We start from the raw sequence: 144,179 nt of genomic DNA on the forward strand, positions 1-144,179 counted from the left end.
TTTGTGTCTTTCTTTTAACTATTTGGCAAATTTATCACACTTGAAAACATTTCACACACTGGAAAAGTGCTTTTCAATGTATATTTAGAATATTCATTTACTTGTTCCTTTCTTTATCCTGTCTTGATATTTTAAGTGTGCACAACTAAAGATCGAATAGACATATTAAGAGTGTGAAGCATAAGAGACTGGGATAAGGAAATAAACTCTCCAAATACCTTAAAGTTATCTTGGCTGACCAGTTTTTATCTCTCCTCTGGCCAAACTTATTTCCCAAGTTTTTCCCAGTTAGTCAAGTGGAATTTCCAAGGAGGACTGTTGGAGAAGCACCATAAACCAGCCTGGCCTTACCACTTGCTCTAGTGGACGAGTCTGACTTCCCCAGTGCACTGTGGATGGCGACAGTTTCAGTTCTAACACCCTCCCTTCCCAAATGGGACATAAAAGCATGGACTCTGCCGTATTATCCCTCTTCTTTCTGCCCACCTCTAAAGCACATGATAGTGAGAAATAAAGTGAGTAGAACACGGGCAGCAGGAAGGGAGGGCAAGCGGGTGATGCAAAGGCCTCTCTAGCCCATGCACGTGCTGCCCGGCCGTGTGTGGGCAGCTGGTGATGACAGCATCGACGGGGACCAGCACCTCAACATGGGCGCAGGACAACAAGCACCACTTCCGTATCCAGGGGACGATGTCTTGTCCAAGGTCAGTTTAGGGATAGAGTCATCATATGACCATCGTTTTCAAGAGCAGACCCAGATGTATGCCCTTTGCAGGAACTTGGAAGGATAAACAGGAAGCACGAGCCACACCTAAATGACTGTGCAGTTGGGTGGAGAGAACACAGTTGGGTTTGGCTTCTCCATTCTAAGTCCCTTAGATACTGTGGTTCTGACATTCTGTCACGCGGGTCCCAGTGGTGCTGAGGGTGGAGGAAGGAGGGAGCCATGATTGCCTGTGTTGACTCTATGCTCTTGGCCTAGAGTTACTCAAGGAACCCTGTGATGGAGACGTAGAGGGAGTTTAAAGGTAAATAAGACTTCAGCCGAAGTGTATTAGTTGGAAAAAATGCCAGGGACTCCCCTCTGATTTGAACGAACGGAGATGTGGGAACACCACAAGAACTATGAGTGTGCGTTACACCCCAATGCACAATGACCATGTCTAGTTCCAAGAACTTCTAGGATCCAATTGTCACTATTTGACTATCCCAGTTCTCAGGGGGGACTCAGCCTCAGTGGAGAATTAAAGACGTGCTGCAGTTGTATTACATTTAAAATTTTAAGTATCTTTTGTTGCTAAAGTGTCTTTTTAAATAAATGCATATGTAGGACTGATAAAAAAAGAGAGAGCATACATTTAAATTTCAGACTCTAATTAAATTCTATTTCATTAGAGGTTAATGAAATTCTATTTCAAGAGGTTAATCCTAAAAGAACATGTTTGAAGAGTCAGCACGGGAAAATCCATGAGGAAGTTGTGATCCACTCAAAACTTCTAGGAAATAAGCTATGTGAATACTTTTTGAAATAAGGGTAAAGGAGGAATTTAATATATAATTAAATTTTACTGGAACTCTGTAAATTAGAAAAAATAGGAAACGTAATGAAATATGACATGTTTTCCTTACTAAAAAGATGTTGGCTTTTTTAATAAAAATTTTTTAAAAATTAAAGTAATTTTAAATCAATACATCACAACGTGCATATACAAGTTGGGGATGTGACTTTGAAGCAGTCGGCTTGGATGACTAGAGGTTTGATCTTTCGGGACTATCAGACCTACAGAATATGCATTCACTCATTCATTGAGCAAACGTTTGTGTATATACCTTGATCCAGGTCCAGTTGTATTCACTGAAGTTGTAACGGGGAATACAATAGTCCTTTCCCTCAAGACATTTATACTGCAGCAATGTGGAAAAGCCTAGAGCCACGTGGACCCAGATCTTGAGGATGGTATGGATGAGAATCACGAGGATGGGGTCCTCCTTTGGCTTATAAACTGGTTTGCAGGCAGTTCCCAGGACAAGTCTCGCATGGCAGCCTTGCTAGAGCAACTACAGAGCCTCTCTGGGTGAGCTCTTGGACAAGTGGCTTTGTGTGTGCACCTGTTCTGGTACATGTGTTAACACCCCCCTCCCTACCTCATACAAATGCCTTGTGTGCAGTAGGCACAATATATTGAATTAATAAATTTATTAACATTTAAAATTAACCACTTCTCAAATAAGTACTTCATGTATCAGAATTCAGCTGCCAGAAAACTTCTAAAAAATAAAGATTGCCAATCTTGAGCAGTGGGGCATTATGTCCTTGAGTAGCGGTGCTGTCCTGCTATCTACAGGCAGCCCAAGGGGAACTGGTGGTCAAGGAAGGGGTTGGCCAGACCAGGACTGGACACCAATGCTGTCTCCAGCTTTCCCATGACCTGTGAGTTGCTCAGATTGCTTCCTGCCACTACGCCTGTGGGAGAGGTGTGTGGTTATAATTTCTTCCACTTGCCCATAGCAGTTGTTACAAACAGTCCTGAGCAAGGATGGAACCAGCCCACAGTGCTCCTACCCTTCTGGTCTCATCGACCTTCCCTGTTGGAGGCCATTGCCACTGCGGTATGGTGGTTATGGGTGGTGCTTCTGTAATGGTGTGGACTTAAGTACAAAGCCAAGGCTGCCATGCAGCATTAAATGACTGACACGTTTGGACACCTGCACAGACTTTCTACTTCAGTGAATAAAAAGCTGACTTATGCTTCCAGATGGTTCTTTTGTGTTTGTCATCTTTGAGTGAGTTTGCTTGGTTTTCCAATTCTCAGTTGGCCTGACAAGAATTAAAGTTTCCCATGGGGTCCAGGTCAAAGCACAGCCAAAAACATCTCCCAGCTGCACCCTGGCTCCAGTGCACAAGGAACTCTGTCCCTCAGTGGAGTTGGCCTCTCACCACTGGAATGGGTCCTCTCCTCCTACTCTCTGGTCAGCTTGTCTCAAAGTGAGGTCTGGTCAAGGGGCTCTAAATGACTTCGAAAAAGGAGAAATAAACATGGCCTCTAGCACCTGTACCTTACACATTTTAGATGCTCAAAAGAAATCTTTCTCTCCACTCAATGATCATTTATTATATGAGGTTAATAAACACCATGGCTTTAGAATTTCTGTCACAACCAAGACACTGGGGTGCTTCTGCAATACAGTGTCTCTCTCCCCTGTCCTATATGCTCCTCCCTTTACAGCTGAGATCTCCTTCCAGCATCCTCTTAGGACAGTGAGAAGTTCCTCTAGTCATTTCCATATTATTGGTACAGACAACCCAGGTAGCCGATGACCCATTCCATGTCTTTCTCTGACTTTTATGTTATCAAAGTCTTAAAAAAGACGTGTGAGTGTGTCTCTCCAAGTGACTCTTGATGAGTTTCTCTCTGCTGTAGACACACTTATTTGTACACACTCAATTTTGGTGGCACAAGTTAAGTAAATAATCTCTGTGGCCAAATGGAGATGCACCAAGAGAGAACTTGCAGGGAATATGATCAGCACAGCCCTCCAACTGCCAGTTCCTTCAGGGTCTGCCTCCGCTGCCTCCCAAAGCCAGGTCTCCCAGGGCCACCAGCTTCTGGAGCCTGTGAGGCAGGGAAGTAGAGCCTGACGGGGGCTCTCTGGTGGGCAAAACCTGCTGTGGAGCTCCCTGCTAGCTGGCCCAGGCTTTGCTGGGCCTTCATTGCCGTTTGAGTTTTCCCTCTGCATGATCCTGCTTCCTTCCACTTCCCTTCATGTGTACTGATTCCTAATAAACACCTTGCACCCAACTCCATCTCAGCATCTGCTTCTGGGGAAGTCGGCCCGCAGCAATCTTCTCATCAGGGGCTGCCAACTCCAGAAGCCCACAGAAGGCCTGGTGGGAACCCAGGAGGCGCGCAGGTGGGCATCAGTCACAGAACAACTCTGAAGAGGCTCAGAACAGGGGTCCTGCCTCGTGGCGATCCAGCCAGTCAGCAGAGAGGCTTGGGCACCGACCGCACGCCAGGGGCTGTGTGGTGAACAAGACAGACACCATCTCCCCTCAGGGACTTTTGGCATCCCCTACCCATGTTCACTCACCCTGATTACAGATGAAGGTGCTGAGCCCCAGAGATGCTAAGTAACTCGCCCAAGGTCGCACAGTCAGTACCTGGCAAGGCTAGGACACGACCCTGGAGGTGTCTGGCGCTCAAGCCTTGGCTTTGCCCATGATGCTGTCCCGCTTTGCTTAATGTGGTCAGACAAACCAGCTCTTTCTTTGGAGGGATGACCAACATTTGCCAAACCAGACTTTGTGCTGAAAGGACGGACAGGCACGGGTGTGGCCAGCACCCCTTGCATATCACAACAAAGCCTCAGCCAGCTGGCAAGGAGCTCCACAGCAGATTTTGCCCACCAGAGAAGTGAGAAGTTTCCTACCCGCTCCCTGTCCCAGGCTCCTCCCCAGACACATATTGATATGGAGCCTCAATTCCCTCACGAAGGAGCCACAGATGCCACTGGAGGGATGTGTGTGCGTGTGTGCGCGCAGGTCCGGGACACTGTACCCAAGCCCAAGCAGACTCTAGACTGCAGAATTCCCGGTGCTGGATTTCCTCCTCGCCCCACCCTGTCCCCTGCCTCTACCTTCCCTAGCTTCTCTCTTACACACACGGAACCCACCAGTAACTTTCCTTGGCCCACACAGGACACTGCTTTAAGTCGGACCCTTGGTTGTGGGGTCCAGGTACCACCCATTGCTGTCCCTGTGTGGCCCCAGATCTCCTCTGTAGTTGGTCAGATCCGAAGGGACATGATGACCTGTTCTTGGTAGGCCCCTCCCGCCCCGCCCGTGCCGGCCTGGTCTGCAAGGCTGGCTTCCACCTTGGCTCTCCTCCCTGGGGCTTTGTGCCAGGCTTAGCCTCCAGGCTTCAGCCCACCTGGGCTGCTGGGGGCTTTCACCAGACCCCAGCCTCGGATCCGAGGAGCTCTCACCAGCCTCCTCCCTTCCCAGAGGCTGGCACCTCCTTCTGGTACCATCCGCCTTCAGGCCTGATGATTCCCCTGCCTGCTGACCACCTGCACAGATACTGCATCCACCAGCTGTCCTCACCCAGGCCAGGCTCTGTGGCCAGGTGGCTGCTCCAGGAGCCTGTCTCTGCTTGAGTCTGCCGCATCATTTTTCTGCAGACTTCACTTTTTGTACCTTGAACACTTCATTTCTATGCACATCTGAATTGTATCATCTGGAAATTTCTGGACAGTGTAAGCCACCCCTCAGTCAAGAGCTGGCTTCAGTGTTACTTCTCCCTAAGAAAAAGTACTATGGCCATAGTGGCCATAGTGTGGCTTACTGTGCAGGTGTGACGGTAGATATGGCAAAGACCAGAGGCTGCAGCTAAGAGAAGTGCTTAGGACAGGCTGGGAGTCCCAATGAATGTCCCGTTACCTTCCTGTGCAGCACGCTGCTTGTCCCTTCCCTTCACAGCACTCATTTCAATTAGTAATTAGATGTTTATTGAACATCTGATTCCCATGTTTGGGCCCTCAGCAACACAAGGTCACGGACTGTGTATGTTTTGCTTGCTTTTGTCTACCCAGCAGCAGGTACAGTACCCAGGTTGAGAGCGGTGTCCCTAGCATTTGCATGATGTGTATAATAGTAAGTGAGGCCAGAAAGAGCTATAGCAATAGAAAAATTTTGGAGATCTGGAGAGGTGGGCAGGAAAGACAAGGACTGAACTGGGAACAACTGCAGACAGTGAGTCTTGCTGGTGGATTAAGGATGGCCACAGATTCTTTGATGCCCCTCCCATCAAAACATGGGATTTGTGTCTCCTCTTCTTGAATTTGGGTGGACTCTGTGTTTGCTTGGCCCGTGGGATTTGGTGCAGGGGATGCTATACCAGCTTCTGTGTGCAGGCCTGAAGAGACTGGCAGCTTCCACTTCCTGTGTCATAGGAGACTTGCTCTGGAGCCCTGAGCTGCCGTGTCAGAAGTCTGCCTTCCCTGAGATCACCCTGCTGCGGGGACCGCAGGTAGGCCCAGCATTCTAGACATTGCTGTGATTATCCTCATTCAACAAAAGTTTATTGAGCATTTACTACATGCCAGGCACTGGGTGAGGTGATGGTGAGCAATAGCAGACACAGTGCTTGAAAAGCTCATAGTCCACATGGGTGACGGATGCTAATCACACTGTCACAGGAACAAATTGATGGCTGTAAGTACAAGATACTAGAGAGTGTGTAACGGGGGCTCTCATCTACTCTGGGGAGGGAAAGCCAGGAAGGCTTTCCTGAGGAAGTGGCATTTGAGCTGAGAGCTGAAGGAGGAGCAGGGATTGCCTACAGGAAAAAGGGGAGACGGGGTGTGCTGGGAGGACAGCGGCCTGTGCAGGCCCTGCCCCGCTTGTGCTCATGGGACATTGCTCAGTTAAGTGTTCAGCAAAGTATCCACACCAGCAATGGGTTCAGGTCTTCTTTTCATTTTAAACTTTTTAATTATGGAGATTAAAAAACATACAGAAAAGTAGAGAGAATAGCATAATGAACCTCCACGTACCCATCCCCGAGCTTCAGCAATGAGCAACATTCTGTCCTTTTTCGTTTCTCCTGTACTGTCCACTTTTTCTTTTCTTTTTCTTTCTTTGTTTTATCTGTCTCCCTTCCTGCTTTCCTTTTTTCCTTCCCTCCTTCTCTTTAATCTTTGCTGGAGTATTTTAAAGTAAATCCATGCTATCACATAACTTCCCTCAAAACTCATGCTCTTATCTTTATAAATCCCCAAATCAAAATTTTAAAAAAATCAAAATAAAAAATGGAGACTGGATGGAAACGTGAGCCAAGGGAGAAGCAGAGCCGGCTGGGGACAAATCAGCAAACTGACAGGCCTCACAGTGTGGGCGGCACTTTCTCAGTGGGGCTCACAACCTAGGTAGCTCAGAATGCCCTGCAGAGGCTGACCAAGGCCAGAGTGAGCTCCGGGGTTTCTCTTGTTCAACTTTTGGAAACCAGATAGTCTCTAAAGACCAGCAGAGACCTCACATTGACTGAGACAAGGTGGGACCGTCACCTCTGATTCCGACTGGTGTCTCAGGCAGGAGGCGATCAGCAGAGTTAAGCGGCTGAAAGAAGACCTACTGGCCACCGGAGGGTTATGAGTGAGAGAAAGTCAGATTAAAGAGGACGGTAGGGATCTGCTTAGGCTCAGATGATGAGTTTAGATCTTATTCCACTTTAGGGAGATTTTTAAGTGGAGAAGTGACATGATCCAGTTCACATTTTAAAGCTCACTAAACCCCCGGGGTGAGGAAGGGTTGGCGGATGGGGGGCAGGCACAAGGGTAGAAGCAGGGAGCTGTTGTGGGTGTTCCGGAAAGAGATGGCTTTGGCCAGGGTTAGGGTGACAGTGGCAGGAGTGGTGGAGAGAGACGGATGCCTTTGAGACTTATTCTGGAGGTAAAAGGAACAGGTGAAGGTGAGGGTTGACAGCAAGTGAGGAATCGAGTATGACTGGGTTTTGAGCTTGAATGCCTGGGCAGCTGGTGGTGCTGCCCCTGGGAGGGGAGGATCAGTAGAGAACAGGTCTGAGGGGTGGAAATCAAGAGTTCTATGTTACTCTAGAAGTGGAGATGTCACCCAGCTCTCTATGCCAGGGTGGGTCTCAGAGAAAAGTGCTGGCTGGGGATGCAAATCAGGGGTCATTCGCAAGAAGATGGTCATCATGCACGTGGCAGTGCAGAGATCAGGAGGGCATGGAGGCTGCTGGGGTCCCTGCTAGGAGCTGCCTCCCAGGCAGTATCAAGGCCGACTGTGGCTGGCTGAGGAGCAAACAGGTGAGAAGTGAGGATGTGGAAAGAGAACGTGCAGGCAAAGCTTGCGTCAGGTTCATTATGATAAAAGTGTAAGAAATAATCCAATAAAACAAAAAAGTTTTGAGATGAGCTACTGTTTTTGGCTCACTCAAAAGAAGTGAAAGAAGTGGCTCTAAGAGTGTGTATGTTCAGCTGCACCCAGTCCCTGCTGGCTCAGAGCTTCGTGGTGTCAGAAGACAGCCATTTCACTTTGCTCGCCATTTTGTGGGACAGCAATTTGGAAAGGGCTGGGCTGGGTGTACCTAGCTGGGGTCTGCGTGTGGCCGCAGTCAGATGTTGGCTGGGGCTGCGGCCACCGGAAGGCCTAACTGGGAGGGTCGGGTGATGCGGCCGCACCACTGGCACATGCCTCTTCAGTGGAGGCCTTACGGAACTCAGATGTCGTACATGGCAGCTGGCTTCCCCCGGCAAGGGTCCCAAGAGAACCAGGGGTAGGTTGATGTCATCTTATAATGTGGCACATAGTGTCATTCCTGCTCTTCTCCCCTGGTCAGAGTGGGCACAGGCCAGCCCAGAGTCAAGGGGAGGGGCCATAGATGCCACCTCTTATGGGAAGCATGTCAGAAAAATTTGGGGCCATAAGTTTGATAGCCATAAATTGATGTGACTTTCTTTTTAGAAATTAGTTTTCAAACTTTAAAAGTTAAACTGGCATCTAATAAAAATAATTAAAATGATATAGAAGATATGGTATAGAGAGAACAGTAAAAATATCCTACCCCTGTCACCATCTCCAAAGCTCTGACAAATCCCCAAGCCTCATTTTCAGAGGCAGCCACTGTTGTTTCTAGTGTCTTTGTCCAGAAATGTCACATGTGTATGAGTAGCATTCCATTGCATAGTCTTCTGGTGTGCGGTTATAGACTTCTTCAGTCCATCCCCCTTGTAGCAAATTCTTTACTGTTGTTTTGTTATCACAGACCCTGTGGCCATGAAGAGTGCTGTGTGTACCTTTGTATGCACACATGCGTGTATCTGGAGGAGAAGGCAAGTGTTTTCCTGAAGAAGGATGAGAACTGAAGTGGAAGCATGGGCAAGACTGGAAGATTATCTGACTCTTTGTTAGAATAATTGCAAAAATGGTCCTAATTCTCCACCTCCCACTGTCCCTGTACCCTTTACAAAGTGGCTTTGCAGTTGCTTCCAGAGGAGTCCCTTTTCCCACACCTTGAATCTGGGCTGGGCTGGGACTTGGTTTGGCAACAGAACATGGTTGAAGTGATGTGCCATTTCCGAGACTGGGCCACAAGAAGCTTGTGCATTTATCCTTACTCTTTTGGAAAGCTGCCCAGTGGGCATTTGAACAAGTTGGGCAGAGCCAGGTTGTTTGGTCAAGGCCATCTGCTGTGGATTGAGTGTCCCCCCAAAAGTTAACCCCCACTGTGACAGTGCTAAGAGTGTGGGAAATCCTATTACGGTAATTGTGAGAGGTGGGGCCTTGAAGAGGTGATTAGATTGTGAAGACCATGCCCTAGTGAATGGATTAATAAGTTGATAGTTTAATGGTGGTCATGGGCATGGCTCTGATGGCTTTAAAAAGAGAGTGTGTGAGAAGCTCTTTCTCTGTGTTTCCCCCATCTGCCATGTGACACCTGCTTTGCTGTGAAGAGTCACTACCCACCAACAAGTCTCTCACCAGATGTGTTCCCTGGACTTTGGACTTCCCAGCCTCTGCAACTGTAAGCAATAAATATTGTTTCTCTACAAATTACCCAGTTTCAGGTATTATGAGCAACAGAAACAGACTAATACACGATTCTAGAATAGCCAGCCCACATTTGACCAACCAACTGATCACGGATGCAGGAGTGAGCCCAGTCAAGATCAGCCAAGACGCAGACGTGTGAGAGAGCACAGCCTAGAGGATACACCTGACCAAGGGCAGACACATGCATGACCCCAGCATGACTGAGAGAGAAGAAGCCCCCAGTCAACCCGCTTATCCACGAGCTAGATAAATGCTTCATGACTGAAGCCAATAGTTCTGTGACTAACCTCAAATAATGCAGCGTTATTCTGACAATACATAACTGGATGATCGTATGTAGTAAGGGTCTGAAGATCAAGAGCTGCCATAGCAAATCCTGCTTTATAAAAAAGTCTTAAAACAATCATCAGATAATCTATATCCATGTACAATGAGAATGGTTTAGAGAAAACCACTCCCACAGCTGTCTCAGCAAGGTGAGTAGCAGTAACATGCCCTGAGTCTTGGTTTCCCCATCTGTAAAAGCTGGTTGACTTATGGCAAAAGCCTATCAAATTCTATACGCTATTTTGTTATTATTAATAAACCAGTGCAGCAATAAGATGATCTTTCTCTTATCTTCTTTGTCGTGAAGATCTGCCAGAACTCAAAGATCTTTAAGTTATTTTTCACTGATATGTCTCTTTGGCAACCTGACAAAGCCTATTCCTTAGAATGTTTTAAAATGCATACAATAAAATATATAGGATTACAAAAGGAACCAATTATATTGAAATACAATTTTCCAAATAGTAAAACAAATGTATGAACTATTAATACATATAACTTTCTATTAATGCTTTATATATATCTATCAGCAGATTAATAACAACCTTCATTTCAGAGTGGAAATGCACATAAATAATATTTTGAGAATCTGCAACAACTGTCATATAATATGAAAATATCTGTCATTTCCACTGGTAACAAAGTCACAGGTTTACATACTAGTGTGGCATGTTGTCTGTATTCATAACTGAAGGAAGCCCTAAATTTTAGTTAGAGGTTAGGGGAAAGAGCTCATATTTTTCCCTTATTCAAGTTCACAGACTTTCTGAATTCTGTGTATAAACCAGCTTAGGAACCCCTGTTTAAACTGACATCCCCAACCCATACCCATCAGTACCAAACTCATATTTCTTTCTCTAATCTTAAAATTTGGACACATATGGAACTACTTTGGATTTGGGGAAGGGAGTGTTTTTCTGTTTACAGATGGTCTGCCAGTTAGCGATAGGCTCCTTGAATAAAAGGATAAGCCTTTAAAAAATGGTCATTGTAAAGGGCCACAAAAATCAATTATATTGTATAATGATAAATAATAATAAAATAAATAAATAAACTTGTCATAAAAAGATTTTAACGGTAGAATAGTTTCATGCCAGGGAATTCATTTGGAAACATCCTCCTCTCTGAGAATGAAATTTCTATCATTGCATCCCAGTGTTCGGGCCAATGGATTGAGGAGGAAGACCTGGTTCCAGGATTCAAGTGCCACTGGTAAAGTTAAATTACAGACAGATCAATTAGTTCATTTTAACCTTGTCCTCAAGTTCTGCCCAGCTCAGTGGTGGGTGAGGCAGCACTGCTCTCCAAGGACCCTCTTGCGGGGTCTGCGTACCACCTCCCCCAGCATCACGTGGAAGACTTATGAACGGATCAGACCTGATGAGTCAGAGTTGACATGGGCAGTGCCTGTGAATCTGCATTTTAGTAGGTCACAGGCAACCAAAGTATGAGAACCCTCTTCTAAGAAACTCTGCTACTTGCTTTATAGTTACTGAAAACTAATATATGAACAGTTGACCCTGGAGCAAACTGAGCCCTGGATGAGTCTGAGGCTTTTCCTGATGGCTTGATACCTGAACCTTTGATAACCAGAGGTTGGAGGCCTGACCCAGGACCGGTTTCCCTGTCCCTCTTCCCCAGGTTCACCTTCAGGGCAGGAATGTAAGGTCTTCTTTCTGAGGGACCCAGCAGTTCTGAGGGGTCCCTGCTGATGGGGAAGAGCTGGCTTTTCAAAGCCCTTTGATTCCATACATGGACGCTCTCTCTTGTGCAAAGGTCTCCTGAAAGGACTGAGGCCACGGTCCCCCCCGCCCCACTGCCTCTCTGTGAAAGCAAGCAGGGCCTCAAAGCCATCTTCAAAGACAGGGGAACGAACAACTGCACTGCCTGTCCGTCTGCAGTCACTTGTTCACATTGCAGTGCTCCTCCTCCTGATGTGGAGGTTGGCTCTGGCCACACCACTGCCGTGTCCCCACTGCTCCCTTCTTCTAATGAGAAAGATGGCTTCTGCCCCCCCGTGGCCTCTGGGGAAGGCACTTCGGGTGCATCCCCCATTTTTTCATCACTTCTTTACCCTCCACAGAACGTCTCCCCCCTTCCCCACCCCTCCCATCTTTCCTTTCTCATGCCAGGGAGAAGACAGCGCCTGCCCCACTGACCCGCAGGATGGAGGTTCAGGCCTCTGGGGGACGGTTTCCTGCTCTCCTCCGCGGCTCAGCCAGAGTCCGCCTGGGGGGCAGAAGCTGGGGAGGCCCTCCTGAAATCTCCTTCTCTGTGATAGCTCGATGGGCCCACGGGCCTGAAGCTGGACCCACTGTGGAAATGAGGCCTTCCTTTTGGTAAGTGCACCACCCACCTCGGGTCTGGCGAGGCCTGTCTCCCTTTGGTCATATTTTAGTAAGAAGACTTCATTCGTTCTGGGCTTCGCTGAGATAACCTCAGTGCGCACATGGCAGAAGGTGTGAGGAAACCACATAGTCTCCATCCCCCACACGGCTTGGAGGATGGGGAGGGAGAAGGCTGATACACATCAAAGACCAGAGGTCGGTGACCACGCATCTTCTCGGCTTTGTCATCCTTTTTCAGAAGCCAGCGGGTGTGGGAAAAGTAAAAGGCTGACCTTTCTGTCAACCCTGGCCCACTCTGAATGTCTTTCACAACAGCTATGCTTTCCCCTGGTTTTTAATGGCTTCAGCTTCCACTGCTGCCTAAAAGAAGCCCGTTTTTTCATCTGCGGAGGCAGGTTTCACCATCTATTTGCTTTTCAGATGTGTGTGGGTGACGAGAGGAGAGTTTTCCCACGCATCCTCAAACTGAAAGGGCTGACCTTGGGGTGTGTGCCCTTCTGAGTCACCTAGGGACTCTATACATCCTCAGTGCCACCACCATATGTGGCAGGGAGAGGTGGGCACCCCTACATGCCATGGAGTCCACAGACCCTGGAATGAAATGTGGGGCTTGGAAATTCTCGAACAGAGACTTTGGTCATCTGGGTTACTCAGGGTTTTAGCAGGGTGGGGTGAAGTGGATGGGGAACTTTGACCTGAAGGCCCCAGATCCCGATCCCAGCCCCAGATGCAGCACACACGTCCATGTGTGTCCCAGTCAGTTCTCGTTCTGGCTCCCAGCCCATGTGGCCACCAAGTCTCAGGAGGGACTGTTGGGTTAACAAAGAAATCCTTCTGCTGTGCTGTTTGGGAAACTTGAATAAACCAACCTTCCATTACTTCAATCCAGTCATTAGACAGGTAGAGGCTTGATTTAAGGGCATCTTTAATATAAGAGGTACAGGGCGGGTAGAACTAAGTGACCAGCTCTCCTCCCACAGGCCTGCCCTGTGCTCTTCTCTGCCATGCAAGATTCAGGAGCTTCTGTCCCTGGCAGAGTTGGTTGGCCAATGGGACTGTAACGGCCTTTTAGCTGACCGAAGGCACTGGGACTAACCAGGGTCTTCACTGATTCAGTATTTTTTAAGTCCTCTTGTGTCTGGCACGTTGCTTGGTGCTATGGTAGGGGTGGGGGAAGGGAGGGAGATGAAGATGCATGAGAGAGTCCCCTGCCCTCGAGAGGGAGCCACAGTTGTAGAAAGTGTGACTTCCTCCCATGATTAAAGAAGAGGCCAGGAGAAAACCCGGGGGCAGGAGGAGGAAGGGAGGTGCCGGGAGGTGTTCCTTGAGCCCCTGGTCACCTCCACATCTGGTGAGGTGAGGTGAATGTGGGTGGACTGCACAACCCGAGCTTGATCTGACAAGTCCAGCGGGGATCAGGACATGCCCCGCTGGCCTGTGTTCAGGCCTTTGCTGACCTGGCAGAACAGTGTTAAGTTGTGGTGGGAGCACTGACTCCTTCCTCTGCTAGCTGTCAGTACCACATTTTGACTAATCGTGGTTTCAGGTTTGCTCTTTGCTCAGAGAGCTCTGTGGGTACCACAGGAGAGCTGGGGACATATGAGCTGAGGGCAGAAGCTCACCTGGCAAAGGGGGGTGGGTTGGAAGGACGCACTGGCTCAGGCAGGTCTAAACACCACCCTCGCAGTAGACCAGGGAGTACCCAGATGCCAGGCCACATGGCAACTTTTCAGGATATCTGCTGGCTCAAGCCCTTTTGAAAAGCCACCGTGGAAGGCATTCTATTTCCCAAGAGAGTAGCTCAGCTCCGACTCAGGTCTGAGTAACTTCATCATGTCTTACGACTTACCCTTTTGAAAGGAATGAAAGACATAGCTACTCTAAATTCATAGTGTTTATTTAAATCCTGAGGTTAAAAAATAAAATATTTCCAAATGGCATAGCAGACACTATAAAGGAATATGTTTTAGGATACAGAAGTTTCCCACCCCCATTGTGCAGCTGGGGTGTTGGTATTTGATGTGCTTCTGGGTAATTCTTTGGCTGGTAAGAATGAAATGGGTTCCCATACCCACCATCCCATAAGGCCACGTGAATTGGAGGAGATTAGTCAATTAAAGTGCAATTACATTTTTTAAGCCTTCCAACTGAGGCTTAGGTAATGTCTGCAGGCACCAGAGAGGCAGAGTGTCTCTGGGTAACATGTCATAAGGTTCTAAGAAGCCTTTCTATCAGAAATGTCTCCTGAAATTTGAATATATACTTTATTATTTTAAAAAAGTTCTTATGAGGAAAAGGGAATTATTGACTCAGTCTTCCCTGTTTCCTTGGAAGAACTGCAATGAAATGAGAAAAATTTACCCAAGGTTCCTCTAAGAAGTGTTCTTCTGGTTAAGCGTTTGGTAAACGTGGATGGCTGTCTCAATGGTCTCTGTGACTACGACAATCCTTGGTTCTAAGCATCACAAAAGGCTCACCTCTGCTTAATTCTCAGTACCTCTGAGCCAAGGACAGCTTCTTGGCCTAAATAATTCTCATACGTAGAATTACTAAGGTTATTTTAAAAATGAAACTCCTATAAAATTACATCAGCAAACATCTAACCGTATCATAAAACACAGACTCTGATTTCATCCCCAAATGGCGATTTCCTTTCATGTGGGCCTGGAATGGCTTCACCACCTTGGGTGACAATTGAAAAATTTCAGAAACGCCATCTCCTTTATTTTCAAGGTATATTATGTGGCTTTTCATTTCTACTTTCCAAACCCTGTGGGGTTTTTCAGTTCCAGATTCCTGCTCGGGAATTTCTTTGCCTGCTCTTGGTCCAGTCTCACTGGAGTCGAGTGTGCTCAAGTCAAGTTCTCCGACGTCCACTCAGACGTGGAGGACAACACACGATCCCAAACACGCTTCCTTGTTTGTGGATGAGAGTGTCTGACAGAGGTTGATGTGTTTTTCAAGTGAAGCTGATTAGTGGCAGTGGCACTAGTGTCACTGGTTATTCAGAGAGCTAGGCTGTCAAAAGGGCTGTGCTTTTTAAAAAAGAACAGTGATCTGGGATCCCAAGGATGTTTCCCTCTTGGCAGATTCTAGGGTAATTCAGTCTCGCTTGCACTACTGTCTTCAGCAGGTGGTTTCTTCACTTGTCACCTGCCTTTTTAAAAAAATACCAGCCCCCAAACTTCAGTAAAGTTGGGAACCTGTTTAAAGTAAGAATAAAGCTATTTACAAAAGCCACACTTTAAGAAGGCTAAGATGTTCTCTAGCTGCGTCGTGCATAGCAAACTTGAGCTTGAACAGCAAACTAATGAAGTACAAATATCCATCCAGCACAAAAAATAAATATGCTAATGAAACCAAAGAGTTAGGAAGTGACCACTGGGGCACTGGGCAGTCCTCTGAATACAGCAAAGGCCTTTTTTGTACAAGGGCAGTCATCTTTGAAGGGGGTGCACACAAGAGCCAGGTTGTTTTTTAAGCTGCAATTGATCCCCTGCTGTGATGACATTCAGAATGGATCTCAGCTGGAAAGTGCCAGGTCCTTCACAGGCCCCAACCGCTAACTCAGTGAATGGTGATTCTTGTTGCAAAAGGTGGCGATGACACTGGCAGAAGGCCATCAGCTTGGCCAGAGTCTTCAAGGCATTCCGGGAAAGTTCAGCACTCAAAATAAGATTGTAGACAGCTCTGGGTTTTCTTTTGTTAAGTTTCTTTCTTATGGTGAACAAGCTGACTTCCAATTATCCTTTGTAAGAGGGTGGATGGATTCAAATGTAGGATAATTTGCTCTTGAATCATCTCAGGCCATGCTGCATGCCTGTGAGGACAAACACAAGGTTTGGGAGAGGCTCTAGAGAGCCTGGCCATCTTCTGTCCCAGTGCTGAGCCCAGTCAGGCCCTTGGCAGTGGGAGACAACAGAGCACCCGATGGCTTTCTGCCAGAGGAGGCTGCTCCAAGCACACAGAAGCCAGGATGTTCAGCTTTCCTCCAGGCTAACCTCGTTGAAAGGTTCTGTTCACTGTTTCCCATGCCTCTCTCAGATGGACTGGAAGTGCCCAACTCTGCTGTCTAAATTAAAGGTCTGAGTCCATTTCAGAAGTAACTCCTCTTACTCGTGGCCCCACAAGAGTCCTCTTTGCTGGTGGTGAGGCTGTGGCTGCTGGTGCATGGTGAGTTTGGGGTCTTGGCTTGGAGTCCTTGACACATTCTCAAGCCCTCAAAGGCTGTCAGACCAGGGTTATGAATGACAAAGTGAGGCTCTGAGAGGTGGTGTGACTTGAATCGGGCCCCCGGGCTAGCTGGAAGAGAGGCGGGGCCCAGCATTCAGATCCTCAGACAACCTGGCCAGTGTTTTCCCTCCTCCTTGGCCAAAGTGGGCCATTTTGTCAGACACTCTGGCCTCTGTGAACAAGGGACAAAGCGGCCATCAAGAGTGAGCTCTCTGTGGTGGAAGAAAAGGGCCACAGAGAACAGGTTATTTAATTCTTGTCCAGGAAAAGGAGACAGGATCCATCTGCCTCAAGTGGAGATGTCTCCTAGGTGTCAGGCTGAGCAGCAGGAAGTAGCCAAAAAAGGTGCTGAGGAATCTGGCAGGTGAGCCGTGGGGACCAAGAATCAATTATTCCCCTCTTTACTTTGTATGCCTCTGTTTACCCTGTTACTTTGGTACTTAAGTTACCAACGACTTTTGTTAAGGAGGCCCCAGTTGTTGACAGTGGTTCTAACCTGGCTATGATCATTAGTAAACATACGTCTGCAGGTGAAGCAGAAGCTTCTGTTTATATAGGGGACAGGCCATCAGCTGAGGAGGGAGCCTACAGCCAGCACACAATTCTGCTTTCTGGTTATGGCACTGACGTCAGCCAGCATTTGGGCTTTAGCGGCAGCATACACAGAGCCCCTGCAGGCCCACACTATGGTGGGTTTGTTTCCTGGATTATCTTCAATTCTGATTCTTAGGGCGATGCTTTGAGCTATGGAGAGGCCTGGCTGAATGTAGGGCTTTGCTTGCAGATGGAATCACCCAGACAGAGGGCCAAAAGGAAAGTACAGGTTACATCCCCTCCAAAATTGCTGAACTCTGGAGCAACCCTGAACTTACTGGGGCAGTAAGGTACAGGAGCACGACAGGAGGAGAAGGCTGGCTGGGGTCTTGGGGGGCCCTGGCACCCTCACATGACAGCCCTGTGGTCTCTCTTCCCTGGGAGTACCCGAGGTCCTCACAGACTGAGGACTCACAGGGTGCGCCCAGGGCACCCGGCTCCCAGTCACCAGGAGGCCAAGCCCTGGGCGGAGCAGAGCAGGGCATCTTTCTACAGGCAGAAGTCGGGATCACCTCTGGCCTGTGAAACTTTCCACAGGAGGCCTGTAACCAACAGTGCTCCCAGGAGAGGCTGATGGTCTCCTGAGTTTTTAAACCTTGGCAGAGTGTCCTTTGGGTGTGAGGACAGCTAGGTTTCTAATCAATGGAAAGGCTGCTTGAACCTGAAAATCCACAGGCTAAGAGTGACTAGTGCGTAGCGTTCAGAACACAGTGCTCCTGAGCAACGCAGCTTCTGAGGAGCAGCCCAGGGGCCTCTCTTCCAGAGCTGCAGGGTGGAGGAGCTTTGGAGCAGCTGCTTTTCTTTTTTTTAGTGCTTTGTGTGTCAGGTGAGGAAGAGTAGTGTTTCCTGTGGATGAAGCAAAGCTATTTAAATCCAGGTGCTTGAAGCTACAGGAAATCGCTTCCATCGTAGATCACAGGCCGGTCAACTGTCAGGCGATAAAATACTTTTTTGGAGACAAACCTGAGGAAACAGAAATGGAAAGGGAGAGTGTTACTCTGACATCTGAAAACCCAAGGGGTGGGAATGCTCCTGGGTCCTCTGCAATTACTGCAATGACCCTGGCTGGGTGTGGGTGCAGGAGCCCTATGGGGAGACCTCTGCTCAGAGGACTGGGTACCTCACATAGTGAGCTCTTCCAAGCCCCCTTTGCCCCCATTTTCTGTCTGTCTAGCAGACTTCTCTCCCCTGCAAAGGGTCAGGGGGTCTCAGGACAGACATCACATGGACTTTCCTGGGGACTGGGTGCAGAAACGCTCTTTCAGTCTCAAGGTTGGGGAACTCCCCAGCCCCTCACCAGGCTGCTCTGAAGTGGCTGGCAGTCGGGACTGCACAGGGAAGCAGATGGAGCAGAAACGGGACGATGCACATGGCAGAGGCCAGCACATATCTCATTCCGATTCAGCATATGAATCAGTTTTGCCATCATGGTTTGGGAATCTCAACTAGGTCCCTGAGATGACCTCAACGTGCCAAGGCTAGAGCTCGTCACAGCAGTACAGGATCTCCTGGGCCTCTCCATCAAGCCACAGTGAGTTCGGTGAGGCAGTAACGATGTGCACTCTAACTGCACAGAGGAGGAAACTGGGGCTCAACTAAGGCCCGCAGCAGGAAGGGCAGAGCTTGTACCTGGCTGTCCCCAACCCATTCTCCTAACCACTCCCCATCCTGCCACCCAGGAGGGGCTGAGGTTCATGCCCACTCTTCCTGGTGGCATGCTCTTGGGACATGCCGGGCCTGTGCCATGAAGCCCTGCTAACTGCAGGCCTGTGTCATTTTCCCAAGGGGAGGAGCAAGGTGGGCAGCTCATCCTCCACCCTCTCCTGTGATGCTCTTGGCCACAAGCCCTGGGAGTTTAAGGCCTGGAGGTGGAGAGGGGGTGGCACAGCTTTTCTCTAGAGCATCCTGTCAAATTATTCTGCTAAAAGCTGAGTGTCCACGTGGGGGGATGTAGCCACTAGCCCATGGCCCTGCTGAGAGGATGTGGCTGGGCACAGGTCAGGCAGGTCTCTTTCAAGGGGCTTATGCTGAAATCAGAAGACATAAAAATGGACAGGTGACCAACAGTCTTAACTGCCCTTGATTCATGCGCATGGTGGAGGCTTGGTCATTGTTGGCCCTCTCTCCCACCCTCTTCCCCGGCCCTGCCACCCACACTGTGCCCTCCTGCCCCAGTGGCTGATCCAAGAGTGCTTCCCAGAGCAGCATGGGCTGCTCCTAGCACACGCCCAGGGGCTCTGTCTCACAGTCTTAGGCCTGTTTTATCTCAAGCTTTACCCTCTCTGCTTTCGTTCCCCTCTTTCTCATTCATCCATTCATGTCGTCCTTCCACTGTATTTCCTGAGCTGCTTCTTTTGGCTGGGCAGTGGCAATTGACATCAGACAGAGGCAGAGAGCACACCAGTTAAGAGTCCAGACTCTGAAGCTGGGCCGCTGTTTCAAATCTGGCTCCACCACCAGCTGTGCAGCCTGGGAGTGTGAATCCTCTACCCCTCTGGTCCTCAGACCCACTGCAGTGACATGGAGAGAACTCAGCAGCACGTGATGAGACACTGCAAGTGTTATCTTGTGTTATATAATCTATGACAAACACTGCAACACCATAGAAGAGGGGTCTAAAGTCAAAGAACTATTAACTAATGACTGCCAATTATATAATCGTGTTTTAGTGTCACCTCTGTTCTGAAGAACAGTGGCAGAGAGGCATGGGTGATGGGTAGAACTCATCTGATGTTGCAAACGAGGTGGCCCCTACCTTGAGAAGGTGTTGTCGAAGATGAGCATGTAGATGCCTGGTGTGCGGACCTTGAGCTGGCCCTGGATGTTCTCTTTGTGGGAATTGCACCGGGTCATGGGAATGAGGACCTATGGGAGGAAGAGCAGAAAAGAAAAGTTGTCACAGAGGCGAGAGGGCCCCATGGATCCTCTGGGCAGACAATTTATTTTTGGGGAGGAGACTGAGGCCCAGGGAGGCTGAGAGCTCTGTTTGAAGTCACAGCTTCAGACAGAAGTGCCATCCACACACCCTGAGTTTGTTGATAACTTGTGGTAGGGGGAGGCTGTGAGTATGAATTTCATCCAGAGTTGTGAACTGGTCAGTACCCTTATGGTCCCTTGACCAGAGCCAATGACAGAACACTCTACCACATGGCTTCAAGAAGCTGGGGTTTATTCTAGGCCAAATCCACTGTCCAACTGTCCCCTGTTGGTCCTAGTGTTGGGCTTGGGTCTCCAAGGACAGGCCAAGTACTCCTTCTGGATGACAATCTTTCAGCACTTGATGAAGCTGCTGGGCTTACTCTCACCCAGGCTGAACACATGGCTCCACACGGGATTCTCACGTGACTCTACCATAGGTCCCCTCTCCTGGCTGTGCCCCGGCTGGTCCACGTGCCCCAGGACCCTTTCATCTTTACAAGTCTGAGCCTCAGCCTCCTATTTACTCTCTGCCTTTTCTAAGAATGAAGAATTAGTCCCAGGAGACATGTATTTTCTCAGGCCATTTCCCAAGGGCTTCGTTGCCAGAGGCCAAACCTGAGCAAATGGTATGTGCCAAATAACGTAAGGGCTGGGGATCTTTGGATGGCCAATCTCTTCTCCGCGAGGGCAGGGTTTTCAACCTGCTGACTAGCTAAGACACAGGCCTCATTCTAAAACTAATGATATGATAGGAATAAGACAGAGCCAACCAAAATATTAGTGAAATTTTTTCTTTTTTTTTTTTTCCAGAAGTGACAAGCATGTAGAAGGTCTTGTCTCATAAAGTGTCCCTAAGCTTTCCATTTAGGACTGACTAAACATAAATGGTTGTATAGACCAGAGGCTCTACAGACCATGGTAACATTTTAGCAACTCTGAGTTATCAGTGTGGTAAACTGCCCCAGAAATGACCACTTTTATTCTTTACAAAATTAAACTCCTTTAATTGCTCCTTTTTCAGAAATATGATTTTGTTAAACTCAGTTTTTATTTTTTCCTATGAAACATTTTTTAACCAGTACAAACTGACTGAATCCAAAATAGTTATAAAGATGTGATTACTTTTTTAACTCAGACTTGAATACAGCTACATATTTCTCAAAACCCTACACATTGGCCACAAAGTTCTCAAAGTGAAGTAAATTCCCACAAAGTCTCTGCCCTCAAGGAGATGACAGACAAGAAAACACTCAATTATGCTGGGGTGAGAGTGCCCTGCATGGGGAGTGGTACAGGGTACCTATGCAAGCCCCTGGGTAGAAGAAGAGGAGATAGAATGTCAGGGAAGACTTCCTGGAAGAGGCAATGCTGAGCTTAGACAGTTTAGCTAGTTAGAAGGAGGTCTGACTTCCAGGCAGTGGGGGTAACATCTTCAAAGGCATGAGAGAATAGCTAAGATTTACCCTGCCAGGAAACAACCAAAAAACAGACAAAACATATCAAGCGACAGTTTTTAAGACCCTGGACATCAGGCAATGAAGGACAGTGATCCCTGAGAGACAGGAACAAGGTGAGCCCAACAACAGCCCTAGCTTACTTTTAGAGGAAAAGGGAACAAAAGACAGATGGGACAAATAGAAAACAAATAACCTGATGATTGACTCAACCTAACCTTATTAACAACCACACTAAGTGTAAATAGTCTAGACATCCCAATTAAAAGGCAGAGATTATCAGATTGGACAAAAGCAACCCCCACCCTGTCATGCCTATAAGAAATGGATTTAAATATAAAGACATAAATAAGTTAAGAGTGAAAGGATATAAAAAGATATATGTAAAATGCTAGCATACTAGCCAAAAGAAAGCTGGATTGATTGTATTAATACCAAACAAAATAGATTTTATATCGAAGAATACTACCAGGGGTAATTTCATAATGATAAAGATGTCAATTCATCAAGATGACATAATAATCTTAAACATTTATGCCCCTAATGATAGAGCTTCAAAACACATGAAGCAAAAGTGGTAGAACTGCAAAAAAAAAAAAAAAAAAAAAAAGACAAATTCAAATTATAGTTGGAAATTCCAATACCCCTCTCTCAATAATTGATGGAATAAGTGGACAGGAACTCAATGAGGAAACAGAGCACGTGAACAACACTATCAACGAACTAACCTAATTGATATTTACAGAATATTCTACCAAACAGCAGCAGAACACACATTCTTTTCAAGTGTACTTGGAACATTCTAGGCCATGAAAAAAAAAACAACTCTCAAATTTAAAAGGATTCAAGTTTAAATTAAAAATCAATAGCAGATCTCTGGAAAATCCCCAAATGCTTGAAAACTAAATAATGAACTTAAACACGTGGGTCAAAGAGAAATCAAAAGGAAAATGACAAAGGCCTAGGAGGGAGAGGGCACAGTGTGTTTCTGACACAGCAGTGCATTTGCACTGGCTGGAGGCTGCTGGTGCTGAGGGAGAGGGACAGGCCCAGGCCAAGCTTGGAGGGGACACAGATGCACGCAGAACCTGTACCCAGGACGTGCTGCTACGTGTACCCCTGTGGCAGCCTCTTTTGCACATGTTACCTTGTTTAGTTCCATTAATGCTCTATAATATTTTCATTCCACCAGGGACTAAGAGTCCCGGGAGGCTGAGGGGTTGAGTGTGTTTCTGTGGGTCATTACCTAAAAGTTCGGAGCCTGACCTAAGTCACTCCAGTCAGCGTGTATAGGAAGGAGCTGCTGGGAGGAAGGCTTGCTGTGTATCCAGACTCCACCCCACACACCTTCACACATGCTAACTTGATTACACAGCAACATCAAGAGCTCATTACACAGGTCCCCTGAAGAGAATGTGCTTAAAATAGAGTACTGTGTGTTCTTTAATATAGTACTCTTCACTTTAAAACTTTTTGTCCTATAGACTTTTTGTTCATTCCAGCTGCTGTCTTTCCCCATGGTCAAAATGTAAAATTTACTCCTTGTTATTTTAAATAAATAAAAAAAAATCAAAAAGTCTAGCAGAGACTAACAAGGCTGTAGTGTCAAAGCTCAGGCAGCCAAGGTGATGGGAAGATGACTGGGGTCTCTGTGCTGTAGACCGTAGACAGACAGGTCTCTCTGCTGGGTTAACTCTGAGGCGTCTGCCACCTGCTTCTAGCACCCAGGTGGCTGCACCCTGATTTGTGTGATGTGTCTGCAAAGCAGTCCAAGTTGGTTTTACTGATCTCTTCATAGGCTCTGGTGGGTGGGGCCCCGGTTCCAAGCAAGGGTTCTATGCTAAGTGAAAGAAGCCAGTCACAAAAGTCCATATATTGTACAATTCCATTCACATGAAATGTCCAAAATCAGCAAATCCATAAAGTAGATCAGTGGTTGCTGGGGTAGTGGTTGGGAAGTAACTGCTAATGGGCACAGGTTTCTGTCTGGGATGATGGAAATAATATAAAGTTAGATAGTGGTAATGTTTACACAACTCAGTGCATATACTAAAATCCACTGAATTGTACATTTTAAGTGGGTGACTTACATGGCACATGAATTATATCTCGATAAAGGTTTTTTTTTTTTTTTTTAAAGTCAAGGGTCCTCGCTCTCAATCCTGTTCCTCCTCTGACTTCCTCTGAGGTGGCAGCAGGCTGCTGAGCTTCTCTAGCTAAAGATGGGTCCTCTGCCCAGGGAGAGGGAAGGGTCTGGGTCCTGCTCTCTGATTTGTGCCCAGGCTTCACAGCAGTGGTCTACACAAACAGCCTTGAGTCCCTGGTTTACTATTTCTTTCATCAAGTGCCTCCCCAGATTCATCATCTCCAAGCTCAGTGAGGCCATGACCCTAATAGAGGAACAGCTCTGAAGAGAAGGTTACACAGGCTGGGGAGTCTGACAGGTGCTACCAGAGATGGGGCTGGCCTTCTGCTGTGTGGCTCTGTCTGCTTGGATGCTTCTCCTCTGACCCACGTCCCCCTCACCTTGCCTCACAACTGCTGCTCCTGGTTTCTTCCAGTGCAGCCTTCGCTATCAGCCGGGGGTCTCCTTCCCTGACCACCATCTCCCAGGCTGGGTGAAGCACCCTTCCCACGTGCAGCCAGTGCCCACCCACCCCATCACGACACTCCCCACCTGGAATCACAGGTGCCTATTTACCAGGGCGTCTCTCTAATTACACTGTGAATGCTCTTGTTTCTCTTCAGATTGTATAAATCTTTTGCCTTTTACCAGTTACACTGTGAGCTCCTCCAGGGTGGATCCCATGTTGTCCCTGCATCTCTATCCCCGGCAGGCCCTACAGAGCCCAGCATACAGCAAAAGTTCAATAAATGGTGATCAACAGATTGCCAGTGCACAGTACGGCTCCTTGTGTCTGCACCTCCATGACCACGACTTCCGAGTGTTGCAACTTGCACTGCACCTGTCATTTCCTACAAGACTCAGGCTGGTTGGGGAGCAGACGGGAAGTCCTTGGGACAGGTGCTGAGGACATGCACCTGGAAATGGGTTGCCCAGTTCTGTTAGGGGACTTCGGGCAGAGATAACACCACCCCATTGCTGGCTGGTGCTGGTAGGCCTGAGAAGGCAGATGAGCACATGAGCACCCTCTGGTGTCCACTGTGGGGAAAGACAGTGGCAGTCATAATCCCTGGAAGGCCACCTGGAAGCCAGTGGTGAGGAAGGCTCCACCAAGTCCCCAAGCTCCTGATTCCTGGTAGAACCACACAGGTCTCTCAGGGTCATGATGACTTGGTGGGCAAGTGACTGAGCAAGGGGATGGGTTCCTGCCCATCATGTGTGGACAGATGGAACGGCCAAAGCCTGGACAGCTGACTTTGTCACTCCCCTGCCTCCCTGCCACAGACCTCCACCAGTGTCTAAACAGGGCAGGCCTGGGAAAGGTGAGGTTGGCAGCAAAGGTGCCGTGGTCACTCTCGGCAGTGCCACTGTTCGTTAGTGCTGAGCTATCAGCACACTGGCCAAACTGCTGCCTGACTGACCGTGGCCTGGTGAGGTCACTCTGCATCTCTGTTTCCTCAGTTGGAATTTGGGACTAAGACCTGCTTCACAGAGGCACAGTCAGCAGTGCTGAGTCTAAATCCACTCTCGGAGGGGTCACGTGAGGAGCCTGGGCCACAAGCACCAGCACCTCCAGGTGGAGGCTCACAATCACCCAGGAAGGAAGGGCTCCAAAGCCAGGGATGTAGCGCTGGTCACAAGCTCCAAAGGAAAAGAGGGCAGAGACCCCAATCAACAAGGCCAATGCAAGGGGGTGGGGAGTTACATTTAAGAGTGAGTGTGAAGAGGGTGGAAGTGACAACGCATTTGCTACAAGGAGCAGAGGCCAGCAGGGCAGGATGGCAGAGGGCAAACCCACATGGGTCTCTACTCCTCTGTGCGGATGCTAGAACCGGGGCAGTGAGCCGTCATGTGCCCCGCTGGGCCTTGCCCGGCTCTCCTTCCCTGAGCCTTCCTCATCCCTCCACGGCACCCCATAGGCCAAACGCCTGAGGGACTAACAGATGTTACTGCAAAGATGTCACAGAACTCTTCTTTCACATGACTTCAAACTGCTCTTCTCTATCTTGACCCTTGCCATTCTTGTAAAAACAGAGATTTTTGTAAGCATGTTAACAACGTGCAATCCACTTTCAGCTCCAGTCCAGTATGCCTGACTGCCGTCACCATTCCTCCCACTCACAGATACAAACCGAGCTCGTGTTTCCACCCGAACCACCCCTCCCGCCGTTACCCCTCTCTATCCTCCCCTGCAGAGGCCAGCATGAGTTCAGACCATAGGTGTGGGGTCTCCCCCTTCCTTGCCCCTACTCAATCAGTCCCCTGTGGAGTCCTGCCACCCTCTGTCCTTGTGCTCTGGATTCCACCCCATCCTTTCTGCTCTTGATCTAGACCAAGGTTCTCAACGCTGGCTGAGATGATGCCTGGATCCCTCCCCTGGAGATTCTGAGTAAGTGGTCTGGGGTGTGGCCCCAGGAGTGGGGTTTTTAGAAGCTCTCTAGGCATTTCTAGTATGTCTCCAAGGTTAAGAACTACAGTCCAGGCACTGTCAACATTCCATGCCTTCAATGTTTTAGGAGTTTATGAACTGGTATCTGCCACCAAGGTGTTAAGTTTGACTACCCAAGTGACACTAGGGTTGTCTAGACTGATGTCTTTGCAGGTGAGATGCTGAACACCCTAAGCTAATGACCATATGACCACAGGCAGAGGTTACCACCTTCCAGGGTGACCCATCCCTGTTTGCACAGCTCTTTTAGAAAATGATCCTTGGGCTGGCCCCGTGGCTCACTCGGGAGAGTGCGGCGCTGGGAGTGCAGCGGCGCTCCTGCCGTGGGTTCGGATCCTATATAGGGATGGCCGATGCGCTCACTGGCTGAGTGTGGTGCAGGCGACACCAAGCCAAGGGTTATGGTCCCCTTACCGGTCACAAAAAAACCAAAAAAACCCCCAAAAAACACAAAAAAACAAGAAAATGATCCTTAAAATGAGTGGCATGTCTGTAATGCTCTAAGTTTCACCTACCAATGTATTCCAAGATCAGACTGAACCTGTCTGACACAGGAGTGGCCTTCAGACATTTGAAGACAGCTCTCCTGAACCTCTGGGTCTTTCCTTTCCCAAGCTGGACAAGTCTTAAGTGCTTTGATTGCTCTGCATGACCTGGCCCAGAACTATTCCAGAAAAAGCCTGCCAAGCAGAGGGCAAGATGGCCACTGCTCTGCCCTGGGAAAGGTTTGTCTGAGCATCCTGATGTGTATGTAAGGGTCCCACAGGCAGGAGACCGGCCTTACCTTACACTGATCCAGTGGTGTGTCTTCTGCCCCTCGGAAGACCACGCTGAAGGAGATGCTCTTGGGGTCAGAGGAGAAGACCCAGCTGATGGTGAGGCCTGCCTCAGCCACTGTGATGGGGATCAGGCTGTAGGTACTGGACCGCACGAACAGCTCCCTGTTGCCCTCCCCAAAGTTGGCAATCTCTTCCACTGTTAGGGGTAATTTGATCCTAAAATAAAAATGCAGAAAGGGACCTACTCAACTGGGCAAAGTGTTTGCGTCTACTGTCCAGGTCATCTGTGGCTCAGAGGGGCCTGGAGACCTAGGAGGCTCTTGGGAGGACAAGCCCTGGGAAACCTGGACAAACAGGCCTAATTATGAGATGCACAGCTCACTCCAGCATGCTTCCTGAGCACTTACTACACACCTGGCACAGCGCTAGGCACTGAGGACACAGCAGTAGAAAATGTGGATGACACCCTTGCCTGTGTGGAGCTGCTCCATGGCCCGCATGGCAGGAAGGGAGTGCCGAGGCCTCAGCATCTGTCTCTCTCCTGAAGCTGGCCTGCTGCTCAGCTCTGCTCTTTCTGCCCTTTCTTCTTCCGAGGCCCTGCATCCCCCTTTCATCTTATTAGCAACAAACCTCCTGCCCTTTCCATAGTCTCTTTCCTCAGTTGAATCTGGGGCCCATTACAAGATTCCCCATGGGCACCCTGAACTTTTCTGAAATGCAAACATCCCAGATTGTTTATAATGCGGGGGTGACAGGAGTGGTGTGAGGGTATTGGGGAGAGAAGCTTCCTAAGCTATGTCCCTCATTCTAATTCTCACTAGGTGAATAAAAGCCTCTTCCAGAAGTTTACAGGGGTTATGGACAGCAAGTTTCTCTGGACTCAGGGTGTGATGTGAAGAACGGGAGGTTAGAGGCCAAGGGATCTGACTCTCTTCTCATCTGCAAAAGAGGGACAACCACACCTGCCTCCTGACTGGAGTGAGGATTTCATTAGGAGATGAGCTGGTGGTAAGTGGGAAATCTGATGCTCCTGCTAGAGGCACCTTCCATGCTGAGTGGCAGCCCCTCTTGTGCTGCACAACTCCAGAGGCAACAAGGTCAGCTCAGGAGCATGGCAACAGGTAGGGCGGAGCTACAACTCAGGAGAGACGTGGCCTTGCACGAGTCACTCACTCTCTGTGAGCCTCATTCCCTCAAATGTGAAATAAGGGCCTGGCCCACAGTGGCTCAGTGACTTCATGCACTATCACAACAGCCAGTGAGGAAGGCATGACTGGTTTCATTCTACAGAAGAGAAAAGTAAGATTCAAAGATTAAGAAACTCAATCCAGGTTCACACAGGTCTGATCCAAAACCATTACCTCTCTACTATACCAAACTTCCTTTGGTAGAGAAAATATATTACTGTCTCCTTTAACACAGGGGAGGAAGCTAAAGCTCAGACAGGTTAGGAGACTTGCCCAAGACTGCACAGCAAGTAAGTGGTGGTGCTGAGAGTTCTGTTTGCCTCCAAAGCTGTGAAAATAGATGGAAATACTCCCCAAAGCTATGCCAATAAGAAAAGTAATCAATGATTAAAAAACCAAATTGCTCTAAAGAATAGCTCTTATACAATTTACTCACCTCTGTGAGAATTGAGTTCAATGCAATATTTCTCCATCCGTTAATTTAAGCTTTATTTCTAATCAAAAGCCCTTGCTCAGTATTTACAATTTCCAAGAATCTGAGAGCAGGTAGTGATCCATTTTGGAAAAGAGGTCTTTCTCATAATGTGGAAATTATGTAAAAAGTCACCTACTCTGACAGAATGCCCCATTGATGCTGGGTCATTTTATAATTTTATGTTTCAGGACATTCCCCTGGCACCTAGTCATTTGGATTGTACCGTAAGTCTCTTTTACCCTTCTAGACATCATCTATTCAGTGAGAAGGATAATACTCAGTTTCTCCAAAGGTGATGCTAATAAAAACAAATCAAGGTTTACCATCTATGCTCGAATGTAATCTTAAGTAAAGGAAACCTTTTGTGTATAAGGCATGTCACAAATGTAAATTCTATTGAGTAACTCCAGAAATTCTAGTTTACGTGAGCCAAAGGGTACCAATGAATTCTCCATGTTCTGAGATAATCCCAGTTTTTAACAAGTTTTCAGATTCTCTTGCCAAACCTTAGTTTGCCGTCAATACTTATGAAAGAGCAGGAAAAAAATGAATTTCAAGGTACCGTCAAGGTACTGCCATTCTGCTTGCAGTTCATTCACATGTCCAGCTGACCTACACATCTCACACTACCCTCTTTAAGGACTGCCTTGGATTCTGTGTGTTCTAATTATTTCTTAATCTTGAGATTTTTATCATCCCTTTACTTGAAGGTAAGTTTTTAAAAAGTTTCATTATGAACAATTTCAAATATGTCCCTGCTCTTCTCCACTAAGTGCAACAAAAACCTGGAAATAATTCAGTAGACAATCATAGTATAACTCATGTGTAGGAAAAGGAAGGCAGGCTGGCTAGGGACCCCAGGACTCGAGAAAAATCATGAAAACTTGGCATTTCTGAGCCCACACTTACATATAATGAAAAACCGCTTGCCATACTAAGAACCAGGAATATCACAACTTGAATAAGGAAAGGCAGTCAAAAGGAACCAACATTAACATCAATCAGATGTTGCAATTATCTGAAAAGGCTTTTAAAACCACCATCATAAAAATGCTTCAATAATAATTTCAAGTATTCTTAAAACAACAAAAATTTTTTAAAAAAATCACATTAAAAACCAGAAGATAAAATAAAAAAGAACCAAATGGAAATTTTAGAACTAAAAAATACAACAACCGAAATTTAAAAACCCACTGGATGAACTAAATAGCAGAATGAATATGACAGTTAAAGTCAAAGAGAGAAAAATAGAAATTACTCAATCCAAAAACACAGAGAAAAGAGACTAGGGAGAAAAAAAGAACAGAGAGCCTCAGGGACCTGCAAGACAATAACAAAAGATTTAACATTTGTATCGGAGTCCCAAATGGACAGGATAAAGAGAGTACATCTGAAAAGTACTGAAAGAAGTGATGGCTAAAAAACTTCTCAAATTTGGTGAAACACAACACATAATCCTAAAGATTTAAGAACTGAGCATATCCCAAATAGGAAAAAACCAAAGAAATTCACACCAAGACCCATCATAATGAAACTTCTAAAAACAAAAGACAATGAAAAAAATCTTAAATGCAGATAGAGAGAAATGAAGCATTATCCACAGGGGAACACCAATTTGAATGACAGGATTTCTCCTCTAAAACCATGGAAGCCACAAGGAAGTGGCACCACATTTTCTGAGTGCCAAAAGAAATAGCAACTGCAAATTCCATATCTGGCAAAATATCAATCAGATATTTTGTCCAATCCAGCAGTAGATGAAAAGAATTATATACCACAGCTAGGTGGGATTAATCCCAGGTATGCAAGGCTGGTTCAACATTTGAAAATCAATGTAATCCATTTAATCAACAGGCTAAGGAAGAAAAGGCTTATGCCACAGAAATTAATGCAGAAAAGAATTTGACAAAATCTAACTCCCATTCATCACTACCCAAGTTCTCTTTTACTGTTTCTAATTGTCACTCCTGTGAATAGCATGCAAGGAACATTCTGGTAGCTTTATCTTTGCACATCCAATCATTATTCCCTTAGAATAAATTTCCAGATATAGGCTTACTGAGTCAATGGGATTACAGAATATATGAACTTTGGGTACATCCTGCAGCCAAGTCACTCTCCAGAAAGGGTGAACCAGACACTTCATACTCCTCTGGCATTGACAGCCTGTCAATGGACTAGCTATTTAGTTCTTCACATGTGGTCTGCCCTATAATTCAATACAACGTTTGTCCAAGTGTGGTCCATGGATTACCTGAGAACTGGTTGAATACATTATTCTCTCACAATCTCATCTAATCCTTCAGGAAATTCTCTTCTCTTCAAAATCGATCCAGAATCTGACCTTGTCTGTGCCCTCTCTCTGCCACCATCTGGTCCAAGGAACCAGGATTCCTATCGTACCCTCCTAACTGGTCTCCCCACTTCTGCCCGTGCCCCTCCACAGTCTGTTCTCCAGATGGCAACCACAGTGATCCTTTTTCAGATGTAAATTAGATTAAGTCATTCTTCTGCTCCAAACCCCATTTTGGGGGTCCCATTTCCCTCAGATTAAAGGCCAAAGTCTTTATAATGGCTAACAAGGCCCTATGTGACATGGACCCCGTGTCCTCTCTAACTCCGTCTCCCTCGATCCCTCTGCTTCAGCCACACTGGCCCTTTTCTTGTTCCTTGCACGTGCCAGACACCATCCTGTCTCAGGGCCTTTGCACTGACTGTTCCCTTACGTATCTGCCTGGACACTCCTTCGCCTTCTTCAAGTCTTATTTTCTCAGTGCCACTCTATTTAAGACTACAAATTCCCCTCTCCTCTAATCCTACTATTTGTTTACTTTTTTCCCATAGCACCACCTTGTAACGTACTGTATAATATTTACTTACTTATGTTTATTGTTTATTGTCTGTCAACTCCTGTTGGAATATAAACTCCACCAGGGCAGAAATCTTTGTCTGTTTTGTTCACTGATGTGCTCTAAGCACCTAGAACAATATCTGGCAGAAAGTAGATAATGAATAAATATCTATGAGTGAATGACTGGATCTATTCAACAATTATTATGTAGCCATTGGACATAACACTGGAGAAATTGATAATATGAAAAAATACTCATGCTATAGCAAGTTTAAAAAGACTGCAAAATAAGATTTAGAATGTTTTATTATGTCAAAAAATTATATGTGTATATGTGTATAAAAAAGACTGGAAGGCTATGCACCAAAATGGTTGGCTTATGTCCATCTTCCTAATTTTCTACATATGTACTGCTTTTACAATAAGAAAATCAAAGCAAGTTATTTTCAAAAAAGAACACAGGGATGGGGGAGGAATGACTCTAAAGGGGCACAAGGAACTTTTCAGGGTGATGGAACTGTTCTAAATCTTAACTGCAGTAGTGATTATACTGTATTATTTATCAAAATTCAAACACTGTATCTATAAAAAGTGAATCTTTATATAAATTATACCTAAACAAACAAACAAACAAAGCACAAACTGCAGCCCTCATGGGTGCCCAGTTAGAGCCTTGGGGGTGCTCCCCAGCCCACACCTGGGGAAGGCCTGCTCAGCAGCCACCACTTACATCAGTTCTCCAGACTTCAGCAGGCAGATCTCAGCATCCTGCCCCACAGGCATGTCTTCCATGTCCTCAGGTGTTACTGAGTTTGATATGTCCCTGAAATGTCACAAATGAGAACTCTGTTTAGCCATCAGCATACAAGGTGCCACATCCTGAGATCCACTGTCTTGGAGTCACGTAGCCATCCTCAGCATGCACGGAGTATCCTTAAATCGCAGATGCCATGACACAGGCCCCAGCAGGCAGGACAGGGAGAAGACAACAGGGATGCAGCAATTTTTCTGATGCCTTCCTGGTGGGTGTAGGGAGGCGTGAGCACTAATACTGATCACCCACCCTCCTATCCCATGTCAGCAGAGCTATAGCCATGGGGCCAAGTTACCAGCACCATGACTCCAGCCTTCTTAGTGCCAGTCCATGACTAGAGCAGCCTGCTCTGGCCCATCTCTGGGGCACAAAAACAGGTGTCTGGAGCTGAGGGGCCAGGAAGCGGTGTGGGCCAAGAGGGAGGAGATGGGACAGAAACACAAAGGGTACAGGCCTAAGATACACGGCCTCCTTCCCTCACAATCCACCACAAGCTGTGCAGAGAGCCAGCAATGGGAACTACCACAGTAGTACAGCTGTACCACAGTTCCCAAAGCGTGCTCCATGGAACATCAGCCAGTGCTGGGGAGGTGAGCACACACTGTCTCCCTCTCTTAGGAAGTCACAGTGTACTGAAATGGTAGGTTAAAGCCTCCAAAAAGCCCTGTAGTAAAGACATCTATTAAAGTTTAACTCTAGCACTCCTACATTTATTTGACCATAGAACATTTTTCACAATTACTGATCCTCAGAACATATGGGCAGAGTGCAGTTCCTCCACTCCACTAATGGGGACACAGGCCCAGGCAGTTCCTCAGAGGCAGAGCTGGAGCCAGAATCAGATACTCAGCCTGCAGCTCAGTGCTCTACTGCTGGGCCCCCTGCCCAGTTCAGCCAGTGGCTTACACAATCTCAGGGACCTCAGAGACCAACCAGCTCCATCCCCCAATTCTGCCAAAGAGGAAACCTAGGTCCAGAGAAGAAAAATGGCTCTGGTTATGAAGGTGTTAAGATGACCTCCCACCCAGCAGGGCTTCTTCCCCAAATGTTACAACGACCTCCTTCTCAATAGCCTTGGAGGGCTCCTCTCATATGTCTCTGGGACAAAGTCAATATGCCCCAAGCTGTGCCCTCACCCATTACTAACAACTCCCCCATACATTTGGCTCTCGCCAGCCTGGTTTCCAGGTACATTCACTCCAGCCTTGCCCTGCCCCCTATCTTATCTACTGCTGAGTGTTTCCTGGGATGTCAGCCTGTGCCTGCACTGGGTTAGGGGCACTGTGCTGGGCACATTAAGTGGGCCTGGCCCTGCCACACAAATGCTCTCCATCTGAGGCATGAACACACACCTGGAGCCTGGCTAGAAGACGAGGGGCTCACCACATATAGCAACACATGCAAGGTCAGCTGGTAGCAACAAGCATCCAGACCTGGCTACCTTCATATCCACTCAGGCACCGAATTCAAGGCCCCACCCAGAGTGGAGTCATGACTCATGTTGGGAAACTCGCTGTCTGGGCTGCTGGGCCTGGTGGGATGCCCGTGGCCGTGCCTGGGGAAGGGCTCTCAGCTTTTCTGGTGAGAACTAACAGACCCTGAATTCCAGAGCTCAGATGAGCTTGGCACCTAACATCTGGGACATCAGAAATACAAGAAGCTGGGCCGGCCCGTGGCTCACTCGGGAGAGTGTGGTGCTGATAACACCAAGGCCCCGGGTTCGGATCCCATATACGGATGGCCGGTTCGCTCACTGGCTGAGCGTGGTGCTGACAACACCAAGTCAAGGGTTAAGATCCCCTTACCGGTCATCTTTAAAAAAAAAAAAAAAAAGAAATACAAGAAGCTGGCTGGTTAGCTCAGCTGGAAAAAAGCAATACAAAAGAGAACACATGGGAACACCCACATTTGTAGAGCTTTTGCCTGAGGAGGTGCCCATCTTCTGCCCGGCAGCGATTCCCCCGGCAGCGATTCCCCCGGCTGTGCCGTGGCTTACATTTTGTTACCAGGGGCATTGTAAGGGGGCAGAATGCCCCGTCTCACCACAGGGAGGAGCCCTAACATCCATGGGGCAGAGAAGTATACTCCTACGGGGAGGGGCAGCAAATTGTCTACAGAGTGCATGTTCTGTGTCACTCAGCCAGCAGGACTCTGGGAAGGCCCACCTGGGGCAGCCAGGAACTCTCCACGTGTACACAGAAGGGGGTGAAATTCAGTGAGTCCCGCCCGAGCCTGTCTTGGCTGCCACTAGACTGTGTGGCAGAAACATCTGTGGAACACTTGGTGCACCTGCAGAACAGCACCACACCCAGAATCTGGGGGAGGTGGTGGGCGGCTCCACTCCAGGAACACCTCTCATGCCTCCCCGTCACCCAGTGCACCCACATCATAGCCCCAGTCATGCTGGCCTTACTTGCCTGCTTTGGGTCTTATCCACCCCCCCCCCCCCACCCCAGGTCCATGAGATCCTTGAAAGCAGAGGCTGAGCCTGTCCTGCCATACAGAACCAACCACAGCAGCTCAGTCTCTACCATTTGCAAGGATCAAAGTGACTACAGGTACTTGCTAAGAAATGTGCAAGGGGGTATACATTATTACATAGTGTGCAAATTTAGGAGAAAAAGGCAGAGGGAGTGCTGAGCAAAGTCAAGGAAAGAATCAGGGACAAATTCCTGGAGGAGGAAGACCCTTTGGCATGTGTGAGTGGCAGACGCTGGGCTGGCAGATCCACAGTGAGATCTCAGTCACCTCTAACAGGATTTGTCACACACAAACAAAACCAACTTACAAAGTCTCTCTGTGCTGGAGAAGGACAGGCATTGTGGAGACCGGGGCCTCTGTTCTCCAACATTTGGCCACACTGCACAGTTGCATGGCAACCCCATTCACCCCAGATGCAGTGGCCACTCTTCCTGTCATACAGCTCATTTCCCGGGCCTTGGGCCTGTCTGCTGCTGAGTGCTGCAGGGCTGCCCCATGTGGGCACCGGTACTCGTGCCTCTGCTGCTGATGGGTGGAGGTGGGGGCTGGCATTTAGAGTACCCCCAGGGCTGCCTAGATAATCAGAAATCCACCAGTGCCCGTGTGCCTGGCTGGGGCTGCTTGCACACAGTCCAAGTCAGCCCATGACAAGAGGGAGAGCCCATCTTCAGAAACACTCTGCATTTCCAGGGGCTAAGTGCCACAAGCCCTGGGCAGCAGGGTCCCTCTAGCCAGATGTCACTGTGAGCACAGAGGGCGGGAGAGGCAGTATGGACCATGGGAGGGGTCACTCCATTGAGGTCCCATCTTCAGCTCTGTGACTGTGTGACCCTAGTGAGCCCTTTCTTCCTCTGAGTCCTTGGTTTTCTCTTTTCTAAATGGGAAGAGATGGAACCAGATGGACTCTAGGTTCTGCTGGTTTGAAAAGGCTGTGGGTTTTGAAGGACGCTGACAGAGCCCACAGGCTGGGAAAGAGGTGGGCTCCTTGTGGTCAGCAGCTCCCTGCCCCTGGCCCCCTCTGCTTGTCTTGGGAAAGGTGTAGCAAGAACGTCCTGCAGCACCTGCTGCCTCCAAATGCCGGCTTCCTTTTCTTTCTTTTTTTTCCTTTTCCTTGTTGTGGCTTCCTTTTCTCCTTAGCCCCAGCCCTGACTGTAACCTCCTCCCTGCCCAACACCTCCTCTTGTTGCTCTGCCAACCACTGGCTTCGAGACCCCTGCCCCCACCCTAGGACAGACAGAGTCATGGAATGTCAGTGCAAGAAGCGGCCCATGAAGCCATTTAGTCCAGCCACCTACAGGACAGCAGGGACGCAGAGGTCCAGGGCAGAGCAGATGGGCCCAGAGTCACTCAGGCCTGCCTTGCTGCATGTGCTTTCAGCTCTGTCCAAGTCATAAGTACCATAAATGAGACAAAGAAATCAGGTAGGATGAGAGAAACTCTGAGAACTGTAGTTGGTTCTCCCCATTACCCTGTATTTGGGATAAAAGGTGTCCTAACCTATCATTCCCTCCCTCCCTCCACCTCCCTCCTCCTGACCAGAGAGATGAAAGACGACACTAATTACCTGCAAGTAGATGATTCACAGAGTAAGGTCCCAGACACCCGCTGGCCCTGGCTAAGGCCCTGCACCCTGGATGGGTAGGTGATGCAGTCTTGAAGGTAATAAAGAGGGCAGAGAATTTTCTTTTCAGTGGATTTTCAAACTGTGGGTCACGACTCATTTAGTGTGTTATGAATCAAGTTAGTAGGTTATGACTAACATTAAAAGAAATAGAATAGAAAATATCAATGCATTAGTATATTGCATGTTGTGAGAATAAGTCTAGTTTGATGAGGCTCTTATATAGACTTTATGTGTACACACATACACACCTGGGTAGCCATGTGAAATGTACTTCTTACTGTGGGATGCAGTAGAAAATGCTCAAGAAACTGTCAAGAAGACATCAAAGATAAAAAAATGTTCAAAAAGACATCAAGGGATAAAAAAAGTTTGAGTGAATGACGGGACAGGCCACAAAAGCAAGACCACTAGAGGGCACGCTATCTCCTACTATAGCCATTTCCTTTCCTTGCACTCAGAGTTTTCTCTGAAAAGATGCCAGATAAACTCGCCGCTCACAAGCGACATCCTCTTCCACTCGCTCCAGCAGTGGGAGCCTACTGCTAGCCACGGTGGCCTCATATAGCCGATGGCATGTCACTCTTTCCTGCTGAGTTCCCATCCCTGAACCTGTGGTCAGTCAGGCTAAACCTCTCTTGAGCTTGCACACAGTCCATCTACCTGTTAGTCCATCTGGGAGTGGTCATCTCAGTGTTCCTGGGCACTCTGCTGCCCACACAGTCTATGCTCAATAAATGTCTACATTATGTGCCTCAGGGTAAGGTTTTCTCCCGTTCCCAGTGCTTCTAAAGGAGGACACAGTAAGGCTCCACTTCAGAACCAAGCAAGCATAAAGTGGTGAGCATGAGCAAGGCGGAGGCTGAGGAAGTCCCCTCAGTGCCGTCCTGGAGCCCACATCTCTCTGGGTGAGGGCTCCTTCCACCTTGGTCTCTACAGCTGCAATCTATAGTATTCCCCTCCTACACACCAAAATACCTTAGCTTGTCTTTCATTTAATTACTGTGCAACTTCAGTCTTGCAGACCGCCCGAGGAGCAAACACTCTGCTTGTTTAGGCTGTCTAGCTGAGGAAGGAACGGGTGCCCAGGAAGTCCCTCCAGCCTGAGATGTCCTGCTGACAGCCTTCCTCAGAGGGCTTGTCTACCCACTGTCTCTCTTGGTCCAGCAAGTGAGAAGTGCTGCTCTGCCTGGCTACATGGGCTCCTGCAGTCCTTCTGGTCAGCCTCCTTCTGTGAACAGGACAGGCCTTCAGTTAGAACTACACTGTTCAATACAGCAGCCACTACCATGTGGTTATTTAAACTGAAATGCATTAGACACATAAAAATTTGGCTCCTTGGTTGCAACAGCCACACTTTCAACTCTCAATGTAGTTACTGACTAAAGATCCACAGAAAAGCAGCCTAACCAGATACCAGCACGAGTTGGCAACCTGGGTGCTACTCGTGAGGGTGGCATGCAGGTTTGCACGCAGGCTGATGGCCACTGTGATGGACAGCGCAGGTGCTGAGCATGTCAGTCATGCAGGTAGGCTCTATTGATCAGTGCTGGTTTGAAAGGCTAGGCTCAACCACACCATGTATCACATTCACTCTGGGATCTGGGGGCATCTTTTAATTTTGCTATTAAATTTACTTTATTTTGTTAGTAAATTGCTAGTAGTTTTCCTTTTAGTCACTGGCTTCCTTTCTGTCTAAAAGCCAAGTGAAGAAGAGCTTCCGGTATTTTGACTTCTGATAACTTGGTGAGTATGGTCAGACCACAACACCCAAACCCACCTGCCCATCCTCACGACCAACATCCGGGTACTGCTGAGCAAGCCACATCCACCTTACTTGCTGATGTCTGGTCAGGCCACTTTTCTGTGGAACTTTAGTCATTAACTCATCCTCCACTGCCCCTGTCCTCTGCCAATGCTTTGCAGTTGGAATCTTTTCCCAACAACAGTAAATGCCTCATCCCTGGATGCTGGAACTGACATCCTAACAGCTCTGGCTGGAGAATGCCTGGTCTCTGGGAAAGGTGGGCAGGTCTGCATAGTCTGACTTCCAAGATAAATCTGCAGCAGGGGTGTCTGCCACTTCCCTTTTACTCTTCCCCCAATTCTACTTAGAAAATGTTTAAGTGTTCCAGGGGAAATCCAAGACATATATGATTTGGGTACTCACCTTTAAGAAGTCTAGAGTTTTGTTTCAAAGAAATTAACTACATTGAAACAATTAACACTACAAATTGGCAGATAATAAAAAGCATTTTGTAAAGTGGTTAAAATAAATTGTTGGCCCCCAAACTGAGTGGCCTGGTTCCGTGAATTTAGTTGCAAGTCTTCTGTACCGGTGGAACTTTCCATTAGAGAATGTGATGGCTAATGCGTCATGCTTTCTCAAATACTCATATCCCCTCACTGACATGTGCACACAGGCAGGAGGGCACCAGGTATAGGCCTCTGTTTTGCCACAGAGTACAAGGGATTGCTGAGAGAGAAGAGCATGGCCAAGCATGTCTGACAAGGCTCAGGCCATTCCAATACAGCCACAGGAACTTGCCCTGAATGGCATGGTTGTCCTGTCTCTGGGAAAAACTCACCTCTCAAAGCTTAAAGGTTCCAAAATGTCAGGCAGCTTACTTTGAAGGGCTGTCCTGCCCCCAGTGGTCTCGGAAGATGGGTGTTTTGGCTCATCCCTGCTTCAGTATCTGGTTCAGCCTGTTCATTTGTCCACCACTCCCTGCATCCATCTATCAGTATGTATAGCCTATGTGGCCTCATGGCTCCTGCCCTTAAGGAACACCTTGCTCATTTCTACCAGTTTGGTAGAAAACAGTTTGAATGAGTTCATTCAAAAAAGGCCTAAAAACCCACTAGAGGTCTTCAGATCTTTTACCACAGTCCTCAGGGACAGCTCCACACGCAGAGCAGGGCAGGGAGCACTGGCTTTATAGTCAGACAGAGACTCTGGGGGATTGCTGGGGACATGTGTGTTTTGGGGCAAGTGAACTCATCTCTCCAATCTTTCGTTTACTCATCTGTAAGTGACTAGGATTAGACGGTTGTATGTGGGAAAAACCCAGCACAGGACCTGGCTTGTAGGAAAACTGAGTGTTAGTCTCCAGATCCTTGGGCTGCTCCTGGTCTTGCTCCCAAAGCCTGACACCTGCCCTTAGGAAGAGCTGTATGAGAGAGTTTGCCCAGCGGGTGGAGTGCAGAGCACCAGCCTTAGGGGCCAGCAGGCTGACTAAGGGCAAAGAGTTAGAGAAGGAAGGCCTGGTGCCTTGGCAGGAGGGTAACTGCTTCTGGGAAAGCAGAAATGGAGTTCACATCTCCATTTAGTGCTATCTCCATGAGGATGTACTGGGGAATGTGATCCAGGAAGATATTCTTCCAATTCCTGCCTTCCAGCATTATTTCCCAGGAGGGTCACCAATGTTGGATCATGGAGACTAACAACTAGAACTATACTGAGATGAAGGTGTTCAACATCTGGGGAACTCCAGGAGTGGAGAGGGCAGCCCCAGTAAACCAGATGATTCCAGCCAACATAAACAGGGTGGGTGGCACTGCCTGCTGAGGGGTCTGAGTGATGTGGGTTTAGGAGGCAGGGCTGCATCAGGCCCCCTGGCAGTCCCATCACCTAGAAGCCATCCAGTCCACTGGTCTAGTAATGACAGAGACCTGAGTTTGTATCTTCAAATTGCCAGTTACTAGGCATGGGGGCTATTATTTTGGCTATGGTCCTCACTGTTCTCATCTATAAAATGGGGATAATTCCTACCTGCATGGCCATTATGAGGATCAATGGCTATCATGTTCATTGGAGCTACATGTATACACAGAACCCAGCCCACGGCATGGACTTTGCATTGGCCCAGACCCAAACTGTTCCAAGATGTATGACTAGCAAATAAAAAAAAATTATGGTACAAATGCCACTATCTTCTATGGACTGCCAGACCCAAACCTACTTCTTGTTCTCTTTTAGTTTACAAGTAAAAACCCTTTCAGCTCCTGGCCAGAATGAAGGGGATGTGGGGTATCAGAGTCACTGCTTCACATATCCATGTAACCCCAGATTACATGCATGCAGGCTGATCACATGGATTCTGATATGCAAGATGAGGGTAGGGGTGGGTCTCTTATAGATGAGGCTTACTGAAGGCTCTTAATAAATATTCAGTAGAAACACAGACCACATCACAGAGAAATAGAGGCAGACCTTGCTTCCTGAGCAAGCTCATTTCTGAAACTGACAGAACATCTCTGGTGGTGAGTCATTTGTCTTCTTTATATTTAAAAGACAGGGAGGATTAACCCCAGGCATTGCTAGGGTTCTCAGATTCCTGCCTGCAGAGTGACAAGGTATAAAATGCCCACGCTATAGAGCCCAACTGCCCTTGGTTCAATTTCCATCCATTTGCTGCCTTGAGGTTTTTAAGTTACAGAAATGCGAAAACTACTGAACATGGTCTGGGCAGGCAATAAATGCTTGTAGGCTGATGGTATTGCTAGTAACAGCATAATCAGACCTACCCAGGGAGACAGGGAGAGTTTAATCACTGTCTATATTAATAATAATCTCTTTCTGTTTTCCTTTTGCTTCTTCTGCATTTTGTAAGACAAGGTGTCATCTTAGATTATTATTTATTTTCATTATAAATCAATAATCCACTGTGGAGACTTTGGAAACTATAGAAAAATATAAAGGAAGGGAGGAAATAAGTCACTCATAATTCCACCAGCCAGAGGCCAACTGCTGATAAAATTTGGTCATTTTTCTGTTTTTAAAAATATAGTCAAAATTGTATAGTTTATCACAGATTCTTAAACAAGAATTCACAGAATTCACATAGCAGAGGGGCTTGAGGATTTCATGAACACCCAGAATAGCAGGTGTGTGTGTCTATATTATTTCTGAAGAAAGATCTACAGCTTTTGTGAGATTCTCACAGGGATTATGATCAAACCTGTTAAGAATCATGATCAACTTTACATCTTTTTTGCCATCTATTCATTACAATAGTAATAGCTAATACTTATGTTGCATATTTACTTTATGTTTACACTGTTCTGAGCAATTTAAATGTGTTGTATTTTCCAAAATCATTAAAAGTGCTTCCTAAACATTCCAGTCATATTCTATTTTATGCCTGAATTATAATTTGCTTCATCATTTATTATCAGATTTATACACTATTTCCAAAGTCACATATATTACTTTTTAAAATTTTCAGATATCAACATAGGATTATAATTATAGAACATAAAAAAAGAACATTTTTAACCTTTTCTAGAAGGGAAAGTAATTTTTAATATTCCATCTGTACAGAATGGTCCAGTACCAATCTGTTTTAAAGTTTACTAATTATTACAAATGAACTTGCACAGGTCCTTTGAGGAAATGTGTGATACCAGTGTAAAGATCCAGCAAAAGCTGGAATAAGAGGATGAAACAAAAAGGCAAGAGTAAGTCAAGCAATAGTGGAGAATTGGACATTATTCTGAAAAAAAGGAAAGCCACCTGTTTCATATTTTAAATTATGAAAAAAAAGTTTTTGTCCCCATGTAAAGTAATAACATACACACATTATCATCTGACCTACTTAATCTAGTGCCCCAGAAAGCTTGTGAGGCAGGATGCCTGCTTGCAGACCTATCACCCTTAGAAATCTAACATTTTGTGGTCTATGGACTATTTGTTAAGTAGTCTTACTCCAAAGGAAGAGTCTTCCTTGCTAAAGAGAAAGGGAGCTTTGGCCCCAGGAAAGACTGAGGCAGGCAGCAGCATCGGGGCTGACACTGCTTCCAGTTGGGACTCAAAATCAGGGAGAGAAATGTCTCCGAGAGGATCAGAGAGGAGAGATGACCTCACCTTTCATATGCCCTGTCTGGCAGGTCAATATTTTGACTTTTCTCAACCTTGCAGAGAGTCTGCCCAAACACCTGCTCTTCTTAAAACATGTTCTTGAGGTGCTGGCAGGATATGGCCACTGGGATGAGCCACTGCATGTTGAGTAGCTGCAGGTCAGTGGCAAGGCTGGCCTGGCACTTGCAGGCCAATGTTGCTGCAGCTGCCCCTGCTACCGCGCCACAGGCTATGTCACCCCATGTCCTGTCTGTAGTCTTTGGCAGGGTCACAGGACAGAGAGATGGGTCAGAAGGAAGTGACAGCCTTGAAGGGCCAGAGCCCTGGGCAAGAAAGGCAGCCGTGTGGTCTTTGCTACAAGACTCACTGCAGTAGCCCACCTGTGTGACACCCCATTTCAATCGGGTCTTCCATTTGTTCAAGGAGACTCCTAAGCCCTAAAATGCTCATCACAGCAACTAAGGCAACGTCCCCTTCTGGGGAAATCTATTAAGAGACTCCTGAAGATCACGAAATCTTCAGAAAATGAGGCTCTGATGGTGGAATGTCATAAACTGTGACAGATGATAAAGGGGAGAGTTTGGGTTGAGAAGTGAGAACTGCCCAGTTATCAGCCATGAAGCCGGCCCAGCCGAAGTGCTGGGCAACTGTGGGTTTTTCTACACCTTGTTTCCCCATCAGTCACCTTTTGAAATCTATGCAAATGAGGGGAAGAAAAAGCAGAAAGGACTATCCACCCCGGCAGAGAAGTCCTTGTCATCCCCCAAACACCTGTGGTCTCCAGGAGTCTCCTGACAGTAGAGCCCCCTGGAAGGGGTAGTGCTTTAGCTTTCACAATTTAACAGAAAATGGGGCGGACAATGGGTGGGCAGCTGCAATGAGACAGGTCCTCCCCATGAAAGAGAGGTGCTGCTCCTCCCAAAGGGCACTATGCCCATTTGATGACATGGTGGCTTCTGCTTTCAAAACAACTGAGCACAGGATCTTATGGAATGCGTGTAGGGGTCAGTCATGAGTTGTCTCCCAAAGTGGTAAGATCCTGAAAGTGTTAGGGCTAATGAAGAGTCCCTTGTCTTGCCTGAAAATGTCCCTTCAGAATTGGCTATCCTCATTATACTGGGCTGTGCTGTTACTGAGCATCACTGGGTGGGTTTGGAAGAGGACTATTTGCCCCCTAAAGGTAGTCAATGGAACAGTGGGAAGACAGGGGGTGCCATCACTCTCAGCCCCAAATATAATTCCTGGGTTTTGACTCATAGGTGTTTATCAGAACAGACACCATGGAAGAGCATGACTACGAAGACCCTGGGTTCTTCAACATTTCCAACGACAGCAGCCAGGAGCATAAACGCTTCCTGCAGTTCAGCAAGTTCTTTCTGCCTTGCATATACATGGTGGTGTTCATCTGTGGCCTGGTAGGGAACTCCCTGGTGCTGGTCATATACATCTTCTACCAGAAGCTGAAGAGCCTGACAGATGTGTTTCTGATGAACCTGCCCCTGGCTGACCTGGTGTTTGTCTGCACTCTGCCCTTCTGGGCCTATGCAGGCATCCATGAGTGGGTCTTTGGCAGGGTCATGTGCAAGATCCTACTGGGCATCTATACTATGAACTTCTACACATCTATGCTCATCCTCACCTGCATCACTGTGGATCGTTTCATTGCAGTGGTTCAGGCCACCAAGGCCTACAACCAGCAGGCCAAGCGGATGGCCTGGGGCAAGGTCATCTGCTTCATCATCTGGATGATCTCCTTGCTGGTTTCCTTGCCACAGATCATCTACGGCAATGTCCTTTATTTTGACAGGCTAATCTGTAATTACCACAATGAGGAGATTTCTACCGTGGTTCTAGCTACCCAGATGACACTGGGGTTCTTCCTGCCACTGTTTGCCATGATTGTCTGCTACTCAGTCATAATCAAGACCCTGCTTCATGCTCGAGGCTTCCAGAAGCACAAATCTCTAAAGATCATCTTCCTGGTGGTGGCTGTGTTCCTGTTGACCCAGACTCCCTTTAACCTCGTGAAGCTCATCCGCAGCACAAGCTGGGAGTACGATGCCATGACCAGCTTTAATTATGCCATCATAGTGACGGAGGCTGTTGCCTACCTGCGGGCCTGCCTAAACCCTGTGCTCTATGCCTTTGTTGGCCTGAAGTTTAGGAAGAACTTCTGGAAGCTTGTGAAGGACGTGGGCTGCCTCCCTTACCTGGGGGTCTCAAATCAATGGAAGTCTTCTGAGGACAATTCCAAGACTTGTTCTGCCTCCCACAATGTGGAGGCCACAAGCATGTTCCAGCTGTAGGCCTTGCTGGGGCTTGGAGAAGCTGCTCTGGAATTTACAGGCACATGGCTGTGTCCTCAGGATGCGATGAAGAAGGCTTTGTTTATAGCTTGTGCTTTCTCATGGAGAAGTAATCAAACACTGGGGCTGGTCTGGCATGCTTCTTCTCAGACATGAACATTCTTTTCTTGGAAACCCAGGCCTAAAGCTCAAAGAAAGGTCTAAATTTTTAAGGGCTTTCCTTCTTCCATTCCCAAAAATGCTGAAACCAAGGAGATGACATGTCACTCTTAAGATCTCAGGTTCTCCTTTGCCAGAACTGGGGCTGAAGAGGGGAGCACAGCCAACAAAGCTGTTGATGGCAGGTAACATGCTGGGCTCCCAAATTCAGAAGAAACTTCCGACCACTGGGTAAGCAGTGGAGATGACAGCAGCTATGAGAACAAGTGCTGGCCTCTATGGCTCAGACCTTAGTCAACAGGCACCTAACAGAAATTACACCAGGCTCTGCCTTACCTGGGCATTTGATTTTTGTATAGGTAGACGCTTATGTTCTCTGTGATTAATCCTGGAAGGACTAGCGCCAGGGAATGCGCAAAAAACTACAGTAGGCTGAGAATTCCAGTGGTCCATAGAATGCTGGAAAATGTGTAAAACATAGTTGAAGATTATAATGGATCCAAGCAGCATTTTTGAAGGGATTCTTTGGTGGCTTTGCTCATTTAGAAATGGAATAACCCAATGCCTGCCACACACACATATACAAATGTGTACAGACACACATTCACACACACAGGCACACTAAACTGCATATGGGTTTAATGACTAAGAAACAAAATTTTTTAAGTTTCCAAACTATATATACACTTCGGTGCATTCTACACTAATGTGGTATGCCTGGAATATACCAAAAATGGTTCAGAGCACAGGATATAAGTTAAAATTGTAGACTTTCAAGACGGTGCTCTATCAAGAAGTGGAAAATACCAGTAACAGCAGCTCTGCTCTTTCACTGTGGCTTCCAACCTGTTGCCCAAAATGAGGGGTGCATTTGTTCAACTTCTAAAATATGGTCACAGGATAAGGCATAGTTTTAAATGTCAGACTTGTTTGCATGTTTATTAGATCCTAGAAATCTGCTCAATAGGCTTATGCTTTTTGGGCTTATGTACTCACCAAAATATGGAGAACCAATTGACAAAAGCTAAGTAGAATGCACAGGGAGGCTTAATAGTGTGGTTTTGGGGGTTGGATAGACCAGAGTTGAATCCCTGTCACTTACCAGTTGGTAGGACCTTGGGCAAATCTCTCTCTCTCTTTTTTTTTTTTTTTGTCTTTTTGTGACCGGTAAGGGGATTGCAACCCTTGGCTTGGTGTCGCCCGCACCACGCTCAGCCAGTGAGCGCACCGGCCATGCCTATATAGGATCCGAACCCGTGGCGGGAGCGCCACTGTGCTCCCAAGCGCTGCACTCTCCTGAGTGCGCCACGGGGCTGGCCCTTGGGCAAATCTCTTAACCTCTGACTGCCTATTTGGTATGAGGAGTACTTGAGATCTTGCATGCAAAATACTTGGCACAGTTTGCATTTTGGGGCAAAAATGGTCCTCAAAATATCAGTAGTTATTATTTCTTACATGAACTAGTGACACAAAATGGAAGCCCTCACAAAAAGTGAGCCCCATGGGTCAGTGAGGTGAGGGAGGGCTTACTTCTGACCACTGGGCAAGCAGTGGAGGTTAGAGCCTCTATGGTTCAGATCTCAGTCACCAGGCACCTAATAGAAATGAAATGCCACACACAGCCTGGTGCAGCTGAGCACAGGCCAGGCCTTACAGGGCCCACATAATCATACCTACCATCACATTAACATGCCTAAATGCGTCCATGAGGAGAGTTTCTTTACTGTACTCTGGCCACATGGACAACAAACAACAAAAAATCTTTTGTTCCTCAAACAACAAAATCTGTCTTTTCAGGGTGACAAGGCTGACGTTTATCTTCTTCTAATTGGTTTCTGCAGTGGGTTGAATTGTGTCCCCCCAAAGTTTAGTGTGTTGGAGGCTTAGTCACCACTGTGACAGTGGTAAAAGGGTGGGAAATCCTATTATGGTAATTGAAAGGTGGGACCTTGAAGAGGTGATTAAGTTGATGGTTTAATGTGGTCAGGGCACGGTTCTGTGGGCTTTAAAAGTATAGCACATGTTAGTCTCTGCTCTGCTCTGTCATTTTCTACCATGTGGGACCTCTACGTTGCTGTAAATCCACCATCAAAGAATGCCCTCACCATAAGTGTTCCCTGGACTGTGGACTTCCCAGCTTCCCAAACTGTAAGCAATAAATTTCGTTTTCTTACAAAGTACCCAGCTCCAAGTATTTTGTCATAAGCAACAGAAACAGACTAATACAGCTTCCAAGGGGGAGTTTCTGTCATCCCTCCTTTGGGCATTTATCTTAACATGGAGCACCCCTGACAGAGGGGTGCCAGTCCCTGGCTTCCCAGACAGTGTCCCAGCCCAAGACACAGAGGCCCTACGAGGGAAGGATGAAGTAAGGACTCAGGAGACGGGACCCTACAGCATCTGCACGGTGCTCACGGTGGGAAGCAGTGTGGTGTGATGGAGTGCAAGGCTCTGGGCCTGCTCAGACAGTGCATATCCTGGGCAAGGGACAAACCTCCCCAAGGTCCTGGCTCCCCACCCACACCTCCCAGGGTACTCGTGAGGCACAGACAGTGCACGCCATGGGCCACGCGCAGGGTCTGCTTGCCCTGGCAACAGTGAGGCAGCTGCTGGCACTACTGGGTTTTCCCTGACAGGCCCTGGCCTGCCTGCTGAATAAGTCAAAGGAGACCAGGCACCTGTTGGGGTGCGCCCCTCCCAGGCTCCCTGTGGAAAGGTTCTGCACTGGCCCAACCACAGCTTAGGAAAACCCTGCCCATCTGTCCCCAGGAACACCACAGCAGCTGGATCTTCCTTCACTGCCTCCTCAGTTGCTCATTGCTCCCACACTTCTGGGCCCTCACCTCCTACACTTGGTAGTAGACATCATTTTTCCAACTCCTCCCCTGGGTCTGCATCATTACTGGCATAAAACCTGGCACAGCATGAGCAGGTTACAGAGGCCTTCATGTCTTGACCTCATTCAATCCATGCCACAGCCCAGGAAACATAAGATGCTATTCTCACAGGCTCCATTCCATGGAGGTCAAGTACAGGGCAGAGCCAGCTCCTAACCTCAGACCAGCTCTTCTCCTCCTTCCCCCTGCTCTCCTCTCTGCTCACATGCACCAGCACATGGTGTCAAAGGCCTGGGGTGCAGGGAAGACTGGGGGAAGGGGTCATGCTGGGTGTGGACCCTGCTTGAATCCAGACTGCCTTGGGTGTGGTCTCAGGGTCTGAGGGTAAAGAATGTGCTCCTATCCCACCAAGTTCCCACGACCTGGGGGGCATGTGGTGCTTAAAAGCTCCAGCCCAGTTAGAGATACAGCAGAGGCCATGGATGGCCAAAGATAGCCATACTGTCTGGGGCGTGGTGAATGCAGGGTGACACTGATTCCTGGGGCTACCTGGGAGTAAGAAGCCCAGGTATTCTCAGTGAGTGTTCTGGACTAAGGAAATGGTGCCACAGGATAGAAAAGCTTGAAGATACTGGTGGAATGGAAACAGAGAGCATGGGGCCCAGGAGTGGTCGGCGTAGTGACTCTGGCCTTCTCCCCCACGGGGCTCTCAAGACATCATCCCCTTCGAGGTGCCCGGCCCCTCTGGGCCCACAGTAACTAACGCTGTTTTGCAGGAAGCCTGGCACTATCATCCCCATTTTTCAGATGAGAAAATTAGTTCAGAGAGATTAACACCTGCCAAAGCTCACTCAGCAGAGCTAGGGGTACAACTCCAGTAAACAGCCTCTTTGTCTGCCCTCAACTGTTGGCTACAGAGGTTTCATGCAGCTGACAAGCCACAGGGTACCTGTCAACCCTGTCCTCATCTGAAGGTTAACCCAAGTACAAGGTGGCTTTCTAACCTAAAACCATTATTATCATATCCTGTTCTTGTTTTGTTCCTGATACCAGGCATCAAATCACCTGGTTGGTGACAAATCCACCACAGCTCCCCCAAGCACTCTGACCATGAAGTGTCAGTTCTGAAGCACTTACTGGCAAAGACGCTCTGTGGGTTGGGGACAGCGTCTGTGGGTGAGGTTCAGCTCACTTAATGTCGTCTAGGTATCTGGAGTGACACTCCTCAGAGAAGATGGCTAGGCTACCCAGTGCGAAGTGCTGAGGCACACAACAGTAGCAGAGCACAGCTCAGCTCGATGTCGCAACTCAGGGTGGAACTTCACGGAAACGCACACCTCCACAGGCTTCCCAGGCACCAGGCACTGGGTTGGTTCACACACGTGGTTCTCACCTACCTTTCTAACAGCCCCCGGGGTTGACAGTCTCTTCTGCACAAGTGAAAGGACTGAGTTCAGGGGGCTGGGCTGTCCAAGCCATAGGGCTTGAAGTGACAGGCCAGGGATCTGACCAGCTGTGTCTGATTCTGGAGCTCAAGCTCTTCACCGCCATATGGTCTGTTCGTGTGGTAGCCGAGGGGGAAACAGGCCTTGAGGAGGCCATGACTGGGTGGAGGCTGGCAGAGACCAAGGGAGCCAACACTCACTGCCCCAGTCTGGTCCACCAGCTGATAAGAGCTGGGTCTCCTTCTCTGCCTGCCACTGCAGTCCTGACAATAGCCAGATTCCTGGTCAGTGGAGACGGCTGTGAGTGGACCTGGATGACTGAGGAGAGGGGAGTGCATGGGTGTGTCTGAAGGGTTCTAAAGAATGTCATATTTTCACCAGAGGTGGGGCTGTGCTCCTGCTTCCTGCCACCATTCTAGCTCTGAGCCACACACAAGAGTACCACTGGGAGGTCACTTAGAGAGTCCTCGGCATCCTTCCAGGTCTTCCTGCCCCACCTCTGCCAGAAGGGGCAAGGTAAACAACTCCTCAGCCCTAACAAGGTGCATGTGTGCAGAGGTGTGGACACTGGGCAAGGGAGATCGACAGGCATTTGATGAGTAAATAGGGAAATGGTGACCTGGAGGAGAGAGCTAAACTCTTTCAAATGAGTTTCCAGCTGGTGGACTAGAGGGAGGAATTCTGAGTCTATAGCCTAGTTCTGAATGCTTACAATGGAATGACAAGTTATCTGGCCTCCTGAGACTTCAACTTCTTTACCTATAAAATGGGATAATAATCCCTACTCCTTTAAGGGTGGTGCAGAGGCTAAGTAAGGCCATGTGTAAGAGCAGCTGGTACATGGAAGACGTCTGTTAACAGAGTCGCTTTCAGCAATACTACTTCCGAACAGCTTTTTTTCCCCCATAGACTTGGACTTAGAGACTGCTCAATCCTTCCTGGATCACTTCTCACCTTGGATTTGCTTATTTTTTTTCCTCTTAGTTTCCCGCCAGGGATGCTTATACAAATCCAGGGCTCTGTATCTCCCAACCTTCTCAGACTCTTGGCATTTTTGACTGGGTCTTAAATTTAGGAAGAAGAATGTGAGAAAATGCTACTGGATATGCTTGGGTTTGTCTCTAGCTAATACACAAAGAAGTGTGATATATGGTGCGGCCCTTAACTGATTTGGAGGGTGGCTCTTCACCCAGATTGATGAAGTGCAGGGACTGCAGGTTCCCATCAGTCAGTCCCAGATCCGCTTTGGAGGCTGAGGGCCAGCAGTTTCCTTTCCTTTGAACAGTTCCTGATTCCCCAGGGCTCGAAACACACTTATTTGTCAGCAATCAGAACACTTTCTGTTTTTGTTCCTACTGGGAAAGGGGAAGGTGAAGGGTGAGGAGAGAGGGAGCTGCAGGGTGGTCACTCTCTCATGAAGGCTGCAGGAGGTGGTGAGACACTTTGAAGCCAAAGGCATCCTCCCAGGCCCTGCTCACCTTACCACCTCCACCTGGCTTGTCAGGGGCTGAAGGCAGAGTGTGGCTTAGTGCCAATGCAACAAAACATGCCCTGGGACCACTGGGTCAAGAGGGTTGGGGAAAGCACTGCAGGCTAACATGGCCAGGGGAGGCTTCAGAGGGGAAAGGAAAAGCCCAAAGTCGCAGAAGTGGCAGTGAGTAGGGGCTGTCTTGGTTCGGTGATCGGGAGGCTACAACACGGTAAGCTCAGTCACTCTTTAGTCAGGGAACGGGGATGTGGAGATACACTTAGGCCTAAAATCTCCTGCACTGACGGCCTTGTGAAGATTAAATTTATCCCCTTCCACGTCGATGAAATCCTGATCAACCTGACAGACCAATCCCAGCCCTACTCTGAATTCTGGGCAGGAAGAGAGGAATGGAGATCTCAGTGTGGTCAGCAAGCACATCATGAAAGTCCTTCACTGGAGGGAAAGTACGTCAAGAACTATTGGGGACCTGGAAGCCATGGAAATTCCTTCTCAAGCTTCTGAACAGCCAGTGTTTTGCTGGAGAAACTGCAAAGCCAAACATCAAGTCCTAGGACACACTAAGCAAGGACCTTTTCCTATGGGTCCCATGGCATAAACTTTTGACGTTTTAATATGGTGGTACTTTGTGTAATTTATTTCATATTTTTAAAAACTGGTCCTGGCAAAACTCTCCTTGCAAAAAAATGACTACACCAGAAAAATAAGATCAAGGGAGAGTAAGTCCTCAAGGATTCCCATGTGCCTGATATTTTCGTTCCTGTGAAGCTTGCCCTGACTGCGAAAGCTGTGTCCTACAGCAGCCAGGAAAGCTCAGTGGTCCAGGTCACTGACTACGAGCAGTGTAAGATACTGGTAGTGGGACCAGGCACAGGCTGGGTGCATGGAAAGTCCCTTGGGTTCTGTTCTGCAGGATGCAGGGTAAAAGACTTGCCACATTTTCATAGCTGTTAGAATTCTGGGGCTTTGGGTGGGCTTATAGGGAGCTAAAGGAACTTCTGAGAGAACACATCTACCAGAAACAACTGCAGCTAAACCCAAGTTTCCCTTCTCGTGGCATCATTACCAAGCCTGATTAGAGTTTCCGAAAGACAGGCTGAACCAGCTGCATTGTAGCCACAAGGACAAAGCCAACCTGATCACTGAACCCAAGATAGCCCCCACTGCCTGCTGCTTCTGTGACTTTGGGTCTTTCCTTTCCTCTCTGAAGCCTCCCCTGGATGTGTAAGCCTGCAGTGCTCTCCCCAACCCCCACAGCCCAGTCCCAGGGCATGCTTTGCTGCATTGGCACTAAGCCACACTCTGCCTTCAGCCCCTGGCAAGTCAGGTGGGGGGTGACTGGTGTCCTTATAAGAAGAGATTAGGAGACACAGAGAGACACCAGGCACGCACACAGAGGACATCCATGTGACAAGGCAGCAGGAAGGTGGCCATCTGCAGGCCAAGGAGAGAAACTCAGAGGAAACCAACCCTGCTGGCACCGTGATCTTGGACTTCCACCCTCTAGAACTGTGAGGAAATAAATTTCTGTTGTTTAAGCCACCCATCTGTGGTATTTGTTATGAGGCCTGAGCAAACTAATACATTGCCCAAGCCAGGAAAGACAGACCTAATGGAGATGCTGAAATCAGGGACCACTGGCACTTCCCAGGAACTCTCTGACCAGGGATTCTTCAAGGGCATCCCTCCCTGAGCACTGTCCTGAGGCACCTTCCCTTAAGCAAAGACAGCCAATCCTGCTTCCACTCTCTCACCCTCCTGGCCCTTGATAAGAGAGCACAGAGCCAGCCCCGTAATGAGCACTCAAGAGGAAATGGAGGTGGCATCTACTCACTGTTCGGCCACGTTTGGGTCCAGACAATCTGTTTCGGTGGGTGTTTCAGGCAAGGAGGAGCCAGATTCCTGAATCTGGCACAGCTCTTCATCCGTGATGATGTCAAACACGGCGTCGTCTGGTGGCCTGCAGTCTGTGTTTGCTCCTGAGTGGCAGAGGCAGATGAGAGAGAGGAGAGAGGAGACACATGCCGTTATGCACAGGATGGAAAGTGAGGGAGTGCAGCCATGCAGGATGAGCCGCGGGGATACACCTTAAACAGCCACCCAGCTGGCAGCCATCCTGTCCAGAGGCCAGAGGAATGGCTGCTGGCACATTCCAGAAAAGTGGAGGAGGAGCTACAGGTGAAATTGAACACACAGCCTAAAAGATGGCTCAAAGTCAGTGCCTAGAGAGGCTTTGATCTCTTACATACGCTCTGAGGCTCCTTATCTAGAAGGAAAAACCTACTGAAACCCTATCAGGAAGGAACTTAACAGTAAAGAAAACATACTTCTGAGTCACTGGGCCCTTGCCCCATGGCACAGGCAGTGCTACTCATGCTTCTCTGAAACAGGAGTCTGCCTGATGTGTTTCCCCCAACCCACTGGTGGCAGGAGAGACCCTCCCTCTGCCCCGGGAGTTGTAGCAGGCACTGGGCTTCTGACCAGGAGCCTTGTGCCTGACTTTGCAGACCACTTAGTAGGAAGGCCACTGTAGGGATGCTCCCATGCCAGTCACCCGCACACTAGCACTCTCCAGCATATATTATAGAAAATGTGAGGGCAAGTCTGAAGCCCAAAATAAGAAAAATAGACAAAAATAAGCAGACAGGAAATGTCAGAAATCAAAACAAGTGACCCCAGCACTCTGGCATGGTGCCACTCTCTGTTGTCACTGGGACACACCCACCAGTGAGTCTAGGCAAGGAAAGTTCCCGGATTATTTAACAAGAACCACGCATGTGAGCTCCGAGTTCCCAGCTGGCTCTGCCACAAGACTGCTGGGACAGACTCTGCTTTAGAAGAAACATTCTTCCTCTTGTCTCAAGTCTGTATAATGGAGGGCTTGAGGCATAGGCTGAAAAAAGGGGCCAAGGATTGGTTTCTTTCCACAGACCCGGCCACACTCGTCAGCCTGCCTTCTGAGACTGGCAGAAGGAAAGGAAAGCAGGCAATGGGAATCTAAAATGATGTATACTGAGAAAACTCAAAGAAGACCTAAACGAACGGAAAGCTATACCATGTTCATAAATTTAAAGAGTCAATTTTATTAATTTTGGGGAGAATTAATAAAATTCTCCCCAAACTGATCTGGAGATTCAATGCAATCCCAATCAAAATCTCACCAGGATTTTTTTTATAAAAATTGATAAACTAGTTCTAAAATTTATAAATAAACAACACTTTGATAAAGAACAAAATTAGAGACTCACTCTACCTGACTTTAAGATGCTTTAGAAAATGATGGTAAACATACCAGTGTGATACTGGTGAAAGAATAGGCACTAGGGCCGAGCCCGTGGCGCACTTGGTAGAGTGCTGCGCTGGGAGCGCGGCGACGCGCCCGCTGCGGGTTCGGATCCTATATAAGTCTGACCAGTGCACTCACTGGCTGAGTGCCGGTCACGAAAAAAATAAATAAATAAAAATAAATAAAACGGCAGTAGTAATATTAAAAAAAAAAAAAAAAAGAATAGGCACTAGATAAAGGGAGTGGAATAGAAAGTCCATATATATATACCCATACATATAAGATCAATTGATTTTTGACAAAGGTGTAAAGGCAATTCTATGGCAAAAGAATAGACTTTCAACCAGTGGTGTTGGAACCACTGGACAAACATACAAAAAATAAATCTCTGTTCATACTTTGTACCATATACAAAGATGAACACAAAACAGATCACAGACCTAAATGTATAACCTAAAACTATGAAACTTCAAGACAAAACAGGAGAAGATCTTTGAGTCCTTGGGTTAAGCAAATCTAGATATGACACAAAAAGAAAAAAATTGATCCATAAAAAATTGATAAATTGGACTTCATCAAAATTACAAACTTATGCTCTTTGAAAGACATTTCTGTTCTTTGAAAGAAAATAAAAAGACAAGCTATAGATTGGGAGAAAATACTTGTAAAACACATATCTGATAAAGAACTTGTACTCAGAATACATAGAGGACTCTCAAATTTCAATAATTAAAAAAAAAAACAACTTTAAAAAGGGCCAAGGATTTGAAGAAGATATACTAATGCTGTGCAAAGTACGCCTCCTTCCCTGTGTGGTACTTTGTACCCAAAAAAATGATGGAGCCTGCCAACCTCCTTGAAGATCCACAAAAAGGATACAAAAGAGGAGCTGACAGTACGTCTAAAGCTGACTGACCTGCATCCAGGCAGAGGCCAGGGAGGAGTTCACAGGGACCCACTGTAGACGGCAGAGATGCTTGAACAGAGATAAGACCCTCTCCTGCCCTTGCCATCACAGCTCTGAATCCCTGTGCTCTACATTCAAATCCAGTCCCTCAGATGGCAGCCGGGGCTGGTCTGTTGGGGTGAGCTCAGAGGAGAAGCAGCAGGAGCCAAACTCTGCTTCCTCTTACTGAGCTGAGTGGGAGGACATGAAGGCGAATATACCCTCCTTGGCCATTAAGAGAGATTGTGAGCTTCAGGGAGAGAGTGAAGGACATGGACAGTTGCAGGTACAACTTCTGGCTTTGGGTTACTCAGGGAGAGAGAGTTGACTCCACGGCTGAGGCTCGGGGAGACAGCATTTTCCAAAGTGTCAGGTGTACTCCACTAGTGGTACGTGTGTTAAGAGGTACACAGACTTCCCGTTAAGTCACAATGAATCATATTGGGAGAAAGTTATCCTCTTCTCAACTCTCTTTTAATCCTAATTACATCAAAAAGAAAGTCTCAAATTGGTAGTAATATATTTTCAGCACCTCTTTAATATCTAAGTCCAGAAAATACTGACTTAAGCTTATTAGAGCTTACTAGCCACAATGGAGAAGGGCTGGCAAATACAGAATACAGTGGGCAGGAGCAGAAACCTGACCTTGGCCTCCTGTGGCCTGGTGCCCAGCTTTGGCTGGTGACTCTCCCTGGCTAGTGCCTGAGCCAACGCTATCAGGGGAGCCAGGGCCTTCACTGAGCTTCTGGAAACAGGCCCGGCAGCAGCGCTCCTTTTTGCCACTGTGCTTGCTCAAGATGTAGTTGTTGCAGCAGTAGTAACAGAAGATACGGCCACATATTCTGGAAATGAAACAAGAATGGGCTGTGAGGCTGATGCACTGTGAGTCTTGTGTAATCTGCACTAGACCGGGCTCTGTGCTGGGCTCTGGTACCACGTGGCTCTCGTCAGGCCTGGCTCTGCCCCACTTTAGAGTGTAGGCCCATTTCATAAGATTCCAATAAAGCCATGTTGGTAAGCTTAGTGGGAGAATATTTTATTTCCTAAGGTCCTAGGGGCAGGAGCCCACCTTCCTTGATACTGCAGCGAAAGTGCATTGCACAGCTCGGGGGCAAAGGCTCTAGTGGACCACAGACCCTCAGAGGCCTGTGCTAGTTATTCCCCATCTACCCCCCCCCACCTGAGAGTCATTTCCCCCACACTTCTCTGGGCCCTCGGAGGGTCTTTGCACTTCCAGTGCTGCCTGTGCTCCTCTAGTGATGCTCTTGTGCCAGGAATGCTGCTCCCCTCAGTCTCTGTGTGCTGAGGACTAGCTGAAGGGTGGCTGGTTTCTGGGTGCACCACGTCCCTGTGGGTCCCCTTAACTCTACCCACACACTCTCTTTCCTTTCGGGGAACCCTGAGTGTCCGGATAAGACCCCAACTAATACCCTCCTCGCCTGGTTCCCTTGACGCCAAAGAGCAACGTGCTCTTCCCAGACGGTTAGCTGTGGCACCACCCTGTATCACAGAGTGCTCGTTAGAGCCCCACACTCTGGTTCTGGGCCTCACCAGGGTCTCAGTGTCACCCGCAAGCCACCTGCTGACCTGCAGTGATGCCGCCGCAGCATCCAGCTGAATTCCCGCTTGCAGTCGAGGCAGTGGCTCACCTCCATGTCCCCAAGCCACCTCTCCTCAGCACTGAGCTTCTGCTGGAATTCCAGGGCATCTGACTTCTGCCAGAGAGCATCCTTGTCCCTAGGACAAAACCACATTAGAAAAAAGAAAGAATCTATGAAAATAACAGAATTATTCCTGCTCCGTGTCAAAAGACTGATAACAAATTTGCCAAGTCATAGAAGGAAAATTCACTTTTACCTTGGAAATGCCCTTCCCCATCCCCCGCTAGGTGTCCTCTGTCACCCCCAATGCAAGCTCTTAACTGAGACTGTATGTGTGGGAGCAGCCAGGAGGCACCCTGTGTATACAGGGAAGGTTTTATCAGCTGCAAAGAGCTGCCAGCATTGACAGCACTGCATGCCACACAGGCACCTAGACAACTGTGCAGGTTACCATGGAGCCTAGGATAAAATGTGCTGCCATGTGGACAGTCTGCATGTAGAGGGCCCAAGAACCGCAACTTTATGCCCTAACCAAATCTTAATGTGCTCAGGGCCCTCTACATTTTTATGGTTTGTTCAAGTAACAACTAATCATGGGAGAAGATCAAAGACTTCCCAGCCCAAAAATCTGCTCAGATGTTAACTTCCTCTCCCCTTCAGAGAGACAGTGTGATTGTTCCAGGAAGCCAGAGTGAAAGACGTATGGGGCTTATGGATTCTGGTGTGGGAAGTTTAGGTCTTTCTCATGTGGAACCCCAGCTGGCATCCTGAGGGTTAATATGGCCTCAGCAGCACCTCAGCTGCTGCTGATGTAACTCAAGAGCCACTCAGGTCCTGAGAGAAACTGGCTCCATCATTGGCCAGGAACTTGAAATCAAACACAGACCTTCCTCCTTAAATAAAAATGCTTGAACATGGAATTGATTGGCTTTCTCAAGGACTCTTGAAATTGTCAGGAAACAACAAGTCTTGTTCTCTGGACCAGCTTTGTTTTTGCAGCTGGTCCACAGAGTCTGACCTTTCTGTCCCCGTGAGGCCAGGCACCTACACCCTCAGAATGTGGGAACACTGTCAGGAGCTGGGTTTTTCCAGCACACCCTTGGGAAGGTGTCTGAGGTCAGAGGTCACAAAAATCCTGAATTCTAGTTTACTGATGACATGTGATCAGAATGTTTAAACTTTCCAACCAGTTATAATTCTATATCACCATTTTGCAACCTCTAATGAGTTAACTGATGTAGGAATTGCTTATCCATGCCTGCTAACAACACAAAGAGAGGGCTAATCAGATCTTATGTGCCTTCTGAGGGAAAGGTCCAAAACCATAAACCAATTCTATGAAGCATCCTTGCCAAAATTTTGAACCTGAGTCTGTGCAAGCCTTTTGTAGAGCAATGGTTCTTGACCCTGGCTCACTGGTGCCTAGGTCCCACTCCCAGAAATCCCCATTCAGCTGGTCTGGGTAGGGACTGGGCACTTTTTAATAGCTTCTTTAGTGATCCTAATGTGCAGCCGGGTTGAAAACCACAGCTCCAGTTCTAACAATCAACTCACAGGCAGTGCAAGGGATGGACATGGTAAATGACACCATGGGGATATAGTCAGCAAAACCCAGGCTGGGGGAAATTTGACCACATGAACCACATGGCTTCTTCAAAAGTAAATCGCAAAAAAAAATCCGTTAGGGAGATGGTGGGGGAACCCATAGACTAAAAGAGATGTAAGTGACATATCACCAACTGCAATATATGGATCCAATTTAAATCCAGATTAGAACAAGCTATGAAAAAACTAGAATGCAATTGGAAAAATTTGAAACTGACCAGGTACTTGATGATATTAAGGAATTACAGTCCATTTTGTAAAATGTGGTAATGACATTGTGGCTGTTTAAAATGGAGAATCCTTGTCTTGAAGAGATACATACTGAAATATTCACAGATGAAGTGATATCATGTCTGGATTTCCTTCAAAATAATCTGGGGAGGTGAGGGAAATGGGTGGGGCTACAGACAAACAAGACTGGCCATGAGTTGAACACTGTTGAAGCTAGGTGATGGGTATACATGGGTGCATCATTCTATTCTATTTTTGTGTATTTGCAAATTTCCATAAGGAAAAGTTAAAGTTTTGAACCAATTGACAACATTTAAGAATGTTTAAAATTCTCTTGGGAAGTAAGATGATTTGGCTACTCTGGGCCTGAAACTGATACAGCAATGACTGGCAGAAGCAGAGCATGGCTGTGTCATAGTCCCCTACTGGCCCTGTTCCCATTTACATTAGCTGCCTGGTCTCTGCAGGTACTGGAGTACTGGGGAAAGTGGAAGGGAGGAGGAGAAAAGGGCTCATGACAGAGGAGCAAGAGAATGGGGAAATTCCAGAAGCTATTAAGCATCATTTATTGTCACCCTTACAGCTAAGCACACAGAGATTTTGAAAATAATCACATATCAATATGAAAACCCATATCAGATGAGCACAATGGGAAGAGTGAAATCTACCCTTGTAAGGTTGCTAAGGCCTGAGTGGACGCTGTAGGTGTGTGTGGGCCATTAACAATAGAACGTGTGCGGAAAAATGTGAGGAAATAGGTCCATGCCCCTTCAAGTACCCTTTTAAGAACAGTGCATTTCTTTAAAGAAAAACCAAGCATCGGCGGAAGCCCCCAGCTACCTGTTTGGCCTGACACTCACCTCAGCAGCTCTATCAGCCGTTCCTCGAGGTACTTCTTGGTTCTGTTCAGGTCATCCAGGTCAGCGAGCATCTTCTGGTCATTCCTCTCCCGGTTTGTCACCTCCTGGCAGAGTTTGTTGTAATACTCTTGGATTTTTGTTGTGGCTTTTTCAAGTTCCTTCTGGGTCCTGGGAAAGGAGTGTTAAGTTTTCTTGATTAGCCATGACCTCTAGCTTCCTGGTGCTTCCAGGCCAACCCAGGCCTCTCATAAGGGATCCCATTGCCCCCCAGCCTTTGGGGAAGCCCCTCAGCACTATCTGCTTGCAAGTTATGCATTCTCCTAGGCTTCGAGATTGTCCTCACACCCCTTCAAATACAAAGTGGCATTCTGGGAGGACAGGTTAACCCCAGGTTGCTAGAAGCACCCCAGGTGAGTCAAACACTGCACCCCTTCGTTCTTGGATAGGGATTGAGGATGTGAGAGGAGCCCAAAAAGCTGGTGGTGAGGAGAATGAGCCGGAGGAAAAAAGAGTCAGGAAAGGAAGGACAGGCATAGTTTCCTGAAGGTGAATGCACAGAGGAGGACCTGTCTTCCATGGGTCTTTGGGACTCTACACCCACGGCATGGTGCTGGGCCCACAGCAGATAATTTGTACTGTGAGTTATTCTATCTGATAGACCCCTGAAGCCCAAGGGATTGTTTTCAGTGCTGTGGAGTGTCTCAATTTATGGCAGAAGTGGCTGGCCAAACCATGTTGTCTTCTGACCTCGTTCACTCCACTTTCAGCTCAGTTATCCCCTAAGGCAGTGTTGTCCAAGGTGCTCTATAAACCCCAAGGCCCAGCAAGACATCATAAATGCTCCATTAAACAGAGAGCTCTGCAGAGAGTCAGATTAATCTGTACCTAATCCAGCCCTTCTATGTCTAGTATAAAGTTGTCAGGAGACTGTTTACCAGACCCCAACCATCAAAATGATCTCATAGGCGCACATGCACACACACACGCACAGAGAGAGAGAGAGAATAAAATAAAATTCAACCCTGAGTGGATGGATTGTGCAACTTTGAGCAGCTAAAACAAATGCTCTGAGATCTTACAAATAATCACGTTATAGCATTTTTTTTTAATGCCACCAACTTAGAAGGTTCTCTCTGTTTATGCTCTCATGTAAACATGACCTGGGCTAAGGTTGGCCAGGGGCCTACAGGATTCAAACACTGGAAGGGTCGGATGAGAAGAAATGTACATCCTCAAACATACTCTGGATCTCCCATTGAGCCTGGGCCCAGGCCTAGAAGGCAAGCGTGGAAGAGATGAGGGATGAGCAGAAAAGTTAAAGACTTGGGAAAATTTGATGTACCTGTCTTTGCTGGTGGCACATGTGCAACTTGATTCCAGCAACCCCTCCTCCCTGCTAAACCTGTTTTGATCAGGCCCTGGCGAGATGAGCTGAGGGCTCAGGCTCACAACTCCATATGGCCCTAAGCCTGAAGATGAGGAGGCTCAGGGAGGCCTTGGGGCTGGCCACAGGCCAGCACTGTAGGGCCCATACTTTAAGGCTAAAAAAATCCATGATGAACGGGGTGACAGCATGATCTGCTCTCCACAGACAGGGTACCAGAGAGTCTGCTGATCCTGCTCCTTGGCACGCTTATTCTCCTCATTTATAAAATGGGCATAAATAATAATACTTTACTCACAGGATTAAATGGGAGAGAGGATTAAATGGGTAAATATATGCAAAATATTTAAAACAGTGCCTGCCACATTTTAAGCATTATTTAAATGTTTGCTGTTATTATTACTCATTATTATTATGCCCTTTTAATTTCATTTTAGTTTTTCCAAAGCATGGAGTTACTGAAGCATGCCCTGCCAAGATAAGAAAACCAAATTAAGAGAAAGGTGCTTTATCCATCTATAGGCTGTGATAGGCAGACAGCCAGGTTCTCTGTGGCACACTTCTGGCACAAGCACTTCTGAGTTTGTGGTTTTTCTTGCAAAAGGACTTCCTAAACCTAATGTGAATGACTGACTTTCTCGATGACTGCACAAAACCCCCTTCACTGAAGACTACTACTGGCTACGTGGTAGACAGCAGGACTAACCTCTCCAGGTTTTCACGCAGGATGGTCCCCTCCTTCTCCTTCTTCAGCAGGGCGGCCTGGCACTCTGTAAGATGTTTGCTGGTGAAGCTCAGCTTCTCTTCCATGTCTGTTTGGGTGGCCTGGTGCAGGACATTGAGAGAAGACACTCAACTTGCAGGAGCCCGTGTAAGATGCCATAATGTGACTGGTGTACTATCCATCCCCATCTGGCTAAGTTGTTTTCTGTTTCTTATTTTTTTATTTTTATTTTTTAAATTCAAGAGGCCAAGAGCCTCTGCTCTGTGAGCCTCAACTGCAACTGGTTGTGGTGGCTGAAGGAGCGGCAAGTATCAGAATCCCCAGGGTGGCGCTGGAGGGAGGGGTGACGGGGAGCAGGGTTCACTTAAGCACTGCTCTGAAGACAGCGGGGCCAGTGCTGACCCTGAAACCTGCTCAGTTTAGAATCACTGGCTAGAGGATGTCTACAGAGACAACCAAGAAGACAACTTCCTCCCTTTCCTACACTTGGTAGCTCCAGCTAGGTGTCCAGAGAGTAGAAGGTGTAGATTCAGGCTATCTACACAGGTAAACTGATGACAACTTCAGCTTAGGAACTGGAATCTTGCAGGGAGCCCTCCTCAAACGGTCCAGTAAAAACCAAACCACATTCCCTCTCCCTGACAGGTCCCCACACTGGCTGCGGCCTACCTTCAGATTCCCTACAGCCTCCTTGGCGGCCTGTAGCTGCTGGCCTTGCTCCTCCAGCTGGCCCCTGAGGCTCCTGCACTCTTCACTGGTGGTCTGAAAAGAACGAGAAAGGCATCATAAAAGTGGCATCCTTGCTGAGATTCCTTCAGCCCCATCACCCAAATGGGGAAAAACAAGCTACCTCTCTTTTTTCCCCAAACTAGCATCTCAATAAGCTTTGAGCTTTGTAGGTAACAAAATACTTTCAAGCGTACTAAGAAAGAGACTTAGCATGGTCCCCTAACTCAGAATTTAATTTCTCTAAGGAAAAAAGTGGCCTAAGGATCACATGGAGCATGGTAACAGGGTGGGGAGGCACATCGCAGTGGAGTTGCCTAACTGTGGAGGGTCAGGAGTGGCCTGAAAGGGCACTGACCTTGATGCAGACGGACTGGTGATCAACACTGGAAATCAAGTCCCGGTGCTTGTCCTGCCTGTGTCCTCACTCTTGACCCCTCGTCTTTGTGCACTATCAAAGGCACATGATAACTGTGCTGATCTCATAAGCTTGTCTGTCCCAAGGGCCTTGTAAAAACTAATTGAGTCAGTTCCCTATACTGTATCTGCTATCAGGATGGCACCTGAAGGGGTTGCTTATCCACTGTCTAAGAACCCAGAGACAGGACTTGAGGATGCCACTCTGCAGTAGGTTCTAGAGGGTAAGGCAGACTCACATGCCCACAGAAGCTGGACAGGTACACAAAAGAGTGTAGGGAGAAAACCAGAGGATGTGTACCTCCTTTAAAATGGGCAGCCATCACTGAGCTCCTGCTGACTGTTGTCACATGGAGATGAGGACACAGGCTATCAGGTCTTCTGAGATTTCAAAAGAAGCTGCAAACTGAATTTGTAAATATTCTGCTCTGTAAATGTTGGCTACTAATTAAAAAAAAATTCTGTGTGTGCCAACCTTGTCTGCAATGGTCTTGAATTTGGAATTCTGGGCTAAGGTATCATTCCCGGGTGTTCTATACCTGACATGTTCCTGCAGAGAGAAAGATGCTACTGCAAGCTATGACAGCAGGACAGGACCATGGGGTGTTTGCCTGCGCTTCCCCACCCCCAGTACATTCTCTGGTCTGCCCTGCTTTACAGCTGCAGAGGCTTCCTCTCATGGACCCACCAGGCCTGCCCCAGGGAGATGGAGAGAGCCTGGATGGTTGCAGCTAGCATTACCTTAAGTCTGTTCTGGTAGTCCATGATCTCAGCACTCAGCTGGAACTTGAGGGTGTCGAGCTCCTGATGTGCAGTCTCCTGGAGGCTCTGGACCTGCTGCTCAGCCTGGGTCAGCTGGGCCTGCAAGCCAGGTAGTGAGTTGGCTGCCTCCTCAGCTGCCTTCAGCTTCTCCTGCAGGATCTCCTTTTCTTGCTGCAGCCCTGCCACTTGGCACTCCAGGCCCTCTCGCTCCCTTGAGGCTGCCTCTTTGGAGTCCCGAAGTTCCTGGGCAGCACAGGCCAGTGCCCCTTCCACCCGTGCCTTCTCTGCAGTCAGTGCACAGACTTGGATGCCAAGCTCAGCAGTATCCGTGTTGGCCTGGTGCAGCTGCTCCTGCAGCTCCACATGCTCCAGCTGGGCGTCCTGGGAGCTGCATTTCTCCTGTGACAGCTCCTCCCGCAGGGCCCGCAGCTCCTCCTCCCTTTGCTGCGCCTCACTGGCCCTCTTCTCTTGAAGCGCCCCTTCACGCTCTGAGCACTGCAGCAGCTCCTGGATGTGGGCCCTGTTGAGGGCTTCGTTCTGCTCTTTCAGCTGCTGCACAAGGGTCTTGTGCTCCCTCAGGACTGCCTCGGCCACACTCAGGTGGCTCTGTACCTTGTCCCGGTCATCCAGTGCTGCCTGGAGCTTGGTCTGGAGGTCTACCACCTCAGCCTGCAGCCGCTGGGTCTCCCCCTGATGGACTTCCAGCTGTGGCTGAGACAGGGCCAGCTGGGCTGCTAGCTCATAGGCTGTACCATCTGGGGGTGGGCCGAGCACCTGCTGGCCTTTTTCTGCTGTGAGGGCCTCAATCAGCTGGGTCTGCTGGTGGCACTGGCTCTCAAGAACCCTGAGCTCCTGGTCCCGGGCCTCTACTAGCTGCCGGCACTGCTCTGCCTCCTCTCGCAGTTGCTGGCACTCACCCTCCTTGCTCTGCAGGGCAACCTCCTTCTCTGCCACCTGGGCTCTCATGGCCTCCTTGGCCTTCCTTACAGCCAGGAGGCTCGCCTCCATCTGGTCACCCAAGCACCGGATGCTGGCCTGCTCGGCCTCCAGGGAGGCCAGGGAGCCCTGGATGGCTGCCTCCCGCTGCTGCAGAGCCTGGTAATCCGCCTGCAGGGTCTGCAGCTTGCCCTCCAGGAGCTGGTTGCGCCCAGTCACATTCTGCAGTTCCTTCTCCAGCTCCCTGTTGGCCTGTTGAAGCTTCTCCTCCTGGTCACCCCCTTGCACCTTGGTATCGTTGATCTCTACCTCTGGAAGGCCCCTCTGCCCCTCCTCTGGCATCTTGCAGGCTTGTTGCAGGGTGGAGTTCAGGAGGACCAAAGCCTTGCTCTTATCACCCATCAAGGGCAGCTCTGGGCCTGGCTGCTCAGCAAGCCGCTCCAGTGTCCCCACCTTCTGGCTGAGGTGGTCTTTGTCCTGGATGAGCTGCTTCTTCTGCTCCTCCAGGTCACTCACATGCTGGCTCACCTGGGCCAGCTGGGTCTCCAGGAGCTGCAGCTGCCGGGTCAGAGACCTGGCCTCCTGCTCCAGCAGCTCCTTCTCCTCCTGCTGCCGCTGTTCCTCCCGCCTAACCTCTGCCAGCTCCTCCTCCAGGGAGCTCAAGTGTGCCAGTGACTCCTGAAGCTGTCGCTGGAGCTGGGCTGCCTCCTTCCCCTTCCCAGACAGCTCTTCCCGGAGTGGGGCCATCTCTTCCACCATCCGCTCCAGGCTGGCACGGGCCTCCTCCTTCAGCTGCAGCTGCTTGGCCAGCTGCTCCAATTGGGTGGTCTGTTGCTTGTTGAGCTCCTGGACCTTGGAGCTCTCCCCTTCTAGTGCTCGAAGCTTCTCCTCCAGCCTCTGAATCTCCAGGGCTGAGTCACCAGTAATGGGCTCTTGCTGCCCCTCTGTGCCCAGTGCTGTATCTGCCTTCTGCTCAGCTGTGGCCAGCCAGTCTCGGACACTGGCAGAATGCTGGTTCTTCCTGCTCAGTGAGTCCTGTGCAGCCTCAAGCTCCTGCACCAAGGGCTGCAGCATGGACTCCAGCCGTTGCAGGGCTGAGTGGCAGTCTTCCTCCTTTTCTGCTGCACCCAGCTCCAGGGCCTGCAGGTACATCTGCAGCTCCTTCACAGTGTTCTGGGTGGCTTGGGTGACCTCCCAGTGTTTCTGGAGTTCAGCCACCATGCGAGTGAGGCGAATGTTGTCTTCCGCTGCAGTACGCCCCCTCTCCCTCTCCATCTTTAGCTGCTCCCCCTGAGAGCTGACAGCTGCCCTCAGCTCCTGGTTCTCTCCATCCAGCTGCTGCAGGCGCTCCTGTAGCTGCTTCTCCCGCACCTCCAACTGGTCCAGCTCCAGCCGCATCTCATCAAAGCCCTCCAATGCCTCATTGTTTAGGGGACTGTTCAGGTCGAAGCTGGAGGCCATCTCTTGAGTCTGGAGAGGAGTGACACAAAAGACAAGTGTCTTTGGGATGAAGCTACATGGCTACTTGCAAAAGCTGCAGAGCTTAATGAGAGAAGTAAAAATACAGGAATTACTAGACCTAAGGTTAGTCTAAAGAGCTATTCAAAGGACTAGAGCCCCTTTTTTTCAAAACATTTGCCACAAGGAGGTGAGCACCCCATTCCAAAGCCATGCAGCCACACATGTGAGCTCCACTGAGACACAGACAAGAGTTTCCCATCCAGCCTCCTTCAACTTTACTAACTTAATAGATGCTCGCTCTTAGATAAATTCAGTTATATTTAAACCACAAAATAGGGTAAAGATTAGTTTATGTTCTACTCTTAATGCTCCTTATATTAATCATTTTAATTTTTTTATTGCTGATCAATTTCTGCAAAACTATATACAGCTGTGATAATTCACATTTCTAAAAAAAAAACTACTCCTACCTACTAATACTTACTGAGCCCCTGCCTATGTCCAGCTCTTAAGTACTCCCTTATTTATGAGCTAGAGTGATTTTTATTATGCCCATCTTACGGACGAGAGAGCTGATCTCCCAGAGGTTTAGTAATTTCCCCATGGTCACACAGCTGGTAGGTGACAGACTCGGGATTTGACTCTGCTGCTTTTAACCACAGTGCTAAACTGCTTCTTTTAAAATACTTTCAAATCTTTTAAAATTACTTGATTTTAAAAGGGCCTAAATTCTATTTGGTTGTAAAATCCTGTACTCCAGGAAACTGTGGCTATAACTGAGAGTTTATATTGCTCTGATTGGAACGGCAGGTATCTGAAACATTGCTCTTGAGTTGCTGGGGGCAAGGACATACTCTCACTGGCACTACAAGGAGGAAGTTCCCAGCCTTCCTGGCATTACCTGCAGGTAGTTGCTCACCAAACTGCTCATGCTGGAGCTTCGGCTGGGGGGTTTCCACATGTAGGCAGAAGAGCCAGTGGCCAGTGTCCTCCTGTGGGGCCACAGAACAAACATAATTTTATTCAGAGCAGGAGACACACACACAGGTACGTACAAACACACACGCAGGCAACCAGGCAGTGGTAGGGGGCACTGCCTTCCCAGATGGAGTGTAAAGAGGTAAAACCCAACAGTTTTCACCCAAGAGCACATGTGCACTGGTCTATGACACAGGGTTTCCATGGCTACAGTTTAAGCATCATGACTTTCCTCCCAGTGCCAAAAAGAATTAGGTGAACATATATTTCTCAGTTTTTGATTTAAATTTTCCTTGAGCTTTTGGTGCCTGCCATGGTCTGTCTGCCAGTGAGGAACAAGTGCAGTCAATTTGGTAAATAACGGTCACATTGTTCTTAGGAGCTCACAGTCACCACTTTATTTTATGCATATATAATGTTGCCAGAAGACCTGCTTCTTGTCATGTTAACCACATGGGACGGTGCAAATAAGGAACACTTCCCTCATTGCAGAAAGCTCTAATGGAACATTTCCCTCATTGCAGAAAGCTAGACAGTGTCAGTCTAGAAATACAAAGGCTTGTGTGATCAACTCTTGTTTAGCAGGAACAAACTAAACACATCTTTACTTCACCAAAATCATCTCAAAAATCTAAAATTATTGCATTTTCAAACTTGTCTCCACACCTCAATTGCCCTTCACAGTGCCTACCCTAAAGACAGTTGCACATGTGCATAAGACATGTGAGGATGCTCTTGGAGCACCATAACATAGAAAAAAATAACTCTAACTCTATATTGCTAGAAAAACAGATAAACTGTGATTTATTCACACAAAAGAATACTCGACACCAGGGGTTGGCATTCTTTTTTTGTAAAGGGTCAAACAGTAAACATTGTGGGCTTGTGGGCTAAATGGTCTCCATCACAACAACTCAACTGCTACCATAGCATGAAAGCATGTAAACATGCCATGGGCAACATATAAATAAATGGGTAAAGCTGTGTTCCACTCAGCCCTGTGGGCTGTGGTTTGCCAACCCCTACTCTACATATATAGAACTTCATGTGCAGACACAGATAAAAATTTCAAAAACAAAAATGTCAAAAAATGCAAAATGAAGAAAGCAAGTTGAGAAAAGATAGCTATCTCATGATTCAATGTATGTAAATTTTAAAGATATAAACAAAATAAATCTATATATACATAAATACTTATGAATACACACTTAGTAAAAACATAAAAGCATCTGGGAATGAAATGCATCAACTACAGGGCTGTGATAACTTCTGGAAAGGGAAAAAAGGGGAAAGGGTCGCAGTGGTGTGGGGCTTTAGCTGGATCTATAACATTTTATTTTTTTAAAAAAAGTATCAGACATGACAAAAACTTCCACAAGCCCCCTCCGTGAAGCGGCTCTCACAGGCCAAGTATGGGACAAATCAAGCTTCAAAATAAATAATGACAGTGACAGAATATAACCACTGAATAGAATAAGAATCCTTGAGTCAGTACTGCTATAAATGAATAAATAAATGAATAAACAATTGGGGAGGAAGGAAACGATCTTCCTTATAGTAGAATGCCAACTAATAAAGCAGGAGTTGGGAAATCACTCTGGTAACCATGACAGTAATAATTACTTTGGGAAAGAGTTAACAATGGACGTTAAAATTAATAGGTAAGAGATTTATGAGAAAAAGGATAATAACATAATCTCAAAGTATCTTCCCATAAGATACATATTAATTACAAAGGGAGAAATAGTACTTTAGGAGAAACCTGGCAAACGCCACCTTAACCAAATGATACTGGTTAACCTCACTAGTAATGAAACAAGTCAGCATTGCATGCCTCTAGATATGTGTGGACAAGGATATGTCATCTGAGGGTTTCCTGCCTAAAATGCTTAACCTAAATCTAATAATGAGGAGACACCACACAAACTTAAATTAAGGAACATTTCAAAAATGTCAATGTCATCAATGACAAAGACTGACAAACTGTTCCAAATTAAAGGGGCCTAAGAGGCATGACAACTAACTGCAATACGTGATCCTGGATTCAACCTTGAATTATGAAAAAGACATTATTGAGATAATTCATAAAATTTGAATAAGGTTTGTAGCTTAGATAGCAGTATTGTATCAATGTTAATTTCCTGATTAATAATTGTACTAAGATTACATAAAAGAATATCCTTGATCTAGGAAATATACAGTGAAGTACTTAAGAGAAAAGGGGAATCAAGTTTGCAACTTACTCTCAGCTGGCTTAGGAAATAAACCAACATGTATATATAGAGAAAGAATGAAAAAATAATTATGGTAAAATATTGATAACTGGAAAATCAGGGCAAAGGATAGATGAGTACTCTGTACTATTTTTGCAGCTTTTCTGTAATTCTGAAATGATTTCAAAATTAAAAAGTTTTTAAAAGGATATGTGAATCTGGCAAAATGTTAGCTATTAATCCTGGTGGATGGTATGTGACTATCATACTACACTCAGTACTTTTCTCTACATAGAAAGTATTTCCTCAAAAAAAAGAAAAAAAAAATTGAAATTAAAAAAACTTATTAACAGAAAGCAAAACAAAACAAAGAATGATGGACTTGAGTTTAACCCGAGCCTGGGGTCCCAGCCCTGCTGCCTATCAGCTGGGCAAGCTCCTGCACTCTCTGGGCCTGTCTGCTCAGCATCTCCCTTCCTGGAGTTGCTGTGAAGACTCTGTTTGATGGATGGTGAGTGAGTTCCACACTGGTGTAAGGGCTGGCTGACTTCATGGCCTCAACAAAGAAAACAGGAAAAACAAAAACACAGCAACCTCTCCAGCAACTCTCACATGGACGAGCTGCAGCTTTCATTCCCTCTCTTACTGCCTAGAAGCCCTTCATGATAACTCCATAAGAATATGAATGAGAATAAGCCCACTTGCTCCTTCCCCAACACTCACAGCAGCAAGTCCCTCAAAAACTTTTAAAGAACCTATGACCCCCAGACCCCAAGGCAGCAGCTCTGACTCAGCAGCCCCTGTGGGATCCAGACCAGGTGATTCCATGTCCCCAAGAGGCCCAAACCTATGACCCCCAAGTCCCCAGGCAGCAGCACTGACCCAGCAGCCCCTGTGGGATCCAAGCCAGGCAAGTCCCCAACCCTGAGAGGCCTGAACCAACCCCCAGGCCCTGAGGCAGCAACAGGCAGCTGAGCAACAGCAAAACTCCATGCCACTGCTGCAGACACCAGGGTGGAACAAGTAGACCATGAAAGCCTCTGCCACAATGACTAAACGCCAATGGAGAGATACTAGAAATATGAAAAACCGAGAAAGTACAACATCACCAAAGGAATATAGCAAGTCTCAAGTTCTAGATCCTATAGAACAGGAAGTCCTTGAAATTACTGACAATGAATTTCGAGCAACAATTCTAAGGGACTACTAAATGAGATACAAGAAGACTGTTAGACAACACAACAAAATGAGAAAAAGTATACAGGACCTGAAAGAGGAAATGTACAAAGAAATCAATGCTCTGAAAAAGAATGTAACAGAGCTTGTGGAGCTGATGGATTCATTCAATGAAATAAAAAACACAACAGACAGCTTAACCAGCAGGCTAGAACAAGCAAAAGAGAGAATTTCTGACCTTGAAGATGGCCTGTTCAAAATAAGACATGTGGGCCAAAAAAAAAAAAAAAAAAGAAAGAAAGAAAGAAAAGAAAAAAGAATTTAAAAAATTGAAGAAAATCTAAGAGAGATAATAGACAACCTTAAGTGTTCAAATATCTGAATTATGAGTATTCCAGAAGGGTAGGAAAAAGGAAATGGCACTGAAAATATATTCAATGAAATAATAACAGAAAACTTTCCAGGTATAGGGAGAGATACAGATGTGCAGATTTAGGAGGCTCAAAGATCCCCAAACATATTCAAACCAAAAAGGCTCTCTCTAAGACATGTTATAGTCAAATTGGCAAAACTCAAATACAAAAAGAGAATCTTAAAAGCACAAGAGAGAAGCATCAAGTCACCTATAAGGGAGTCCCTATCAGACTAACATCACACTTTTCATCAGAAACCCTAAAAGCCAGAAGAGAATGGGATGATATCTTCAAAATACTAAAAGACAAAAATTGCCAGCCAAGAATACTTTACCCAGCAAGGCTATCCTTCTGAAATGAAGGTCAAACACTATAATTCCCAGACAAACAAAAACTGTGGGAAGTTCATTACCACACAACCAGCCTTACAAGAAATTCTCAAGGGAGTACTGGCTCTGGTACCTGAAAAACAACCATCACTCCCATGAATACTCAAGAAAGAACAAAACCCACCAGTAAAATAAAAATGCTAACAATAAAGAGAGAGAGAAAAAAAAAGTTTATCTACCATCCCAAGAAACCAACAAACACAGAAGACAAACAGTAAATCAGAAAGAAAGGAACAAAAGATATTTAAAACATCCAAACAAAAATCAATAAAATGCCAGGAGTAAATCAGCACCTTTCAATAATAACTCAATGTAAAAGGATTGAATTCCCCACTCAAAAGACACAGACTGACTGATTGGATTAAAAAGATGGACCCAACAATAGGCTGCCTTCAAGAGACTCACCTCACCTGTAAAGACACACACAGACTAAGAGTGAAATGATGGGAAAAGATATACCAATCAAACAGAATCAAAAAATGAGCTGGAGTACCTATTCTTATATCAGATAAAATAGACTTTAAACCAAAAACCATAAAAAAAGATAAGCAAGGCAGCTATATAATGATAAAAGGATCTATCCAACGAGAAGACATAACACTCATAAATATATATGCACCCAACATCAGAGCAGCCAGATTTATAAAGCAAACACTATTAGACCTAAAGAAAGAGATAGACACTAATACCATAATAGCAAGGGACCTGAACACCCCACTCTCAACATTGGACAGATCATCTAGGCAAAAAATTAAGAGAAACACAAGATCTAAACACCACTTTAGACCAACTGGACTTGGCAGATATATACAGAATATGTCATCCAACAACCTCAGAATATTCATCCTTCTCATCAGTACATGGAACATTCTCCAGGATAGACCACATGTTAGGTCAAAAATCAAGTCTCAACAAATTTTAAAAAACTGTAATTATTCCATGTATTTTTTCAGACTACAATGGATTAAAACTAGAAATCAATAACAAGTGAAACTCTGGAAACTACACAAATACATGGATATAAATAACATTCTATTTAATGACATATGGGTCCAAGAAGAAATTAAACACGAAATCGAAAAATTTATTGAAACTAAGAAAATAATGACACATCATACCAAAACCTGTGAGATACTGCAAAAGCAGTACTAAGGGGGAAACTTATTGCACTAAATGCTTACTTCAGAAGAATGGAAAGATGGCAAGTAAACAACCTTACCTTGAAGAATTAACACTTCACCTTAAAGAATTAGAAAAACAAGAACGATCCAAACCCAAAGTTAGTACACGGAAAGAAATAATTAAGATCAGAGCAGAACTAACTGAAACAGAAACCTCAAAAACGATACAATGGATCAATGAAACAAAAAGTTGGTTTTTTGAAAGGATAAAATTGACAAACCATTAGCAAGGCTAACTAAAAAAAGAAGAGAGAAGACACAAATAACAAAAATTAGAAATGAAAAAGGTGATATTACAACCGATACCTCAGAAATACAAGGAATCATTACATACTATAAACAACTATATGCCAACAAATTTGAAAATCTGGAGGAAACTGATAAATTTTTGGATACACACAAACTACCAAGACTGAGCCAAGAAGACATAGAAAATCTGAACAGACCAATAACAATCAAAGAGATTGAAGCTGTTATCAGCAGTCTCCCAACAAAGAAGAGCCCAGGACTGGATGGCTTCACTGCAGAAATCTACCAAACCTTTAAAGAAGACTTAATACCAATTCTCTACAAACTATTCCACCTAATTGAAACAGAGGCCATTCCCCCAAACTCATTCTATGAGGCAAACATCACCCTGATACCAAAACCAGACAAAAGGACAACAACAAAAAAAGAAAACTACAGACCAATGTCTTTGATGAATATAGATGCAAAAATCCTCAATAAAATACTAGCTAATAGAATACAGCAATACATACATAAAATTATACACCGTAATCAAGTGGGATTCATCCCAGGGATGCAAGGTTGGTTCAACATATGCAAATCAATAAATGTGATACACCACATCAATAAAATCAAAGACAAAAACCATATGATCATCTCTATAAGAGGCTGAAAAGCATTTGAGAAAATTCAACATTCTTTCATGATAAAGACTCTCTATAAATTGGGTATAAAAGGAAAGTATGTCAACACAATTAAAGCCATATATGACAAACCTACTGCCAATATCATCCTGAACAGGGAAAAATTGAAAGCTTTTCTCCTAAGAATAGGCACAAGACAAGGATGCCCATTCTCACCACTCCTATTCAATGTAGTGTTGGAAGTACTAGCTAAAGCAATCAGGGAAGAGAAGGAAATAAAGGGCATCTAGATAGGAAAAGACGAAGTCAAACTGTCCCTGTTTGGAAATGATATGATCCTATACATAGAACAGCCTAAAGACTCTACAAAAAACCTTTTAGTTAATAAATGATTCCAGCAAAGTTGCAGGATACAAAATCAACATGCAAAAATCTGTAGCATTTCTATACTCCAAAATGAACTAGCAGAAAAAGAAATCAAGAAAGCTAGCCCATTTACAATAGTCAACAAAAAATAAAATACCTAGGAATAAATTTAACCAAGGATGTGAAAAATCTCTATGATGAAAACTACAAACCACCGTTGAGAGAAATTAGAGAGGATACAAGAAGATGGAAAAATACCCCATGCTCTAGGATTGAAAGAATTAACATTGTGAAAATGTCCATACTACCCAAAATGATCTACAGATTCAGTGCAGTCCCCATCAAAATTCCAAGGACATTTTTCTCAGAATTGGAAAAAACAATCACAACATTCATATGGAATAACAAAAGACCACAAATAGCCAAAGAAATCCTGAGCAAAAAAAAAAAAAGCCAGAGGCATAACACTACCTGACTTTAAACTGTACTACAAAGCTATAGTAACCAAAACAGCATGGTAGTGCCATAAAAAACAGATACAAAAACCAATGGAACAGAATAGAGAATCCAGAAATCAACCTGTGCACCTACAGCCATCTGATCTTTGACAAAGGCACCAAGACTAAACACTGGGGAAGAGAATGCCTCTTCAGGAAATGGTGCTGGGAAAATTGGACATTCATATGTAGGAGAATGAAACTAGACCCATACCTCTCACCATATAGCAAAATCAACTCAAAATGGATTAAAGAATTAAATATACATCCTGAAACAATAAAACTCCTTAAAGAAAACATAGAGGAAAAACTCCAGGAAGTAGGATTGGGTACAGACTTTATGAATATGACCCCAAAAGCACAGGCAACCAAAGGAAAACTAAACAAATGGAACTGTAACAAACTAAAAAGCTCCTGCACAGCAAAAGAAACAATTAACACAGCGAAAAGACAACCAACAAAGTGGGAGAAAATATTTGCAAAATATATATGTGACAAAGGATTAATAACCAGAATATACAAGGAACTCAAACAACAGCAAAAACAAGTAACCCAATTAAAAAATGGGCAAAGAAGCTGAATAGGCATTTCTCAAAGGAAGATAAACAAATGGCCAACAGACACATGAAAGAATGTTCAACATCACTCAGCATTTGGGAAATGCAAATCAAAACCACTCTGAGATACCATCTCATTCCAGTTAGGATGGCTAATATCCAAAAGATTAGGAATGACAAATGCTGGTGAGGATGCAGAGAAAAAGGAACTCTCCTACACTGTTGGTGGGACTGCAGAATAGTGCAGCCTTTATGGAAAATGGTATGGAGGTTCCTCAAACAATTACAGATAGATCTACCATATGATCCAGCTATTCCACTGCTGGGTATATACCCAGAGGAATGGAAATTATCATGTTATGGTGAAGGGATACCTGTACTCCCATGTTTATTGCAGCCCTATTTACATAGCCAAGAGTTGGAACCAGCCTAAATACCCATCCTCGGATAAGTGGATAAGAAAAATGTGGTATATCTACACAATGGAATACTACCCTGCTACATAAAAAAAAATGAAATACTACCATTTGCAGTAACATGGATGGACTTAGAGAAAATTATATTGAGTGAAATAAGCCACGCACAGAAAGAGAAATACTGCATGTTCTCACCTATTTGTGGGAGCTAACAAAAATAAATAAATATACAAACAAATGGGAGGGGGAAAAAAAAGAAGACACAACAATCATAATTCCTTGAACTGGTCAAGACAAGTGAACAGATATGATGTTGATGGAGTGGGGAGGGAGGGAGGAAAAGGAGGAATTGGAGAAGGGACACGAAAATCAACTACATTGTATATTGACAAATTAAAATTAAAAAAAAATTTTTTTTAAACCTTGGGTTTTGTATATATGCCTCTATTGACTCATAGCCCCTAGCCAATGAGGTTGGTTTAAGGTTGGAGCCTTAGATGTTATTGCTGGTAATGACTGAACAAAGTCTGTAAAATTAGCAGGCATGAGAGTTGCAACGCTTTTGTAATTTATTGAGCAAGTAAATTGCTTTGAGTAGACTGGTGGCAATCTTCAAAACTTCAAACATCTCTTTCCCTGTCTTTAAAACAAGCAGTTCCTTAAAGTACCTGGCAAATGTTGGCCAGGCGGCATCCAAGTCATAGCCCCTTGATGCCAGGTCAAACTGGACCTCAGTCAGCTCATAGAGATGGCCCACAATGTCAGAGCTCAGCTTTGGCTTCAGAAAGGGGCTCCTTGCATAGTACCAGTCGCTGTGGAAAAACAGAAAATGTGTCAATTACAAGAGTAATAAAGATAAGGAAAGAGTGCTGACTGGTCCTCCTGGTGTGGCTCTGACTCACCATACTCCAACTCAGGTTACCAAACTCATTAAAGATACAATGAAATTTCATTTTCATTGTAGGAGCATGTAACTCTCAATAAGCTTGCTTTTCTTTGATGAAATTACTGCAATGATCTGGATGCTTATTCATTTATTATTTACATCATACCTATTTCCCCAAAAGGATGTGAGAAACTTTAAATCTCAATTACTTGACAAGAAAGGGCAATTGTAAAGGAAAGAACATTTCTTTTTTGAAAGACAACTTAACCTTCTATGCCTTTTCCAGAATTTGGTACAGGACACTGAACTCCCTGTTAATTTCTGTCCAGACACCACTGAAAAGCCAAGGAACAAACTATCTACCCAGAAATGTTACCTGCACTTTGAGGTAGTGGATGTTTCATTTCACGGGAAGCAATGAGAATTAAAAAAGATAACACTGATGAGTTTAAAGAGAGTTACTTGGTTGATGTTTGTGAACTGTGATGAAGTCAAGCTGTTTATGACAGTCTTTACCAAACATACAGAACAAAAACCCTTCAAATCAAATGTGCAAACATTCTCAGCTCATACCAATTCGCAAGGCCTGTCAAATGCACGAGAAATACATCTTTATGCAAATCAATCTTAAAGGTGACAAAACAAAACATTTTCCCCCATAGCCTTTTTTTTTTTTTTTTTTTTAAATTCAAAAGTGATTTCCTAGATTAACTAGATATCCTTGATTAACTCCCCAGGGAGAAGGGAGGCAAAGATGGTAAAGGGGTGCTGGGTAATCCAAAGAGATGCTGCTGATCGGTTGGTTACCTGATTTGCAGCCCCTAACCTGACACGCACTCTCCCCTTTCACACTTAATCCCTGCCTCTCTCCTTCCTTCTTCCTTCCCTGCTGAGGCTTCGGCACTAGTGGACAACCTGGGCTCCGCAGTGAAGCCCAATCCTAGCCGCCCGTCAGAGTCTCCAGGGAGCCCAGACACCCCAGCAGGTGCTGCCTCAGTGTGTTAGGTGAGGTCCCAAGCTCACTGCTGTTAAAAACCCCACAGGTGATTCTGTTGAGAGGCCAAGGCTATAACCTGTCCATTAGCACTGGCATTAAGGACACACCATACATCTGGAAAAACTACCTGGTATTAGGAGTTAAGAGATCTGGCTCTGAGCTCCAGCTTTACAGTGCAGCCTCCCTGGGGCCTAGAGAAAGGCATTTAGCCCCCTTTGAGCCTTATTTCTTCACCTGAAAAAAACTCAGGGCTATCTGCCCCACATGCTCAAGGACTGGTAGGAGAGGTGGCAGAGAATGATGGTGTGGAAGGACTGTGCAGGTGCCACACTGAGACACAAACAGCCACTGCTGTTGCAGTTGTCATTATTATTATTGATGAACTTTAGGTCATTTCTGAGTGGTATGGGGCTAGACCCCAGCACTCTCCTATATTTACCTCGTTACTTTGGTGTTCATGAGGCACTGCTGTAAGGTGTCCGCCAGCCTCTGGTGCACCAAGGAGTAGCGAATAAATGCTCTTCCTTTCCCCAGAGATGTTCGAAGCTGGAAAAAAGCACATTACATAGAGATGAAGAGCTCTTGGCCTAACTTCAAATATAGATCTGGCCTCATGGATGGCTTGCAAAAAAGCAGATACAGGGCAGAAAATGCCATCCAATTCTACCCTACATGTGGGCTTCACTCATATCCCTCCAAGGACACAAAACATTTGATAACATCACTCCAGAAAGAGGTGTGACATGGGTGGAATACTTGCACGCCTTCATGGGAGTATAATCTGTAGACTCTAGTAAACATGTCAAAGAAGATATATTAGCATCTGTGGATTCTATTGGAATGTCATTCCTCCCTCCTTGGCTCATCAGAATCTCTTGGGTTGGAGTCAGATATGAAACTCTTTGATTTATTTTGGAATATTTAGAGTAAACCTTGGAGGTAAATGAACTGAACTTGAGGAGGAAGAGAGGGCCTCAGTCTGGCTAATACTGAGTTTGTTTTTAAGGTGCTGGGGACACAGGTGCATGGAAGAGGCCTGAGGGGCCCGGCTGGAGCATGGCTAGAAGGGGGAAGAGACAGGGAAAAGGGCAGAGGTGCATGAGAGAGACCTTTAAGAAGTTTTGCTGGAATTGTAACTGCCTCCTCTGTGTCCCCATGAAACCATCATTAAAACCCATATATTTGTTAACGCTTTCCTGGTTGGGTTTGTTTCCTTTCAGATATGCCGACTCACTGCATTTGGTCAGAAGGTGCCCGGTGGGTGAGAGCATGGGTGTCTCTAAGGCAGCCCAGTCACCCTGGGGTAATGATAAAATGGATATGCATGTGTCTCAGAAGTCTGGAGTGGTTGGCACAGGAGGGCCCAGGTGCAGGCCTGTCTTTGAAACCTCTCCCCACAGTACCTATAACAATAAAACCCATTCAGAGGGAGAAGATGGAACTGTTTTGAGATTTAAATTTACCACGCTAAACATGGTTTCTAAGGAAGTTTCTGGAAGTTTGTGATAAAGATGGGAAATGCAGGTCAGAGACTCTGCCATGAGACTGCCAAAGCACGGCTCTGCTAGCTGGGGGCACACAGTGGACAAGATGCACGGAATAAAGGGACAGCCACAGAAGACACCTGAGACCAGTTTGCAAATTAGGATACCTACTCCTGATGCATCAGCCCTAGACGCTGAAGATAAGGAGGCAGGAATTCAAAACCTCCCAACCTATCACATGCACCTGTTCTATCAGGCCCTGGCTCTGAGTGGGGTAGCCCAGATCCAATACCCTCCCCACTCCTTCAAAGGTCAGAAACATTTAACGTGTGTATTTGTGGTGGGGTGGAGAGGAAGCAGTGGTTTGACCAAAAGAGGGTCCCAATACCCCATACTATTAAGATATCCATTTTGGCACTGGATTGAGACAGGAAATACTTGGTATACCCTCAAGCACTGGCACATTAATAATGCTGTAAACACCCCAGTATAGCACCTTTTAGCTCAGAGTTATGTCTTATTGCTGACTCAAGGAAATGATACCATAATATGAAGTGGTTTTCAAAAATAAAAAGGTGTTAAACCTTGTGAACTATAGAAGCTATAAGACATTTCCCTATATCGGTTCTGTAGGTTTGGGGTCAGGACAACTGGAAGTGAAGGTAGGTGCCAGCCTGACTTACTGGCTTTATAAAAGCCACTGTGGAGTGAGTGCAGACAGTTGATCTTGACAGATGCCCAGGGGAAAATCTTGATGACATCCCCATGTCCAAATACTTTTTCCCCTGGTGAGAGGTGAGAACACAGTGTGTGGAACATACTATAAAGCATATGTACTTCACAGGGCCTGGTTTTCCAAAGTCTTGCAGTTTCAATTATTGACCTTGCAAGGACAGGAAATTTTCCTCAGGCTGTAAGTCTCTGGTGTGAGATAAAGATTTGTGGCACAGCAGGTTGATGGCTCAAAGACAGACTCGTTACTGATAGTTATGTAAAGATACTGAGAAATTGCTAATAGAAGGAACGTTTGCTAAGATCAAGCTTGTGTTGATAAGACCACTTAATTGTCTACTGGAATGTCATCTGGCTTGTTTCACTGAAAGTTACCAGCCTATACTGTTAAACTATAACCCCACCTATGTCTCTTCCTGTAACATCCTGGTCTGGAAAATAAATGCAGGAAGAAAACCCCAACTCAGCATTAATTTCCCAAGGAAGGGATCCCTCTTGCTTGAGGGTTCCAGTGGGAAATTAACCACTTCAGGGCTTCTCACTGCTCGGAAGAGATGGGCTTTGAGTAATCCTTTCATCTCCATCACCCAGGAGAAGTGGGGTGACAAATCCGTGGGGGGGTGTGAAGCAATGCAAAGCAACAACATAACCAGGAAACGCAGGCAGCCAAGAACAGCTGAGCAAGGCATTGGGAAATGAAGTGTGTCAGTCGTACAAACACACCCACACACAGGCCCTGCAGCATTTAATAAGATGCTCACGTAACAGCCCATATCTGTAAGCTCCCAAAGGCAGGAGCTTGTCCTTATTCTCAGCAAACTGGCCACTCAGCTTCAGAACTTTAAAGCTTTTTTAATAGCAAACATTTGAGGCTATATTTTTAATCAGTCCCAGTTGATTATACATAAAGGGAGCTATTTATTTTAAAAGGCATTTTAAAAAATACCCTTTGTGGAAGGAAACAATAGTTCTTTGTACTGCAAATGAAAATACTGCATGGCTTTTTTATTTTTTGAGATCTGGGTCTGCATTCATTACCTAATTCCTTAATTTTTTTTTAGCATCTAATCAGAACCCATACACACTATAGTGAGAAGCAATAAGAGAGCAGCAAAGGACAGGAAATCTGAAAGGTACAGAAGAGCTGATCCTGCTTTAAACCAGGCCGCTGTGCCAGGAGCCTGATGCCGACCTGCACGCTGTTCTTCACGGTGAAATGCACTCCAAGTTGCCCATTCCGCACCTCTGGAAATGGCTTAATAGAACTTTTATTTTAGTCCAAATGGCTGCCTCCCATCCCAAAGGGGCCTGATTGGTTACCCTCTTGCTTGAAGACCCAGACAGCATTTATTAAAAGTTAAAGTTATTAAAGTTATCCCAAGTATCCAGTAGCTCACCCAGTCTAGTGATGTTCCAAGACATTCCAACCGATGATGCCCCAGAGAGCAGTCTTCAACAGAAATAAACAACTGGGACCTATGGGAAGCAGAGACTAGGCCAGCCACCAAAAAAACCAATGTTTGCAAAAGCAAGGAGTGCATTTTCCTTCTGAAAAGTCAGTTTCGATGGCTTCAAACTGTCTAAAGGTCTGACTGCATTATGAGAGAAGAGGAAATAAGCCAAAAAGTAGATGTGTTCTAGCAAGCATTTCAGAACCCTGAGGAATGGAGATTAAAACTAAATTTATTTCCAGACTTCAGCTGTCTGAAGTTATAAAGTCAGAGGCTGTAGTTGCTCTGTGCAGGGGCTGAGGAACAGAAGAGAGGACAGTGACAGTGGGAACCCCTCCCAGATTTATGACGCATTAAAATTAAAACACTGCTCTACATCATGACCCTGAGTATCCCACCAGGCAAGACTTCACAAGACTTGCCCACACTACACGGATGTTAAGGAAACTCACAGAACAAACTCTTCAGAACCAGGATCCTTCCTCCTTTTCTCAGATGCCAGAGGGTGCAGGTGGTGGAAAATGCCTGGCCCTCAATGTCAGCGTATCTAACACATCATTCTCTATAAGAAGAAACACATCCAGCTCCAGCTGGCACGGTCAGGCAGGAGCTCTTCCCAGAACACCAAATGCTGTGACCTTTGTGGGAGACCAGCCACACAGCATATGTGCTGACTTTAAAGTGACTTCACACTCATTGAAGAGATATTGAAAAAACGATGAAATGTGCAAACCTCCTGCCCCTTATCTAGGGATTTACTTGCTCCCTAATATGCAAACTTCTTCACTCATGGATGGACTAGGCTGATAAGAGAGGAGGAGAGAGATTCATTAGGGAAAGGGGGTGGCAGAGAGCCAGAGAGGGAGAGTGTGTGTGTGTATGTGACATAGGTATGTGTATTTGTTGTTTTGGAGTTTTGTAAAACAGCAAAGCCTTGACATTCTGATCTCGAGGGGCTCTGAACTGAATGTGGGAAGTTTCTGAGCACACCAGCATTTTAAGAAGTGTCTTTTGAGATCCCACATCACTCTCTTCATTTCAAATCCAAGTTTCTGGGGCAAATTATAGGGAAAGCCACCTAGCAAACTCTAAAAATTTTATCTAAGAAATGTTTTTTTAAAGGTGGAGGCATCCTATCTACACACCTCCAAGTGGTGCCATGAGCAGAGATGTATAATGTAAACAGCCCACCCTGTTAGGTAACATGTAGGTTGTGATATAATGTACACTCAGGACTGAGCTTTTCTCTGCTTGGTAAACACTCATTTAAGTGGTTTCCCTGAGCCTGAGCCACAGCAAGCATGGGCACTGGATATACCTGGACTGGATTTAGTTATTTCCTTACTGCCTGTAAACCCCACTTCCTCACTTGGCTGTCTGCAGCAAATGTCTCTGAATGAGATGCTTAAGACAGGCCAGAGGAAGACATGAAGTCCTTGGGTGCTGCGTTCAGCTTACCTCCGAGATAGACTTTACGAACCGGATCCCATCATTAGCTCCTTTCACCTTGGCCAGGCAGGCACAGAAGTAATCCCAGTAGTCCTTCTTGTTGCCCAGAAGGGTGGCCTTTTCTTTCTGATCGAACTGGGAAGGGAAAGCAACAGAGAGAGGAGGTACAAACCCACTGCTGTTCATCCCACCATTGAAAGAATAAATAATAACAATAGCTTCTTAGGTGCTGGCTCTGGGCAAGGACCTTTATTGACATTATTTTTATTTATTGGCAAATCAGGGTGTGTTAATCCCAAAATGAAGGTGTTTTAATCTCCAATTTATAGATGAGGAAACTGAGGCTGTGAGAGGTTAGGAAACTGAGGCTGTGAGATGTTAAGTAATTGGCTCAAGGTCATACAACCAGTGAGATTCAGGAATAACAGCCGCCCAAAAGGATTTATCCCTTGAAGGGAACTCTGTGGCATAGAGTTGGGTGGAAGACCACCAAAGCTGCTATGAACACATGAGAAATATAAGTGAAGAGTCCTAAGGGCAATATAAAGAGTGTTAACTATGCCCCAACTTAGGGAAATGAGGTCATGACATTTTATCCCAGTTACTCAACTCTTAAGTTTCTGTATTGTTTTAATACACAGATAATAAATTCAAATAATTGTGAGCTGAGTCATTTCAAATCCAAAACCAAAATGGGCTTAATTGAAAAAAAAAAAAAGTCCACAAACAGTTTTGCAATGTTAAGAAAGAACCAGTTGGAAAGGCATAAAAAAGGCAAGCCCTTCAATACATTGGGGGCCTTTGCTCTTGTGGGCTCTTGCCCTATATGCTTTGGTGGGAAGTGACACTGCAAAACAATGGTGTTCAAAACAATACAGGTATATCTTTCTATAACATTTTATAGCATTTTTTTCTGACTGTAGAAGCAAGATATGCACATAGTTAGGAAATCTAGATAAAACAAAAATAAAAAGGAAAAGAAAAAAGTGTAATGCCTAATACCCCATCCTAAAAGAACTTCTGGTCCATTTCTTTCCTGCCTATTTTAGTTGCGTGTGTTTTTCCACATCTGCAGAGTTCTGTAGATCAGTGCTGTTTCTTGAATTGAGCAGGCATAAGTTATACCATGAGTACGTTGAAAGAAAATTTTCTGGGCTGACCCAGAGATCCTGATTCAGTAGGTCAGGGTGGGAACCAAGAATATACTTCTCACAAGTACTCAGGTGATGTTGATGCTGCTGATCTGTGGACAGACTTTGAGCAGCAAGGCTGTAAAACGGGGCACTGCGGATAATCTTCAGAGGGCCCACACACTCTTGAAAATTGCCTGCAAAAATGCATGACTGGGTGTGTACATATACGCACGTATGTTTGGAGAGAGACTCCACAGCTTTCACCAAACTCCCAAAGGGGTATGTAACTGCCCCAAAGTTCAGATCCTTGCTGTACAGTGACCTTGTGACCTGCCTTAAAATGACCTAAAGAGATAAAGAATGTTATCTCCTTATTTAGAGATAAAGAATGTTCTCTCAAGTCCCAAAATCATCCTAAGGGGCAACATTCTGATTCCCCAGAGGATCACACTTGAAGGATGGAGCTCTTGCTGGGGACTGCTCTGACCTTTGGTCTAACCATGAGGGCTTAACGGCTCCATTGAGCTTTCTGAACCACATCCTGAATGCTGATAAGTCATCCAAGAAGGAAACAAGAGACAACAGTGCAAAAATTAACACATTACAGGCGTCACTTACTTGTAGGAGATACTCAAGTTTATAAGAGAACTTATGCAAACTGGTGCTGTCATCTGTGATGGGTTCCCCTGCTTCCTTAAATTCTTTGCTTAGTTCCGTCACAGCATCTTTAAGATAACAAACAGGAACATGTAACTAGCTTGAGACTGAAGTCAGAGAGAGAAGCAGGAGTAGCCCCAGGAAGCATGAGGAGTAAGGGGTCAGAGAGGGCAGAGCACCTCAGAAATATAAAAGGGTATATAAATATCTTGTAACTCTAAGTCACAGAGTGTTAACATGTCCCGAGAGCCCACAGATACTTTACGACAGCATGAGGACTGGGCACACTTCTTTTTCATTCCTGTATGCCCACCACCCATTAACAAATGTTTGCTGTGTGGATGAATCATTCAGTCCCCTAATACTGACTTCCAGAAAGTTTTATCTTTTTTTTTTTTTTTTGTCTTTTTCGTGACCAGCACCCAGCCAGTGAGTGCACCGGCCATTCCTATATAGGATCCGAACCCGCGGTGGGAGCGTGGCTGCGCTCCCAGCGCCGCACTCTCCCAAGTGCGCCATGGGCTCGGCCCAGAAAGTTTTATCTTTTATTCTCACCATATTTCTATTCTTCACTATAAACCTAAGCTCAGTACAGGTAAATGCAGGCTTCAAGAACACCCAGTATGTGCACATAATAGTTATGATAATAACAATCCCAACAATGACAACAACAGTGCCTGCTTCTGTTAACCCAGTACCCATGAGGGGTCAGGCCTTTACATGTATTTCACATTTAATACAGCACTGGAGGTAGTGATTGCCTTATTTCAGCAAATCTAAGATGTGACTGATTTTAAGATGCATCCCAATGTGAAAAAAATGTGAAAAAAATAATTGAAACTTAGAATCTGGTATTATATCTCCATTTTACAGATGAGTAATGCACAGAGAGGTCAGTGCACGTGGCCAAAGATCATGGGTTGCAAACAGCAAAGCTGGAATAAGAACCTTGGTTTTCTCAAGGGCTTTCTGACCCCAGAGCTCACCTCTTAACTTCTAAAATAATTTATCTCCCTGTGCAGAAAAGGGGAAAACCACCTTTGACTTTCACTCACTGCCTCTGCTATGGGACAGAAGGACCGTTAGACACTGGATTTGGTTTAGATACGGCGAAATATTCCCCAGCTGAGATGGCTGGGATGTGCTGGACAAAACTATCTTCTTTTCTAACAATTCTTAAAGGAAAAGGAACCCCTAACCCCTGTTCCTAAGCACCATGGTTTGAAAAGACCTGCCCGGGACTGAAGATGAGCCTGAGCTAGCTGAAAATTTAATCAACACTGACCTCTCAGGCAAAGGTCAGCAAATGGTGATGACACGTTCTTGCAACTGATTCTTACAACAAATGACTGTTGTCCAGTTGTGCTCTACTAGAAGTGTCTGCCATGGTTGGCATTGAGAGCTGGGGCCAGGGACCTGGGAAAGACACATAACTTTCCTCCTCTACCTTTCTTCCTCCTCAGGCTGGGTAAACACTCATGACCTGATCTGGGAACTCCCAAAACCTTGAAAGAAGGAGGCTTTGGATATGAAATATGAAATTTTCAGCTCTAATCTCTAATAATCCAAATGCTACTTATGAATAATATTAGCTTTACAGTCATTACATATTTGATTCTCTCAACAATCTTGAAAGTGGGTGTTATCACCAAACCCACCTGGCACACGAAGGAAGCAACTGCAAACTGGACAGGTAAAGGGCTTTGCCCAGCATTTACAGGGTTAAAAGGGGGAGCCAGGAGCTGACCCCATGCCAAAGTCCTTGTAACTACTATCACCAAGAGGATGAGTGGGCTGCCCTGCAGAGGTGTGAGGGCTTTGTACTGTACAAGGATGCCTCAGCTAAGGATGCACCACTCTCATGGTAATGGTGTAGATCCGTCTGCTTATTAAGACATTTACCAGAAGATGAAAGTAAAAGGTCTTGAGAAAGTGGCGCCTCTTAAGAATTCCCACCAAAGTGTTCTGTGGGCTATGCACAGGACATTGGGACCAGCCCAGGATGTAGATATGACTAGATTTAGCCAGTACACGGCGTAGACAGTCCTCTCTGCTACCCAAGAGTCCTCTTTTTCTCTCTCTTCCCTCCTAAAAGGACCTCTGGGTCCCAAAGTTATCCTTGATAACCAGATGTTGAAACATGAAAACACTGCCTAAAGGCCAGTGGCAAACTCAGGGATTGTCATTTTACTTTCTCTGTCCCTCTGTGTAGTTTTTCATTTTTTTTTTTCTTTAAGAAAAGCACCTAACATTTTAGCTGAAAGTAGACTAGTGTGGTTAAGAGCATAGACTGATGCGAGGCTGTTGGTATGCAAACCCAGGCTCTGCTCTGTGTGACCTTAGGTAAGTTACTTAACCTCTCTGTGCCTGTTTCCTCATCTGCAAAATGGGAATAATAATGGTATCTACCTCACAGGACTAAATGTGAAGACTAAATGAGTTACTATCTATAAGACATGTGCAGGACGATGCCTGGTGCACACAAAATGCCATGTAATTATTAGCTCTCAGAGACTCAAAGCACTGTAAGTAGAACATAATAAGCCTGAGAAAGTGATTTGTATCTCGTTGACTTTGGACGTTCAGAATGAGGATTACACTGTGGCCATACTAGAACAATGGACCTTGATATGAGAGATAACTGCTCCTTGTGTCTAAGCAGTAAAGAACCTGAACCTAAATAGTCTGTCAGGAAAGTGTCACCATGGACTCTGCAGGTTTGAAGGATGTGGTTAGCTTCAAATCGTGTTGCAGCAAACGTGCTGGTGTTCCAAAGAGACTTACAAGACCAGCCCCAGTGATCAGTGGGGGATGGAAAACTTACAAAAATTCTAACCCTTGGGACATCATCTGAAAGAGTGAAACGTGCAATTTGCAGCCAATGCTGAATCCAATCCATTTCTCCCAAGCCTGCTAAGCTTTAGCTGCATCTTCCCCTGCCTTGCCTTTCTCCACTGAGACAAGGGCTACAAGTGGCAGTCTCTCTCACTGGGCAATGCTGTGCTCAGGGAAGTCCGGGAGGCAGCAGGCCCAGAACTGTAGTGTACCACAGGCAACGGGGGTCTATCCACCAGCCAGGACCAGGTGGGGCAGCAAAACAAGATCGACAGGTATCTGGCCTTCTTGCCCAGTGGGAGGGAGAATATTCTTCCCCAAAGGAGCCAACTTCATCAAAGCCCAGAGGTCTGTGATTCAGCCAAATACTTAGCAGGCAGCTTGAAAAAGCACATACACACAAACTGAAATAAGACCCAGTCCCGGAGAGGGTTATATGATTTTGCTTACAAACTGGCTTTACAGTGCTCTGGAAGGAGAGCCAGACAAGCTCACCCAGCCTTATACACAGGGTGCATATCTGAACCCCAAATACTTCAATATGATCTGACCTGAGGGCTCCAATTACTCCCAATGTGAACAAAGATGCAAGGGCTGAATTTCAATTGGCAATGGCAAGAGCACAGCACAAGTCCCTCAAAACGAAACTTGGTACATCAAGCTACCTAACCATACCTTGCAAATCTCGAATGATTCTCTGGAGCTGGCTCTCCATGCTGGTAGAAGCCATGGTGCCTTTCTTGGCTGGGTGCCTCCTGCCTGGGTTGGGAAAAAGGCTTAGAACTTCAGCCCTCCGTGGCTGTCTGGTCAGCAGTGGTCAGATTCCATGGCAGCTCCTGCATGGGGAAAAGGAAGTAGTCACAGACATAATTTGAGGACGGTATTAGAAAAACTATGCTTTGGGCACAAGGTTGCCTTATCTGGATGTCTTCCCTTGACAGGAGGGCTTGACCTTTCTATGTAAGCCTTGCTCTGTGGGCAGTCTCTAGTTAGCGTCTGACACTTACATTCAGACACAGGGAGTGTGACCTGGTTTGGAGCTTAACGAGAATCAAGATCAAACAGTACAGCCTATTCTTTCTGAGCTACTCTACCATTCTGCCTCTTATACAGGACTGCCTCACTTTCCATCCTCAAAAAAGCCACCCAGTGGCTCCCTCCATCCCCTTGTACCAAAGGCTAGAATTAGTCTTTCCTAGATTCAGACAACTCCTCTAAGTCTTAATGCCAGCTAACACCAGATCCCTATCCCCCCGCATCCCCAGCCCCACATCCTCCCAGGCTTTCTTCCTCAAGAAATGGTCAGTAGCCTCTGGCCAGGTAGCTCTGGGGGGCAAGGGGCTGAGGACACATACCGTCAGGGCTTCTGGACCTGAGAAAAGCCTGGCTTGCCTGGCAGGGTCCCCCTTGTCGGCAGGTTTGCAGCCTCCAGCTACCCAGAGTCCGGCTCAGACTGGGTGTGCAGACGCCACCTGGCCTGACATCCCTCGTACCTGGCCTGTGTAGCCCTTGTATCAGTCAAGGGACTTGTCTCTATTTTAAGCTTGGTTACAGTCTTCTCCTGGCTGGTGAGTCCCGAGTTGCCAGCCCTACTTGGGCAGCTGTTGAGGTGATTTAAGGATACAGTAGTTGCTGAGGACCAACAAAAGTGAGGAGATGTGAGCACACTGGAAAGAGGTCTGGACATGGATTTAGACACTCTTGTGTCCTTTCAGAACCTCTATTTCTTCCTTTAGGTGTCCAGTGCAAAGTTGTAATGCTTGCTGGCAAAAGTAGATAGCAAGACTAGAGCCGGGTGTTGTAGCGGCCACCACTATGTGAAGACCTACATGCGAGGGGCCCTGTTACATGCTTTACACACACGATCACTTTTAGTTCTCACAATCAGCCTGGTAGAGTGGATAACATCGTCCCTGTTTACACAGGAGAAACTGATGCTCAGAGGAATCATGTAGCTTGTCTAAGGCCACAGGACAATAAGCAGTGGAACTGCAGTTTGAACCCTGGTCAGTCTGATTTCAAACCTGGTGCTTTTTCCAATAAGTCCTGCTGAACCTTTAGGGCTAAGCCAAATGACTTATGACAGCAAATGACCAACCACTTCCACTGGCTCCGAGGAATGACCTTGAACTCCAGCGTCTCCCATACAACCTGTGGTCTCTGAGTGTTTCTAGCACATAACAGCTCTTACCTTCCCACTGCCACCTCCCCCTTACCACCCCAGGAGTCAAGGCAAGGAGATCCTGGAATGGAAATGTTCCTAACTAAAAGCTCCTCCAAATATTTACATAAGCACTCCAGCTTCAGCCTGAGGAGGGAAGGGCCGGTCACAGGATGGAGATGCCTAGCACCTATTTTTAACTAACAAGCCAAAGCAAGAGTGACTCAGTGCAAACAAAGCCCAAAGAGGGGTTATCAGGCCCGGGAGGAAGGAGACAGTCAGACCCAGTAATTCATGACACAGAGCTCCAAAGAGCAGAAATTCAGGGGATCCACACGGAATCCCCCAACAAGTGCTGGCACCTGCCCATCACGAACACCAAACTGAGGGTGAGAATGGTGTACGAGAAGCCTGCATGCCCATCCCTCTGTGTCTCTCCAGGTCACCTGCTGAACACAGAGACTGAGCAGGGACCACCAGGACCTTAGGGAGAGCCAGAACCCAGGCTCAGCCAGCCTTCTGCAAGGAACACCTCCTGCCCAGGCATATGCGTCACCTCTTCCGGCAAGGCCCAGAGCATGAAGGGTCTTCACTAGCAACACACAGCTGTCCAGCACCACTTTTATCAAGTGCTTACTATGCGCATTCTAGGGATGGAGGCACACAAGGCACAGTCCAGCCCTGGAGGATCTCGGCTCTCCACCAAGGAGACAGATAGAAAAATATCCAGATACCCAGACACAGTGGAAGAGGTCAGTGCAGAGATATGGATAAAAAGGCAGGGGTACTCAGCAATGAAAAGCAATGGAGCACAGACAAATACAATTCCAAGGGTGAACCTCAAGGCAATTATGCTGAGTGAAAGAAGCCACTCAAAAGGCTACATACTTTATGACTGATGCCATTTATATGGCATTCTTGCAAAGGCAAAACATTGGGAAAGAAATCAGATTAGTGGCTGCCAGGGGATAGAGAAGAAGGGAGGGTATGATTACAAACAGGCACAGGGAAATTTTGGAGGGCAATTCTGTTTGGTGTCTTGATTATGGTGGATAGCTATAGCTATACGTCCCTCTTCCTGCATTCCTCTTATTTGGCTGTTGTCAACACAAAGGGCCTTGCAGTTTCTGGAAGAAATCATCTTGGAGGAAGATGACTGGATTAATACCCCATGAGTCCTCAAACAAAGCCCACTGGGGCTGTGTGTACTTAAGACTAGTGGGGGGACGGACACACACATACACACACACACACGAGAGGGTGGAGCTTGAGAAGGAAGGACAAGATTAGCAAGAACAGATTCTGAGTAATTAACCCAGGCTGTGGTCAAAACAATGCACGAACTATATAACTAGCTGGATTTCCTGGAGACCAGACCTATTTGGAGTCTGGCACGAGGGAAATAATGTCGGCAAACCAAACCAGTATCTCGGCATGATGAGCCTGAACACGGACAGCAATGTGCTCCTTTAAGACTTCTCGGTGCTTTGGTGACACTGCCTGTCAGGCCGAGCAGGGAGGCCTGCTCTCTCTTACTTCCAAGTGTGTTCAGCTGGTGTCAGGTTCCCAGGTCATGGGGTGAGCTGTTCCCAGCGCTGATTACACAAGCTGATTTTCCAAAAAGCCCACGTCACCAACAAGGTAATGAGTCCTTAGAAACTGACTGCCAGGCTCCTGGGTCATGGTGAGCTTCAGGGATTCAGGAAGTAAATCACAGCTTCCTTGGGACAACATGATCACCACAGGGAAGCTATTTTCATGGACTCTCAGCATCTTGCCCTTCCTCCTCCTCTGCCTCAGACTGGGGTCATATTAACCAGCGAAAGGCACAGAATGGGGCACTACCCCCCACTTCTCAACTTCCTTGTGTCTCCAGATAAGCTTGACCTTTAGATGAGGGATCACAGACTTCTGACATGAACCAGTCAAATGCTGACATCTACAACCCATTAGCAAACTGCTCTCCTAACCCAGGAGACTCTCAGCACTTCTGTACACACGGCCGCGGCTGCCTCAGCACTGAGACAAGGCCCCCAAAGTGCAAATTGCCTACATGAACCCAGATTCTTTGCTGCACGACAAGTAAAAACCTTCATCACTGTCTCTAGGAAGCTCTTTCAAATATAAGAGATATTCACTTTATAAAATCTTTGGAAACATTGGATTTTCTTGCCAACAGCTCAAAATTACATTTAAGCCTATCCAAAATGTCTGAAAACATCCAGTCTTCTGACAAAGAGAAAAAGGGACTATACACATTTTAAAAAATTCTTATTACCTGGAAATAGTACCTGAATTCCTCATCATAGCTACACATTATTTTAGAGATAAAGGACTTTCCTTGATCTCCAAATTCCTCCTATATCTTCCCAGATGACTTAAATGCTTTAAACAATAGAAACAGCAGTTTAATCCCAAATTAAGATACAAAGACACCGACTGACTCATGTAAACTTATTTACACTATGGTGCAAATAACTAATATTCAAAATGTTGCCCAGAAACTGGCTCATGCGGGAGTAATATAGCATCTGAGGAAAGAAGGGGCAGGAACGGAGGAGCAGGACGGGGGTGTGGAAGTCAATCTTGCCCTGCCTTCAAAATTTTGCTCCTAACACAATAGCAAAGAAGTGACTCAGAGAAGGCACCATACAGTTGGACTCCTCCCCCAGTCCCAAACAAGGTGCAGCACACTAGTTGTAAATTCCACCTTGATGAAGAAACAATGTTAATGACAAGGATGGTTAAAAAAACAGAAAGCCCTTCTGGAAGAGTCCATCGCTTCAGCCTGGTTCAGCACACCCAATAGCATCAACACCACCTATAGAAAGGGGGCACTTGGCTGGTACCTGCAGCTTTGAAGGCCTGGAGGTCCTGCTGGCTCAGGCGCTGAAATGGTTGGTGGGCAGGCAGACTGCCGTCACCAGAGCTTCGAGAGGGTGGCTAGGAGAGTGCTCAGGAGTTTGTCAGAGGCCAGCTCAGAGGCAGGCGTTTCAGCACACGTGAACAAAGGCTCATTAGGTGACCCAACCCCTTGGACCTATAATTAAGCGTTAACCAACAATGCCTGGGTCATCTTTCTCAAACACTCCTTGCTTGCAATTTTCTCTCTTTCTTAAAGGGAGTGAGGACTTGGGACTTTGCCATTGCTCTTGAACCTTTCTTGGCCTCCTTCCTCCCACCAACGATATAGCAGGTTCCTTGGTCACTCCCCCAGAACACACCAAAACCCAGCCACAATTCCAGCCCATGGTCCCTGGAGGGACCTGAGCAAATGAAGGGTTGCTTCTGGACCTTGGGGAAACTGTCTTTTTTTAGGAAGGTGGGCAGTTGCTCTCAGGAAGGACATACATGTCTGCACTTGGGGCTGTGGGACCCAGAGTAAACAACTAGGAGGTGATGATGACAGGTGTGACAATCTGGGCAGTCTCTGGAACAACTGCACAAAAAATTGAGAATTCAACTGGTACATCTACTCCTGCCCCAGAGTACAGATGCCACCCAGGTGGAGAAAAATTAAAGATCTCCGAAGTCATATGCTCTCCTGACCAGAGTGTCAAGGAGGTCGGTCCAGCCAATTATTAATTATGAACTGAATCTCTGATATACTATGACACAGCCACTCAACATGGACTTGAGGAAGCAACATATAACCCGTATGTGCTAACAAACTGCCAGCCTGGCAAGAGGCATTTTTTGGCACCACTATTAAGAGGCAGGCCCGATCCAGGAGCTGGGGCTACAGCTGTGAAAAGGGCAGTGGGTGGAGCCGAGACCTCTAAGGAACTTATGCTCAGTGGGAAATATAGACAACATATACCCCAATAAGCTTTCAAATAAGTAAGAAAGATCACTTGAGGCCTGGTGAGTACTTTGATGAAAACAAGTGAACACATGAGGCGCCAAACCATGCTTTGCTCATGATTCCAATCCCCTACTTCAGAGTCTCATGTTCCCCTTCTATGGCTTTTGGGACCATTCACCACCATGATAATTTCTTGTTTAATCTCTGATCCTCCCACTTGTCTGTAAACTCCATTGCTGTTCATTACTTCCCCGGCACCTGGCACAGTTCTGGTACATGGAGAGCTCTCAATAAATTACTTGCTGAATGAATGAATAATTAGACAGCACAAAACACAGATAAACCAAACTAAAACTTGAGGCATAGAAAGGTATCAAAATGTAAATAATAATCGTATTTCAATGGTGGGAACATGGGTAAATTAAAAAAAAAAAAATTCTATTTCTCTGATTTTTCAAGTTTTCTTTGTTGAACATAAACTATGAGTATTTTTATGTTGACTAAAATGATGTATTTTAAAAATCAAGTTATAATTGTAAACATTATATTGTTATTATTGTGACAATATTATGGAACTATTATTCCAAGAGTAAATGAAGCAATATAATTCAGGGATAATTCAGGGACGAATTAAGTATGTCTACTTCACCCTCTCCTACCCAGTCTCTTTGTATACATACCCCCTATGTCCTCAGAGCTCAGGTGATTGCTGTCAGGCTGGTGTACAAATCTCTTAATTCTGCTTGTGAGGCCCTTTATCCTCAAGCTGTTCGGCCTCAATGAGGATAGGCTTGTCCTCTTGTCCCTCCTTCCTCCCAGCTCTGTTCTGGCCTCCTGGACTGCTCTGAAGTGCCTAGAGTCCTGCCTCCAGGGTGTGGATGCTCTGTCCCTCCGCCAAGACCCTGCTCTGCCTGGCTCATGCTTCCCACGCTTTCCTCTAGCCAATTCCTCCTGTCTTTCTGGTTTTGGCTTGGACAGAAGGAAGTGTGCACCACAGCTAGGTCCCTGAGGAGGCCTTACCCAGAAGCCAACTTCACCCCATCCAGGACAATGACAAACACTGCCACCAACACCCCCACTTCCCTGTTAAGGGCTGAATTGTGCCCCCACCCCCCAATTCATATGTTGAAGTCCTAACCCCCATACCTCAGAATGCGACTGTATTTAAAGATAGGGCCTTTAAAGAGGTTTAAGATTAAATGAGGCCATGAGGGTGGGCCTTAATCCAATCTGACTGCTGTCCTTACAAGAAGAGGAACTTTGGACATACAAAAGAGACACCAGGGAAGTTTGAACACAGAGAAAAGGCCATGTGAGGACAAGCAAGAAGGCAGCTGTCTGAAAGCCAAGGAGAAAGGCCTCAGGAGAAGCCAAACCTGCCAAAAGTTTGATCTTGAACTTCTAGCCTGCAGAACTGTGAGAAAATGCATTTCTGCTGTTCAAGCCACTCAGTCTGTGGTATCTTGTTATGGCACCCTAGCATTCTAATATGCCTCCCAAGGCCTTTTCTCACCATTCTTGGAAGTGTGGATCTGGCACCATCAACCAGGAAAACTGGGGTGGGGAGGTGTTGATGGGTCTGGGTTCTGCTGTGCTCCTTGGTGGAGGGGGGTGGCATGACAAGAGCAGCATACAGCCTGGGTACAGATGGGGCAGGGGCAGGGCAAGCAAGACCCAGCATGGCTCTGATGCTGGAGTTGTGACAATGAGCAAGATATTTGTCTTCTCTTTTATCACTCAGTGATAGCTGAGTTTCATCAATTTGACCCTATTCAGATTTCGGAATCAGACTAGTTATGTGAACTTTCTATTATCTGTTACGCAATAAATAATGGGATAAAGATCATGCCCATAATTGGATGGACTCAAGGCACATTTAGCTCACCAAACTATTTTCAAGCAATCTGTCTGTCCTGGGGAAGTTATTTGCTCTCTTCCTACCTTGATTTTTTCCAGGCACAATGTTGGTGGTAACCCTTTACCTTCCTTTATGTGGAGTGACTAAGAACTGTTGCCCTTGGAGAAGATGGGAAAGGGCAGGAACAGACATTCTCAATGGCTAACTTTGGCTAAGCCTTCTAATGCCCTCTCCCTGTTCCTGACGCAGTCTGTAGCTGCCTTGGAAAAAGCACCTGGGACCACAGGTTCAGCTTCAGGAAATTCCTTCCAGCTCCATTTTAAATCACCACCTCTGGTTCAATTGTCCAGCCCCATCCTAGACCTCTCACAGGGACTCTTCTCTTGGCCTACCCCACTGCATGTTAATGGTGTTCTTGAAATGCTTTTTTTGGTCCAAGTTTTTCTTTGGGATGCTAACGTCTCCCCTAACTTGGTTTCCTGCCCCAGGTCAAGTGGGCAGTACCCCAGGCTCCTGAGATGGTTGGCCAGACCAGCTCGTGGGCCCTGAAACCAGCCATAGGGCCACAGAACTATAACCAAACCACAGATTCTCCTTAAGTCTGTCCTCGAAACCACACTGATGTACATATCCTTATCCCTGCAAATGTGATCTGGCCTGACCAGAAGCAGATCCTTGGTGTCTTTCACATGCCACAGAGACCCATGTGAACAGGAAGGACCACTGGTGGTCCCTAAAACCATCAGGCTGACTCGTTCCAATGTGGGAGAAGAGGAAAAAAACTCCTCTTGCCCAAGTAAGCACAGCTTCTGCTATCCTCCTCTTTTCAAGCTGTTTGTTTCGAGGCTGAAGCTCTTGTTCCGGGGATGGTATACAGACACTTCAGCCATTCTGATGCATAAAAAAATAGCAAGAAAGTAGACATTTCCATGGGTAGACCCACAGAAACATTCCAATTCCCACCCTTATGATTTATTTAATTGTTCAAACAGAGGCTCTTACACCAATCAAGAGTTGTTATTTTTTTAAAACTGGCATCGAGATCACTAACAAATAGAAACATTGTTTATCTTTTGAGCAAGAACACAGCAGCCACTAAGTGAGCAAATGTCCACATGACCATGTTCAACACATCTCTGCTCACAGGTTGCCTCTATGGTCACAAGGTACCAATTAATGACCCTTACCCGCTGCCTGGGGCTGCCAGCAGCAAACGTGGCTCCTAACTCTGAGTTTTAACCAGTGGTTTCCATCATGAGACTACAGATAGACAACACATTTCCTCTGCCTCATATTTAAAGACAGTCTGGTCTTGAGTCACCAAAGTCGTGTCTTTGGAATCCCCCCCAAACACAGGTTACCTATCACACAAATCTCTCCCCTAAAGGGAAGCAGAGTGGGGGTGGGGGGTGGGAGCTGCCATTTCTTGAGTAACTACTCTGTGTTCTGGAAGCAGCAGCCCATGGCCTTGGTGACCAACATGGGTCAAAGACGTGACCAAAGCCATCAGCTGCTCTGATCTTGCTGTTACAGGTAGTTCCTTTCATCACAAACATCCGCAGGGGCAAAGCTCCCAATAAGGACCAGGCTAAAAATTTGGCTCCCATTTGAACCCATTCTGGCGTTCCAAACCCAGCCCCAAGGGGCAAAGGTCACCCAAGAAGCAGCTAGAGGATCACTGCCTGAGGCTATTACCAATCTCTAAAGCAACTGCAAAAATAATTAAAGTAAAATATTAAGAGTTGAGTATATGGATGTTCACTATACAATTCTTTCAATGATTCTGTCTGTTTCACTACTTTCCTAATAAAATGTCAACAACGACTGAAAAAATAAATGAAGTGCTACACAAAGATGAACACTTTTTAAGGTAAGCAAGATAAACACTGTTTCCTAAAGCAAGAGCCTTTTCAGATCCTTTTAATCAAAGGAGGCTGAGACCCATCACTGCGACAACTGATTTCCAGTCATAACAGCCACGGCCCACAACTAGTGTGTGTGGGCATTCAATACCTAAGAACAGTGGTAGTCACAGAGGAAGTGTCAAGTGGAGCCCGATGGACATGGGCCCACTTCAGAAGGTGGCAGCCACTGAGAGCTGAAAACGTTAGAGTGACAGCTCTTCTCCACTCCCACCCCCACTCCCCTCCAGCATGAGGCAGATAACAAGGGAATTAAGCTTGCTGTGGAGACCACAAGGCCTGCAGCAGCAGCAGGGCAGTGAGCAGATTAAGCCTTGATCCTCTGCCACCAAAAAGCCCCTGACCCACTTCTCTGTCGGGAAAGGAAACGGCTGTGGTAACACAAGCAGAGGAGCAGAGGGGCTCTGGTCAACACAGGCAGTTTCAACAAGTGCTCTATTTTTTTTTTTTTTTGGAAGGGACGGCCAATGGGAACGGTGAAGAGTGACAAAGGGCATTGGAGGACACATGCGCATTAACAGGGAGCCACGTGGGTAACGAAGTCAACCACATATGCTTTTCTTATAAAAATTAAAATTCCGCCCTCCCCCTACACTCTCCAGCCTAGGTTCCAATAGCAAGGGCTCTAGTCCAGTACAGTGTAGCCACCCTAGAGAAACATAAGCCTTTCCACAGGTGTTCCCGGAAAGATCACCTGGGGGCTATCTCAAGCCCCTGCACACGGGCACATGGGGCAGTGGGTACAGTGAATGGGCCGTGGCCTAAGGATGGGCCGGGAAGAACAAACCTCCCTTCCCCTGGGAAGAGGGGAGAGAACCGGCCATCAGCGGAGTCTCGCAAAGTGAAGGTCTGGGCTGCCTGGCCCAGTTCAGCCAGAAACTAGGCTCCCTGAGGACAAGGCAAGCAGAAACTCGGGGGGCTGTCCTCCTGAGCCTGAGGATCCCGGGCTTGTTGAGACCCCACATGGTGGGCTCCTTTGCGGTCCCTCGGCCGACCATGGTCTTGGAACTGGTGTTTGGGGTCTGCCTTCCTAACCGGCCACAAGAAGCAGCCTGGGGAAAGGCGGGGGGCTCGGGCAGGGTCTGTGGGACCAGGGACGGGCGGGGACGGTAAAAGCAACAGATGACAAGCCGCGCCCGGAGCGAAGCTCTCTGTTCCGGGGAAGAGAGCGGCCCAGGCGCCCCTGGAGTCCGGCCAGTCCCCCGCGGCACTTACGCGCTCGTGGGTCCACGGTCTGGCAAAACCGAAACTTTCTGGGACCAAGCGGAAGAGTACAGGCGCGCCGTGCCGGCGGCCATGACGCGCACACCCGGAGGCGGGCGGGCGCGGACTACGACTCCCGGCATGCCCCGCAGGCCCGAGGTCTACAACTCCCATCGGTCCCCGCCGGCCAACTACGACTCCCGGCATGCTCCGCAGGGCTGAGGTTTGCCCCTCCACTGCCTCTTCCCTCCACTTCCCCCTTTCCAAAAGCCAGCTCTAGGTTAACCCTTGCAATCGCGGAGGGCATGGTGTGTCCTCAGACCAAGTCTGGGATCTTGAGAGCAGCGCTATCCATGTGTGGTCATCGAGCACTTAAAATGTGGCTAGTTCGAGTAGAATTGTGCATGTGAGTGTAAAATACACCCGGATTCCAAAGATTTAATACAAAAAATGAATGTAAAGTAGCTCATTAATATTTCCATATTGATTATGTGTTGAAATAATTTTTTTTATTGACTAAATAAAAAACATTATATTTTGCTGGGCCTAATATCCCATCTTTTGATCCCTCTCACTTCTTAACACAGGGATTTAAAATCAGTGCTCAAAAACTGTGTGTTAATGAACTACCACACCCCTAACTTCCACCTCATCCCCAGCCAAATTTCTGTTGTGTGTTGCAAAACTGGACACAGTAAAACAAATTCATTCAATTAGCAGTGTCTACTAAGGGCACAATAGAAAAGTGACAGTACCCTGGGAATTTCAGCGTAGACTCCATTCCTTAGCTTGGGCTGGCCATCTTTATTCTCTGCCTTAGTTGCCACCATTTATGCCAGAAACACGTAGGCCTAACAGCACTTAAATAGGGGCATCCAGACAGGAGCCATGTCCCCAACATTACACATGGAGAGAGCAGGGATTTGTCTGGGTGGAATAATACAGAAAAGTAAATCGATTTCTTAATTTTAGGATATAGCACCTCGTTAGCCATCTTTATAAATTAGATATAGATAAGACAGTGAATTAGATGGATGGAATGGTCAGTTTGGGGGTGGGGTTGGGGAGGAGGTGCATGAACAGAAGTGATTTCCATTCTCGTTAACAGAAAGGAAAACTGTGAAAGGAAAAGGGGAGAGCAGGGAGAAGATGACAAAAGGAAAAGAAAAGCCATCAACGTAGTGGTCTGAGAAAAATCATTGCTCCAACCACAGTCAGAGCAGCTTTATGAGATATTAAGGATGGGAGAGATTTTAATGTTGGTCATCTGGTCTAATTTTTTGTTCAAAACTTAGACCCAAAAGGTATTTGGAGAGAAGAGGGAGACAAACCTAATATTTATTGAGGACCTATAATGTGCCAGACCCTAGCCCAAAAAAACTCTGTACAACATTTTATTTAACACACACAGCAACTCTATGATGTAGGTAGGATTCATTAACCGTACTTTAGAAATGAGGAGACTGAAGCTCAGTTCAAGTTCACCCAGCTGGTAAGTGGTAGAGCTGGGGACCCCTGAAGGGTCTTCCGTCCACTCAACACACTGTCAGCTACATTGAGGAAGGTTAATGAAATCACTACTATTTAGGTAGTTTAACTTGGATCTCCTTTGTAAATGAAATTACGGAATTGGGTATTTCAAACTATAATTTTTCAAACAAACAAACTCAGCATATTCTTGCGAATACACATTAGGTAAAGAGATCAGATTCAAAAATCACCAAAACCCCTTCTCTCTTTCTCCTTCAGCCTAAACAAGCAGCAGGAGAGGAGTCTCATCCTCACAGGAAGCTGACCATGCCCATAGCCCTGATGAGGAAAGAGGCTCTCAGAGTAATTGTTCCCATTCTTTGAGGGTTCTGTAAGTGCCGGTAACCATGTTAAGTGTGTTCCACACATCGTTTAGTTTTATCCTTGTATCAGTCTCATGACAATTATCCCATTAAGCAGATAAGCAAACAGATTCAGGGAGGTTAAGTACCTTGCCCAAGGTCAAAACCTAATAGTGGTAAAGACGGATGGTGAGTCTGGAGTGGTCTGATTACAAAGTGAAAGTCCTTAACCACTGAATTGGCAGTTATTTATGTAGGGCAACCACGTTCTCTGCCAGGGAACCCACCATCTTGGTCCCTGCTAATCAGTCCAGAGGTGGATCAAGCTATGCCAGTGGCCTGGTGTGGCAGTTCAGCTCAAAACAGTCAGCCTCTTCTTGATGGTCACTAGTCAATCAATCTTCTCTTCTGGAGAATTCGAGTGTGAACCCCCCAGAGGGAGTGGGAATTTGACTGCAGAGTCAGAAGCTCCAGGTTGGTTGTACCATCGTCCCCTACAGAACACTGCTTTTCAGTAATTGCCCATGGGCAATGCAGAAGGATCTGGACTTCAATGCCCCAGAACTTGGTTTGAATTCTGACATCTATATTTTCCAGAATTTTTTCTCTGTGACTCTACTATTGACTTTTCTCAACACCACTCCAACTGAAAACTTTAGAAATTTTTAAGTAAGCCCTTGATGACAGAGATTCAGATTTTTCCCATTTTGAATTATAACCATAGAAAATAGTATTCCCCACAGAATAGGGTGACCGTTCTTCCTGGTTTACCCAGGACAGTCCTGTTATCCCAGCATGAATATTAATACCACCTCCCTTCACTCTCAATAATGTCCCAATTTGTCAATACGTTATATGGCCACTCACTCCATAAGACAATTAGTTTCCTGAATGTTGGAGTGTTTCATGAAAAACACAGAGCTTGAACAAATACAGAAAAGACAATATCCCGTACCCTGGGACTTTTGGGAACCCCCTAATGTTTAAAAATGTGCCCCTGGTAGAAGTCCAGGAAGCAATTGCAGCTGGAAATTTGTCATTTCACAGTTATGAGCAGTTAATCTATCTCGAAAAAGACAAAAAAAAAAAAGAAAAAAAAAAGAAAACCTTAAAAAAAAAAAAAGAGATAGGGACTTCAATTCATCTCTGGGCAAAATGTTTATTTTGGGAAAACCACTAAAATGGGCCTTTTAAGTGCACACACTGTGTTTTGTACTTCAAAAACAGCATTCTGTTTGGTAATAGAAAAGTTGTATTTGGCTGAATCATAGCTACTTATTCAGTCATTCATTTATTCAACAAATAGTTGTTGAGCACTTGTTATTCCAGGCATTGTTCTAGATCAGAGAGAGGTCAACAAACTTTTGCTATAAAAGGCCAAAGATGGTTGCAATAATATTTTCCATCTCACATGTTCTTCGACAATGTGACCTTACCACTCCCCATCCAGAGGTGGAGTCTAATTGCTCTTGCCTTGGATCAGAGAATGGGAGAAGTGACACTGTATGACTTCTGAGGCTGAGTCACAAAAGGTGACATAGTTGGAGCTCTGAAATTTTATGTAAGAAGTCTGACTACCCTGAGGCAGTCACTCCATGAGGAAGCCCACATGGTGAGATAGCTATGGGGTGAGGCTTATGCATAACTGAAAGAAGAATCTTAGGCAGGACCAACAGTCACTGCAAAGGCTCTGAATCAAGACTTGTGCCTGGTGTTTGAGGAACCCCAAGGAGGCCATTGCTGCAGGAGAAGAATAGACCGTAGGGGCAAGGGAAGAAGCAGGGAGACAGCTATGAGAGTATAGGTGGGCCAGGGTGGTAGCAGAAGAGATGGGGTGAGAGGTGGCTGTATTCAAAGGCACAGCTGAGAAGATCTGCTCATGAATTGGTCATGAGTTCTGAGAAAAAGAAAAGACCCAAGGATGACTCCAAGATGTTTGTCCTTAGTCGTGGAAGAATGGAGTTAGCAAAAACAACATTGGGGAAGACTGTAGGAGAAGTAGATGTGGATTGTATGTATGAGGGCAGATCAGGAGTTGGGTTTTAGACATGTCATATCTCAGGTGCCAATTAGACATCCAAGTGGAGGTGCCCAGCAAGCAGGCGCTACTTGAGCCTGGCATTTAGGGGAGAGGTTTGTGGTGCTGCACATGTAAATGTGGAAGTCCTTAACATATATGAGGTGGTTTAAAATAGTGACTCTCACAGTTTGATGTCAGACACCTTTTTTAAAAATTATTTTTATTATGGATAGAGCTTCTGGATCAGGATGGCGGAATAGACAGTCCCCAGCTTCACTCTCTCCCACAAATAACCAATTTACAACTGTTAAAAAGCAACGACTGCCAGGCTGGGGCCACTGGAGCTTAGGGTAAGAGGAGGAGAGACCTATGGAATACATAAAGGTGGGAGAAGCTGCAGTGAGAGAAAGAAGGGACCGCTCTGACTGCTTTGAGCCCTGGCCATTTCAAGGCTGGCCCTGGTGAGCACATGGAGCAAGAGCTGGCAAAACCTGCAGCTGTGCCCTTTGTGTGAAGTTGCTTGGAGACTATAGGGGAGAAGAGGGCCTTGGTGGACCCCAGGCCAGCAAGACCACTGACAGGGTTCCCGTGGACCAACATAGGAGTGAGGGGCCACTCAAAGGCTGGTGAGTCATCACAAGGGACTGGCTCATGGCCTGCCCCATGAGAAGTGTTTGGAGTACAGGCAGTGGGGGAGACAGGCCACTGTGGGAACACTGGGGCACAGCATGGACAGCTCATCTGCCCTCCAGTCAGCACAGGCCCACTCAGTAGAGACTGGTAAGGAATATAGAACTGCAGGGGTGCAGTTTGCTGAAAAGACGCAGGCCCAGACCAGAGTTTCCAAAACAACCTAGGTGTATTGGACCTCACAAGACCTGGAACTGCTGAAAGATCAACAATTAAAATCTGAGCTGCACAAAAAGCCTTCCCCAGGGAATCAGCAGCAAAGCAGCGACTTAGCTCAACCACTGGGCTGAAGTTCTAGTCCCCACAGCAAATTCCCCCATTTTAAAAGTAACCAACGGACAGCAAATTAGTTCCAGTGCAGAGTTTAAGTGGTGGGAATAGTGAATAATCCAACACAGAACTGAAAGAAAATGCAAAACACCCACAGATCAAAGACAAAGTTCTGATATTAACCAGTAAAGGTTTTTTTTTTTTTTTTTTTTTTTCTCCTTTTTTGTGACTGGTAAGGGGATCGCAACCCTTGATGAGGTGTCACCCCCACCGCGCTCAGCCAGTGAGTGCACTGGCCATTCCTATATAGGATCTGAACCCGCAGCGGGAGCACCGCTGCGCTCCCAGCACCACACTCTCCCAAGTGAGCCACGGGGTCGGCGCAACCAGTAAAGGTTTAACACCACCAAAGAACATCTACAAAACTTGAAAGAGCCAGAAACTCCCCAGGCTCCCAAGCCAGGGTGAGGGGAGCCTGAGGGCCTCAGCCATACCTGCTGATATCCACATCCAGCCCAGCTACGACTGAGTCACCACCATAAGCCCCTGGGCTCCTGAGCCAGGGTTGGGGGCACAAGGGCCTCAGCCGCACATGCCTGATGTCTGCATCCAGCCCAGTGACAGCTGAACCCCCACCGGAAACCCCCTGGGCTCCCAAGCCAGGGTGAGGGGGCCGAGGGCCTCAGCCATGCCCCCACAACATATGCATCCAGCTCAGCAATGACTGACCTGATGTCAGAAGTCCACAGGCCCATGGGCCAGGGTGACGAGTGCCAAGGACCTCAGCCACACCACCCAACATTCATATCCAGCCCAGTGACAATTGAGCCACCGCCAGAAACCCCCCAGGCTCCTGAGCTGGAGTGGGGGGAAATCCACTGGCCTCAGCCATGCCCTACCACCCCTTGCCCTTTGCAAGCAGGCCAGCTCCACCTCCCACCTCCACCTTCATTTCCTTCTCCCCCCACCTGCCCCTCCCACTGCTCTGCAACAGTGTCTTTGAATTTACAAAAAAAAATAATACGTCAATTTTAAAAATTATTTTTATTATGGTAAAAAACATAAAATTAAATTTAACATCTTAATCACTTTAAGTGTATAGTTCAATCATGCTGAGTATGTTCACACTGTTAATGTAGATTTGTGGATCTCTGAAACTTTTTCATCTTGCAACACTGAAGCTCTATACTCATTAGATACTAATTGCCCCTCCCCCAGCCCTTGATAACCACCTTTCTCCTTCCCATTTCTACGAGACTTTGACTACTTTATATGCTTCACATGAATGAAATCATAGAGTATTTGACCTTTTGTGACTGGCTTATTTTGCTTAGTATAATATCCTTGAAATTCATCTATGTTGTAGGATATGACAGGATTTCTTCTTTTTAAAGATTGCATAATATTCCACCATATGTTTATACCATATTTTCTTTTTCCATTCATCTGTTGATGAACATCTGGGCTTCTTTTACCCCTGAGCTATTGTGAGTAATTGCTGAGATGTATTAATAAGTGCAAATATCTCTTTGAAATCCTGCTTTGAATTCTTTTGGATATATATCCAGAAGTGGGATTACTGGATCATATAGTAATTCTATTTTTAGTTTTTTTGAGGAAACTCCACACTGTTTTCCATGATGGCTGCACCAGTTTACATTTCCACTGGAAGTGCACAAGAGCTCCAATTTCTCCACATCCTCTCTGGTACTTGTTATTTTCTATTCTTTTTAAATAAAAAAAAACTTACTAATGGGTGTAAAGTGGTATCTCATTGTAGTTCGGATCTACATTTCCCTGATTATTAGTGCTTTTGAGCATCTTTTCATGTGCTTATCTGCCATTTACATATCTTCTTTGGAGAAATGTCTATTTAATTCCTTTGCCTATTTTTTAATTAGAGTATTTGCTTTTTTGTTGTTGTGTAAGTTCCTTATATATTCTGAATATTAATCCCTTATCAGACATATAATTTGCAATTATTTTCTCCCATTCTGTAGGTTGCCTTTTCATTCTGTTGATTCTTTTGATACGCAGAAGTTTTGGGGTCTGACGTAGTCCCATTTGTCCATTTTTTATTTTGTTGCCTGTGTTTTTGGTGTCATATCTAAGAAATCATTGCGAAATCCAATGTTCCTGAAGTTTTCCTCCTGTGTTTTCTTTTAGGAGCTTAAGAGTTTTAGGTCTTATATTCTGTCCTTTAATCCATTTTGAATTAATTTTTATATATGGTATAAGGTAAAGGTCCAATTTTATTCTTTTACATGTGGGTATTCAGTTTCCCCAAAATCATTTGTTGAAGAGACTGTCCTTTCTCCATTGTGTAGTCTTGACACTCTGTTGAAAATCATTTGGCAATATATGCAAGGGCTTACTTTTGGGATTTCTATTCTGTTCCATTGGCCTATATATCTAACTTTTGACAGTATCACACTGTCTTATCTAGTGTTGCTTTGTAGTATGTTTTGAAATCAGGAGTGTGAGGCCTTCAACTTTGCTCTTCTTTATCAAGATTATTTTGGACTATTTGGGGTCCCTTGAGAGTTCACCCAAATCTCCGATTCCTTTTATAGTCTTAAAAATTATTGACAATCCCAAAGAACTTTTGTTTATATAGATTATGTCTATGTTTAAATAAACAAATTTATCAGAAATTAAGACTGAGATACATTTAAAACATTTATTTATTAACTCATGTAAAAATAACATTAAGAAAACAAAAAATTTAGTGGGAAGAGTAGCATTTGTATACATCTTTGTGAATCTTTTCAATGTCTGCTTCAAAGAAGACAGCTGGATTTTCATACCTCTTCTGCATTTGGTCTGCCATAATATGTTGGTTTTGTTGAAGTACAAGAAGGAAAATCAGCCTCACAGAGATACATGTTTGGAAAAGGGAAGACTTTTGAGACCCTTTGAAAGGGTCTTGAGGGCACTCACAAGTCCTCAGGCCACACTTTGGGAACTGCTGATTTAAATCTAAGGGAGTGAGTGAAGATAGAGAGGAAAAGAGACCCAAGAACTGAACCTGAGCACAGAGATGTCAAGAGATCAGGGAGATGGAGATGAACCAGCAAAGGAGACTGAGGTAGAAGGAAACCTAGGAAAGGGTGGTCTCTGAGAGGAAGGTGTGTGTGTGTGTGTGCATGTGTGTGTGTGTGTGTGTGTGTGGTGTGGTGTTGGTAAATATCATCTTCAGTGGAGGGGAACCCACTAAGAATTGTAATGGATAGAATATGAGGACATGGTAGAAGCAGGCTTTAGACAAGGAGACATTGTCTTCTCTCAGGCTTGCAGTCTAAGGTGTAGTTGAGGTGGGATAGGTGAGCTGGGCCTTGCCCAGGTAGGCAGGCAGGACCTGGGCAGGGAGGTGCCTTGTTAGGGTCTCTGACAAGGAGTCTGTGCCTCAGAGCTCTGAGGTTAGACACAGCCAGATACTTTCTCTGTGTGGTGCTTCCTTTCGGTCAAGCCCAAGTGCTTCAGTAACATGTGAGAATTAAGAGGATGGGCAGGTTTGTGCTTGGGATGGAGCAGCAATGAGAAGGATGATTTCCTCCTTCTCTGCCTTGTCCCAGTCCCTCCGAACCAGACTGTTGGCAGAGGCAATGGCCTGAGGAAGGTGGTATAATCTGGATTTGCAGGTGGAGACTGGAGAAGACCCATTGCAGTGGCCTGGCAGAGGGACAGTGTGGGTGACTGCACAGGGAAGACTGAGTGGAAGCACTTGGCAGCCGTGGTCCTGAGTTCACACTGACAGCATCTCTGACAGGCTGAGTCAAGTGGGGCAACAGGTGAGGCTTGGCGTCACCACTCTCTGGCCACCTCATCACAGTGTGACCTTGTGAAGTAGCCTCAGGCCAGGGAGGCCAGGGAGGCACTGGAGTCTCCACAATGGAGACAAGACAGGCAGCATGATTTGCCCAGGAACCTCTGGTCATTTGCCATGTCAAGGGAACATGCTGGCACATGCAGAGGTAAAACCAGTGGATGTGTGGCCTTGGCCCAGGCTGCGGGCCTCACATTCCTGCTCTCTGCAGTGGGGGCGGGGAAGGCTTTCTGCAGCTGCTGCAACCTCTGGCTTCTGGGGTGGCCGTGCCAGAGACAGCCTCCCTTTGTTCTGCCTGTTTCTCCTGCCTTCCCCTCAGTTTTGTGAGCTGCCCAACATCTTTTCTCTTTCATTGAATATAAGTTGTTCTGCATTTTATTTCCCCCCAATTTTTTATGTATAATTGTATACATTTCTTTCTTTTTTCCTTTTTGCTGAGTCATTTGTGATGCAGTTGCAGACATCCCGACTTTGTTTCCTGACACTCCTCTGACACAATTACAATGCAATCATGCCCAATCTCTTTTCCATACATTTTTTCTTCTGCCCTGGCAACTAGAGGCAATTTCTGTTGCTTATAGCTAAGTGTTCTGATGGATAGATTGCTTGTTTGGGGAATTGGCTGGATGTGATGGAAAGAATAGGTGTTTGGGGACAATAGACCTGAGTTAAAAATCTTGGGTCTGGCTCTAACTTGAGCAAGTAGATATATAAAGATAAATATCTCCCCAAGCCCCACTTTTCTCATCTGGTTAATGCTTACCTTGCAAAGTTGTGAGAATGTGGCATAATGTGTGTAAGGCACATAGCACAGTGCATCGCATAGTAGGTTCTCAATAAATATTTACTGAGTGAATAACTGAATGAATAAATCATTGGTTTGGATCCTTGGTTCTCGAACTTGGCTCTACATTGGAGCCACCAGGAGAGCTTTTAAAAGTCCTGAGGCCAGGCTGCACCCCAGATCAATTGTATTGAAATTTCTGGGGGGTGGGACCCAGGAATTAGTACTTTTTTAAGCTTCCCACGTGATCTAACATGCAGCCCTAGATGTTAGAGTGTGACCTCCCTGGTCCCTGATGTCCCAGAAACCCCACAGGAAGGCTGTGAGATGTGGAAATGTATAGACATGGTACATAGTAAGTCTCAATAAAAGTCAGTTTCCAATCTCCTGTGTGTGTTCAGTTAGGTGTAGCCTTCTATTTGGGTGAGGAAGACACTAGAACCTCATGGAAGTTTGTGAGGTGCACTGGGATTCCTCTCCCACTCACTGAAATTTGGGTCCTATATTAGTTTTCTAGGGTTGCCATAACAAAGTTCCACGACTGCGTGATTCAAACAACGGAAATTCACTGTCTTGCTGTACTGGAGACTGGAAGTCTGAGATCAAGGTGTCGAGAGGTTTGGTTCCTTCTGAAGCTGTGAGGGAGAATCTGCTCCATGCCTTGCTCCTGGCTGCTGATGGTTTGCTGGCATCTTTGGTGTTTTTGGCTTGTGGGAGAATAACTCCAATCCTCACATGGTATTGTCCCTGTGTCTGTGTCTGGGTCCAAATTTCCCCTTTTTTATAAGTACACCAGTCATATAGAATTAGGGGCTCACCTTACTCCAGTAGAATTTTACCTTACTTAGTTACGTCTACAACGACCCTATTTCCAAATAAAGTCATATTCAGAGATACTGGGGGTGAGGATTTAACATGAATTCGGGGGTGGAGGACGGCACATTCAACCCATCACATGCCCTAAGCTACAGATTTGTATCTCCTGAAGAACCTCATGGAAGTACAACCCATGAAATTATAGACCCGTAGACTTTTTTTTAAGCACAGCAAAGGATATTAGAGATAACTGAGTTCAAACCTCTCTGGTTCAGATGAGTACATAAGCTCCAAACGAGGATAGGTGACTTCCTAGGGACCCAGTCACAAAAGTAGGTGTGATTTCCTATCAGGCCAACACTTGTCGGTTTTCTTTAATTTTTAAGTAAACAGAAGATGCTTTGATAAATTAGCAACGCTCAGTGTTTTTTGTTTATTTGCTTTACCCATATTATTCTTACTATTGGAAAAGATCAGAGGCGATTGTTGAACCAATTGTAATCAGTGTTCGGGGGGCAGGTGAAGATGGGTGTCTCCTACCCCAAACTCCCACAGCTCATTGCAAAGTGTTTTGGAAGAGTTTTAATAATACGTTTAAAGTGTGTATCCCCAGCTGTGTGTAGTCAAGCCAGGTCACTTTCCCTCAGAACAGGAGAGGTCAGCAGGTAGTTTGGGAAAAGGGACAGAAATCCGGGGGGCCTGGAGTAATACTAAGGAAATCTGTCCTGGAGTGGGAGTGTCTAGCTGGTGGCCAGCTTGAGAGTGGGGCCAGTTCATCTTTGTGGTCTCACTACCTCCAACATGGGCTTCGCACTGCCCTTGCAGAGAGGAGGCTCTCCACAAGTGTGGCCAGGCACTGCCTGGAGGTCTGCATGCTGCCCCCCAACCCTCCACTCATGCCCCCCACCTCTGTCTCTCTCTCTCTCTCTCTTTTTTTAAAGATGACCGGTAAGGGGATCTTAACCCTTGACTTGGTGTTGTCAGCACCACGCTCTCCCAAGTGAATTTACCGGCTATCCATATGTAGGGATCCGAACCCATGGCCTTAGTGCTATCAGCACCACACTCTCCCAAGTGAGCCACGGGCTGGCCCCTTCAACCTCTGTCTCTAATCCCTGTGTAGTGGATTGAATTATGTCCCCCCAAAACTCACTGAAGCTTGAACTGTGTCCCCCATTTCATGTATTAGAAACTTAGCCCCCACTGTGACTGTTAAGAGGGTGGGAAATCCTATTATGGTAATTGAAAGGTGAAGCCTTGAAGTGGCAATTGGATTGTAGGACTGTGCAATAGTGAATGGATTAAAAATGGTGGTCAGGGGCATGGTTCTGAGGGCTTTAAGAGGAGATTCTATCTTTCTCTCAGCTCTCTCTGCTCCACCATTTTCAAAATGTGACACTCTGCCATCACTGTCACCAACGCTGAAAACTTCACCAGCTGTGTTTCCTGGACTTTGGATTTCCTAGACTCAGAAACTGTGAGGAATAAATTTTGTTTTCATTATAAATCACCCAGTTTCAAGTCTTTTGTTATAAGCAAAAGAAACGGTCTAATACACCAATTCCCCACACCCAACTGTTGCCTATTTCTTCTCTCTAACCATGAGTGATTCTCAAGGCTGATTTTCTGAAATGGTCAAAGTCAAGGATGCAGGCTGCTTTGTCCTCCTTTAGTCCCTCTGGTCATACTTCCTTTGTGGAGGGGCCAGTGGGGATGTGGGAGGGGGTTGCAACAACCCCACCCCTAAGATCTGGCATAGCCCCAAGGTGGACAGTGAAGCTCTGTACTCAGAATAACTTGGTGAGGATTTAGGATAACCCACCTTACTCTTCCCAAATTTTCCCTCAAACCCCACAGATATCTCCCACCAAGTTTTTAGGATGCCTGAAATTCCCAGCAGGAAATAGTATTATTCCTTCTGATTGCAGAGCTGTACCTCTGAAAGGTCCTTGATCAGATACAAATGGGTCATGGGAGAGAAAAAAAAACCTTGGGCTTGGAGACAGAAGACTTGGGTGTCAAGCCAAGGGAGAGATGGGGACAGGAAATGGAGTCACAGAGGATTCAAGACAGACTTGGCTTCCTGGACAATTTTACCAAAGGCCTAGATTGAGTCGGATTCTCCACATCCTGATGCACGCAGACCTTGTTCCACACCTTATTCCCCAATCCCCAAGTCCTAACCCAGATCCTCCATTGGCAGAGAACTTTTAAGAATCATAATGCTCTTGGGTGGAAATGAGGGGTATAACCAGTGCTATGGACTGAACGTTTGCCACCCAGTCTATGGTATTTGTTATGGCAGCTCGAGCTGACTGACAGCCAGCCAGAGGTTAGTCAATACATGCTCATCTTCTATTGTCCATGTAAGATGGTGAGACTTTCTGTCTTTAGAACATGATTGCATAGTAATTCATGTTTATCTGAGACAGAATGGCTTACAAAGCAAGTGCTTTTACGCACATGACCTCATGCACACCCCATAGTGTGGGTGAGACTGTGTTATTGGCTTCTCCTCCACAGTTCTACAGATGAGGCAGTCTTTTTTATTTTGATTTTTTTTTTGCAGCTGGCTGGTATGGGGATCCAAACATTTGACCTTGGTGTTATCAGCACCACACTCCTACCAAGTGAGCTAACTGTCTGGTCCTCTACAATTTTACAGATGAGGAAATTGAATCTCCAAGAAGCCCATGGTCACAGTGGGTAAGTTAAAGTGCTTGGATTTGGGATTAAGGTCCAGGGATCAAATACCACGGGCCTTCTCAGGCATTTTACTTTGGGGATCTCTTCTACCAGGCGTTCTATAATTGTGGGCCTCTTTATACCGTCACAAGCAGGTTTCACAAATGAAAGCTGTCAGGAGTTCAAACCACCCCGGTCATGTTAGGGCTGGAGGGCCCTTGAGAAGAAGTTTATGAGACGTCCATGAGGCGAGTGTCTGGTGTTGACTGGAAGGTGTAACGTAGGCAAGTGTGGGAAGAGGAAATGGCAGTAGAAAAAGCCAAAAGATGGTCTCCTGGCCACGTAATCAGCCAACCACAAATGTTGCCAGCACTGAGGGGTTTGTGCTCTCGAGGATCTTCCACTCCAGTTGGGGCCACTTGAGGTCTGGGGCTTCCCTGGGCTTGGAGACATGCCCTGCTTCAGAAACCAGAGAGGCTCTTCTCTTTCTGATTCTGTCTGAGGGAAAGGGGTGGTGGAAATGTGAAGGGGAGCTTCCTGAGGAACTGCTGTGGGTTTTTATGTCCCAGGAGTGGCAAGAGGTCTGCAGCTCTGTGTCCAAGACACCTTTCTTTGACTGGAGGGAGAGAGGCCTACAAGAGTCCAGCTGAGGTGGAGGGAGGGGTAGGGCAGGAGGCTGTGGCCAATGAAGGGTTGTGGTCAGGAATGTAAAGTGTGGTCCCTGGTGTGCAGCTCTCTGGCCACATCTTTTCAGCAGTCTCTCTGGCTGGATACCCCTCTATCTTCCCATTTGTACCTCTCTCTGTGCCTCTTCCCTTGGATTCCTGATGCACTAGATTAGGGGAAAACTCCTGATTAAAGATTGCCCCAGGAGCTAGTCTATCAGGGATGCCAAAACATCACTAGAAATCTAAAGAGACAGACCCAATTGTATTTAATGAAATGTACCCAGAGAGATGGCTGTATGTGTTGAAAGAAATACTTAGATAAACATCTTGGGATGTGTAGGAATGGGATGGAATGGAGAGGGGGGAGTGAGCCTCTCAAAGGCATGCCCTATAGTAATACACGACCCTCAAACCTGCCTTCTAAGAAGGGTGGGTTCAAAACCCACACTGCTTTGGTTTGGCCAGGTGGGTGTGTGAGCAGGAGTCTTTTGTCCTTCTGCTCCCTGAGTCAGCCTACCTTCTGAATACAAGTTGAACAAAATCTTAATAACCAAGTTGAAAGTCTGAAAGACTAACCTGATCATAAGCCCCCAGGCTTAGCTTTGACCCATGAACTATCTAATTATCTCCTTCCTTCTGCTTCTTCTTCCATCAGTGGTAAGTGATGGCTTTACCTACCGGTTAGCCAATCCATGAGAGCCTCATCCCTTTGCTGAAGCACCAGCCAGTCCTTTCCAGCAGGCACTACTGGACTCATTATTAGAACTAGACCCTTGCTCTTCCCTAGACAAGAAAAATTCCTCCAGAGCTGGCCATCCAATGGCAAATCCGTCCTTGAAGTTGCAGCTGGAACTGAAGGGAAAAATGCCTTACAAGTTCTCTAGGCTCCAGCTAAGGGCTGTATTGGTAGCTACTTTATTCAATGTGCATATATTGAGTGCCTTCTATGTGCAAAAGTTCTGCTCAAGGGACTGTGAAAGACACTGGAGTCCCTATTTTCAAAGAGTTGCAGCCAAAGTTCCCTAAGGGGGGTGGTGCGTGTCAAAATCACATGCGGAGCTTTTCCAAATCCCCACTCCAGAGCTGAATCAGGCTCACAGATTGGGCCCAGGTCTTTGTGGAATGACGAAGTTTAGAGGGTGGCTTTTATCCGTGCTCTTGGGTGTGAAGCTATGACACAGTGTAAGAGGCTGGCCTGCATACTACTAACTAGAAGGCAAGGTCAAGGGCAGCCATTGTCATGGGAAGAGATCAGCAATATGCTCTGAGAGTGTGAACTAGGAAAGAAAGGTTAATATTCACAGAGAAGCAACTTGGGGCAGAGAAGGGAAAATGTGCCTGATGGTATGGACACCCAAAAGGCATAAATTAGAAGGATAATGACAGCTGTCATTCTTTGCTCCCACTCAGCACACAGTGATAGAACACCAGGGCTCACGACCAGGTTCCTACCCTCAAGCAGTTTGCAGTCTGATGGGGCAGGGAAATAAGACATGCATGTGTGTAACTATGACACAAGGTGGAGAGCGACAAATACTATTTTAGAGGAGACAAGCAGAGTGCCATGGCAACCCAGAGAATTCTGATCTGCAGATTGCAGAGGGCTTCCTGGAAGAGGGAGCCTTTCAGCTGCGGCTTAGAAGCTGGAGAGGAGAAGGGTGAGTATCCTAGGCCCAGCTTATAGCATGACAAAGGCACAGAGGAGATTGGGGAGAAGCGTGTCTGGCAGATGGCCAGGGGCCTTTTGTGGTTGGAACCCAAGCTGCTTGGGGGAGGAGGCTTAGAGTGGGATAAGAATGAAAAAGTTGGTTAGCACTAGGTTGTGGCACCAGACTTGAAAGACTTGCTAAGGTGTTTGGACTTTATTTGTAAGCAATGAGAGCCACTCAGGGTTTCAAAGTACCTGGTGTCAGGCAAAGGATGGCCTGGTGGGGAAAGAGGAGCAGTGGGAAGATGCTGCATGAGTGAGGCCTGTGCAGGGCTGCAACCATGGCATGAGATGTTGAGAATGACTCTGAGAGTCACCGGAAGGCAGAGTCACTAGGGCCCACCTGTGGGAGGTGAGGGAAAGGAGATGCAGGGCTCCAAGATGACTTGCGGTTTGGAGTGTGCGTGACCCGGGGGAAGCTGGCACCATTGACCAAGCAGGAGGTGGATGTTTTAGGAGGAGAGTGATACATCTGAATTCAGCTCATTATCCACCTGGAATGGACATGTTGGAGGAGTCTTCAACCTGGATGCCTTCACTGGGTGGTGTTCATTTATCTGTGCTTTCAGGGCTTGACTGCTGGCACCTGGAGGGTACCTTGTTCATCTTTGTATCCTGTGAATAAATACTTAGTGCAGAAGGTAGCATTATTACAATCATTCCTGCAGTAAAATATTTATGGGCTGAATAATTAATGCTAGGAACTGGAGCTAGATGCAGGTCATATCTCCATTCTAGTCGTGGGCTTTTAGAGTCCAGATTTCACTGTGACTGTGCTTATTTGAGGGTACAGTTACTCTTGTCCTGCCGACAGTCTCATCCTGCAGTCACCAAGGAGTACAGAGTCAGATCAAAGTGAACAAATCAGCTGGTGCGTCCTACAGTCAGGGAAGGAGAGACCATCTTGCCATCAGCATGCATGGCACAATTACCACACACACTGAGCTTCAGGCCCTCTTAAGGTCTGGAAAGATTCTCCTTTCTCAGAATCCTTTCATGTTTTAGAACCTTTGGAACCAAGCAATGATAAGAAATCCATGTCTAAATGAAGGAATGAATGATGAACTCAGAGTCTAAGAAATGTTTTTCTGGATGGCAGTGTAAAGTTCCCAGGAGGGAAGCCCCTTTCTCACGGAGGAGAGCGTTCAGGAGGACCACGGCTGCAGTGAATCCCCCCACCCGCGCCTGCGGCCGTAGGTGGCATCCCCGCTGCTGCGTGTCCTCGCTCCCGGTCCCGCTCGGCCCGCGCCGCCACACTCCGCTCAGTAGAAGGAGGCGCCGTCGTAGTTGAAGGCGCCGGGGGACAGCGGGAACGGCGGAGGGCTGGCTGCCTGCTGCCGGCAGATCCAGAACCGCTGGAGCAGCCTTTTGAGGTGCCTGCGGAACTTGACCCCCACGAAGACGTAGAGCACCGGGTTGAAGCAGCAGTGGGAGAAGGCGACGTTGCGGCAGACGAGCAGGGCGTAGGCCAGCCGCTGGCTGAACTCGCAGCTCCGGATGAGCCCGGTCTTGAGCAGCGCCTGCAGCAGCAGCGCGAGGTTGTAGGGCGCCCAGCTGAGGAAGTACACCGCCACGATGGCGAGGATGAGCCTGACCGTCCGGTGGCGCCGTCTGCAGCGCGAGCGGAACAGCGTCCTGAGGATCTGCACGTAGCAGAACAGGATAATCCCCAGGGACAGCAGGAAGAACACGTTGTGCTGGTAGACCGAGGCGCAGAACCACCTGAGCTCGGAATAGTCACAAGCCGAAGAAAGCACCTCATGGAAGATGGCATCGGGGATGGCGGACAGGATGCTGGCTGCCCACACGGCTGTGGTCACCAGCAGGCGGCAGCGGAGGGTGTGGACGCGCAAGCTCGAGACGGGGCTCACCACCGACAGGTAGCGGTGGACGGTCATGACGGTCAGGAAGAAGATGCTGCTGTAGAGGCTGACGGAGAAGACCATGTTGAGGAGCTTGCAGAGGAAGTCTCCCAGCACCCAGCCCCAGTGGAACCCCGAGATCCACACGGGCAACAAGCAGGAGAACACCAGGTCTGAGAGGCACAGGTTGAGGATGAAGACGTTGGTGAGGGACTCCAGGCTCTCGTACTTCATCAAAACCCACAGCACCAGGCTGTTGCCCAGCAGGCTGAGGAGGAACACCAGGCAGTACAGGATGGTGGTGGTGAAGGTGGCCACGACAAAAGTCGTGCTCTCACACAGAAGGATCTGGGGATTGTAATCAAAATAGGTGGTGGACTCTGAGATGCCTGAGGACTCCATCTGGACCAGATGGCAGGGGCGCCGAGAGCCTGATATGATGGAGACACGGAGTTGAAAGCCATGTGGTTAGGCTAGAGATCAATAGGACCCTTATTATGTAAAAAAAAAAAAGTATGGCCCACAGACCACCTGCCAGCTGGTGAACTGTTTGTAACGGGATTGTGAACTTGTGTCAGAACATAAAGTCACTAAGCATATTGTTTAGTTTGGCTAACTTTTCTTTTCCGCATAGCAAGAACTCCTTGATGAAGGAAGCAGTGCATTGATTTATATTCTGTCACAAGCCCCCTTTCTCCTTGCACACTGGCACTTGAGTAGCACTAAGCTGGACCAGTCTCCCAGTAGGGGAGAGAGCAGTGGAACTGGATTCAAAGACCTGAGACCAAATTTGGGCCCCATTACTGTACTCTTGGGCAAGCTATTTAATCTTTCTGAGCTTCAATTCCTTATCAACAAAATAGGACTAATGATCCCAGAGTCATTCCTTCATTCATTCCACAAATATCTAGTGAGCTTTTACTTTCCCTCCTTCCCTCCCTTTCTTCCTCCTCACCCTCCATTCCTTCCTCCCATAAAGTGCAGAAATCCTGATGGCAGGATTGTGTTGGGGAACTTGCTGTTTCCTGGAACAGCCCTGAAAAGAGAGGACACAGAGAGCAAAATAATCTCAAGACTGCTATGAACGCTGAGACTCTAGGAGACCAAATCCTTACTAACACAGAAGATTAACTCAGAGCAGAAAGCTTCATAATCTGAGAGTTTGGTTTACAGCAAGTCTTATAGATGCAAGCATGTGGCAACAACCTAAATGTCCAGTGGGAGGGGAGGAGGGGAGTAGATAAGAAAACTACGTTGAGTCAAACTCACCCAACCCTCTCTGTTAGTGAGATAGTGGGAATGTGAGACTAGAAAGCCGAGGAGAGAAAAGGGAGGGAAAGTACCTAGAAGAGCTGGAATTTTCATTGAGAGAGGTAAATGAAGCTTATAGAAGGAGGTTGGGAGACTTGGTTGAAGCAGTGGCCTGAACCAGGTAAGAGCATTTCCATCACCCACTATGTGCCAGGCACTGTGCTAACATATTATACTTACCTGTTCATTTAATCCTGCAACTCTCTGTAAAGCATGGCCACCTCCACTTTACAGGAGAGGAAACCGAGGTTCAGTCTGGTGAAATGACCTTCTCAAATTTGTAAATCTGGTGAGCCACACAGAGAGCCAAGATTGGAACCCAGGCTCTATTACATCATATTTTGAGGAGGAAAATTAGAGAAATAGCCTGAGTTCCTCACTTATATAGGTTTGGGTAAGAGGAATAATAAGAGGCTCTCAAAATTTATTCTATTTTAGGCAATTTATCCTTTTTTAGTCAAATCAATATGTGTTTCCAGAGACCATAATGGAGACAGTTGAAAATATAATGCATGGAGGTTTTATTCTCTATTCTTTGATTCCTAAAGAGGAATTCACATGCTTTTATGTTTATTGTCTCCTTGTGTTTCTTATTTTTTAAAGGATTTATAGGTTTTGCTCATTTTTCTACTTGGAATAATAATGTTTTTCTTATGGATTTTAAAGACCACTTTACTTAGTATTGTCAACCCACTGTGCTTCTTAAACTCTCAATTATGTCTATGATATTTTAATTTTCCTGACATATAGAAACTGGTTATTTACATTTTAAAGATGGGCATATCTGACTCAATGAAGCAGCCCTTAATGATAACTAACATGTGCCAGGCACTGATGGACATTGGATAGACATGAACAATAAACAGTGTCCACCTACAAGAAGCTTATAGTGCAGAATGAAGTTAGAAATTAGACCAATATCTGGGATTTCCTGTGGTGTGACAGATTGGAAGTGGGGTTGTTTTGGGACAGAGGCCTTCTAAGCGCCCTTCATATCATATAGGTGATCCCCAATCTACTGAACAACTCTTGTCTTTCCATGACCCATCAGACAGTCCAGACTGACACACCTTAACATCAGCACCCCAGCTTCATGGTTGGAAATTTCTCAAAATTAAATGGCTTCTCCTGAGAAAGCAGATATCTCTCACCCAACCTTTATTTTAATTTACTAAAAGACAAGTAGTTTTACAAACTCTCAGTGTTTTAACATCTATCACAAGTACAGAACACAGAGATGAGTTGGCTTCCTTGGATGACAATTCATGTTGCATATATCGCAAAGGCAGAATAATCACACACTTTTCTTATCAGGGAAGTTAACATTCCTCCCCCCCCCCCTCAACTTTCCAGAATAAAAGAAGTCCTCAGGCTGGTCTGGGATAACAGGGAACCATGAGCCAATCCAGTTAATTTCCATCTCTCCCCATGTTACTCAGCCTTTTCTTGATCTGTGGTCCTGAATAGTACAGCTTAATGTGTCAGTAAGAGGACTTTTCAGTTCACGTCTGCCTAGCTATCAAGTACTGGATTATTCATTGTATAGAAAATAACGTAAGTGGGTTTTACTTCTTTGATGGCTGAGTAAGTTCCTATGTAACCAACACCTCTACAGATAAGGACTATAAACCCTGAACCAAAAAATGAACAAACAAAATGCCCCAAAAGTTCTTGAGGGCACTGACGAGCTACCAAAAGCAGTTGGATACCGAAGGGGATTAGGCACTGGAAAGAAGAGAACAGCTGAATGGCACTGGGTAAGATTCCTTTTTTTATGGCTTTGGCCTAATTCAGGAGCTGGTCATAAGGGGCAGCTAAAACTCTAGTGAAAAACTCACACTTTTTTCTGTCTTGAAGAACCACATGGCTAAGTTTGGGGCAAGTACAGCCACCAGAAAATGAGAGGAGAAATCACAGAAAGGCAAAGATTAGAGAGCAAGAGTCCCAAATTCTGTGTATAAACTCTGCCTAACTGTTTGGCTGACCTCTGAACCATGAATGTGCTAGTGAAAGCTAAAAGAACTGAACTGAGATTTGAACTGCTGCCTATTTTCAGGGCAGACAGAGCTTAGAGTTTGAGTCCACCAAGTTAAATGCCTGCTAAAACAAACGAACAACAAATAATCAATGCTTTTCAGCAGAATAAAACAATCCAGAGTTTCCACAACATAACATCCACAATGCTCAGGATACAATTCAAAATTACTGATCATATGAAGAAATAGGAAAACATGACCCATACTCAAAAGAAAAGACATTCGAGAAACTGACTCTGAGATAAGCCACATGTTGAAATTTGCAAATAAACATTAAAATGCAACCATTATAACTGTGCTCAAGGAAATAAGGGAAAATATATTTGTAATGAATGGAAAGATCCATAATGAATAGGAAATCTTGACAGAGAAAGACAAGTTATATAAAAGACCCAAAAGGAATTAGAAATTAATAACAATAAGATATCTAGAAAAGCTCAAATAATTTGGAAATAAAACAACATACTTTTAAAGAATCTATGAGTCAAGAAATCAAAAGGCAAATTATAAAATATTTTGAACTAAATAATACTGAAAATACCACACACCAAAATTCATGAGATGCAACTAAAGCAGCTCTTGTAGAGAAATTATAGCTTTAAATGTTTATATTAGAGATGAATAAAGGTCTAAAATAAAAGACCTAATAAGAAGCTACAAAAAGAAGAGCAAATTAAACTCAACATAAGCAGAAGGAAAGTAATAATAAAAATAAAAGCAGAAATAAAAAATAGAAAATAAGAAAGAGAGAAAATAAACAAAACCAAAATTGGTTATTTGAAAAAAGAAATGTTTAATTGATAAAACTTTAGCTAGATTGATTGAGAACAAAAAGAGTGAGAAAACAGATTGTCAATAACAGGTAGGAAAAAAGAATTATTGCTAAGATCTTATAAACTTCAAAAGAATAATAAATAAATATTATGATCAATCTTTTGTTAACAAATCCAACAGCTTTAAATGAAATGGACAAATTTCTTAAAAAATTCAACATACCAAAACTGACATGAGATGATATGGCAAATCTGAATAGCCCTACAGTTATTATAGAAATATGATTAGGTATTAAAAAAATGCATTGCCCCAAAGAAAACTCCAAAACTAGATGATTTTTCATCTAGTGAATTTTGTTTAAACATTTGAGGAAGAAATAACACCAATCTTACATAGACTATCTGAAATAGAGGATGGAATACTTCCCAATTTGCTTTATGAGGACATAATAACCCTGATACCAAAATCAGACAAAAAATTACAATAAGAGAAAACTACCAACCAATATTCTTCATGAACACAGAAACAAAAATCCTTAACAAAATATTAGCAAATCAAATCCAGCACTATATTTAAAAGGATAACACAACATGACCAAGTAAGCTTTATCCCAGAAATGTAAGGTAGTTTTAATATTTGAATATCAATCAAAGTCACCATATTAACAGCAAAAAGACAAAAAATATATTTTCTTTTTTGATAAATACAGAAAAGCACTTGACAAAACTCAACACCTCAGAGTTTATAAAACTCTCAGAAAATTAGAAGTAAGAGAGATATTGGGCATCTGCAAAAACAATTCCATTTTTCTGTTGATTATTAATTTATTTACTCAAAAATTTCGGAGGTTTTTGTGTTCTGGAACTGGAAAGCCTTGGAGATACAGAAGAAAATGATGCCAAACCCCAAACCTCTCCAAGTTACATTCTAAGGGTTTGGCTGTCTTTTGTCTGACATCCCTCGCCGTCCCAATCTCCAAGGCCCGCCTCAACTCTAAGGGAGTGAAGTTAGCTTCCTAGACTACAATGTAATTTAGATTGAGAAACACAGCTCTAAATTTTACAACCACCCATAATAACAAGGCCTTACATAAAGGCTTACACCCAAACAAGCCTCTCCAATTCCTTCAACACATAACAAAGATCAGGTCTACTCGAGGTACAGTCCACAGACCAGCTTTTCTAAAAAGAATGCAACCTCCTGGGAGTCCTCGGACAAACAAATCAAAGCCTCTAGAGGTGGGACTGAGAAAGCTGTGCATTGACAAGCCCTCCAGGTGGTTCTGCTGCCCACCAAGTTTAAGAACTCCTGGTAGAGGCTATTAAAATTAGAGGAAAATATAAGTTTAAAATGTCTGTAAAGGAACTCACCTGAATCCACACCGCTTTACATGTGTCTTGAGTCAGAAATGGTACTTTCCCATTTAATGTTTCACTTAAAGAAACTGAAACACCTTCCCTGCCCAGAAACCTGGAGAAAGGTGGGGCAAGACTATTGTGAAGAGTCTCAGAGAGAGACAGGTAGGAGACAGGTTCCGATTTCTTCACACCCCTATGAACACTCGAACACTTGTTAATTTCAATTTTTTTATTTTATTTTATGAGAAGTGGTTATGAAGTGGTATCTGTGTCTCTGGGATGTGACCTTCACAAGTGCCTCTACATTCCCTCTTCCTCAATTTATGGAAACAGGAAGGCTAGAGGAGACTACAGTTGGTTATTTTCCTTTCCCCACATAGCATAAGGCTCTGGTAAAGTCTTGTCTCTTGTTGCATAGACATTTGTTACTGAGAAAGCTCTAGACTTATTTCAAAATGCTTATCTTTCCCCTGGGTGTATTTCAAAATGGTTATGTTTCCCCTCCCCATGGCTAAACACAAGAAGATTTTTCTCTTATCTTCACCATGTGAAACCTTGCGGGTCTCTGGAGTAAATCCCATGAAAGTGTGCGGGTTTCCCTTAGAATGAACCCCAGGAGTTTTTCCCTCTTGCACTCATCCGTAATCAGCTTCCAGCAATTCACTGAAGTTACTGTTTAGGTGTACCGTCCAGTTACTGACTCAAGTGGCTTCTGCTTCAGGCAGACTGATCTGTAGTCTCCAGTTTTGGGGGTGGTAGCTTGTCCTGAGACCTGAATTCTCAAGTGGATCTAAGAAAAGTCATTGATTTTCAGTTTGTTCAGCTTTTCTCTTGCTGTGAGGGCTGGGGAGATGATGCTGAGCTCTTTACATGTTGGAGCTGAAACCGGAGTGCTTCTATAGTCAATATTTCAGTTTATATCTTTTTAGACATTTTCTACACTTGTAAAACATTTATACATTTTTATATATTCACATACAAACAACTGCATAGTGTTTATTACAAAATTGGGATCATTCCATGTACATTCATCTATCCTTTGTTTTTCTCTTCAACAAAATGGCATGGGCATTTTCTAAGCCCATTTCACCATTTTTAAGAGCTGAAAAGTGTTCCACTGCATTGCAGTGTCATACTTTACCTATTTCTCTGTTGATGGACACCCAGTTTGCTTCTAACTTGTTAAATTACAATGCTACAGGGAGCATCTATGTGCATATATCTTTAACGTACTGGTGTTAATATTTCTGTAGGACTGGTTTCTAGAAGTGGTGGATTAATGGGTTTGTAAATTTTACATTTTGGTAAATATTGCCATATTTTCCTCTAAAATGGTTGTATTTATTTACATTTTCACAACGGTGTACAAAAGTGTCCATTTCCATGTACCTGGTCAAATTGGATGTTACTAACTTTTACAGTTGTGGTCTAACTAACTTTTACTATTCTGAAAGGAGAATAGTAGTATCATGCTGTTTTGATTCAAATTTCATATTATTTTGAGACTGGGCATTAACTTCACAGATTTATTGGCCAGTTGATTGTATGTGTGTGTGTGTGTGTGTGTGTGTGTGTGTGTGTGTACCTTGCTCTTGCCAAGTTATGTAATTACTGAAAGGACTCATACAGCAAGTGTTCAACAAATCTTTATTCCCTAAATATGAAGATACAATTTGAAACTAAGGTTTTCACACTTCCTCACGTTTGGTTTCAGTGTGAAAAACATTCATGCTCCTGCCTTAAACAGAAAGTTCCAAAACACTGGTTAGACTGGACAAGGTGGGACTAACTTTCAGCCACAGGCAGATTCAACATCCAGAAGTGGAAGTCCAATCCTGGGGATACCACAATGTAGATTAGATAAATGTGTTATGTCAGCATTGAATTTACTGAAGTATATAATGGCTTCATTAAAACATTTAATGAAGTTTAAATGGTTATGTAAGAGAATATTCCAGGAAATATACACTGAAATATTTAGGGATAAAGAGCCATGGGGGAGGGGATAGGCAATTTACTTTAGAATAACTCAGAAAAAGAGAAAGGGAGAGAGCAAGCAGGCGTGATGAAGCCGGGGGGAAAACATTAGCAACAGGTGAATCTGTGAGAAATGTATAGGAGTGCTGCTTGTACCATTCTTATTCTTATAACTTCTCTCTGTTTGCAATTATTTTCAAATTAATAGTTAAAATGTTTTTAAAAACCAAGGGTATACAGTACAAAATCTTACTTTCAATCCTGTCCTGCCCCAAACCACTTTTATTAATTCCTGTGTTTCCTTCCAGTTTCTTTTTAAATACAAGCAAACATGGATATTTATGCTCAGGTTATTTTTGCATGAAGTCATGATCTAGAGATTTTTAGCTTCCTCAAAAAGTTACTTTAATATCCCTACCTTTTTATTTTTCCTACAGAAGTCTTTATTATTATTAGCATAATGAAAACTGAAGTTTCCCTGAGGGAGAAGAAATTTCACCTGTGGACTGCAGAGTCAGCTCCTGCCTGAGAGTTCCAGCATGCCTTTCCTGATGGCCTGCCCTACAGAGTTCGTTCTTGCCTAGTCAGCCCCACAATTACTTAAGACAATTTCTTGCAATAAATTTATCTATCTGTCTATCTATTTACCCATTCATGTGTCTATCATCCATCTATCTATCTCTCATCTGTCTATCTATCTACCTCCCTCCCTCCCTATCTCCTATATCCTACTGGTTCTATTTGTCTGGTGGAAGCCTGGCTTATATAGATTTTGGTAATGGAAGTGGTTCTAGAAGAACAGAATCTTAAGGATGAATTTTCTGACTTGGTTCTGGGTTTTCTAGAATTGGTTCTCTAATATTATTAGATTTAAAGCTACTAATCCTATTTCCAGTGGTGAAGAGGGCGTGATGTAAAGTGACAAAATATTGCCACTGGATGCTCCTAATCAAATACTTATAAAAGGTAAGGTTCTTCGTTCTATTTGATACTTTAGAACATTTTAGTCAAAATGAAGTATGTAATGAGATTGGCTGGTTGCTCCTCACTGTGCTAGAGAAAATGGGGAAAGAAAAGGCTTCAAATTGTCAGCTCAAGCTCTGCATAAATAACCAGAAGGCTTCTATGTCTGTCCTTAAAGAAACGCTATCTGTGGCTTCAGGACTGGGATTTCTGAAAACCAAACCCTGAATCTCCTTCTTGAAGTGGCTAAATTACAAGGCAAATTGAATTCACAACCTTGCAAGCTGCTTCTGTTAAAGTGAGGGCATTGATTAGGAAGAAATGGGATCTTGAAAATTGGAATAGGGATGTAGGGGAAGATTCCAAGGAAGGAGGGGACATTAAATACCTAAATTCTGTTGAGTTGTCTTTGTCAGTAGAAGCAACACTTCTACCGCTGTCTGACCCACCAAGTCATAAGGCTGGAGTGTGCACAGCAGCACTGCATCACCAAATGGAAGTGGTAAATACAAAATCAGGCTGAGCAGGCCCTGAAGTCACAAGTAAGTTACATGAGGAAGTGGCCCACATCCCCATGGTCCCTTCTATTACTATACTGCCTTCTCTCTCCCAACCTGCACCTGTCACCTCATGAAGAACTCTCTATGACCAGTTGAATGAGAAAGAGGAAAAACTCATGTATGGCTTACAGATGGTTCTGCACAGAATGTAGGCACCACCCGCAAGTGGTCAGTTGCAGCACCACAGCCTCTTCTGACGGCCAATGGTGAGGGAAAATACTCCCAGTGGACAGAACTTTGAGCATTGCACCTGGTTGTTCATTTTGTTTGGAAGGAGAAATGTGTACCCAGACTCTCAGTCATGTTATTTATAGACAACCTCTGGGTTTAGTCCCACAAATCTCAGCTTGTGCACATTGAATTTGCTTATTGATTTCTGAAAGAAAATCTTAGTTCCCAATTCCCAGCTTCAGGGACAATGTGGTAAAGGACTCTCACTGTTACTTCCATATAACATGCAGTTTACATGTTCCATTTCCTACTTCTTCTAGCAAAAAGAGGAAAGGGTACCTCATTACTTTTCACTTCCATTTGGCCAAGGCTTAAATACACATGACCAATGTCTTTGCCAAGGTTGTTGTTTTTGCTGTTGTTTTTTCTGGTGCAATTTTATTGTGGCATGTGCAAATAAGAATTCCACCAGAGAAACAGAACCAGTAGGATGGATGGATGTCTATATATACATCTGGCATTTACAATAACAAAGTCATACTTCCACCTAACATGATACAACGATCCTGCATACAACTGAAAATGTGCTAACCCTTTTCCTGGAACAGGTTGCAAAGTCCTTGGGTGATATTCACTCTTTCCCTTGATAGTCTGCAACTTAAATACTATGATGCGAAGTTAATTGCTATTAATACATTTTACATTAGATTATAAGGGTACAAAGAGAGAAAAAACCAAAAATATTTGCTCAATACATATCTACCTATACAAACAGATAACACAATAAGGAAGAAATATATCAATTAAAGTCTTCCTTTCTGTATCTGGTCACGCGGTCATAGCTGGTATTTATAGCCATGTTCTTCAACTACCCTTTTCATATTCCCTTTGCTCTCAGCAGGCACCTCAGCTGGTCATGGTTCTTTGCCTGGTGGTGACCTAGACCTTCATTTCTGAAACCTGGGCCATTGGCAGTTCTGCCTGAATTGGGTTGTTGTAGTTTTCCATTGACTTTAATCATAGGACACGGTAGTACTAAGAGATGCCCTAATGGATCTCTTGCATTCCAGATGTGCTTTGCCTTACTTCTATTGTGTAGCACCAGCACAATTTCCTTTTGATAATTAGGATCAATCACCCCAACTCCCTTATTTGCCTGTTGATTCAGAGGCAGGAGGAGCCCAAAGTAGCTGGGTGGTAGTCTTAACTTCTAGCTCAATGGAATCATTGCTGTGACTCTTGGTGGAAGCATTTCTTCCTTTGGAACCTAGACCTCTAGACCAGCAGAGCATAAAGTTGTAGGAACTGGAAGGAAAATTTTTGCTAGTGAATCACTAAGGGTGACAGTGAGTGCCACTCCCATTTCTATGCCCTGAATCCTGGCTATAGGAGAAACAGCATCATATATTGAATGCTGACTTACAACATATAAAGCCTCCTGGAGGACATTGTCCCAGTCCTGCAAGATATTGCCACCTAGATAGTACTATAACTGAATCTCCCAAAAGGCCATTCCACTGTTCTATCAAGCCTGCTGTTTCAGGATGATGGGAAATATGGTAAGACCAGTAAATTGCATGGGTTTAAGCCCATTGCCAAACTTCATCTGCTGTGAAGTGAGTTCCTTAATCATGTGGAACAGCGTGACACGGGATAAGGCATTCTGTAAGTCTACACATGGTAGTTTTTGCAAAAGCGTTGCATTTGGGGAAAGCAAATCCATATCTACAGTAAGTCTCTATTCCAGTAAGAACGAAGTATGCCCCTTCCATGATGGAAGCAGTCCAGTGTAGTCAACTGACTGTTAAACAAGCCAGCTGATTACTCTGGGGGTTCTATCAGGGACTCAGTGTTGGTTTCTGCTGCTGGCAGATTGGGCATTCAGCAGAGGCCACAGCCAGGTTGGCCTTGCTGATTGGAAGTCCATGTTCCTGAACCCATGCATAACCTCCATCCCTGCCACCATGGCCACTGTGTTAGTGAGTCCATTGTGTGATGACTGGAGTGTCTGTAGAAAGAAGCTGACTGGTATCCACAGAATGGGTCATCCTGTCCACTTGATTATTAATGTCCTCCTCTGCTGAGGTCACCCTTTGGTGAGAATTCACCTGGGACATTCCCCTGCACTCTCTACTCTCTTGTGGGACATTGCTCAACACCCTGCTGAGAACCTTTGGGTGGAAGCATGGTGTCTGGTGTCCGGGCAACTCCCATGCCTGCTTTCCTGGCTTCCAAGGACCCCTTGGGACAGGCCTCTTAGAATCAGAAGACACAGCCAAAGCCAGGAGAAAGGAATGTGGTGATAAGGGTTAGAGGTGGAGAGGATGGGAGTTGGGCAGTCAATGCCAGCAGGGGTCATGGGGCTGAGTAGGAGAGCAGCGCCTGGGCCTCTTTCCCTGGTCTCCTGGGCTTCTGGGTGAGGGAACTCCAGGTAAGCATGAAGCATTGGATGGGAGGCTTGGACTCAAGGCCCATCTGGGGGTCAGCACTGGGGTAGGCTAAAGCTAGATTCGGAGAGTCTGGCTAGAAGGCATATCCTATGGAAATGGAGACCATCCCTGGAGCCCCCAAGGGCAGGGATTTGTGGAGCAATGGGCCATGGAGGGAGTGGCATAGGGCTTTGGAGGTCTCAAGTAACCAGAGGCCAATTTTGGCAGTGCCCACTGCCCACAGAAGCTGATGAGTCAGTGGGATTGGGTCCGGGACACCTCTGGGACTTTTGAGTTCTTTCAGTGAATTGTTAGAGTTCAGGAGAAGGTAGACAGCTTCTGAACTACCCTGAGGAGATGCAGGCCTCTGAGTACCTGTAGTAGCCATGGAAGTACCTGCTCAGATCTCTCAGGAGACTGCCGCAGGGCACGTGGTTGAGTGATGTCCCCAGCTGCCCCACGATGAACACGGAGGCCACATACCACTCTCCCCTACACTCCTAGCTGCTCAGCCAGTGACTGCTCTTGGCTGAGTATTGGAGCCGTCCCATCCCTGCCTGAAGCAGAACTCCTCTAAGGGCAGGTTTTGCTCTGGGACTCCTCATTGATGTGGCTAAGATTTTCTAGAACTGTGCTGTGATTTGAGGCTCTACCTACTGTATTCTCCTTCCTTCCCCCTCTCTCTTCACAGGGGACAGATCTGCATCCCTACCTAAGGGCTCTTCCTGCCTACTCCTGCTTCCTTTACTGCTTCGGGTATTTCCCCCAATAAATGTCTTGTACATCTAATCCCCTGTTGGTGTCTGCTTTTGAATTCTCAAGGGCCATTGTGAGTTTTCAAGTCTGGCATGGGGCCACCCTTTCCCCAGGAGGCACCAGGGCCTGGTGAAAAGGGGCAGGAAGGAGGAGGGCACTGGCAGCAGCAGAGGGCCCACCCACCTCTCTGTTGGAACTGCCAGCCTATCTCTGGGCTGCAGTGGTTCTATGGTGCAGAAGACTAGAGCTGGTTTTGGATCTGGGCAGAGGGATTCTGGAGCTGGCTCATACCAGCTTGTATATATTTTTAGGAATGTTGCCAGCTGGTGGATATCATATTGGTAGCTTGAAATCAGCCATTATGAAAGTATTTTCACCTCAGAATTTGGCAAACACTACAAATAGAACTTTTCCCTTTGGAGAACTTGTTGTTAAAATTAACCAGCACACCACTGGATGAAAGGTTATCATTTTTTAAAAAATTGCTCCGAAGGGTAAAGTTCCAAATTCTTATCCTAGCTGGTATAGTTCTATCATTCAGGGTCCCAGCAGGAGATGGGTAGCTTTCTCAAAAGGGTGGTTGAGGACAATTCGAGGAAGGAACTATTTACAAAGCTGTGGGCGGGGTGTTGGGAATGCAAGAAGGAAAAGTGAAGCATCCCTGATTTCGCAGCAGTGGGAAGCTGCTGCCAACACTAGGCTTGACGGCACAGGAGAAAGAGCTACTGAAGACGCTGGTGAGACCCACAGCCTTAGAAGAGGGCTGCTTGATAGGGGAACATAGCTCCTTCCACCCCAGTCCAGCTGGGAGGAAGCCAGAGGAATAAATACACCAACCTCTTTCTCCCCCTACCCTACCCTGTCCAAACTCGCGCTGGTGCCTTCCACTGGCAAGGGAGGCAAGGGAGCCTGCTGACAGAGCCCATATGGGACAGCCACCAGAAGGTGGAAGGTGGACCTGGAGAGACAAAGGCAAGACACCCAGTTCAGAGCCTTGGGCGATCTGTCCCTGTCCTATCTGCCGAGCCTCAATGCACACCGCCCCCCTTGTCCACTGCACTCTAACGCACACTAATTCCTCGCCGAAGACTCTCACTTCCTCCTTCCCCCTTTCTCATTACTACACATCCTTGGCTCAAGTGGCTCCTCTTAAACATGTCAGCCTCTTTGTTGCTTATGTTCTTTTGTACCCTGTCAGTTCTCAAGGCATTTATCTGCTCATGGTAAAATTTTTATCCAATAATTTTTTAACAATCACAATACCAGTAGCCAACATTTATTGAGCTCTGGCCATGTGCCAGGCACTGTGTAATTATTGGTTAGACTCTTCTAGAGTACAGTCTCCATGAGGGCAGAAACTGTGTCTCTGTCTTGTTCATTGCTCTGTCTCTCCAGTGTGTGGGACAGTGGCTGGCACATACCAGGAACTCAACAAACATGTGTGAGGAGAAATCCCACAAGGGGCCTTTCAAGTGTTTCCTAGTTCTCCTGTAGTGTGGGAGATTAAATACAGCTGCCAATTCTTTACTGCTCCTCCCAATGAGAGGTGAAGTGTAATTCCATGCTCCTGGAATCTCCCAGGTGGGCTTAGTGAATTGCTTGACCAATAGAATGAGGCGAGAGTGACATTCTTTAACTTGTAGGTCATGACAAGCCTTGCAGCTTCCATCCGGGTCCTTGGAACACTCCTTCTTAGTGTTCATGAAGTCCAACGTGAGGCTGCCGTGCTGGCAAGGCCACATGAGGAGTGGTTGACAGTTCCAGCTGAGCCCCACTCTCCAGCCCCCTCTGCTAGGGAAGTGATGGGAGCTGCCTTGGGCTGGCCCATTCACCAGCTCAACAGCACCAAGGGGCCTCTGTTGATGCCACACAAAACAGAACTACCCAGCCACGCCCTGCCCACATCCCTGAGTTACAAAATTATGAGCTATAATCAAATGATTCTTTTTTTAAGCTTCTACATTTGGGGCCATTTTGTTACATAGCAATAGTCAAAACAAGTATAATTGGTTAGGGGAAAATCCCAAACGTGCTTTTCCACCCCACCCTCACCTATCCCACACACTCAGACTCCGCTTGAAGACGGTCACCACCAGGAGCCCTGCCACCTCTCTAGCAACTTACCTTTGATGTGGCTTTAAGAGAGGTGCCTACTCTCTGTTCAGCTTCCATTTGCAACACTGCCGGGGACTCCCCAAATGCAGACCTGCCACTCCATAGCTAAGCTCTGACAGCTGAGTTGCTCTGGGCCACCTGCCAACTTTCCATATGGTGCCTCCTCCATCTCGGTGACAGCACCATCACCACTCCTGGGTGGAGGCCCATTCCTTTGAAGCCTGCTCTGCTCACCCGACCACACGCAGCCTGGTTAGATCGTATTCACACTGAGAGCTGGGGAAACGCGGGTGCTGGTGGGGGCTGCCCCTTGCTCTGCTGCTGCCTTGCTCTGAGGATCAGGCCTGTCTCAAGCAGAGCAAACCACTGCTGGAGTCACCAGGACTTGCCTGTGAGGAGCTTCAGGGTACAGCCAATGTTGCAGTTAGAGAACTGAGCATGGTGGGTGTGCTCTGAAAGTGTGTAGAGTTCTGGAAGGAGCCATTGGGATGTTTCTGCTAGCACCAGAGACTGAACAGACATTTGAGAAGCTTGAGGCCTCTTTGCCTGCTCCAGGGCCTCTGGAAGGGGCAGCGTGGGGATGTCCCTGGGCACAAGGCATTTGCCAATTCATGCTGAGAGGAAGGTCTGAGGAGAATATATTCCCTCCCTTCTCATTCCCGCCATTGCTCCTTTAGCACACGGGGTGGGTGGTGGGTTGGGGGAGGTTGGTGACAGCATTCCTGGTAGAGGGAGCAAGAGTTTGGAGGAGAATTAGTACAGCCACTGTGGAAAACAGTATGGGTGTTCCTCAGAGAACTAAAAATAGATCTATCTTATGGGCCAGCTGTCCCTCTACTGGTGTGTACCCAAAGGAAATGAAGTGAACGTATCGAAGGAATACCTGTACTCCCATGTCCACTGCAGCGCTATTCACAGTAGCCAGGAGATGGAACCAACCTAAACATCTATTGATGGATAAATGGGTTTAAAAACTGTGGTATATATAACACAATGGAATACTGCTCAGCTATAAAAAAGAATGAAATCCTGTCATTTGCAGCAACATGGATGGAGCTGGAGATCCTCGTGTTAAGAGAAGTAAGTTAGGCACAGAAAAACAAATACCGCATGTTCTCACTCACGTGTGGAAGCAGGAAAAAAAAAGTGGTTCTCATAGAAGCAGAGAGTAGAATAATAATTATCAGAGGCCAGGAGGGGAGAGGGGTCAGAGGGGAGACGAAGTGGTGGATTAATGGGTACAAAGCTATGCTGACTACACTAAGTGACTCAATATGCAGTTATGCATGTATTGAAACAACACACTGTACTACACAAATACGTACAAATAAATGTTAAAATTAAAAAGAAAAGTTTTGAGAAGGGTGAATACAGTGTTTGATGCAGCTAGACAGGCACATCAGGGCCAGGCTATGTAGAGCCGTGGATGCTCCCTGATGCTGTTAGGGTATAGTCATCACTTCTCAGCAGGAAGATGGTGTGGATTATACTACGTGGGGCTCATGACAATACAATGTCCCAGGCCCCACTCAGATACATAGAAACAGAAGTGCTGTTTGTCACACACGTCTGGGTGGTTCAGCAGAAGGAAGCCTGGCTGTGTAAAGGTTAATCCTTTGGGCTCTACAGTTAGGCTCTAGGTTCTAGGTTCAAACCCAGACTTCAGGATCCAGTGTCCATGCAATTTTGGCACCTCAGTTTCCCTATCTGAATTGCAGATAATTATAGCACCAACCTCACTGAGTTGTTGTGAGGATAAAATAAATTAATATGAGTTACATATTTAGAACGTGCCCAGTGAGTGCTCAATAGCTGCTAGCTGCAGCTACCTGGATGATGACAGTAGACACAATACAGGAAGCTGTGTACCTTCAGTACAGGTCAGACCTCAGTTAACTGTTGAATTGAGGATAAAAGCACATGTTCAGCCATGCCACTGCATAATCACGCCATGAATGTTTATTTTCGCAGCTGGGCCTGGCATTACTCTAGATTCTGGGGGTTCAAAAAGAAATAAGTCATGGTCCCTGCCCTTAAGATGCTCACAAGCTCACAGATGTGGAAATGGACCATTAGGAGGCAGTGTGGTAAGTGCTAAGTGAGGGGCAGGCTCTGAGCACACCAGCCTTGGAGAGGCAAGGCAGGCTTCCTGGAGGAGGAGATGTCAAAGGGAGCTCAGCAGGATGAGTAGGAGTTATCCAGGAAGAGGGGCTGAATACCAGGTGTAGGGAACACTCATGCATTGGCAGACATTTCGGATCACTAAGTGGTTCAGAGTGGGTGAAGCGTGTGGTGTAAGAGGCAGGAGGATCAGGGTTTGAGTCTGGAAAGATGAGCAGCAACAGCTGGTTGGGTTGATTTGGGTTGGGCCAAATCGAGCCCTGTGCCTTCAGTTCTGGCCAGCTCATAGCATCCACCACACGTTCTTACCACAAAGGTCACCTTGTGTGTTCATTGAGAAGCACTCATCCCTGGATTAGTCAATCACACACTGCTCTGGTGCTCAGAGCTATGAAAAGTCACAGAGGTCCAAACCCCTGCCCAAGAAAACATGTGATCACTCTCAGTTGGAGGAGTGTTCACTAATTTGGGAATCATGCTTCAAAACCACCACATGGAGAATCAGGGGAAACCTCCTGGAGGAGATGACATGGGCTAGGTCTTGAAAGAGAAGTAGGAGTGAACAGGGTGGGAGGAGGAGGAAGGATGTGGCATGGGGTTGGGGGGGTCAGCTAATGCAAAAATCAGGAGGCAGGAAATTCCAGGGCTGCTTCAAAGGACTCTAATTATGGCCCAAGAGGAGAAAGTGTGTGCTGCGAGGGGTGGTGGGAGATGAGGCAGGAGAGGGAGGCAATGGCCCTTGAATGCTAAGCTATGGAGTTTGATATTCATCCTGAATGCAGAAGTAGCAAAGGGTTTTAAGCAGAGGAAGAAGGTCACTGGTGGATTCACTAGGATGCTCTTGGCTGCAAGTAACAAAAACACATGACTAAAGTGGCTTACACAGTGGGAGCCTGCTAATTTCCCCTAGGAAGGTTAATTCTAGGGTTGGTGCAGTGACTTGCCAATGTCTATCTCTTGTATTATCCTCAGCACCTCTGTGGTGTCGTTGCTCATGATTGCAAGATGGCGGCTCTGGCTCCAAGCATCATGGCTTTGTTACAGCATCCAAAGCAGGAAATAAGGATGCATACAGCTACACAAATGGCTCTCATTAGGGGCAAATTTGCAATGTCTGCAGGCATTTTTTGTTATCACAGTTGGGGGTAAGTTACAGACATACAGGAGTAGATGCCAGGGATGCTGCTAAACAGTAAACTCCCACAAAAGAGAATTACCAAAATGTCAGTAGTCCCAAGGCTGAGAAACCCTGGTCTAAACTGATGGGTGCCCTTAGCTTAAACGGGAGGTGAAGTTGCTTCCCTCACTATACATTTGGAGCTTGGAGCCCAAAAATCCAGTCTCACGGTTCAGATGCTAAGGGATCCTTGACCCTGCTAGGTATGCAAATATATTATAAGGCTACAATCGTATGATGTTCCAGACAGATTTAAAGGTAAGAAATGAAGTCATAAAACCTAAAAGACAGAAATAGTTAACAGTTATAGTTAACTAATAGCTAATGGTTTACAAGCATATTTCTATGTTTATCTATGTTGCATATATGACAATATGTTTATGTTGCATATATGACATAAAAACAATATGTCTGTGATCCTCAGCACATACCATTTGAGAAGGACAACATTACTATCTCTCAGACATTGAATTGCTTTGTGGGACACAGCTTTCTTTCTTCTCAATACACCTTTAGTTCCTGAGCTTTCCATTCCATTGTTGTATTAAATGCAGTGTCTTTTTTTCTTTTTTCTTTTGTTTTCAGTTTTGCAAAGCAGAATTAGTTTGACTGATCTCGTTAAGATGCAGCAGTGGGTGGGAAGTGGGGGAAGTGTTGCCCATTTACAATAAACACAGCTTGTCTACAGCCAGCCCAGACCTTGAAATATTGTCTCTCATATTTCCGCTAGAGGTTTTTGGTTTGGCCTAATTCTTTTAGAGATGCAAAGCTGACCATATTTTTTTCTTCCTAAACAGCTTCCTTTTCCTGTTTCTTATTTATCATGGTGCCAGCCATCAGCCTTGTTTTATAAAAATGAGAGTTTGAGCTCTGATGGTCAGGTGTGGGTATACGCATACCATGGGTGTGTGTGTGCATGTGTGTGTACATGTGTGTATGGTTACATAAGGTTTTATGTCAACACAAGTTAGCTGACAAAGTTTGGGGCTCCTTCCATGATAAAGATGTGATTCTCCTTTCAGCACACCCTCTCTATGAAATCAACATCTGAAAAGAAAAATATAGTAAAAATATTAATCCAACTTACTGTGCTTGAAAATATGCATCGAGTGAATTATTAAAAAATAAAGCATACTTTTAAATAATCTAAAGGTCAAAGAAGTCTCAAGGAGAATTAAAAAATAAGTTTAATGAAATAAAATGAAAATACAACATATCAAACTTTGTGGGATGCAGTTAGAGTAGTGCTAGGAGGGAAATTTATAGCACTAAATACTTACATAAGAAAAGAGAAGATGTCTCACATACATTATCTGAGCTCCTATCTTAAGAACCTAGACAAAGAAGCAAAATAAACCCAAAGGAAGTAGAAGAAAGGAAAAAATAAAGAGCAGAATTAATAAAGTTGAAAACAAAAACAAGAAAGAAATAAAACAAAAAAATTTGTTCTTTGGAAAGATCAGTAAAAGTGATACACCTCTAGAAAAACTGACAAGAAAAGAGAAAGGCACTAATTAGCATTATCAGAAATGGAACAGGGGATATCACTACAGATCCTGCAGATATCAAAGGATAATAATCAAGTACCATGAGCAACTCTACATACACGTTTGACTACTTAGATGAGATAGACCAATTCTTCAAAAAGCGCAGACTACTACAACTTACCCAATATGAAATAGATCATTTGAATAGCCTTATAACTATTAAGGAACTTGAATTCATAATTAAAACCTTCTGCAAAGGAAATTTCCATTCCCAGATAGTATGACTGGAGAATACTTTTGAATGTTTAAAGAAGAATTAACACCAAATCTACATAATCCCCTCCAGAAAGTAGAAGAGGAGAGAACCCTTCACAATTCCTTTTATGAGACCAATATTATCCTGATAGCAAAACTAGACAAAGGCAATACACAAAATAAAGAAATGTAACTACAGACCAATATCCCTCATGAATATAGATGAAGAAAAATTCTTAACAAAATATTAGCAAATAGACTATGGGGTTTATTCCAAAGATGCAAAGCTGGTTCAATACTTGAAGTCAATCAATATAATCCACTATATTAAAACACTGAGGAAAAGAAAAAAAAATCATGTGATCATATCAATTGATATAAAAAAAGCATTTGGCAAAACACCCATTCATGACAAAACTCTCAGAAAAGTGAGAGAAGGGAACTTTCTCAACTTGATGAAGAATATCTACAAAAAAAAAATGCCTACAGCTAACATCACATAAATGGTGAAAGACTGAATGTTTCCATATAAAACTGGGAACTAGGGGAGGCTGCCTGCTCTCACCACTTGTGTTCAATATGTACTGTAAGTCCCAGCTAGCATAGTAAGGCAAGAAAATAAAATAAAAAGCATACGGACTAGAAAGGAATAAATAAAACTGTTCCTGTTTGCAGGTGACACATTGGTCTACATGGAAAATGCTAAGGAATCTCCAAAAACAAAACGAAGCAAAACTGAAACAACTCCTAGAAAAATAAGTGAGTTTAGCAAAGTCGTAGGATATAAGACCAACATATAAAAACGATTGTACTTCTATATACTTGCAATAAACATGTGGAAACCAACCATTTACAATCTTTCTCTCTCTTTCAAAACAAGAAATACTTATGCATAAATTACCAAAACATGTATGCTGAAAACTACAAAAAGCTGATGAAATAGAAGAGCTACATAAATGGAGAGACGTACTGTGTTCATGGGTTGTAAGTCTCATCATAGTAAAAATGTCAATTCTCCCCCAAAGGATATATGGTTATAGCGCAATTCCTATCAAAATTTCCCAACATTTTTCATAGACATAGACAAGCTTATTCTAAAATTTATATGGAAAGGCAAAGGAACTAGAATAGCTAAAACACTTTGAAAAACATACCAGCCAGCTGCCAAACAAACAAACAAACAAACAAACAAAAAACCCAAACACACTTTGAAAAAGAAGAATAAAATGGGAGGGATCACTACCTGGTCTTAAGTTTTAATTCACAGCTACAGTAATCAGGATTGTGTGTTATTGGCAGGGAGACAGACACAAAGATTAATGGCAGAGAATGGAAAACCAAGACGTAGCCCCACACAATAGGGCCAACTGATTTGACAAAGGTGGCAAAACAATTCAATGGAGGAAGGATAGGCTTTTCAACAAATGGTGTTGGAGCAATTGGATAGCAATAGGCAAAAAGAAAAAAAAAAAGAAAAAGTTCCCTAAACCTTTGACCTTATACAAAAATGAACTCAAAATGGATTATAGATATAAAAGTAATAGGTAAAACTATAAAACTTTTAGGAGAAAACACAGGAGAAAATCTTTGGAACCTAAATCTTGGTGAAGAGTACTTAGACATACATAAAAATGGGGTCTGGCTGGTTATCTCATTGGTTAGAGCGTGGTGTTATAACACCAAGGTCAAGGGTTCAGATCCCCTTACCTGCCAGCTGCCAAAAAAAAAAATAAAGAATCCATAACACCAAAAAATAATAGATATAGAAAAAATAGATAAATTAGACTCCATCAAAATGAGAAATTTTGCTCTGCAAAAGGCCCTGTTAGGACAAGCTACAGACTGGGAGAAAATATTTGCCAACCATATATCAGACAAAGGATGCATGTCTAGAATATATATAAAATCTTCAAAATTCAACAGTAAAATACCAAACAATTCAGTTGAAAATGGGCAAAGAACCTGAAGAGCCATTTCTCTGAAGGGAATTTACAGATGGCAAATAAGGACATGAAAAGATAGTCAATGTCACTAGCCATGCAGGAAATGCAAACTAAGATTATGATGAAATATCACCATATACTTATTAGAAGAGTTAAAATAAAAAATGGTGGCAATACCAAATTCTGACAAGGATGTAGAGAAATTAGATGTCTCATACATTGCTGTTGGAAATGTAACATGGCATAGCCACTTTGAAAAAGAGTATGCCAGTCTCTTAAAAGACTAAACACACACCATATGTATTAGGGTTCTCCAGAGAAACATAACTGATAGGATAGTTATAGATAAAGATGTAGGCATAGATATATGAAGGGGATTTATGAGTATTAGAATTGGCTCACATGATTATAGAGGCTGAAAAGTCCCATGACAGGTTGTATGCAAGCTGAAGAATCAGGGAGGCTGGCAGCATGGCTCTGTCCAAGTTTGAAGGCTAAGAACAGGGGAAGCTGATGGCGTAACTCAGTCTGAGGCCAAAGGCCAGAGAAATTGGGCGCTGCCAGTGCAAGTCCTGCAGTCTGAAGGCAGGAGGACTTGAAATTCAAGTTGACACCTAAAATTAACCATCACGCCATTTGACCCAGCAATCACTCTTGGGCATTTATCTCAGAGAAATGAAAACTTACGTTCACACCAAAACTTAAACAGTGCACAAATGTTTATAGCAGATTTATTCTTTTAACTTTTTTTTTGGCTCGTTTTTATAGGGATTTAACCCAGGACCTTAGTGTTATCAGCACCATGCTCTAATCGCCTGAGCTAACCGACCAGGTGCAGGCATATTTTTAATAGCTCCAAACTGGAAACAACCAAAATGTCCCTAAATAAGTGAATGGCTAAATGAGATACCACTTAGCAATAAAAAATAATGAGCTTTTGATATATGCAACAACTTACATGAATCTCAAAGGCTTTATATTAGTAAAAAAAAATCAATATCAAAAGGTCACATACCATGCAATTCGATCTACGTAACATTCTTGAAATGACAAAAATCACAGGGATGGAAAACAGATCAGTGTTTGCTGGGTTTAGAGATAGTGGGTGCAGGTGTGACTGTGAAGGAGTAGCTTGCAGGAGATCTTTGTGGTGATGGAATGTTCTTTATCTTAATTGTGGTGGTGGTTACATGACTCTACACATGTGTTAAAATGGCATAGAACTATACACACACATAGTGTCAAATTCCTGGTTTTGGTATTGTACTATAGTTATGGAAGACATAACTACCGGAGGAAACTGGATGAAGGTTAGGTGGAATTTCTCTAAGTCTATTTTTGCAACTGCCTGTGAATCTACAATTTCAAAGTTGAACAAACAAAAAGGCTACCATCATCTCAAAAAAGTAACAGTTCTCCATTGCTCACAGTAATGTTTTTACAACTTGAGTGTACTTCAGTATTACTTATGTTGTATTAAACATGCAGATCCAAGGCCTGTCCCAGAAATTCTTATGGGAGAGGTAGAAGGGAGGGGCAGGGATCTGCATGTTTAGTGAGCTTAGCAGGTAATTAGGCTACAGGAGGGGTCTTTGGATCTCACTCAGAAACTCAGACTCTGGGCCAAGCCCCTGGTGCACTCTGGAGAGTGCGGCGCTGGGAGCGCAGCAACGCTCCCGCTGCGGGTTCGGATCCTATATAGGAATGGCCAGTGCACTCACTGGCTGAGTGCCGGTCACAAAAAAGACAAAAAAAAAAAAAAAAAAGAAAAGAAACCCAGACTCTGGCTGGCTGTGCTCCTGAGCCCTACTTTACAGTTAAATACCTGCTGTGCAACAAAAACGTCAGCCCACCAGCCTTGGGATGAGGGGAAGGCCATCCTGGTGCAGAGAGCTTGTTATTTAAGGAGGCACTCACTCTCCTGTTCATGTAAGTGCAGAACCGGCACCTTCCTGCACCTGAGAGTGAGTACCTCCTTAAATTTTGCACCTTAGGTGGCTTCCTCACCTCCACCTTGTTCGGCCCTGCCCTCCACACAAAGACTTGTACAGAGATTCATAGCAGCCTTATTCATGATACCCAAGACTAGAGACAACCAAATGTCCACCCACTAGTGAATAGATCAACAATTGTGGTATAGTCATACAATAAATAAGAACAAACCACCAATACATGCAACAGTATGGTGGAATCTCACAAACATTAGGCGGAGTAACACAAAAGAGTACGCATTCTGAATGAAACTCTGGAAAATCTGGAAAAGACAACCCTAATCTATAGTGATAGAAATTCTGGAAAAGTCAAATATAATTTACACTAACAGGAAGCAAATCAGTGATTGCCCGGGTGGGTGATTATTTAGAAGGTGAGTGATTACAAGGGAACTTTTGGGGGTGTCAGAAATGTTTTGTGTCTTGATTGTGGTGGTGGTCGTACTGGTGTATACTCATAGAAATGCCCATTTAAAACAGGTGCATTTATCATATGTGAATTATACCTCAATAAAGCTGATTAAAGAAACAAAACAGAAAAATAAACAAACATTCCAGTCCTCCCACAAACATCTGCACCCTGTGATTTGGGGGAAAGGCCATCTCTTGCTGGGTACAACGTAACTGAGTAGGAAGAGCCTTGATGAGGGACTAGGACACCTGGATTCTTATCCTGGTTCTAGTAACAACTGGCTGGATGGCCCATGGGTCAGTCATTAAACCCTCTGAGTCCCAGTTTCCTCATCTATTGTGTGTATTTCCCAGGGCTTTCAGGAGCAGCAAGTAAATAAAGACATGAAATCACTTGGTGAAGAACTATACATTTGTCAGGAATTGTCACAGTTGCTTGGATGGAAATGCACAGCCATTTGAATTCCAGTCTGGAATTCAAGTCTCTAGGAACATGAGGAAGTCTTAGTAACAATCGGATATACACAAATTAAAGCAACCAGATGTCATGTTGTACTCATGTATTTGGCAAAAATTAGAATGTCAGGTTATATCAAGGGCTAGCTGAGAATGGGGAAAGTGAGGATACTCAAGGCAAGGCTGGCGAGAGTGTGAAATGGAGTAGCCATCTGCAGGACAAGCTGGAGAAGTTAAGGTTGCAAATACCCTGGGATCCAGCAGTTCCTCTCTTAGGTTCCTCGTCCAGAGAAACTGCACAGGCCATGAGGAGACAGGTGAGAAGATACTCATTGCAGCATTGCAGGTGTCTGTCACTAGGGAAGCAAATACATAAAATGAGGTACGTGCACACATGGCAAGAAAAAGCAGCAATTGGAAATGCATTCACCACAGCTGCATGATTGTAGCTCAGAAACATCATGCTGAATCAAAAAAAGTATTCAGAATGGTATTTCTGGCACAGTGCCATTTATGAAAACTAAACACATACACATTGCATTTTTCCAGAATACAAACATATCTAAATATAATTATATATTTCACACGAACATATGGAAAGTGGACCAGCATGTACATTAGATACACTAGAGAGGAGGGGGTGCCTAAGGGCATGGGAGGCAATGGGCTGGGAATGACTGATGTATGAAGAAAAGAACAGAATTTAATAGAGAAAGGAGGACTTGGCATGGATTAATGATTACAGTTTGCCAGGATCAAGGGATTCTGTGCCCCTAAACCCCTTGCAGAAATGTTCCAGGCATGATGCTGAAGACTGGCCAGGTTAGGGAACCAGAACCATCCCCGTGGAATCAATGGTTTTCAATCTGGGCCGCACATGGAACCACTTGGGAAGCTTTGAAAACACCGATGTCTGGGTCTCACAGGGAGAGATTTTGATTTCATTGGCTTGGAGTGCTGGCCTGGACCCCCAGGACTTTGTAAAAGCAGCCCCTGCCCCCCACAAGTGATTCCATGTGCACCAAGACTGAAAACCACTGCCCAGGAGTGTGGATTTTATATATAGAACAATTGTTCCAGGTGATGCCATAATTTAGGCAAATTTGGAAGACCCTTGAGCCTCAGCTTCCTCATGTATAAAATGGGAGAGACACTCCACTTGTAGAGCTGAATGGATAAGATGTGACGTTGGCCAATGATTGCCACTTAGTAGGAGCTCGACAAATGGTAGCCATTATTTTGAGAGAAAAAAAATTAGGAGATCATTGAAATCAACAGCAGCAAAGCTGAAGGACAGAATTGTGAGTCCTGATCAGCTCACATATTTCCCTGGAAAGAAGGAAAATCTCTACATTGGTAAAACAAGGGGCTGAACCTCAACAGTCCCAAATTGTCCCCATCAGGTTGGCCTTGGCAGTTCCAGTTTGAAGATGCTAATGGAATTTGTTACTGGCCACTGCCCTCTATTGAAATAATATTGTCACTTCTGAGTGGAGAATATTCAGATTTGCCATATAATTACACTTGAACTTCAATTCACTGGGGAAAAGCTGACCCCTGTGTGAGCACTCAGAAAATGTCGTGCCTCTCAAGGAATTCCTCTAATAATAATAGCTAATACCTAGAGCCACTTATGTCTGCTTTAAGCATTTGACATATATTATTGTGGAAAAAAATAATTAATTCTCACCACAACACAGCTCATCACACTGCAAACACAAGAGGCAGATACTACAGTGTTCAACACTATACAGATGAGGGAATGCAAGGAGGCGAGTAACTCACCCAAAGCTGCACAGACAGGGAGCAGCAAAGCTGGCTGCAGAGTCTGTATTCCTAACCAGCCTCTGGAATGCCTCTGATTCCTTCCGTCTGGTCACAATTGTTCTGCAGCCAGTATTGCTCTCCAAGTATTTTTTCTCCATTTAAAACACCTTAAGTCCATGCCTCAACCCTGTATGCGCCTCGCCTATAAAGCAAAATTCCTTGAAAGAATAGTTCACACCCTCTTCTCGGTAGTGAGTCTGCCATCAGTTTTCAGTCCCAAATTCCCCAGGGGTCTGGCCTTAATCTGCTTCTCTGATCTACCTACATTACCCTCTCCCCAAATACCATCACTTATTTCCATGGTTCAATAATTATTTATATTGCTGGCACCCCCAAACCCGTACATTCAGTCCAAACCTCCCTTGGGCTACAGATTTATAATTATCAACCTTGGCATAGGGCCTCCTTTCTCAAAGTAAAGACACTCCTTGCTTGGTGCATCATGATCGTGACCATCATCACCACCGCCACCTGGGAGCTTGTTATACATGCAGACTTGGGCCTCACCCGAGACCTGCTGAGTCAGACTCTACATCTTAGTAATACTCCCTTGCCCCAGCAGATTCTTATGCATGATGGAGTTTGAGCAGTGCCAGGTCCTGTGATGTCGTAGAGGCTGTAGTGCCCACCCACACCTCTACCTGCTGATGCACCCACTCCTTAGGTGCTGGGAGTGCTGGCTGCTAACTGCTCACACTTGCACCCTTCTCTGGAGGATGGTCCTTCGCCCAAGTCTGAGAATTAGTCATCTGAGTATCTTTAAAAAATTCTGAAGGTAGGCCACACCTCAGACCAAGTGAGTCACAATCTGTGGGTGGGATATGGGTATCAGAATTTCTGAAGCCTAAGAGATTTGCTTACACAGAAATGTCTGGGACTGCCTGCCACAGCCAGTGGGCACTACCATGTGCAGAGATTCCTGGAAGTTTCACCCCGGTGCCCCCAGCTGCCTGTGACTAGTGACTGACTGCTGCTGGGCTAGGGATGCTCAGCCACCTTGTCTCGGTGAGGGACGCCTCACGGTGCCTTGTCCTGCTCCAGCGTGTTGTGTGGTCGGACTGAAGCCAGGCTTCTCCTCTTCCCCACCTTCCTCTGTCTTACTCTGCTTCTCTCACTCTTCACACTTTTCTCCTGAGAGCCCTTTCTCTATACCTCACTATGCACGAGAATCGCCTTCTTAAGCTCCGCTTTTGGGAAGCCAACCCAGGACACAAAGATAGTTCCACCCCGGACTCAACTTATTCCTAATGGAACTCAAAACCTTTCCCCATGCCTCCTGTCCCAGTCCCCTCCCATCCTCTAATCTAAAAATGGCTGATCCTGTGTTTCCTGCACCCATAGCTTCTCTGCCCCTCCTCTACCGAATTTTAGATCTGATGACTGTCGTCCTTGCCTGTCTCCCCCACCCCCTCCACTTGCACCCCAAACATGCCCCTCTTCTCTGTGCTTTCTGGTGTTTTGGCCCATACTAATCCTTCCTTCTATCATGTATGTTCTTGTTTTGTCCAGCAGGGGGAGGTCTTCTCCTCTTAAAGACAACTCCTCCTCTACTGGTTAAGTGAACAACTCTGACTTGTGGCCATTGGACAGTGGAAATGCAGCCGGTCCAAACTGAGATGTGCTTAAGTACAGATCACACACCAGATATTGAAGACTTAGTACAGTAAAGAGAATGTGAAATATCTTATTAGTACATCTAATAAATTGATTACATGTTGAGATGATGATTTTTATATATTAGATTAAATAAAAGATATTATTACAATTAATTTTACCTATTTATTTTTAGATTTTTAAAAATGTGGCTGCCAAAAAATTTGAAATTGCATACGTGACTCACTTTACGTTTCTACTGGACAGCACTGGTCTAGAGACTCCCTCCCAATGGCAAATCCCAAGGTAGCTCTGAGGAACCGCAGGGGTCCAAGGAACCCAGTTTGAAAATCATTAGCTTGACTTTACTTATGAGGAAACTGAGGCTGAGATTGGCGAACAAATTGTCCAAGGTGCCAGGGAGAACTTCTCCTTTGTCCTCTGAAGGTTAGTTGAAAATCAATGGACAAAAGGCAAAAATTAATAGGAGAAAAAGCATACAAAATTTATTTTAATGTGCATAAGCATGGGAGCCATATAAAAAATATGAGAACTCAAAAAAAGTGCCAGATGATTGACACTTATATGCCCTTTTCACAAGGGAAGGAGAGATGGGGGGTATAGGAGTGAACAGTTTTCAGGGGGAATGAATGGGCCTGGACAAAGTCTACTGGGCCCATAGATCAGACAATGGCTGGAAAATGATTATCTTTGAAATACTGAATGGGATTGAAGTAGAAGGCGATGGTTTGTGACAAAAGTCTGTCCAAGTATACTGACAGACTTCAGTCTTTCTTCCTGTGGTATGAGTTAGGTTATTGAAAGCTCAGGGAAGGGAAGAGAGAGAATTGTTCCTCTTTGGCAGATAAGGGAACTTTGGAGAACAGCCTCATCCCATGCTTTGGGAGAGACAGAGGATTGAGAGATGGGGGTGGGAGGTGCACAGAGAGACCTTGAGGCTGCTTCTTTAGTCCAACATGTCAAAGGGCCATATTTTGGGCACCAGTTTTTGAGCCCTAACACAAGTGATGGAATCTTGAGTTTATATTAGAATCCAGGTGTCCTACACCCTGTTTGTTTTTTCTCCTATCCTGGAGATTCTTGAATACCACATGAGGATGTAGGCACAGGCCACTCTGCTGGGCCTTTAAGGTCCCTTTAGGAAGTTTCATCAACTCAGGTTCCTCCTGACTAGAAACCCTGGAGACAAGCAGTGGCTGTGGAACCCTTCTCACCCTCTTGTCAAAAGACTGGACTTGTCACTTGCTGACCTGTGACTACCACACTCTGCTCACTGCTGAGAGCTCACATGGCCCATGGGCCCTGCCTGGGCAGGGGTGACTGGTACGCACATGGTCAGTGACTCACATGGGAACTGAAAGCTTCCCTTGGTGGGGCGACTTCTCTAAAGTGGCTGCATGAACCAGCAGGAGCCAGGAAGTGAGGCACAACCCTGAGCTGTAGTCAGGGACCCTACGCACAGCCCCCGCACTGCAAGCCTTCTCCACCACAGCCCAGCAAGCTGCAGCACTGCGAGTCAGTAGTAGCTTCATCCGTGGCATGCGTGGAGGCCCAGGACACATGTGCACGTGTGGGTCAGCACAGGTGTGAAGAGGCCCCTGTTGCTGGATTGTTTCTCTGCATTGTGGAGGCCCCAAGCAAGGGGGAGCAAAGGTCTCTGCCACCCATCGTGACCCCGTGTTTCCAGTCAGAGGAGCCACGTATGTCTGGGCCCTGAGTGTGGCCAGGTTGCTTGGGTAATCACTGCGTTGTGCCTGCAACCTCATCTCTTCCTCTTCTGGAGCCAAATCGGGACACCATCGAATCATGGGTCTGTGAGAGAACCTGCAGCTATGTAGATCCACAGCCACAAGATGAGGTTTTCTTCCCAGTTCTGCCACAGCTCTAGCTGTATGTCTCTGAGGCTCGATTTCTCATTTGTATAATGGATGTACTAGTTGCATATTGCTTTATAAAAAATTACTTTGATACTTAGTGGCTCAAACAACAAGCATTTATTACCTCATATGGTTACTGTAGGTCAGGAATTTGGGAGTGACTCAGCTGGGTGGTTTTGGCTCAGGGTCTTTCGTGGGAGGAATCCAGATGTCTGCTGGGGCTGCAGTCATCTGAGGGCTTGACTGGGGCTGGAGGACTTGCTTCCAAGATGGGCCCCTCCTGTGGCTGCTGGCAAGAGGCCTCAGGTCCTCATGGCATGAGTCTCTCCATGGGGTTACTTAATGTCCTTTGACACAGTAGTTGGTTTCCCCTGGAGTGAGTGACCTAAGACAGTAAGACAGAAGCTACACTATCTTTAATGACCTAGACCTGAAGTCAAGTTCCGTCATTTCTGCACCATCCTATTTGTTACAAAAGTCAGTTCTATTCAAGGATGTGACTCAGGAGGTAA

At 45.6% G+C, this 144,179-nt stretch overlaps 3 protein-coding genes across 6 annotated transcripts; 1 reads left to right on the forward strand and 2 right to left on the reverse strand.

Moving 5' to 3' along the window:
- Positions 1 to 14,125: 14,125 nt before the first annotated feature.
- FYCO1 (FYVE and coiled-coil domain autophagy adaptor 1) lies at positions 14,126 to 97,009 on the reverse strand. Of its 4 annotated transcripts, none has more exons than XM_063115392.1 (18): positions 96,910 to 97,009; positions 86,624 to 86,784; positions 83,075 to 83,181; positions 81,333 to 81,458; positions 76,647 to 76,753; positions 74,993 to 75,136; positions 66,168 to 66,258; positions 62,849 to 65,275; positions 61,634 to 61,726; positions 60,947 to 61,065; positions 58,857 to 59,024; positions 56,147 to 56,296; positions 55,205 to 55,401; positions 52,162 to 52,306; positions 32,046 to 32,138; positions 26,808 to 27,018; positions 19,832 to 19,941; positions 14,126 to 18,039 (listed from the first exon to the last, which is right to left on the reverse strand). In XM_063115392.1, exons 2-18 carry the CDS (start codon positions 86,676 to 86,678, stop codon positions 17,964 to 17,966), a joined length of 4,419 nt encoding a protein of 1,472 aa, XP_062971462.1. In that variant the 5' UTR covers positions 86,679 to 86,784; positions 96,910 to 97,009; the 3' UTR covers positions 14,126 to 17,963. The 4 variants fall into 4 exon arrangements, with proteins under 4 accessions (XP_062971462.1, XP_062971460.1, XP_062971463.1 ...); XM_063115390.1 differs by lacking the exon at positions 96,910 to 97,009 and adding an exon at positions 87,304 to 87,466; XM_063115393.1 differs by lacking the exons at positions 14,126 to 18,039; positions 26,808 to 27,018; positions 96,910 to 97,009 and adding an exon at positions 87,304 to 87,466 and having other exon boundaries at positions 19,839 to 19,941.
- CXCR6 (C-X-C motif chemokine receptor 6) lies at positions 43,372 to 44,397 on the forward strand. Its single transcript, XM_063114898.1, has one exon. The coding sequence runs from the start codon at positions 43,372 to 43,374 to the stop codon at positions 44,395 to 44,397; it is 1,026 nt and encodes a 341-aa protein (XP_062970968.1).
- Positions 97,010 to 113,458: 16,449 nt separating the features above from the next.
- On the reverse strand, positions 113,459 to 114,460 carry XCR1 (X-C motif chemokine receptor 1). Its single transcript, XM_063113500.1, has one exon. It carries the CDS (start codon positions 114,458 to 114,460, stop codon positions 113,459 to 113,461), a length of 1,002 nt encoding a protein of 333 aa, XP_062969570.1.
- Positions 114,461 to 144,179: the final 29,719 nt, after the last annotated feature.

Source organism: Cynocephalus volans, chromosome 11 (genome assembly GCF_027409185.1).
Source record: "Cynocephalus volans isolate mCynVol1 chromosome 11, mCynVol1.pri, whole genome shotgun sequence".
NCBI lineage: Eukaryota > Metazoa > Chordata > Mammalia > Dermoptera > Cynocephalidae > Cynocephalus > Cynocephalus volans.

Bases quoted from the DNA above. Each gene is read 5' to 3' on its own strand.
- FYCO1 (XM_063115392.1), bottom strand. From the start codon at position 86,678: ATGGCTTCTACCAGCATGGAGAGCCAGCTCCAGAGAATCATTCGAGAT. The intron at 65,276-66,167 runs GTAATGCCAGGA...ACTCCTCTCCAG, and splicing joins TGGTGAGCAACTACCTGCAG to ACTCAAGAGATGGCCTCCAG. The intron at 32,139-52,161 runs GTGAGTAGATGC...GTGACATTTCAG, and splicing joins GACCCAAACGTGGCCGAACA to GGACATATCAAACTCAGTAA.
- XCR1 (XM_063113500.1), bottom strand. From the start codon at position 114,460: ATGGAGTCCTCAGGCATCTCAGAGTCCACCACCTATTTTGATTACAAT.
- CXCR6 (XM_063114898.1), top strand. From the start codon at position 43,372: ATGGAAGAGCATGACTACGAAGACCCTGGGTTCTTCAACATTTCCAAC.